General features: G+C 42.2%; 1 protein-coding gene and 1 pseudogene across 41 annotated transcripts; one reads left to right on the forward strand and one right to left on the reverse strand.

Moving 5' to 3' along the window:
• Positions 1-18,936: 18,936 nt before the first annotated feature.
• ZBTB38 (zinc finger and BTB domain containing 38) lies at positions 18,937-99,742 on the forward strand. 41 transcript variants are annotated; one of them, XM_057301924.2, is made up of 8 exons: positions 18,937-19,392; positions 20,470-20,544; positions 32,064-32,126; positions 37,515-37,580; positions 46,914-47,158; positions 54,576-54,680; positions 89,084-89,206; positions 93,221-99,742. In XM_057301924.2, exon 8 carries the CDS (start codon positions 93,221-93,223, stop codon positions 96,806-96,808), a length of 3,588 nt encoding a protein of 1,195 aa, XP_057157907.1. In that variant the 5' UTR covers positions 18,937-19,392; positions 20,470-20,544; positions 32,064-32,126; positions 37,515-37,580; positions 46,914-47,158; positions 54,576-54,680; positions 89,084-89,206; the 3' UTR covers positions 96,809-99,742. The 41 variants fall into 41 exon arrangements, with proteins under 41 accessions (XP_057157907.1, XP_054966528.1, XP_054966525.1 ...); XM_055110553.3 differs by having other exon boundaries at positions 89,109-89,206; XM_055110550.2 differs by lacking the exon at positions 89,084-89,206.
• A 20,683-nt stretch (positions 99,743-120,425) lies between these two features.
• LOC100981486 (keratin, type I cytoskeletal 18-like) lies at positions 120,426-122,749 on the reverse strand (annotated as a pseudogene).
• Positions 122,750-130,701: the final 7,952 nt, after the last annotated feature.

Here is a 130,701-nt window from a genome sequence, read left to right on the forward strand (position 1 = left end):
GCGCTGTTTGAGATCATGCAGCAGTTAACCGCTAAATCACCACAAGGTTAAATCACCACTAGTAAGCTCATTCCAGGTGCAAAAAACAATCAAACAAACAAACAAAAAACCCCAAAGCCAATTAGCACCTTATTGTCTCATTCTGAATTAAAGACAACTGAGGATGATCAGATACTTGAAGAAAGAATACAACATGATACAAAAATTAGCTGGGTGTAGTGGTGCAGATCTGTAATCCCAGCAACTTGAGAGGCTGAGGCACAAGAATCACTTGAACCTGGGAGGCAGAGGTTGAAGTGAGCTGAGATCATGCCACTGTACTCCAGCCTGGGCAACAGAGTGAGACTCTGTCTCGAAAAAATAAATAAAAATACATCATGAAAGACAGATAAAAATAAAAACAAGAATGGCCCAAGGAAAGAGTAAAGATGAGAAACAGAAGGGAAGAAAGAAACCCCCAGTTGGCACCCCTGAGAAATTTGATGAGATATTGCATCATAAAAGAACAGGATGCAATGAAAAAAGAAAAATCAGAGCATTGTTAGAAGCCCTTGGATATTTAAAACATTTACAAAAATATCTCTATATATTTTTAAACAAAAGCATTAGAATATAAATTCAAAGAAATTTCCCAAAGAGGACAAAAAGATAGAAATCATAAAACAAAAGAGTCTTAGAGGGCTAATCCAGGATGCTCCACAGCTGACTAATAGTAGTGACAGTAAGAGAAAATGCATATTGAGAAATAGAAGACATTTCCTAGAGCTGAAGGACATGAGTCCATTAGACATAGAATCATTACGTTTACACATCGGGGATAAGAAAAGATCCTCTATGACATTTGTAATCTGTGTTGTGACTAAAATGAAGTCTTTTGTGCTTTCTTTATAGGTTTAGTCTAGGAGTTGAAAATGAGTAACAGGGCTTACATTATGGTGACCATGAAAAATATTGTAGGGTTAGTAACCACTCTGATTATATTTCTTTTCTTGTATAGTCTTTTGGTTTTTTTCACTGGAGTTTGTATTTGCCTTTCTGAGCATCTTTGTCATCATTTTATCCCTCAAGTTTATTCAATCTCCTTATGTAATCAGTAATTCTATCAAATCCTCTTCTTTGCTCCTGAGACCTCACCTACTTCAATTTGGACGTCTTGCTCTCTGGGTCTTCACTGGATTAAATTGCTTGGAGTCTACATTTTGTTCTTTCTGGTCTTAATTCCTTGGTTTGCTGAAACAGATCCTCAGGTAACTTCTTTAGAAAGGATGTGTAGGTGATCAATTTTCTTTGACATCATATTTAATTATCACCTTTAATTGATATATGAGTCAAAAGTGTATTTTTAGTTTGAAAATTGTTTTTTTCTTGAAACATGGAAAAATTGTTCCAATGCCTTCTAGCATCAAGTGTTGCTAAGAAAAGTTCTGATAAAATTCAAATTTTCATTCTGTTGGTAAGAACATTCCTTTCCTCTACTCTCACTCTCTTAAAATGAATACAGCATGCGCTAGCAATGTAAGCATATTGCTTAAAGATATGGAGATGTCTACCAGAAGAAATGTCTAAAAAGGTAAGAAACGATTGCCTTTGTACAGTAGTACTGGAGAAGACAGTTCACCATTGCTTTATTTATTTTTTCTTAACAATGTGCATTATTATTTTGAAAAAAATTTATATTATAAAACATGGGTTGCTAAACTATAAAGAAAAGCCAGTGAAAGATTATCACACAGGGTAGGGTTGTGTTATCTCTAGGGCAGGGAGGTGGTTGTGCTCAGAACTCAGAAAGGAATGCTAGGGGCTCCTAGAGAACTGACATTACTGTTATTTGACTTGAGAAGTAATTGACCAGTTGCTTGCTTCATACTTATCCTTTAAATGGTACAACCATGTTTTATGAATTCTCCTAATATACAATTCACAATTTTTAAAAAGAGGCATATGACATACATTCATTCCAAATGCCAATGTAAATGTCTGGTCCAAGTCAGCTTAGCAAAATAAAAATTGTCTTGCAAAGATAAAATTATCAATACTTTTCTTTAATAGTACAAAAACATATATCAGACCAGGCATGGAGGAGAGAAAGTTCCCTCCCTAGGACTTTGGGAGGCTGAGGCAAGAAGATTGCTTGAGGCCAGGGGTGCATGACTAGACAGATCCTATCTGGGCAACATAGTGACCCTGTCACTACAAAAAAAAATTTTTAAAGCCAGGCATAGTGGCACATGCCTGTAGTCCTAGTTACTTGGGAGACTGAGGCAGGAGGATTACTTGAGCCTGGGAGTTAGCTGTAATCATTCCACTGCACTCCAGCCTGGGTAACAGAGCAAGACTCTGTCTCTTAAAAAAAAAAAAAAAGTATTGTCATTAATTTTCCCTTTTCGCTTTTCTCAGATTCAATATTATAGGTTGAAAATGTTAAGTATTAAGTGCAATCGTGATCTAACAGTTCATTTATAGATGAGTTAAGCTTATATTTTTGAGGGGTTTTTTAATCCCATGGGAGAGGAAGATACCATTTGAACCTCAGGTTGTTGGAGATTTCAATACAAAGATAAAGTCTTGTTTTTGTAAGGTTATGTTTCTAGAGGTTTATTCTCATTATTTAATTCAGTTCCATATTGACTGAGTACTTGAGATCTACCAAGAATTCATTTACCCAATAAATATGCCAGGCATGGTTTTGGCCTAAAGCTGCAGACAAAGTCCTTGCTCTCACAAAGCTTACACTCTAGGGGAGCAGGGGAGGCAGATAGTCAACAATTCAATAAATAATTTTTTTATATATCAAGTGATAAAGAAAAATAGAGCAGAAAAAGAAGCTAGAGTGGAGAGAGGGGGCTGCTATTTCATGCAGAAACCTGAATGAAGTGAGAGAGGGAGACGTGTGGCTATCTGGGATGTATAATCCCAGCACCTGCCTCCTTCTGGGGTTACACAAATAAATATGTCTGTGTCCTCAAGGTATGTATAGACTATGAAAGAACCCATGATAATCTGAACTCTCAGAATCAGAATGTTGTAGAAGGGGTAAGATTCAGAGTATGTTTAGAGTGAAGATATACAGATGGAGGGAAGGTCAATGGGAGGGCTTCAAGTTTAAGAGAGAGATGAGTAAGCAGGCAAGAACGGAAGAAGCATTTCATAAAGGGAAAGCCAGCTAGGGTTGGCTCAAGGAATAGCTAGGAAAATGGGGTGATGATGGTATACATGGGTGAAGGGAACTGGGGGAGAACTTAAAGCAAAATGAATTATAGGCATAATACATGACAAATGGGGTAAGCCAGAGAGTGGACGAGAGGGATGGATGATCTTTGCCACAAAGCAGCTCTCTAGGCAGAGTAGAGAGTGAAGCCTGTATTTTCCCCAGATGAAGGAGTGGCCCTGCTGAGCTGGGCCACTACATGCTGCAGCCATAAAAGCCATATCTCTGATCATGGCGAACTCACAGGCCAGTGAGCCCAGATATCAAGCATGCACAGACAAAGGAAACCTGAAGACACTCGACTGCAAAATTGAAGGTAACATAAGAACCCCCAAATAAGACTAAGCTGCCTTCAGTCTTAGTAGTACTAGTTTGCATGCCAAACAAACGAACAAACAAACCAACAAACCCTGACCTCCCCTCCCCCCATCCCCAAACCTTGAAAAGTAGCAGAGTATGTGCAGACCATGATGAAGGAGTTTCAGGGCATAATGCACAGCAAAACTTCCTCCAGACAGACAAGAGTCCCTTCGTCCCAAATCCCTCAGTTCACCAGGGGTGTTTAAGCCCAGAGGCTCTCTCTTTTCTCCTCCCCATCAATCTCTCTGTCTCTGTCACCTTCACCATTTCTCTTCTACCGCCTCCTCTTTCTTTCTCTCCAAACCAAGCCCTCAGACCTCAACCCAACCCTCTCTTCTTTCCATGAGTTCTGGCCCTTCCCCCTGAGGGTGATGCCCCTTTTTCATCTTTCCCCTTTTGCATCACTTACCCCCAAGCTTCCTCCAACCCACACCTCTTATAAAGTAGAGAAAAGTAAAGAATTCTAAAATTTCTCATTGAATGTCTTCACTCTTGTTACTAACCAAAAAGCAAAAGACATTAGAACTCATGGAAGAAAATTGAGAATCAATTACCTACCAATACAATAGATATTTCAGTTTTCCAGAGGGAAAGGGCATTGGGAAGGGGGGAAGGAGAGAAGGGGGAAGAAGGAAAGAGAGAACAATGGCTCCACTATCATTTGTATGTATGTATGTTTCTCCCATGGATTATGGACCATGCCACACATTGCTGAAGCCTGTATCTTCCACAGCGCCTTAGCAGGTAGAAATACTTGAATGAATGAGTGAATGAATAAATGGACACATGAGCATAGCAAATGAGGCATTGAGTGCAGTGAGATTGCTCCTAGCTGTCTGATGACAGTCCTGGTTCACTGTTACTCACCGTAGATGGAGACAGCTTCTTGGAAGCTATCCTGGACTCCAGCAGTTATCTCCAGGAACACTCTAGTTGTTCCTCCGGCAAGTGTGGTCTTGCAGAACAACATGATCATCAGCTAACTGCTGCAGGAATTCATAAGCCACCTTATGAAGTCAACGCTTGGGTATCTGGTCTTATCCCAAATTTCTTCAACTCAGGCCCTCTTGGTTGGACTTGTTGATTTCGTAAGTCAATAATCCCTTCACACTCTTACAAATAGTGTGGATTAAGTGGCATCAAGGTATAATCTCTTTCAAAGTTCTGTGCACAATACACACAATGCTTGTATCTCAAAGTTAACTTTTAAAAAATACCATAAACGTTATTACAAGGAAATCATTACTAACCTACAAAACCCTTAACACTCAGTATATCCCACGTGAGCTGCCTGCTAATCCTCTTTAAACCCTGCTCTCAGCATGGAATTCCTGTGCTGAAAACCCAGCTGCCCAGTGTCTGAAAAACTCTATACAGCATTGAAAGCTGGTCCCACTTTCCAGGCCACACTCCATGCATTCCCCATTGCTTCCAACATGCTGCCTCGCAATCAGGTGGTGGCCATTCTCATCTCTGTCCCTTTGTCCAGCCAGCTTCTTCTTCCCTGGAGTTTCTCTCTCTTTCCCCTCCTCTCTCTCCCAGCTGACTGAAATGGAGAAATTGGATGGGCAAAAGTTTCCTCCTAGAAGCTCTCCTCCAGGGAGCCTTCCTGACTGGTCCAGTCCTTGTAGCTTTCTGGGCTCCCTACATCCTCCCTTGCTCATGGTCAGCACAGCTCCACCTCGGGATTCATCGGCATATCTCTCCAGGCAGGCAGTACCTTCCTCCTGGAAGTACCCATATCTTTTACTTCTCTCTGTCTCTCAGAATACTTAACACATTGCTTTTTGCATAATGGCTATTACTGCAAAACTCTGATTGAGTCAGAGGAACTAAATCCATTTGTTTAAGGACTTGCAGTTCACCCTGTTGTTCCTCAGATGATGGGCACTGGGAGAATGATGGGCACTGGGAGAATGATAGGCGTAACCAAGATGGAGGGTCTAGGCCTAATTCCAGGCCTCTTTCTCATGATTCTTCTTGAAGATCCTGTTTTCATCTTATTTTTAGGATGGGTAGTGGAGCACATGGCAAGATCCTAAGAAGTCATGTTTCCACTAAATTAATATATGCACACATTGTTATAAACTAAGCTATACATGCTTAGTTTATATTCTCTTAGAATTTCTAAGAGGTAAAGATTACAATGAGAGGAAGGAGAGTTGAGGAAGCTCTGCTCAAAGTACAAGCACTCCTCTCTTTCCAAGGAATCTCATAGATTACATTATAGAGATAAATGTGGGTAACAGGTAAGAATGCTGTATAATAGCAATACCCAGAGGCAAAGAATGTCACATTCCTGTACTTCTCTAAAATCAGATTAAACTTGGCTACAAGGTCCTTACTCTCCAAGGTTGGGAAATAGTCTAATATCCTGGTTACTGGGTCTTCCTGACCCCTCCATGGGCATGTACAGGAGCCCTAGGCTTTCACATGCCCAGAGAAATGGGGATATCCTGATTCATAGACCGTGGTGGTTGTCGTGGTAACCGCTACTCCTGCTACTCCATGTTCTAGTCTTTTCTGCTAGTTGGACCCTCTAGGGGGCCATGGAAAGGCGTCTTGGTGCTGTGCTTGTCTCCCCTGGCCACAGGTTATCCATGGAGAGCCCTACTCCGGCTCTCAAAGTCAGAGCGTACAGTGTGCAGCCTCCACAGGCTTTCCAGTAGCTCCCACCTGAGTTCACACAGCAGGGGTGGGATGTAGATCCCTGCCACCCTGTAAATCTCTAGCCCAAACACCCACCTCCCACACAGACTTCCCATCTTAGGGGGGTCACCAGTAGGGCTGGACCACCCTCTCCTCCTTTAGCCACAGCAACTGTCTCCACCATCCTGAATAATTCTTCTTAATCAGTCTGGATTTCAAACAAAGATCTGAGTGGAGGGGCTTTATCCTGGGAGCCCAAAAACTTCTCTGTTTTAGGCTCCAAAGCACAAAGGGCTATTTCTTTCCCCCTGAGGAAGGAGAGCCAGCCCAAGACACAAAATTCAAAGCTAAGAAGAAATTCCCTTATCATGCTTTTTTGCTGGTAAGGCCGCAGCAGTAAAAAGGACACCAATTAACTTCTCTGCCACTCTCTGTTTCATGGGTGAACACTCAGCCTATAGGTGTGTGTTTGTGTGTGTGTGGTGGAGTGGGGGTTGTGTGGCCAAGTGCATTAACAAAGGTGATGTGGAGCCCTGATGAAATCTCAAAGGGCAGTTCTGAAAGAGGAGCCATGGAAAGAAAGCATTAACTGTAGCAGATGCTGCTGTGCCCTGGGACCATGGGAAATGAGGAAATGGCAATTTGTTAGGATTTCCTGCACAGCAGTTGGACTAGGGCTGGAGTAAGGAATAGGACTGCTCATACAGTGGCCCAGGGGTGAGAAGACAGACGGCTCTTCCCTTGCCCAGCCTTGCATCCTGGCATGGGGCTACACTTCAAGGGACACCTTTTCTCACTCATACAAAAGTGTTACAGGGCTGCAGCAGCTCTGTTTAGGAAAGACAGTAGGGTAAGAAAATATGCCAGGTTCAGGGGAAGCCTCGGTATTTGGTCGACCATAAAGACTGACACAATTCTGTACTACATCTAACCTTACATGAAAGCCTCACCAAGCATCAGGGAAACAAAACGCATTGACACAACCAAATACCAATCAAGGGAAGCCAGGGATGGGGAAACCAAGGCAGAGCAGCATCTCATCCCCCTCCCTGCTCTCCTCATCGAGTTGGTCAATTGGTCAAGTGCTCTGGCTGTATCAGTCCAGGCAAATATGGGCAATTCTTAAATTCTCACTTAAAGTGTTAGAGGATAGCTTTTAAAGATGATTGTTCCTGCTAGGCTTCCTTATTTGTTATTGCAAACAACTGGGAAATTATCTTAATAAGCGTATTCTATAGAAGTGTCTTAGAATGGAGAAATTGGGGAAAAAAGATTTAAGATTTCCTTCATTAATCATCAAGAATGACTTTTTTTAAAAGTTCACTTGGGAACTGTAAATGTAATATCTGTTCATTGCAGAAAATAATTAGATCACTACCAAATTGCTGTCTTCAAAATTATGTATAATATATGTTATAAATTATATAGAACCAATTTGTTTTCTCATTACTACTATTTGTGTTTGATCTTTTCTCCATACACTTGACCATTAGGCATATTCTTAATCTTTTCCATGTTTGCCAATGCGACAGGCAAATGACCCTCCTTGTGTTGGTCTCCATTTCCCTGACGCTAGTGATATTGAACATGTTTTATATACTATTTGTCATTGGTACTTTTTCTATGACTTACTTTTTTTTCTTTGCCCTCTTTCTTGTGTGTTGTTTGTTCGATTAGCACTGATATTAATCCTTTATTATTCTCCTGAAAATATTTTCTCAAAGTATGTCATTTGTCTTTCAACAGTGTTAATGGTGTCTTTAGCCAAACAGGGTTTTTATGCAAAGAAATCTATCAATGACTTACTTTATGGTATTTGGAGTTTTGTGACTTATTCAGGAAGGCACCCTCCATTATAAAAATATTCTCTTTTATTTTTCCATTTGGTATTTTTGTCATCTTTTGTTTTTTGTTTTGTTTTGTTTGTTTGTTCATTTGTTTGTTTGTTTCGAGATGAAGTCTCGCTCTGTTGCCCAGGCTTGAGTGCAGTGGCGCAATCTCAGCTCACTGCAAGTTCCGGCTCCCGGGTTCAAGCGATTCTCCTGCCTCGGCCTCCTGAGTAGCTGGGACTACAGGCACCCGCCACCATGCCCTGCTAATTTTTGTCTTGAACTCCTGAGCTCAGGTGATCTGCCCACCTCAGCCTCCCAAAGTGCTGGGATTACAGCATGAACCACTGCGCCTGGCTATTTTTGTGGTCTTTAAAAAAGTTTGTATCATCAACTTAGCTTTTATTTATTTGTTGTATAATGCAGAGGTAAGACCCTTAATTAACACCACCTAACCACATTTTATATGCATTGTAGAGAAAAAAGGAACCTAAGCTCTTTTATTCATCTGAGAGACCGCGGTGAGAACTCTGTGAGAGAGGAAAAGATGTTTCCCAATAAATATCATACACTCTAGTGGGAAGGCTATTATGGTAGCCACATAATCCAAATTTTCTAAAGTAGTCCTGGTTTGTAATATTCTTTCTTACTGACACAGTATTAGCACCAACTTCTGATTCAGAAACTGTGGTCATATAGCCAATCAGCCTATGAAAGAGGACAAGGTAAGCGCCACAGGAAGTCTGTTGAATTCTACTAATTCAGAGGTGCAAGGGGCATTTCTGCCTGGCTTTCCAGGCAGAAATATTAGGGAGAACATTGGAATTGAACCTCAGAGGCAAGTTAAATTTTGATAGACCAAGATGGTGGGAGGGATCCTGCCAGGCCCAGGGAACAAAGGAGCAAAGGCAGAGAAGCAGTGAAGCACAGGTTGTGTGTCTGGAAGCCTTGCGATCTGTCCAATTGTCTGCCATATAGGGAAGTCAGGAGGATTTAAATTAGATGATAGTTTGAGGCCAGAGGGTGGAAAACTTTGAAAGTCAAGGAAATGAATTTGTGCTTCATTTTCTAGATAATAGATCACCACTGAAATGTTCTTTTAAAAATGGCTTTATTATGATATGATTCACACATCATTCAATTCACCTATTTAAAGTGTAAAATTCACCCTTTTAAAGTGTATAATTCAAATTTTTTTAGTATAGTCACGGACAAATGCAACCATCAACATAGTCACTTTTAGAAACTTTTCATCACTTCAAAAAGAAACCTTGTACCCTTTGGCTGTCACCTCCCTAAGCCCCTATCTCCATCCCAGCCCTAAGCAACCACTAATCTATTTTCTGCCCCTATAGATTTCCCTGTTCTGGACATTTTATATGCATGAAAACATAGAATTTGTGGTCTTTTGTCAGTGGCTTCTTTGATTTGGCACAATACTACCACTAAAGGCTTGAACTACAGAATTCTCTAACCAAACTGGCTCTTTAGAGAGAAGGGACTGGATTCAGGATGGTGGATTGGGGCTGGGAGACCAAGGAGAGCCATTAGGAGGCCAGTGAGTAGCTGTTATGTGGTCATATGAGTGCTCAGTAAGGAAGATTTTGGCTGCAAGTAAGGAACACTGAACTACAAATGGCATAAATGACAAAGACATATTATCTTACTAACAGGAAATCTGGAAGTAGGTGGTTCTCGAGTTGGCCCAGGACTTACCAGTGTTGCCAAGGACCCAGCTCTTCCACCTTTCTCTTCACCATCTTAATGTACTGGTTTTTACACTCTGACCTTCCCCCTCATTGTTGGAAGATGCTGCTGCTCTTCAAGGAATCACCTCTTCATACAATTGCCTACAGAAACCTGAATCTCTGGCTTTTAAGGAAAGAAACTTTTTCCCAGTGCTCTACCCAAGAAACTTCCCTTCATGTGCCATTGGCCAGGATCATGCCACACATCCATGCCTTAGTTGCAAGGTAGGCTGAGCATGTGCCTATCTGCCATTGTCAGCCCCTATGGTGGGTGGTGAGCTGTGCCCAGCAAGAAGGAAGGAAGAGGTGGTGGCAATTGTGTAGGCTAACAACAGTGTTTGCCACAAGAGACAAAGAAGATCCAGGATAGTAGAGCATTCTTAGTCCAGCAAAGGACAGTATTTTTTGAAGATAAGAATGTGGTCAAATGGCACAGTGAAGATAAGAAAAACAGTAATCAATAAAAAGATAATGGGCCAGGTGCAGTGGCTCATGCCTGTAATCCCAGCACTTTGGGAGGCCAACGCAGGAGGATCACTTGAGCCCAGGAGTTCGAGACTGGCCTGGACAACACAGCAAGACCTCATCTCTACAAAAAGTTAAAAAATTAGCCAGGCATGGTGGTCCATGCCTGTGGTTCCAGCTACTCAGGAGGCTGAGGTGGGAGGATTGCTTGAGCCCAGAAAGTTGAGGTTGGAGTGAGCCATGATCATACCACTGCACTCCAGCCTGGGCAACAGAGCAAGACCCTGTCTCATAAACAAAAACAACAAAATTTTTTTGAGTTGTCTTAGTTTTTCTTATAAATTTGTCATAAGATGAAGTTTTAAAACCTCATATTCAATAGAAAACCAACAGTGCTTCCTATAAAGTGCCCATAATAATAAATACAAAAACAACAAAAGAATCTTACTAATTTCTAGTTAGACAGCATAGCCTACAGAAGACTCTAATCCTGAACCAAGCTCTCTACAAAAGGGTGAGATCCCAAGTGTCAAAGAGGCATTAAATACATGCACCACACAATTCAGTGTCCTCTAATGTCTGTCATAGACCATCTTAGCTCTGGGACCCCACAGTGCTGCTTATAATTTGTGCTGTTGACTCTAACTCCTGTATGACAAGCAAAGTCAAAAGAATCCCCTGTGTGCCTTGATGCTTGTTTCGGCGTGTGCCTGGAGTGAGGGATGAACGTCTTAAGCTTTGCCATCAGAAATTGCCATTTTTGTACATCAAAAAGGGTCTACAATTGTCATTTCTAATACAGTTCGGCCTAATCAACCACCAAGGATGTTAACATTGATTCTGGGGAGGCATGAGGGGATGGAAAATCTTTTAATTATATTTTATTATATTACTCTTATTTATGAACACGTATTATTTTTGAATCATTAACAATTCTAATTTTTAAAAAGTAAGGAACAAAAAGAGAGTGCTTAGTCTGAGCTGTCAAAAGCTGTGAATAAGCTGTAAGTCCCTGGGCAGGTCCTGTCATTTTTCTAGTCTAGGATTTCTTCACCTCGGCACTATCGACTTACTGGACCAGATAGTTGTGTTGGGGTCGGGGGGCTGTCCTGTGTATTGTAGGATGTTTGGCAGCATCCCTGGCTTCTACCCACTGTTGACGGTATTACCCCCAAAATGACAATAAAAAAGTCTCCAGATGTTGCCAAACGTTTTCCAGGGGGCAAACGCACCCCTGGTTGAGAATCACTGCTCTTGTCCTCAGTTTCTCATCAATAAAAGGAAGCACAGAACCAAGTGCTTTAAGCTCACCTAGAGCACCAAATTCTCTGACTCCGTCAATGTCAAATCTGTAAATTTGTTTTCCAGAAGCTATTTTCCTCCAGAGCCACTAGAGGGGACACTCTGCTACACAAAGGACAAAAACAGAGCACTCAGGGAACTTTGTTTTCCTCTCCTCTTGACTTTGTTTCTGTTTCTGACCGCCCCAGCCTTAAATAAATAGTCTTTGATGTTGAGTGTGATAACCCCTTACCACGAAGCATGAAGAGTTGTTTGTCTTGTGCCTGGTGCCATAAAAGTCAGTGTTTTTAGATATGGCGGGGAGGGGAGAGCAAAATATTCTCTGCTTTTTAAACATTCTTTGTAAGGTAGTCAGATGAATCATGCCTCTAAAAAAAGATGTGCATTTCCATAAGCGGAGCCTGCAGGACAACCAGGCTGGGAGGTGGAAAATCTAGTTCTGTTCCTGGTCCTGCCACTTCTGGGCTGTGTGATGTTGGCCAAATTTCTTGACTTCTCTGGTTTTATATAGATAACAGAACTGAGGAAGCTGAGGCTGAGAAGTTAAGGTCACACAGTATGTTAAGTGGTCAAGCAAGGACTTGCGTCTGACCCATCAACTTCATAGAATAGTTGTGAAAACCAGAAGAGATGGAGAACGTGAAAGAGTCTTGAAAAATAGAAAACCCCACACAAGTTCAAGGTGTGAATGTGTAGATATTGTGGGAATGAGAGAAGGGGATGGCTATGGGGTAGCATGAGGGAGCAGGGTAGGTCCACAGAGCAAACAGAAGTTACTCCTTCTCCAAGTGTTGTAAATTACAGGAAAGAGCCTCAGTGCCCCCAAATACTTCACTACTGATGGAGCTTCATCCCTAGGGCTTAAGGTCTCCATCCCTATAAAAGTGGACAGATCACTAAGAGGAGTTTACTTTATGCTCCGATGAGTTGTTTATACACCTCAGCGAAAGTGAGGGATCTACAACACTGGTTTTTAAACATTTTTTTAAAACCCTGAACCACAATAGAAAATATGTTTCACAGAGAGACCCAGCTCACATACATATTATAAAATCGAAACGAAAGTGTTAGTTATAATGTACTTGGATCTTTTCTATTGTTTTATTTTATTCTATCACTTGAAACCCATGCTGACCCACTAAATAATGAGTCCTGACCTGCACTTGAAGGTATTATACTAGAAGGTTTTGTGGAGGGGAAAGAGTATAGGGTCCTGGAGCTGGTCTAGGGAGGAAACAGATGTGTCCTCCGAACAGTATTCAAGGAGCCCTAAAGATGAACTTTTTACAAGTTTTATAGTTTTCCAAGGGCTGATTCTCTGAGGCGTGATTCAGGAGGAAGAAAAGAGAACAATAATTCCAAATTTGAATTCCCAAAATTCACCCAAATGAGTGAGGATGGGCCATTGGGTAGCAACCTCTAGACTGGATTCTCAGAGGTTATGATCTAAACCCCCCACATCATTAACATAAAATAGATAACATAAAATATAGATAGCATAAAATAACCACCAGCACAAAAAACATTTTTAATCCAACATTTATTGAGCCATTATTATATATCAGACATTGCACTAAGCACTTTACATGAGTGATAGGACATAAATTAAGTTTAAGTGTTCCCTGATTTTCTTCTCTTCCTGCCCACTAACAAGAGTTCTGGCTTTGTTTGTCCAATTTCTTTTTCTGCCCCAACAGAAGAAGAACTGGACAGAAGCGGAAGGACCAGAGGAAGGCTGATTAGGACTGGAGAAAAGATTTCAGGGAGTTTGGGAGAAAGAAAGGGAGGCAGAAGCTATGGGGTGTAAGAGGCTTGGATAGGAGGGGGAAAGGATGCTGAGGGGAATTGAAGGGGCTCTTTGTGATGTTTGAGAAATGCAAGTATTAATATGAGTTAATTAGAAATTACTTTTGGTGACTAGACTGGGTTTCTTGGGCTGCAACCCTGCCCCCCACCCCAAGACTGCACCCTGTAGGTCATGGTCTGAATAGGGTTACATATGCATTATCTTATTTAATCTGCATAACAAACCCATGAGGTGGTATTAGTATTTCGTTTTTCTCAGATGAAGAAAAAGAACTTGATACAGTCTAAGTAACCTTACATTACATGCAGCTAATAAATAGTGAAACCAGGACTGGGACTTAAGACTTTTGATCATGAAAGCACAAGCTCTTAAGTCCGTGAGCATAGATGATTCCCAGTATAAACAATACCAGTTAATAAAATACTCGAGAATAAATTTAACAAAAGAATTGCAAGACTTGTACACTGAAAACAACAAAACATTGCTGAAATAAATCAAAGATCTAAATAAATGAGAAGGTTTCCTAGGTTTATGAATCAGATGACTGAATATTGCTAATATGGGATTACTCCCAAAATTGATCTGCAGGTACCATTTAACATCTATCAAAACCCCAGCTGTATTTTTTGCAGAAATTGAGAAGCTGATCCTAAAAATCATATGGCAATGCAAGGGATCCAGAATAGCCAAACGATTTTGAAAAAGAACAAAGTTGGTGGACTCACACTTCCTAATTTCCAAACATAATATGAAGCTATAGTAATCAAAACAGTGTGGTACTGACATGACAATAGATATCTAAATCAATGGAATAGAATTAAGAGTCCAAGAATAAATATTAATATTTATGGTCAGTTGATTTTTGACAAAGGGGCCAAGACAATTCAATAGAGGGAAAAATAAATAAACTCTTTATTTTAGAATAGTTTTTTAAATAAACTATTTTAGAATAGTTTTATATGTACAGAATTATTGTAAGAATAATCTTTTCAACAAATAGTTATGGGACAACCAGATAGCCACATGAAAAGAATGAATGTGGATCCCTACCTCACACCATAAGCAAAATTAACTTAAAGTGTATCATAGATCTAAATGTAAGAACTAAAACTATAAAACTCTCAGAAGAAAACTCAGGTGTAAATCTTCATGACCTTGGGTTAGATAATGTTTTCTCAAATATGATGCCAAAAGTACAAGTGATGAAAGAGAAGATTGATAAGTTGGACTTTATCAAAATTAAAAACTTTTATGCTTCAAATAACACCAACCAGAAAAGAAATGACAACCATACACAGGGAGATAATATTGTAAAATATATATCTGATAAGGGACTTTTGTCTGGGGTATATAAAGAATCCCTAAAACTCAAAAATTAAAAAAAAAAAAATTAGGCCAAGTGTGGTGGCTCACGCCTGTAATCCCAGCACTTTGGGAGGCTGAGGCAGGCAGATCACCTGAGGTCGGGAGTTCAAGACCAGCTGGACTTCATCAAAATTAAAAATTTTTATGCTTCAAATAACACCAACCAGAAATGAAATGACAACCATAGACAGGGAGATAATATTGTAAAATATATCTGATAAGGGACTTGTGTCTGGGATATATAAAGAATCCCTAAAACTGAAAAATTAAAAAAAACAATTTTAGTCCAGGTGGCTCACACCTGTAATCCCAGCACTTTGGGAGGCCGAGGCAGGGAGATCACCTGAGGTCGGGAGTTCAAGACCAGCCTGACCAACATAGAGAAACTCCATCTCTACTAAAAATACAAAATTAGCCAGGCGTGGTGGCACATGCCTGTAATCCCAGCTACTCGGGAGGCTGAGGCAGGAGAATCGCTTGAACCCGGGAGGTGGAAGTTGTGGTGAGCTGAGATTGTGCCATTGCACTCCAGCCGAGGCAATAAGAGGGGAACTACATCTAAAAAAAAAAAAAAAAAAAAAGCGCAATTTGAAAGATAAAGGATTTGAATAGACAGTTCTCCAAAGAAGATATACAAGTGACCAATAAGCTCCTGAAAACACACTCAACATCATTAGTCATTTGTTAAATGCAGTTCAAAATCACAATGAGATATCACATTGTACCCACTAGGATGGCTATAATAAAAAAGACAGGCAATAACAGCATTGGTGAGGATGTGGGGAAATCAGAACCCTCATAAATTGCTAGTGAGAATATAAAATGATGCAGCACTTTGGAAAACAGTTTGATAGTTTCTCAAAATGTTAAACATAGTACGATATCACTCAGCAATCCCACTCTTTTGTGTCTACCCAAGAGACATGAATGCATGTCCACAAAAAAAAAACTTGCACATGAATGTTCATAGCAACATTATTCATAACAGCCAAAAAGTGAAAACAACTCAAGTGTTCATCAACTGAGATTTGGATAAACAAAATGTTGTATACCCACACCGTGGAATATTATTTGGGCATAAAAAGGAATGAAGTACTAAAATATTCTATGCCTTAGTTCATTTGCTGTTGCTTAAACAGAACACTTGAACCTGGGTAATTTATAAAGAAAAGAAATTCACTTCTTACAGTTATGAAGGCTGAGAAGTCCAAAGTCTAGGGATCACATCTGGTGAGGACCTTCTTGCCAAGTCCCAAGGTGACACAGGACATTACATGGCAAGGTGGCTGAGAGTGCTAGCTCAGGTCCCTCTTCCTCTTCTTATAAAGCCACAAGTCTCTCTCTTGTGATAACCCATTAATCCATTAACCAATTAATCCATTAATCCATGAGTGGATTAACCACCTCTGAAAGACCCCATCTCTCAGTACTGCCATATTGGAGATTAAATTTCAACATGAGTTTTGGAGAGGACAAATATTTGAACCATATGTTGTATGATTCCATTTGTAGAAAATGTCCAGAAGAGGAAAATCTATACAGACAGAAACTAGATGAGTGGTCATCTAGGGCTGGTAGGTGGGGACAAATGAAGAATGATACCTAATAAGCACGGTGTTTTTTGGGGTGGTGACAAAAAGTGTTAAAAAAAATAGATTACAAATTACATAATTCTGTAAATACACTAAAACCCATTGAATTGTACACTTTAAGTGAGTGAACTTTCTGATATGTAAATTATACCTTAATAATTTTTTTTAAAGAGAGGGAATAAAATGAGAGAAATCTAAGTCAACAAGTACAGACAAGTCTTCCAAGGAATTCCTTGCATTCATAAAGGTTTGGTTTTAATTACCAGCATTTAACTGCATTTGTTGTAGCAAAGGAGGAGGATGCTCCACTTCACGTAGAGACTAGGGAAGTGCCATTGTACTTACTTCTCTGTATCTCCAAGTGGATATTTTTCCCAGTTCTCTGATTTTATTTTCACTGTTAGTTATCAACCCCAGAGCATATAATCCAAGAATCTGTGTCTCACTTAAGCTTACTGATCATTTCTGCTTCTTTTCTTTATTTTTCTGTTCACATTATCCTGATAGGATGCAGGGTGAAGAAATAATCAGCCTCTGTTCATCTTATTAGAGAAATAAATACCTGTGTATATGAAGCAAGCAAGGCCACTGAGTCTTTGGGGAAACAGAGCAGGGAGGTGCCCAGAGGCATTTTCTGCAGAGAAGGAAGAAAAGAATAAACAAGTCTTCTGCCAAAAATGCCTGGAACTTAAAGCGATTTCCTCAGCCCAAGATCAGGCTGTGTGCAGACACTGACAGTGAACCTGATCAGTTGCTGCTGCTCCCTTGATTAAAAGCATGTGGCTTTCTCTCTTGTGAAATTCACCTCTATAAATTCCACCTGCCTAGGGATTCAAACTACATGGAACAAGTGCAATTCCTCAGAGTGGCAACTGGCAGAGCTCCCAGGAACAAGGTAGAACTACACAATGTCCCAGGCATCAGAGGCATAGATTGCCTGAGCCAGGGAGAGTGGTCTCTGTGACCTGACACCCCACCCACAGTGGGAAGGAAAGCTGTGGGTGTGTTATCAAGGAGGCCTCCACAAGGGGCTGGAAATTCCTGATTTTGTCTTCCTCTTGGAATGAGACATTTACTCTAAGAGAATCATGGAAAAGTACAAACCACAGAATCATAAACCACAGAGGGAGAAGCTACCTCGTAGGTCATTCTTATGCTGGGCCCAGATACCCCAATAAGCAGATGTTCTCTTCTCACCACCCCTCCTCGCCTTTGCTTGCCCACAGCCATTGCCAGGACTCTTCCTCAGGCCCAGAAAGGCAGCTGATTCCTGGTAGGAGGGCGCTAAGAGTAGAAAGTAACTATCATTGTCAGGTCCAGATCTGTTCCCAATCCCTTCTCACTCCTCCTGCACTCTAAAACCACACCACAGTTCCAACTCTTTTTCTGAGTCCGGAATCTTTGAGAGTGCCGTCATGTCCTTCTTCCTGTAGCCTTCTTGTCCACCCCAGATGGACTGACCCTCCCACCTACATCCATGAGGCCAGAAGGCAACAAAGACAAGCGTGGACTCTGGCTCCCGCCGAGGTACTCTGTCCCCCGTGGCTCTCGGATTTTGCATCTACCACATGCCACAGGCTTGCGTCCATCCGACCTCCCTAGTTTCTCATCCCCACTTGAACCTGATGACTGACTCGCCCTCCTGGCTACGCTGAGTAAGCCACCCACTTGCCAAACCTCAGACCTGGTGTTGACGCAGTAAGAAGGCATGAGGCCCATGTTGCCAGAACATTCCTAATTGTTTCATTGTTTCCTTGTAGGATGTGGTTTCAAGTCCCATCTTTGTCTCTTTTCTCCTGGCCAGGTTGCCCTTGGTCAATATTCCTTCATTCACTCCAGCCACTCAGCACCGTGATTAAGAAAACAGGATGTGAGATTAGATGATCCAGGCTCTGCCATGAACTAACTAGCTGTGAGGCTTTAGAGAAGTGTCTTAACCTCTCTGAGCATCCATTTCCTTCTCTATAGCATTAGGAATATTAATAGTACCTACCTCACAGCTTTTTTGTTGTGATAATACCAATAAATGAAATAATCTTCATAAAGCATGGAGGCTTGAATGTTCACTCTAAGTATTTAATATGTGTCCTCTACTATTTTATTTTACAATTATCATTCCTTAATTCATCATATAATTACCAAGCCTCATGCCAGGCACTGAGATATAAATATCCCCTTTAAAGAGTGGTCATGTCTTAAATCCAGGAAGAGCTAGTTTTCAGGTTGACACCCAGGGTAGGGAGCAAAGCCCAGGGCCACAGCACAGAGGCAGAGGAGAATAGACACTGACCACCAGGAGCTGCCCGGGGATGGTGACAAAAGTGCCTTCCACCTTTCCGTATCTCTTTCAATACCACTGCAACTCCTTGAGTAAGGTGGGCACCACACAGAAGAAGGGGGATGGCAGAGGGGCAGTGAGAGGTCCCCAGGGAAACACCCTCTTCTTCTTCCCTCCTTCTCTGACAGAGCACGACCATGCCTCTGCCATGCAGGAGGGTGATGTCCTCTGGGGAGGCCTTGTTGAATCTGTCTGGGGCTGTTCCGGAAGTAGGAAGGGCGGCTGGGGGTGGGGAGACGGCAGGAATGTTCTCCTGGCCTGCTGGTCTGTGCCGGCGAGTGTGCTGAGAGGAGGGCCTCTGGACATCAAAGGTTCCTTTTGTCCCCTTCCGAGTGGCAGGGCAGCCCGGCCCGGGCTGCTGGCGATGACTCAGGCCTGGCCCTGACGTCACCCACGCCCGGCCACTGGCCTCCCTCTGAAGCCAGGAAACTAGTTGGGGAGTGGCACTCGCAGCTGCAGCAAATCTCAAAATAAAGAGGCGACGGCCTTTCTCTTCCTCTCCATCTCCCTATAGCACACCTTTTATTTCTTTTCTTCTTTTTAAGCCTCACGAAAGATTTTACTTGTAGATCAACTTTCAAAATGTAGGAAGTCAGAATGGGTGACATCATCAGAAAAATATGTGGAGCTGATCACAAGAAGTGAAGAACCCAGAGCACGAAAGCGGTTGTGACTCCTGGGCCCAGGGAGTTGACAGCGTCTGGGCTTCAGAGGAGCCAGCGCCTCCGAGTAAGTGAAGGCCCACTTTTGGCCCCCCCTCACTCAGCACCCTTCACCGTAGGGCGCCATCTTGTTCCCTGACGCCTACAGCTTGCCAAGCCCCAGCCCAGAGTTGGGAGTAGGGACTGCATTTGGGAGACCCTCTAAATACGGCCCCAAAGGGATCTGATATCTCTCTCCACAGGATCAGAAAAGAATGCAAAAAAAAAAAAAAAAAAAAAAAAAAAACAATACTAAGACGGAAACCCTGGGGAGAACAGCCCAACTGATGCCTTTCCCTGTCAACCCTCTTGTTTTGCCTCCTCTTCCTCCCCTCACCTGAGTATTCCGTTTCAGACTGTCAGAATGTTTGTTCAGAGTTCTGGATTGTTTGCTTCCTAGATCTTATACTGAGCAATCAGACATAAAAATAAACCCTGTTCTAGGCAAATACGTGTCCTGTGCCATCAAATGGTATTTTCACACTTAACCTGGTAAAATATGACAGCCCTGGTAAAAAGATGTACATAATTGTGCTGCCTTTACTGAGCACGTTTCTGATTGTTCTGTGTATGAACCTCCATTATCTTATCGCCCTGTTTACAGAGGACTTATTTTCATTCCTACTTGTGCCATCGTATCTGGGATGATATTAAGCACAAAGACACAATGTGTCTGTTTTAACTTTGTCTAAAAACTCATAGTTCTTTACAAAGCCTATAATTTCACGACCTCTGGAAGTTCCTACCCAAGAAAGTTAAGTTCCCAAGAGAAAAGTTTTGACATATACATGAGAACAGCACGTAGGCATAGAAATCATACCCTGATTTTCCCGGCTTCTAAGTCATCCCCTGAGTCAGCATCTAGTCTTCGTATAGCTAATGTACCAGGGGAGATCTGTTCTTCAGAAATTCTATGTTAAAATGACTGAGAGCGGGGAGGCGTAAGTCTCATTTTAAAGGCAGTAAGGAAGCTTGTCATTTACTGGAAAACAGTGGCATATTCCTTTGTAAATGGACAACTCCCTTTGGAAATTAACTATCACACACTAAAATATCTGTTTTATAGGCCTTATGTTTTACTTTTTGTTTTACTTTAATATATTAGGTTGTCTTGAAGTGAGGCTCTGCTGTAGTCCTGTTCTTCTGGCTCTAAGATCTGAATGTTGTGACCACTAATTTGGTAAGTGTCATTTGTCCCCAACAGCTACTTAAATTTAAGTCTCCCAATTCTCCTTTTTTAGTTTGTGGTAAGATTCAAAGAAAAGGGGAAAGGGCACAGAGATTTCTGTACACAATGATTACAGCTATATCAAAAAGGATATTAGGATAGGCTAATTGTTATAATAGAACCCCAAATCTATAATGGCTCAAACACAATAGTTTATTTCTTGCTCATGTAACAGTACAGGTCAGTGGGGCAACTGTCTTTCATGCATTCATTCAGAGACACAGGTAGAGAGGGGCTTTGCCTTCTGCAGCATGTGGTTTTCAAGGTCGCCTAGGGGTGTCTCCACTCCTCAGTGAAGTAAGAAAAGAGCATGAAAAAGTGCACATGGGAGTTTTTTATGAGCTCTGCCTAGAAGTGGTGCGTGTTACTTCTACTCACATTCCATTGGCTAAAACTCCATCACATGACCACAGCTAACCACAGAGGAGTCTGGGAAATGTAGTCCTTGGTGGAGCAGCCACTTAGCAGTGACAGCTCTGGAGGGGTTTCTGAAGAAGAGGTAGTTCTCTCTGGCACAGCACATAAAAGAAACTTGGAGACACTCAAGGATAAAGTTGCATAGAAACAGTGGGAGAAGTAAAAAATTATCCACATTTAGGTTTTCCTGACTGACACTCTTAGGTAACATCTGGCCATGAGGGCAAGATGCAATGGATGAGATTTCTCAACACCTCTGTCCATTATGACCCTAAGCCTTTATGTGAGCACCATCATGTTGCCCATGGCCAGTGAACCATGAAGGACATTTTCCTTATTTCCTTTTACTTATTTTTCCTCTCAGGATCCTCTTGATCTAGGACTATACTGGCTTTCTCTTCTTCCTGGATCTAGTCATATTAGTTGGAATTGTGACAGAATTCTGCTCCCCCAACTATGAGCCCCAGTGGTCTATAGGAAAGCTCTTGACTTCCTTAGCTCATAGTTTTCTCTGCTACTGGAGGCTTTGGAAATGTATCCTACTGGATCTGCTCCAGGTCTTGGGACACTTTATCAGGGTGAAAATTCCCGAAGGTTAGACCTTTAAACCAAGTTATTAAACTGGTTTTTCTTTTCTTTTCTTTTCTTTTCTTTCTTTTTTTTTTTTTTTTTTTTTTTTTTTTGAGACAGAGTCTCACTCTATTGCCAGGCTGGAGTGCATCGGCATGATCTCAGTTCACTGCAACCTCTGCCTCCCAGGTTCAAGTGGTTCTACTGCCTCAGCCTCCTGAGTAGCTGGGACTACAGGCACGCACCACCACACCCAGCTAATTTTTGTATTTTTAGTAGAGATGGGGTTTCACCATGTTGGCCAGGATGGTCTCCATCTCTTGACCTCGTGATCTGCCGGCCTTGGCCTGCCAAAGTGCCGAGATTACAGACATGAGCCATAGCGCCCAGCCGAGAAACTTTTTTTTTCTTTGAGACAGGGTTTCACTCTGTCACCCAGGCTGGAGTGCAGTGGCACGATCATGGCTCACTGCAGCCTCAACTTCTCAGGCTCAAGCGATCCTCCCAAGTAGCTGAGACTACAGGCATGTGTCACCATGCCTGGCTAATTTTTGTATTTTTCATAGAAACAAGGTTTCACCATGTTGCCCAGGCTGGTCTTGAACTCCTGGGCTCAAGCAATCCACCACCCACCTTGGCCTCCCAAAGTGCTAGGATAACAGGCGTGAGCCACCGGGCACAGCCGAGAAACATTTAAAAGTAGACTAAAAAGTCTCAGGCTGGGGCTATTAATGCTACCCCAAAAGATGTGATATATATGTCTAGCTTTTTATTTTCAGGAAAAGTTTCAAAACATTTACTGAAATAACAAGTGGTAAAGTTGTAAGCTCTGTTTGGAGAACTTTTAATAAGTTTAACATTTTATGTAACCTTCTAACCATTGTTGATGTTGGTGAAGTATTCCCCTCATTGGTAAATATAAACCATATGATGGGTGCCTTGTGATGCCCCAGATTTAAAGGTGTGAAATAAAAATGAACTCAAGTCTTTGCCTGAGGTGCCTGGTACCTAGTTCTCTAGTTTTGTCAATATCTGACTAAACACTCTGGTTTCTGATTGACTTTTGCCCCTGGACTTGACCTTTCTGACACCCACATCCACACCCTGAAGAGCATGTATTGTCTGTTGTGTGGGGATACCTGTTACTGGCCAATTTGCCACAGCTTCTCAGATATCTGACAGAGGCTGATGCCTGGCCTGCTCTCCTGTTACGGCTGCCTAGCCTCTGCCCAGTCCCCTTACATTAGGATGGAGCTGAGGAGGAATGGAATAGAATAACAAGATGAGTTGCTGCAAAAATACTTCAGCCTCTGAAAGTCTGTCTTTCCAAGTTGTTAGGAACTGAAAGTGTCTATTGATCGGGGAGCTGGCTGGGCTAGTGGTATAAGCTAATGATAAGACCAGGTTGGGCTGGGCATGGTGGCTCAAGCCTATAATCCCAGCACTTTGGGAGGCCGAGGCAGGTGGATCACTTGAGGTCAGGAGTTCAAGACCAGCCTGACCAACATGGTGAAACCCCATCTCTACTAAAAAAAAATACAAAATTAGCCGAGCATGGTGGCGCACACCTATAATCCCAGCTACTTGGGAGGCTGAGGCAGGGGAATTGCTTGAACCTGGGAGGCAGAGGTTGCAGTGAACCGAGATCACACCACAGGACTCCGGCCTGGGCAACAAGAGAGAAACTCCATCTCCAAAAAAAAAAAAAAAGACCAGGTGAATGGGGAATACAGTGCCTGCTAGAAGGGTGCAGTTGAAGGAGTAAGTTAAGAATATGTGCCAGATTTCAAAAGCTGGAGCCAAATGGGGATGATGTGTTGCTGGAAGTCCTAGCCTAACAGAGTCTTTCAGGAAGGGCAGAGCCAAAGGTCTCAGTCAACATCAAGGTCCATTCATGTGGGAGAATGGCTAATCACAGCTTGCTAATTTCAACTACCATCTGTTATGACTCCTCAAAGCACTAAGTATGCAGGAGTTGACATATGAATGGTGTTAGGGTTGGGGGAGGGGGCCAGCCTCCTGATTTCTAATTTCTAGCTGCATATTACTACAGGAAGGGGAGTGAGACCACCACATCAGGTACCAGAATTTCACTACTGTCAACACTTTGTGTTTGAAAGAAAGCCATAGATCCCTGTGACCACTGGATGCTGAGTGACCTCACAGACAACATCAGCAAAGCAGGATTGTGTACAAACACACATTTTGTAAATATTTTGATATTTGACATTTCAAAAACAGCATCAAAGTAGACAGCCTGGGAAAAGTTAGACTTTGTTGAGCTTTCTCAACCTTGATTTTGTATTTTGTTATTTTTTTCTATTTTAATTTCACATGGGAGTAATAATTCAAATTTGAGGCACTATAGTCTTTTCAGAGCTTAGGTCATCTAAAGATCTGAGCCTGGCCTTGTTGAGCCATGATGAGCAGATGTGGACTGAGCACACAGTCTCACACAGGCAGCTCTTACACTAGTTGAGTATTTTAATCCCTGAGGTTTTAGAATTGTCATAGCACAGATGTGCAAGCTCCTTTCTCCCCATGGGTCAGCATCATGAATGTTCTGTCACTCTCCTTAGAGAGTTTTGCAGAAATACCACATCATATTCACCAAAACTAAGAATTCATAGTACTAGGGCTTTATAATTTCTCACACTGAAATCCCCTAATTTCTTGTCAAGAACCAAGTTGGAAAATACCACACTTCAGGGTTTTGTTTTTAACTCAAGAAGCTTCTGGTTTTCATCAGAACTTTAAAGCTCCCTCCTACCTCCAAAATAGTATTGTTAGAAAATGTAATGCTGAGACTCTGTCAGAATAAGTAGGTGATATATACAAAATGATTTGGGCAACTTAGAAAAGTGCATGTCAAGGTAAACTGCTGATAAAGGCCGGGAGTGGTGGCTCACACCGGCAATCCCAGCACTTTGGGAGGCTGAGGTGCGCAGATTGCTTGAGGCCAGGAGTTCAAGACCAGCCCAGCCAAAATCGTGAAGCCCTGTCTCTACTAAAAATACAAAAATTAGCTGGGCTTGGTGGCACATGCCTGTAATCCCAGCTTCTTGGGAGGCTGAGGTATGAGAATTGGTTGAACCCAGGAGGCGGAGGTTGTGGTGAGCCACGACTGGGCCACTGTACTCCAGCCTAGGCAACAGAGGAAAAAAAAAAAAAGTGTTGATAAAAAATAATCATCATAATTATGGTCAGTATTGGTGCTTTGACTTTTGATATTGTTATTATCATTATTTTAAAGATTTTTTTGTCTTTCTAAATTGACTTTCATCTGGGAGCCTTAGCATCACTTCTAACTAGCCAAAGCATGTTTGATTGTAGGCCAGACTCCCCATGGAGAGGCTTCTGATCTTATTCACAGGGACATTTAACCTGGGGTTCACTGAAACCTTTGAGGAATGATGGATGAGTCATCTCTCTGCCAAAAGAAGATGATTCCTGGCGTTCTATGGGGCTCCCAGTGCATTGGGACAAGGAGGCTTGGAAACTCCTCCACGGAGGCATTGACCTTGGGTAGTGCCTTCCAAGCCAGAGTGGAGAGAGTGGACCCCTCATCTTTGTCCAAAAGAGCATTAGTATAACCCCTCACCCCAACCCCACCCCATTCTCTCCTTTTTAAAAGGTGAGAAGAATATATACAAGAAAAAATTGGAAAAAATACATCAAAATGTTAAAAATTGTTGAAATGGTATTTTATGTGGTGTTTTGCCCCCGTTTAACATTATGTTGTAAACATTTTACCAAATCACTAGATGGTCTTTGAAAACATGATTTTTAATAGCTCTGTTTCCATTGCACTGATACATTTTAATGTATCAGTTTTTTGTTGTTGGACATTTTGATTCACTTTAGTGTTCTACTATTTTTAAAGTTTCTAATGCATATTGGTGAATTGGCCCCTAGAAAGGTACGAATGTCTATTTCAAAACCTTGAAATAGTTTCTCACATTAAAATGCATGCTGCTAGGCCCCAGTGGTATTGGAAGCTCTGAGGAGGAGCCTGGGGATATGCATTTTAACCTGCCCTCCCAATTCTTCTGCATTAATGCCTGAGAACTATTGACATGCTGCATTCAGTTCAACAGATATTCAGTTGGCAAACATTTATTAGACAAAAAAAATTAGGGAACTTTGAGCTAGTATGTCTATGCCAGAATTTAACTTAAAGTCTTTTTTTGGCTTCTGATTTTTAGATTTTCCTTTAACTGTAATATGATGTAGTAAAAAGATTATTAGCTAGGGAATCAAGAAACCGTATTGTACACATGAAATCACTGAGGCCCATAATGGTTCATTTACTTCCTGGTGGTCACTCAGAGATTTAGTGGCAAAGGTTGAACTAGACAAAGGGCCCAGAGTCACCCAACCTTTAGGTAAGAAACAAAAGGCACCAATGAGAAGATTGACTCCTGAGGCAACGCCCTGCCTCAGCCAAGGAGCTCTTACCTGCCCTCAGATAGGCATGCCCATACTTCAAGACACTCTTGGGCAGCCTAGACCTAGCAAGGGGCCCACGTGCCCATCTTGATCACCTAATGGGGCCAGACCGTGGTGTGCCCTGATCCCTGAAGTGGTAGCACTGAAGAAGCTGGACCCAGGAGGACAGAGGGCAGCCGTGCAGGCAGCATCCATGTGATCAGCATCACAAGAGCAGAGTAAGAGGTGGGATCTGGGGTCAGAAACCAAGACAGCAGAGCAGGGTCAGGGCAAGTGCCAGACTAAAATGTGTGGGCAAATTTGAGGTCAAGGCAGGGATGAGTTGAAAGGAAGACAAGCAAGAGCTAGAGGGGAACTGCTGAGGATTTGGCCTCAAGGATGGAGTCCCACTGTGTGACCTCACAGTCAGGGGAGGTACCTGCCCCAAGCCGTGCCTGCCTTTTTAAATCTGAAAGGTGCTGTGTGCTGGGCTGCCTTCTGACAGCAGGAGAGTAGGAGCACAGCCTGAGAGGAGGCAGGCCAGAGCAGGAGGAACCTGAAAATGGAAATTTAGGAAACAATGGAAAAAACAATTACAGCAACAAAAAACCATTTTCTTTAAACTCTCATCATCCTCTAAGAGGAAGTCTGACTATTCATCCTGCCTGCATAACCCTGCTGAAACCCATCAACCCACACCCACTGATCACCTGACAGTGTCTGACTGCCCGGCTTCCTCTCATCCCACCACCTCAATTTCCAGAGCCCACCAAGGCGTCGCTTGACTTTCAAGTTCTGCCTGGACAGACTGCTCAGCTCCCTACCCGCCCCAGTTCATGTTCAGGTTCTTGAAATCAACTTTAGTTTCCTCCATGCCTACATCTATGCTGATCCCCTGCAAAGGCACCTGGTGACACACAAGAGCCAGAACCCAAAGGAGCTCCTCCACAGGATCCTCCCAGGGCTTAGCCACCAGGGAATTTTGCTGATGATCCCCAAGCTTCACTGCCCCATGCAAGTCTCCATTATCTCAAGGGTATCCCTGTTCAGGATCACTACTCTCCTGATTCTTGGCCTCCTAGTCCAAACTCATGGCTCCAGGGTCATGATGAGTAAGAGTTCTGGAAAAGTCTACAACCTCCCTTGAACCAGAGGTACCTTGAATCAGATGGAGGGTGACTTTCCAAGAATGGCTGGGCCGGTTCAAGTCTTCACTATAATGTTTGCCTTATGTAAAACCCATCACCTTGTTGTCCTGCACAACTTTCTTGAGTGAAGCACCTCTGATACTCAGATGACATTCTAATTGCTCACGAGACCTGGACCCCTGGGCCAGGAAAGCCCATGTGGTGGTGACAGCAGTGCTTCCAAATCTCACCCACAGGAGACAAAAATAGGAGTTCCATGGCATCCAGACAAGGTGTCCACATGCTGCTGGAGAGTCTTGGGTGGTCACAGAGTACAAAGTTCAAGGGCAAAGATTGTTCAGTGGGTCCCAAGATTTGACAAGTGCCACTGGTGGTCCCACCCTTGCCTCTCTACATTGATTCCATGTCCCACTTCCTCTCACACTATGCTGATAACGATCTAACCTGAGAAATTAAAAGTATTCACACAACCTCTGGCCAAAGCTACAGGAAGACCCTGGCCCAGGCAAACTCTGTTCCTGCCCCACAGCTGTCATTTCACCTGCCCTACCCCATGGGAGCATGTACCACTGGTATCAAGTCTTCCTGCTGGGCCAAGAGGCACTGCCTCAAAGAGGCTCAGCATCCCCAGATAGCAATGTCCCACCACTGCAGTCAGGAGCAACTGGGCAAACCCAAAGACTCAGCCCCTCCATCCAGAAAGACCATCCCATTTTCCATCGCCTAAGTGCCAGACAGCCCAAACTGCTGTGTAGACAGCTACCAGGAAAACTGGAGCAATGAGAGACATCTGAGGTCACCCCAGCTAAGCTCGGAAGGTCACAGAGCTTAACTGCCTTTTTGACTGTGGCCCATCAAAAGGAGCCCGACACATCTATTAGATGGCTTAAATAAAAAATACTGAGGTTACCAAATGCTGGCAAACATGTGGGGACACTGGATCTCTCCTACATTGCCTGTAGGAATGTAAAATGGTACAGCCACTCTAGGAAACAGTTTGGCAGTTTCTTATAAAAGTTAAACATATACTTACCACATGATCCAGCAATCCTACTCATGGGTATTTACACAAGAGAAATGAAAACTTATGTTCACGCAATAAACTTTACATGAACATTTATAGCAGCTTTATTTGTAATACCTAAAAACTGGAAAATAGCCAAATGTTTTTCAGCAAGTTAGTGGGTAACACACTGGTACATCCACACCTTGAAATACTATTCAGCAATAAAAAGGCATGTGCTCTTTACATACAATTCAAATGGATCACAAGGGCATTATGCTGAAAGCCAATCTCAAAGAGTTATATGCTACATGATTCCGTTTAGAGAACGTTCTTGGACTGACAAAATTGCAGTGATAGGCCAGGCACGGTGGCTCATGCTTGTAATCCCAGCACTTTGGGAGGCTGAGGCAGGAGTGCCCAGGAGTTCGAGACCAGCCAGGGCAACACAGGGAGACCCGCATCTCTACAAAAATTTACAAAACTAGCTGGATATGCGGGCGTGCACCTGTGGTCTCAGCTACTTGAGAGGCTGAGATGGGAAGACTGCTTGAGCCCAGGAGTTTGAGGCTGCAGTAAGCCATGATTGTGCCATTGCACCCCAGCCTGGGTGACAGAGCGAGACCCTGTCTCAACAAGCAAAAAAAAAAAAAAAATTACAGTGATAGAGAACAGATCAGTGGTTGTCAGGATGGGTGTGATTATCAGAGGAGGAGCACAGGGAACTGTGGTGGTGACTGTTCTCTATTCTGATGGTGATGGTCATCACTCCAGCCTGCACATGTGATACGTTGCATAGAACTGTAGACATACAGGTACACACACACACACACACACACACACACACACACACACACACAGAGTGCATGTAAAAACTGGTAAAATCACATAAGACTGTATCTGTGTTTATTTGAACTATACCAGCATCTGTTTCTTGGTTTAGCCCAAGTACTACAGCGATGTAAGACATCACTGGGGGAAGGTGGAGAAAGTAGACACTGTATAACTTCTTGTACGTCTTATGCTATTTCACAAAAAAGGTATTAAAACTTTTTTAAAGTTGTTAAAACTATGTTTAAAACAGGGTTCTCCCACCTTGAGGAGGGGGATTTATCCCCTGGCTTCTCCTTTATGAGCAACTCCTGCTATTTATTTTGCCGCCTTCTAACTTGTGGTTTGAAGTCTACAATGTCCTGCTGGCTTTGGCCGCACCCTCTACTTCTCAGAGACTGACAGCCCATCTCGGATGGAATCAAAGCTCAAGTATGCCAGCACTGAATGTGACTATGCCCCGTTTACCCCTCCCTGAGACCATAACTTCAAAGCTAGGTAGATTCAGATCTAAGAAATGGTCTCATGGTGAAAATCGAGGACAAATCATCCTTCTCGCCCCTGTGCAGTAATTTCTTTTCTGGAATGGCTCTTTGCTCTGCTTTTCATACAGATTACACTCTTCACCTTCACCAAATGGGCCCTCCTTTAATGGAAGGAGATTAACCCTTCTTTGCCCCCTTTCAATCTCATTCAGCTGAGGGCTTTCTTTTAACAGCGCTGCTGTCTCTGGGCCTTGTGCCACAGCTGAATGCTACAGAGTGAGATGGCTGCCTTCTCTTTGAAGCATTTACGTCCCTGTCAAATACCTTTTTGCCAGACTTGGCCCTGGAAAGACAGTTTTGAAATTAAATTTATTGTGAGCTGCCTGGGTTGGCAGTATGGAATTGCACAAGGCCATGGGCATTTAGGTCAAGAGGGACTCGCTGCACTCACCACCTTGGGAGCCCTATCTTAATGAAACTCGAGCTGTATTTACTCCCAGGTTCTGCAGAGGAGTCCCCAGCATCACCTAAGATGGAGGCTGAGCATATGGGCTGAAGTCTATGCGGCATCCTGTCCGGATGTGACAATACACTCACAATCCACTGCTACCCCAGGACTGGCCTCAGCCCCCAGCTTCCAACTGTGCCTTAGTTATTAGGGGGACTCATCTCAAGAGACCATGATGAGAGGGACAGCGGTGCTCATTTCTCGGGCCTGGCTGTGAGTTGGCAACCAGGATCGTGTGCTAGAAAGGTGACAATTTTAATCGCTGACTTTCCGTAGTCGTTGGTGAATCTCGTAGTTTTGCACCTTTTAGTTTCAAAACCATACTGAACAACGGAAAATGAAACCTGCAGCTTATTTTTAGCCGTTCATGCTAAATCATGAGATTTTTCTTTGCAAACCAAAGAGGATAAAGGCTACTTCAGCAGGCTAAACTTAGTCAATTGACTTATATAGCAATCAAGTCTGGTTCTCTGACAAGTCTCAAGTGACATTGAGAAGTTTCAGGTGATATTTTGGCCAACATTGACTATTTTGCTTAAAATTATATTTAGTTGAGTTTTGTTTTTAGTTAAACAAATGTAGTATGATATTTTCATCTGAGAGGAATTGGAAAACATATTATAAACCCTCCATTCTGTCATTTAGTCATTAATTCAATTAACCTATAACTATTTTTAAGTATCTGACAGCTTAGAATTTTTTTTAATTGAGTCAGTGTGTTGAATTACAAAGAGCAGAATGCTAGAAATTAAGGAATATGGCTTCTATGCTCATTGATGAGGCCTTTATGTAAATATGACACTTACTCTCTTTGAACCTAATTTTCTTCTCCCTCAAAGAAATGGTTTAGATGGCATTTTCTAAAGCGTCTTCCTTGTCCTTTAATTCTGTGAAACACGCTCTGCCACTGAGGGCCTGAGGAAATGTTGAGGTATTCTTTGGGGGCTGTGGCAGTGTTGTCAGGCCACTCTTATTTCTGTCTCCTCTTTCCCTGTTCTAGGAGAGACAGGTTTACACAAAGCACTGTGGTCTGCTTGCCAGACAACTTGTGGCTCCCCTTGGTAAACAAGTGATTAAGTGCTTGAAAGATTTTCATAGAGATTTTCAGCCCCCAAGCCCATTCCTTAACTCCTGAAGCAAGTACTTTAACTTTAGGAAGTGGCTTCATGATACAAAGCTGAGGATCCCACTGGTAGTGGTAGAGAAAGGACTCCGGAGTTTGATGTTGGTGAGTCCAAAACATCCTCAGTGAGCCTCTCCATGGTGTTAGGAAATGCTCTAGTGCCCTGGAAGATACAAAGATCTTGCAGGAAGCAAGCCAGAGACATGGGCCTAGGTAGATAATTCAATACAACCAAAATGCATTGTGTTTTTTTCTTTAGTCGAAAGGAGTTAAAGACTCACTGAGGTTTGTTAAGCTTCTCTGACTGAGAAGAGGTGCATTGTCGTGGCCCTTTCTGAGCTGCAATGTCATGTATCTGAGAGAAGAGAAAGCAAGTAAATTTATTCCCAGGTTTAAGTCTTGAAATATTTGTTGCCCAGGGTGTGAAGAAAGATACAAAGAGAAGATTATGCTCTCACATGAGGTGGATTTTTATGGATCTGTAAGAATTCTTACTTTTTTACCTTCATTTATATCCCCACCTTCCCTTTTCAGCCTAGTTGCCAGTCTCTCCAAAAAGATGAAACTCTACTTCCTTGCTGAATGTGTTTTGCCAATTCAGAATCTAGAAGGCCCTGTTGTTTCACTTGCTCTCCATCTGGTGCGTGACAAGCAGTCATGGCAGAAAATGAGCATGTGATTGGGTAGTAGGAATGGGCACTCAAGGTCATTACTCATGCCATGTTTCAAATGCACTGATGCACTGAGAAATGAAAGCAGCAACTATTCAGTTGCTAAAGCCGAGGTAGTGATTTCCATAATGGTGGTGACACCTGTTGAGGATGCTCCCACCAGAGGATTTGAGTTGGGTTAGGATGGGTTGAGATGTTGTCTACCACAGTCTGCCTTGCAGCCTATGTCATTTGCCACTTTTCCTTTGTTAAAAAACACATGGTTTACAGTTCCCTTTTCCTTCCAGCTCTTTCCTGGAGGGTAACCCCAGTTTGGTCCACAAGGCTTGCTGCCCAATCCTTGCCAACAGGTATGTACTCCTTTCTCATGTCACAGATGCTAATGGATGGACGTGAGGATGCTCGTGTCTAAGAACTGGAGAAGGTTTCCTGGAGTTCAGAATCCTCAAGCATATCATTCACCCAACCCTTCATTCTACTACCTATGAGCATTGAGCAAGATAGTCTTCCTCTCCTATTCCCAGGTAGGGTGGAGCTGGTGGATTAGAAAGCCCCCTTTGAGAGCCATCTTGTTGGCATATACAATTACTGCAAATGAAGCAGGATAGTCAGCTGGCCACCTACACCAGAAGACAGGAGACTTGGAGTCCAGCTCTTGGCCTACTTGACCTAGAAAACAAGCTGGGCTTGATTTTTTAGAATCACAAACTTTTAGAACTGGAAGGGACCTGAGACAGAGGCAAAATGAACAGATGTTAACAAACAGAGTCATTAAAATGATTTTAGTGTTTAAATCATTTTAATGATAAAATAAAGCAGTAAATTTGGTTGAGGAAAATCTCTTACTTCAAAATTAGGCTTTTTAAAATTCCATTTAAAAATATGTTGGAAAAAAATCATAATAGCTACTTAGGTTATCTGTTCAGGAGAAAAATACTATTTGTGCGTTGAAAGTAGGTCAGTTTCAGCCGGGCACAGTGTTATGAGCCTATAATCCTAGCTACTCAGGAGGCTGAGGCGGGAGAATCGACTGAGAGTTCAAGTCCCACCTGGGCAACATAGCGAGACTCTGTCTCAAGAGAACCCAAAACCAAACAAACAAAAGAGAACAGGCTACTCTGATTGTTACACTGATTTTTCTTTAACTGATCATTTAGAGTAGAACACTCTAACAACCTGATAACAAATGTATTCACAAATGCTGAATACATTGGGTGTAAAAGGAAAGTAGCTATAATTTTTAATATAGTGAAAGGCTGCATTAATAATAAACTCACTTATGAAGTGTGTGATCTTGGGCAAATCGTTGGATCTCTCTCAGCCTGTTTGGTCACCTGTGAGAGGGAAAAAACTAGACTCCACTAGGTTTTAATAAATACATTTCAAGTGGAAATGTATTTATTAAAATAAACATTCCATCTGAAATATATTTATGTCATTTATTTTCATTTATTTTGCCTCATAAAATATTTTTTGAATTATGGGAAATCTCCCACTAAAATATTTGCTCTGCTTTCTACACTTAACTTTCCAACATGGTCCATCTGATTCCTCCTCTTTCATTGTGTCTTTTCCACCTGCTGGGCCCAGCCTGTCTCCAGCTGGTGGCATCCTAGGTTCCCACAGTTCCCAGGGCCTGGAGGGTAGAGGTTGATTCATATGAACAGAGGTAGTCAGGGCTCCAGGGAGATAGAGTCCTCTACCAGGTGTCTGCACAATAAGAAGATTACTGACATCAGGGATGGAGTGTGGATGTAGGAGGAAGTTTTATCCTCTTAGGACTGGTGGAAAGACGTAGACTTTGCAATCAATCAAACTTAGGTTTGAATCCTAAGTCTGCTATTTACTGTGTGTAATCTCTATTAGTTCCTCACCTAAAATTGAAGGTACTCAGTTTGCAGGATTATTGGGTTAGAATGAAATAAACATTGGACATGTAGCTAAAATATTGAGTATGTAGTAGGTTCTCCATAAGGGTAGCTAGTGTAGACTTTTTAGCTCTGATCAATGTGGAAGGCAGAAGTTCCTGCCCAGGTCTCTAGGCAAGATGTAGATGTTCAAAGTAGCATTGAACTTTCTCAAAAATCCAAAGGCATTTTTGGTCATTTGTAAATTAAATCACCATGTTGTTTCCAGGACTAAATACGCTATAGACAGATGTAATAACCAACCTCATTAAAAAATCTTAAACTTTTTAAATACTAAGAATTTAAACAAAAGTGTATTTGGTAAACACTTTTATTTTTCTTTTCATTTCAATTGGAATAGCCTAACCTGACAACAATGTACACACAAATGTTGACTACCTCTATTAGGTGTAAAAAGAACCCAGCTGTAATGTTTAATGTGGTGAATGGCATAAAGGAACATGCAAACTGATCCAAATGTTTATAAACCAAGTATTCCTCTGGGACTCAGTGCCCTGACTTTATGTTTTTTTAAAACATAGAGAGTCAAGCTTTGTTCATACTTGAATTATGTACATTGCATTAGCCGTGCAATTTAACTTTAACCCACAGGACTGCAAAGAAAATTAGCTCAGCCTGCAGAACAACGAGACCGCGAGCAAGTAAGCACGTTAATCAAAGTGAAAGGCTCGCCCCTCACGTCTAGCTCCGTCCTTCTCCAGCCTGTGCCTGCCAGATTATTTTGGGTTCCTCGTGTTTGACTCGTCAAAGTGGCAGAAACAGGCTAAAATGTTCACTGTGGAAAAGGGATTTGCCTTTTAAATTAATGTTTGTGCACATGCCCCGAGGAGGCTGATGAGAAGCACGCAATTTTTTTAAATCATAAGTGAATGCATACCCTTGCCACTAGTAATCATGACAAAGCTTAAGTAATTCAGGCATGAGCATGGTTTTCTGAAAGTATAAAACAGGATTTACTAGTTGAGAATGTCTGCCTAAACAAGCTCATTGCTTTGAATATTTTCAACTATAGTTCACATTTGTTTAACCTGAGCAGGTCTGGTAAACGTACCATGTTTACTGATTGAGTGTCTTGGAACATCACAAAATAAGCCAATACATGGCTTTTAGGCTAGTTTTGACAGAGGGTGGACAGAGAACCCCACAGGGGGTTTGGAAACTGCCCTGGCATCTGGCTTACAAGTACCAGTAGGGGACCTGACCACATTCACCACCCTTCCCTGTAAAGGGAATAGAACACTATTTACTCATCTCCTGGGAGCCTAATATGGATTACTGTTGTTGTCACTGTCATTTATTATTCCCGACAGAGGAGGCAGATGACTTAGTTCTATGTGGTCAGAGTTGATTCCATAACATGTATATTTAGCCTACATGATAATAATTTGCGAGTATTTTTAAATGAATGTCTAGCTTTCAAACGTCATTGATGGGGAATATCTCAACAGACATGAAGAGCATTCAATGCCTAGGTGTTTGCGTCAACCTCCTCCCACCCCACTCTAAGGACTCTGCTTCACAGATGACCGTATATTGAATTGGTGCCTTATAACTCAGCGTGATCATCTCTCTAATTCTCGACCCCCATGGTAAAGGAGGAATTGGCCTAAGGACACTCCATCCTAATTTTCTGACGCTGTCAATGCTAACCAGAGCTCATAGAGCAATGATGTGGGGGTGGGGAAGATGGTTCCACCATTGGTGTGAGACCAGGAGCTACTGTTTTCGTTAGAGCCACATTTATTTCTGGAGTAGTTGTGGGAGAGAGATGTACTCCAAAGAGAAGAGGACTCTCGCTATGGTTCAGGTATGACCCACCATCTGGACAACTCAACTCAGAGACTTTAAAGTGTATAGGATATAGGAGGGCAGGGTACATTCCACACACTAAGCTAAAAATCACTTATGCTCTGGGGCAGGAGATAGAATGAGAGCTAGAAACAAAAGATCCAGTTGTGAAACCTAGTACCTCAGCTAAGGTGTTTGAACATATTTTCTCTTTTAAAAAAATTCTGGGGAGCTTCAATGTGTTGCTAACCTGATTATTTTCAGCCAGTCCTTACAGAAGATTGAGGTGCTGGAAAACTAGCAACCCCAGAAAATATTAATTCATTTTTGCAAGTGTTAAAATTAACAACAGCATATTCAGTGATGCAATAGGCAATTAAAGACTTTTGGAGAGATAAGAAGAAGAAAACTATAAATATTATATATTCAAAATCAGTCTCAGCATTTTATAAAAATGTTGGCTTATGTCCAGGATCTAAGGGTGGGGGTGGGTATGGTTTCTTTGTAGCTAAAGAAATAGAGTGGAAAAGAATCTGTTCTATTTCCTTAAAAATGAAAGACTTCTTGTTTTATACAGCATGGCAAATAAAATGCTTTTTGTTTTTTTACCTGCCGGCAGGATCTGGAGGAAATTTTGCTAGCAAGCTATGCTGTTTTCCTCTTTGGGGACCTGGTGACACTGGTTTTGCAGCAAAACCGTATTTGCTTATTAGGCATTTCTTAAAAATCCTGAATAAGCAGCTCTTTCAACAGTTTTTGTTCCACATGTTAAACATTTCATTGCAATTCGAGCTTTGAATGTGTGTGTGTGTGTGTGTGTGTGTGTGTGTGTGCGTGTGTTGATAGGAAGGAATGAAAGGGGGTGCATAAGAATTCTTGAATGTTTTTTATTTAAAAAATTAATTCCTCACCATTACATATTGGACTATCTGCAGAAGGTGATTCCAATTTATTACATACCACCAAACTAGATCCCATCAATCTTGAGCAGTGGGGGTAGGGAGGTGGTATTGAAGATGACATGAAATTTGGTGTTTGAGTAGATGAGATTTAATTTTCGGAAAACATTTTACTCATGAAACGGATATCAACCCAGTGTCAGCACTGACCTCCTGATGTCAATGTCATCATGCAAGCATAGCTAAAATAAGCCTCAAAGTAAAACAAAGAAACATTGCATCTCAGCACAATACGATTTCTTCTCTTACAGTATGTACTATCTATAGCCTTTTGGTATTCCTATTAATGGCTTGTTACTTTAAAATTTAGCTTTTGGAGGGGGAGGGAGAAGATAAATCATTTTGCATTTTCTGTGTTCTGAACGCCTACAGTATGCTGCTGTAAGTCTTAGTATTATTTAGGTCAGTATCCTAAGGATAGCTTTAATCGTTCATGATGGTCAGCTATACAGCCAGAGGAATTCAGCATCAATTTATTTTTCTGTCCTGATTTTATTCTGCTTCCAAGTTTTAAAAAATCCATTCACATTTTAATAAAATTCTGAGGCGGTATCTGCCGCTCTGTACTGCAGATACATTTAGCAGGATACATTTACACTGCTTGTGGTTAAAGGTTATAGCACGGATACAGACAGCTGATCATGCATTTTTCTACAAGCCTGCCGGCACCATTTAGGATTTTGAAAAATAATCTAGAAATGCTATACCCTTTATCAAAATTATTCTTTACTTTGCAAGAGCTTAACAGTTTTGGTTTTTTCTTAGCAATTCTATAAAATTAACATCTATAAAATGCATCCCGGACCAGATACATACTGTATTGAAAGCTTTCTTCAAGAAGAGAATATGAGAGTGTTCTTTCCAGCTTATTTTCTTCCTTAGCAAAAGGATTGTTTGATTCTCAGAAGCAGAAGGACACATTCATTGTGGAGCAGCTCTGCTTAAGTGTATGAAATGCCTTCTGTCTGGTTGCAGAATTTGGAGTTTACTAAACAGTGTTTAGTGATTGGGCTCATCTTGCATCACCAGTTGATGACATTTTTCTTTGTTCCCTCCTACCCAGTTGAACCAAGACTCTGAGGCTGATATGCAATGTCACTTACAACATTAATCAGATACTGCATTTAAGGTGAGCTGTCCCTTGCCTTCTCCTTCCCCAGTGCTCGTGTGCTGCATGCAGTGCGTATCTTGCTTCTGCGAGCCTAAGATGGCAGGCAGGATTAGCCGTGCTTGTGCTGTGTGTGCATGCTGTGTCTAGAATTCATTACACGTTGCCTAGTATTTCAGATGTGAGTATGTAAATGCTCTGTATGCCATATCATCTGGTAGCGAAGACTTGTTTTTGCCTCATTACAGCCTTAGATATTTCAACATCACCTTTCATTTCCAATTCATTTGCTTCTGGATGTTTGCTTTTCATCACATTCAAAATATGATTTTACCTTTTTTTTTTTAACAAAACCAAAACCCCCCACAAACCCTAAAAACAAAAATAACAACAACAAAACTCTGCTACCAGATGGTGTCTCTCCTTTCTTCGTGCATTTGCTGTCTTTTAAATAATGTATGTTGTATTGTTAATTAATGTGAATATCAAATTAAACACTTGAAACTTACATGTTTATTATGCAGGTAGGAGGCAAGGTGGATTCTATTTTTAACTCTTATGCACTCCATCATGTGCAAGCAACTTGGGTTCTCAAATTTGTATTTTCAATGCTGGTATCAGTGGTTTGATTTTCAGCAAATGTGACAGTGGCCTTTGCAGTGGTCAGCTCCGAGCTTTGAACTCTCAGAGGAGGAAGGGGAAAAAAATTCAACACACCACCTCCTTGGTTGCAGTCTCAGAAAAACCTTGGATGAGAAACTTCTTTTTTCAATCCTGTTTTCCTGTTGATAAATTCAGTTCTGTGATCACAGTTCATTCAAGCTGTTCTGCGTATGATTTTTGTGTGTATGTGACAATTGCATCTAAAACTTGTGAGCAAGAAGACAGAGAAATCAGTTGGTCTCCATCGCTTTACATAAAAATGGCTGAGTGTCTTGTCATGCTAGCACTGCATTAAGTGATGCATACAGGTAGGTTGAAATTTGCATGTTTTTATAGTTTTTTTTGAGCCATGCAGCAAGAGCATTAGATGCATTAGAATATGACTTTTAAAAAAACAAAAATTAAATAAAGACAGTTGTAATCTTTTGGGGGAGGGTTTTTAATTGGACAGCCTCTGCTATTCAGATAGTATATAAATGTATAGCTTTTACAAACTTAGTAAATGATTCTGCCATAAAAGGGAGATTTTTTTTTTTTAAAAATCATATATATGATAGGTGTGGTGCCATTAGACAACAAAAGAATTTTTTGAAAAGAGTGATGATTCAGCTCCATTTCAGCTTGAAACTAAAAATAAATGGGTTTCTGGAGATGATTTCAAAGAGCGTAAACAAGCTTAATAAGAAACATTAAAAATATTTAAATTTTAAGAAGCGGTCTTTAAACGTGTTATATGAAAGATGAAAATAAAAACTGATATGCTTCCAAAATTAATTTTAGGTAATATACAAGAATACATTATATTATGTATATAATTTGGGGGGATGAGGAGTTACAATTTTTAAAGAGGGAAATATTAAATATAGATGGCCCTCTTAAAAGAAATAGAGCTTCACTAAATGAAACCGAGCCCCTAGAATGGTTCATTGCAGACCATATAGCTGTGGTTCTGGCACTTTTCAAAATAATTTCATGAGCTCTTTCTTTTGAGCTTAACTTCTCAAATATATTTTAGTTTCAAATTTAACACTGGGCCAGAACCTGTTTCCTTGGTAACCAAATCGTATTTAAACATGCAATAACAGATATGCAAAAGAATGTCTTTAAAAAGGAAACAAATGTTTAATGAAAAATTTACAGTTCTTTTTCCTCTCATATAGAATCTGAACTGGTTTTAGATGGTTTTTAATGCGGTCTTCAAGCCTTAAAAATTAAGCCATGTTTCTAAACATATAGAGAAAGCTTGCACAGTGACAGCTTTTCTCTCCCTCCTTTGTGCTCAGTACTTTCAAAATTAAGGTTTTCTTTGCAGTATGCTCCAGAATGCAGGTCAAGGTTTGTGTACAGAGGTGTAGTTTCATTATCACAAGTTCACCAGCGCCACTGAAACAAAAGGTATTTCAGAAATTCTGAGAATCAGAAAATGCTTGTACTCTTGCCTTCCCTGATCCCTCCGTTGGTAACCTCAGTGCTGTCGGTAGAAAAGGACCCACATCCAAGCCTACCCCTCCAATGACAAGTGCACCCTGAACCTTTGTGGAAATATCTCTATAGGTGTGTTAGGAAGATGGTGCTAAACCTGAAACCTCCCCGAGGTTTGCTTCAATGTGAAGAACATTGAGATTCAAAACCATCTGTGTAAATGGCTGCTTTATTCTAGCAGTTTAACTAATATTCTATTCCATAGCACTATCGTAGAATTGAACCTCTCTAATGGGCTGAAGGGTGGTGGTGGTTGTTGTCATGTTGTTTTGTGGCCAACTAAAATATTTTGCTTGGAGTCTTTCTCTGGTTCAATTATTTTGGAACGTGATTCATCTCATACTGATTTTGTTCTCCAGGCTTGCCATGAAATACCCTTCCTGCAACACCTTTTTTTTTTTTTTTTTTTTTTTTTGGCTGTTGGGAGCCATTTTCCTTCTTGCCTGTGACTTTAAATGACTAAGTACATTTTGAATATAGTATCAATCAGAAGATTGTAAACTGAAGGGAAATATCAGAAACCTGATTCAATATTGCCTATTTTTTTTAGTACCAACAGCATTAACAGTTGCAATAGGATCAAGCTAATTGTCATTCGCTCTTGAGCAAATAATGAGCCAGGCATTTATAATTAAAACACTACTGCTAGTCAGAAAGCTTATAACTACAATGTCTTCTATTTTGATAGGCCAGTACAAAGTAATCATTTTGCACCTATTTGAATCTTAATTACAAGATTAGATGGATGCAATGCAATTGTTTTACCATTAAAATGAATGCCTGATAGATTCAACAGTGTATTTCTTCTTTATAGAATGTCGATTCTTTTGTTTGTGACTCAAGCATGGTTGCGTCATCTTGTAGATTTTCATACTTAATGGCGTTTTTTTGTGGCATTATTCACTTATGTTGCTCTTACTCTTGCCTAAAAGAATTTTAAACCCAATTCGAGGATCTAGAAAGCCAAATAAGATTGTTGGGAAGTGTATCGTACCATCGTCATTCTAATAAATAAACCAGTGAATAGAATAATAATTACTGTATATTACTTCGTTGTGTTTCACCTTAATACTTTGCCTTCATATTTCACAGCAATCTTGACAAGGCACAAAGCTTTCCTAAACTTACCCATTTACAATTATTATTGAATTTCCAAGATTAGCTGAAAATGCTTCTTGATGATTGTAGAGGATGGCACTTACCCCATCTCATTGTTTGAAAAGCTATCCTGAACCCATTTACACTTTTTGGCTCCGGTATTTTTACTGGGCAGGCCAGAGCAGGTGTGACAGCAAGACTGTGCAAACAATTGCACTGTTCTCACCAAAACAAAATGGGCAAATATGTGGTTTTCTGTTGGAATGATTTATAATATAAAATACTATAATATTTATAATACTATAATACCAAGATTGCATCTCTTGCCGTAATACTAGAGTGGTATTGATCTACCTCATCCATTTCCATGGATCCCCCGGAGATGGACTGGGAATCAGACTATGACTTAGAGCCTCTTCACTGTTATGTGAGAAGAATCTAGAAAGAGATTTAGCACTTTCTCTTTAGTACTAGGTCATGCTAAGTCTTTAAGTTCCTGGTACCATGTGGTTCATTCTAACAGCTCCTTTCCAAGGGAAATGCTGTTCTTAACAGCTCTCTTGGTAAATAAACAGTCAACACATTTATTGAGCACCTACTACATGCCAGGCATATTCCAGAGGACGGGAGGGTGCTTGCAGGGAGGGGAATAAGCAAAAATATAGATGTAAATAAACAAGGCAAGTGCACAGAGGAAAATTAAAAATTTTTAAATGAAAGTGGGCCAGGCACAGTGGCTCATGCCTGTAACCCCAACACTTTGGGAAGCCAAGACGGGAGGATTGCTTGAGACCAGGAGTTTGAGACCAGCCTGGGCAACATAGCAAGACCCCATCTCCACAAAAAATTTTAAAAATTAACTGGACACGGTGGCTGGTGTGCACCTGTAGTCCTAGCTATGCCAGAGGCTGAGGTAGGAGTATTGCTTGAGCCCAGGAGTTCGAGGTTGCAGTGAGCTAGAATCATACTACTGCACTCCAGCCTGGGCAAAAAAGCAAGACTCTTTCTCTAAAAAAAAATCAAAATTAAAAAAATAAAATAAGTGAGGGTTATGTGGTTCTAGGGAGGAGAGCCACTTTAGAATGGTTGATCAGAATGTTCTGAGGATGTAGCATTTAAGTGAAGATCGTGTGCTGAGAAGGATCTAGTCAGGTGAAGATCTGACGTGGGGCATTACCAGGAGAGGAGTGCTCATGCTCAGCCTTCAAACTTTCCTTTCTTTGTGTAAATGTTGGTATCTCAGAGCCAGGTCTGACAGTTTCAAGGGCTGAGGCTTAACTTAGGTAAGCTTCCCCTACAGTAAGAGGATGGCCCAGGTCCCTGTGACTGGTTTTAGCCAGTCAAACTCCCAGAGTCTGATACTCATGGGGTCATTGCCTTTGACCCCGTCACGACCCTGAAACTGCTTCAGAAGGTAGAGTACATTGCAGTGCTAGGTGGTGATGAAATTCTGGCACAGATTCAGTGTCAACCCAAGAAATGCACAGAAGAAAGACCTCTCAGAGTAGAGAAATTTCTGAGAAGCCTCTTGCTTTATTTTTCATAAGAATTCTGGAATTTAAACCAATGGCAAAACATTGAGATAGTCATTGAATTTTTTTCAAAGGCAAAATGGTGGCAGGGTTTGTCTCATCTCATCTCATCTGGCCAGTAGATTGTCTTAGTCCTAAAATGTCTCCCATCAGAGTGAAGTTTTTTTCAGGTTTTGCTAAAACGCTTCAGCTCTGCACACATCTTTGCCTGTTGGTGGCTTTCTAAAGAACTAGTGAGGTTTTTTTTCCTCTATTAGAGCAAGTCATTCTTTAAAAAATTCTTCTTAAGAACCAGAACTGTTTCATGCTTTTCAGGTTATTCTGTTGACAAAGGTCAGGGAACAAAGGGAGAAGTTTGCTATGCGAGTTAGAAACTATAAGGCTCTTTTGAGCCTTCTAAACATTTCAGAAGCACCTTCTAAAATGGATTCATTACTTAGCTGACTTTGCTTATCACAGTAGAGGCGGCCTGGCTGGCATGTTATACTTCGTTGGGTTTTGAGAGGCCCTGAAACATCCCACAACATGAAGACAAGCTTGTTCGGTTCCTTTGTAGTAGAGTGGGGAAGGGGGCTGGTGGTAAAGGGTCTCTCTGCCCATTAGTGGGGAAGGGGACTGCAACAATTCAGTTTACTTCTTTGAGCATTTGTTGAGCATCTGCTATGTGCCAAACACTGCTATAAGCCAAGCAGAATGAAATATGACATAGTCCCCCTATGAAACTGCAGTCCAGGTTCCCACACAAGGGTAGATCATTGTATGGACAAGTACAATTGTGTATCCTCCCTGTTCCAGGAAGAAATAAATGGTGTGCTGTTCTCTTAATGGCCTTTTATACTGTTCGCTAGAGGCCATCCCTCAGTTTGGGGCATTTCAGCTGATGACAAGGACAGTTCTTCACTTGGACTTTGTGTCTTGACCTCACCACCTTCCCGAGATGTCTTGGCTCCTAATAAGCCACCGTATGTCTGGCTGCCCTTCTTCAAGCTGGTCCGCCTGCATTGCCAGGTGACCTCAATAACGGCTGCCACTTTTGCATTCATGAGCAGATGTTAAGTTGAGAAGCCCTCAAATGCAAAAATTTGAATTTGTGATGTAGGCAAGATGTTTTTGCTTTTTCACCTTCCCTGGTTGACAGTGGGGGGTCTCCATGCTGGCTGTTCTGCAGAAGGCTTTCTGGGCAGCAGGTAAATCAGAGACCAGTTGCAAAATCAATTGTCTTTGTTAGGTGATCCCAGCATGCCACTGCCTTAGCCTAAATGTCTCATTGACCAGAAAATTGCTCTTTTGGTCTCATAACTCATTTTGCATTTTTTCCCCCTTAATGTTCTCCTTGCTTCTGCAGCAATTCCTGCTCAGGGTTCAAGACTGAACACTCCCTATGTTTGGCCTGTGGAGGGAGTTTGTTTTCTGGTGCTGTTTGGTTTGAAAATTGCCAGTGTAAATATTCTTTCTGTGCTCATGAAAAGCAGTGGAGGCTTTCATTATATGCTTTCTACAATAAAACAATCCTCTTCCTTACTCTGTGGTCATTGCTGCCAAATGGATATTTTGAAATTTCTTTTCCTCTTGCTTGCTAAAATCTCCCACCCTGTCTGAGGCCTTGCTCTAATTAAGGCCTAACAGTCCTGCCGACCTTCCCCAGCGCTGAGCATGACGTAGAGTCCCTGCCCTGAGGGCCTTACAAGCCAGTGAAGCCAGAAAACAAAAGCCACCAGCTGAGAGTGTGGTTAAATCCCAGAAGGGCAGTGCCCTTGTCATTTTTTTTTTTCCTTTTCTCTTGTTTCTTGAACTGAGGAAGGGAAGAGAGGAACCTGGAGCAGGGAAAGGAAGGAACTACACCATGGAAAGATTCTCTGAAGTACTCAGGGTACTGGGGAACAGTGCGGAAGAGAATGGGGTGGTCATCTGGGAAGCAAAATGGGGAGCTGGCTGTAGATAGAGAGGGCAGCATGGGGGTAGGGTGAGGATGCAGAAGATAAGAAAGAGGGAACAAAGGAAGCAGTCAGGAGGCAGCCAGGGGGATAAAAGGAGATGCCGCTCTGCTGCGCCATGGAGCTGGGGGAACAAGGTACCAGGGAGAAAGTGGGAAGGGGTTGCAACTAGAAAAAGAAGGCTCAGGAGAGACCTTAAATGCAGGTTGCAGGCCTACGGCATACAGACTGGGTGCTATGATGTACTCTCTGGCTTCACTCATAATGTTGGCCTTGCTACTTAATGGCCCCACGTTGGCGATTGTGAAGCGCCTACAGATTGATGTCCTTAAAGGTGATTTATTTACTACAGAGTCATAAGAACTTTCCATTTCTTTTTTTTTTCTTTCTTTCTTTTCTTTCTTTTTTTTTTTTTGAAACGGAGTCTTGTTCTGTCGCCAGGCTGGAGTGCAGTGACACAATCTCAGGTCACTGCAACCTCCGCCTCTTGGGTTCAAGTGATTCTCCTGCCTCAGCCTCCTGAGTAGCTGGGACTACAGGCATGCACCACCATGCCCATCTAATTTTTGTATTTATTTTTTTTAGTACAGACGGGGTTTCACCATGTTGGCCACGATGGTCTCAATCTGTTGACCTCGTGATCCGCCCGCCTCAGCCTCCCAAAGTGCTGGGATTACAGGCGTGAGCCACCGTGCCCAGCCTGAACTTTCCATTTCTCTCCCAAGTCTCCTATTCTACATGCTGAGGATGCCAGAGGGTCCCCTTACCACCACTCCTCACCACCCCCTACCACCCTCCTCCCCATCACTGTACTAGATCTGAATTAAACATTAAATGAAATAAGCAGACTTTTTATTCATGCTATGTGATCAAGTGCTTTTGGTCATCTACAAAGCACAGACTGAAGACCTACCCAAAATACCTGCTGTACACTGCAGATTTTAGAAATTATTTTCCCCAAAGTCAGGTTGCCCACTGCAGGCATGCTAGTTTGCTCTGGGAGCCCCCAGAGCCTTCCTCTTCCTTCCTTCACCAGCCTATCCAGCCCCTAGTCTGAGTGCCTGTGGAGCCATCCTCAAAGGATATTCTGATTGTTTGAATCGCTTGGTCTCCAGGAGAACCACACCTGGCTGGCATACCAGCATTTAGCACTGCATCATCCCTGTACTTCCTGCTAAGCTCTTATGGGAATCTGAACTACACGTTTCTGTTGCCTTATTGATTTTAGACTCTATACTCTATCTTTGAGGGAATTGTGGCCCAGAGAAGATGGAACTTCTTAAGGTCTCTCGGAGAGTTAAGTGGTGGAATGAAACCATGCATGACTCCTAGACCAGTGCTCTTTCGACTAAAGCTGCCTTGAGGTCACAGGGAAAGCCCAAATTCTAAACCAGAGGCTGACAAACTTTTTCTGTAAAGAGCCAGACAGCAAATACTTTAGGCTTTATGGCATGGAAAAACAAATTTTCAACAAGTTGAGTTTAAAGATCTACTTGGTTTTTATTAGCAATTCGTGAATCAGGCAGCACGCTATCTGTAACAAATAGGAAGGTATTCTGTTGGGCATGGCAGAACAATTGGTTTTTATAAGGTAGCTTAGGCAGGAACAAGGAAATAACATAATACAAAAAGCAGATTGGTTAACATCAGGTTACTGCAGGTAATTTTCCTTATAAAGGTTAAAGCAGAGGGGACTGCTTTATCATTCTGGCTAAAATTGGCCTATTATCTCTCTCCTAATTTCTCAAGTTGGATAAACAACTTCATTTCAGTTTGGTGATGTGGAACTTTAGCGTGAGTGACTCCATTTTGGTTTGGTCTCTTGGGGCTTAGTGCAGGAGCCAGTCTAAATCAATGGCCTTCTATACATTTAGTTTAACAGTGGGTCAAGACAAAACTGAAGATACTTCATAGGTATTTATATAACAAGTGACAAAGCAAATTTTCATAAATTTTGTATTGATGAAATTCAAAATACAATAATATATAATATTAAGTATAGTAATAATGATATACTATCATTCACAGATACAGAAATGAATGAATGTGACTGTGTCTCAAAACTTCACTTATAAACTCTAAAATCTGCATTTCATATAATTTTCACATCATGAAATACTGGCATACCTCAGATGTCACAGGTTCGGTTCCAGGCTACTTCAATAAAGCGAATGTTGCAATAAAGCAAGGTGCACAAACTTTTTAGTTTCCCAGTGCATATAAAAGTTGTGTTTGCATTATACTGTAGTCTATTAAGTGTGTAGTACCATTATGCCTTAAAAATGTATATACCTTAGTTTAAAAATAATTTGTTGCTAAAATATGCTACTGATGTCTGAGCCTTCAGCAGGTCATAATCTGTCTGCAGATGGAGGGTCTTGCCTGGATGTTGAAGGCTGCTGACTAATCAGTGTTGTGTTGCTGAAGGTTGGGGTGGCGATTTCTTAAAATAAAACAACAGTGAAGTTTACTGCATTTATTGACTTTCACAAAAGATTTCTCTTTAGTTTGTGGCACTGTTTGATAGCATTTTACCCACAGTAGAAATTTCTTTCTAAAGTAGAGTCAGTCTTCTCAAACTTTGTCCTTGCTTCATCAACTAAATTTATGTAATATCATATATCCTTTGTTGTCATTTCAACAAGGTTCACAGTGTCTTCACCTGGAATAGATTCCACCTCAAGAAACCAGTTTCTTTGCTCATCCATAAGAAGCAACTCCTCATCTGATCAAGTTTTATAATAAGATTGCAGAAATTCAGTCCCATCTTTAGGCTCCACTTCTAGTTCTTATGCTATTTCCACCACATCTGCAGTTACTTCCTCCACTGAAGTCTTGAATCTCTCAAAGTCATCCATGAGGGTTGGAACCAACATCTTCCAAACTCCTGGTAATGTTGATATTTTGACCTCCTTCCATTAATCATGAATGTTCTTAATGGCATCTAGAATGGTGAATCCTTTCCCAAAGGTTTTCAATTTGCTTTGCCCAGATCCATCAGAGCAATCACTGTCTATGGCAGTTATAGCCTTATGAAATATATTTTTAATAAGACTTGAAAGTCAAAATTATTCTTTGATCAGGACTAAAGAATGGATGTTGTGTTAGCAGGCATGAAAACAACATTTATCTCCTTGTACATGTCCATCACAGTTCTTGGGTGACCAGGTATATTGTCAATGAGCAGTAATATTTTGAAAGAAATCTTTTCTCTGAGCAGTAGGTCTCAACAGTGGGCTTAAAATATTCACTAAACTCGATCTGCCGTCGTCTAGTCATTGTTGTTCCATTAATAGAGTACAGGCAGAGTAGATTCAGCATAATTCTTAAAGGTCCTAGGATTTTCATAATGGTCAATGAGCACTGGCTTCAACTTAAAGTCACCAGCTTCATAAGCCCCTAATTGAAGTTTTGAAGCCAGGCATTGATTTCTCCTCTCTATTTATGAAAGTCCTAGGTGACATCTCCTTCCAATAGAAGGCTGTTTTGTCTACATAGGAAATCTGTTGTTTAATGTAGCCACCTTCATCAATTGTCTTAGCTAGATCTTCTGGATAACTTGCTGTAGCATCCACATCAGCACTTACTTCACTTTGCACTTTTATGTTATGGAGACAGCTTCTTTTTCACACTTCATGAACCAACCTCTGCTTGCTCCACATTTTTCTTCTGCAGCTTCCTTACCTCTCCTAGTCTTCCTAGAATTGAAGAGAGTTAGGGCCTCACTCTGGATTAGGCTTAGGCTAAAGGGAATGTTGTGGCTCGTTTGATCCTGTATCCTGACCACTCATTCTTTCTCCAGATAAGCAATAAGGCTTTCTTATCATTTCCGTGTTCATTGGAGTATCCCTTTTAATTTCCTTCAGGAGCTTTTCCTTACAACTTGGCTAAATGCTTAGCACAAGAGGGCTAGCTTTTGGCCTGTCTTGACTTTCGACATACCTTCCTCATGAAGCTTAATCATTTCTAGCTTTTGATTTAAAGTGAGAAATGCTCAATTCTTCCTTTCACTTGAACACTTAGAGGCCATTGTAAGGTTAATTGGCCTAATTTCAGTATTGTTGTAGATGAGGAAATATGGAGGCCCAAGGAGAGGAAGAGAGGTAGGGAATGGCCAGTCAGTGGAACAGTCAGAACATAAACATTTATCAATAAAGTTCGCCATCTTATATGGGCGTGGTTCATGGCACCCCAAAGCAATTACAATAGTACCATCAAAGATCACTGATCACAGATCACTATAACACATATAATGATAATGGAAAAGTTTGAAATATTGTGAGAATTACTAAAATGTGACACTGAGACACAAAGTGAGCACATGCTATTAGGAAAATGGTGCCAGTCAGACTTGCTTGACTCAGGGTTGCCAGAAACTTTCAACCTGTAAAAAAAGACGCAGTATCTACAAACCCAATAAAGTGGAGTGCAATAAAACGAGCTATGTTTATATTCTCCTTTTGATTTTTTCCCAATAATTAAAAAATGTATAAACTATTCTTAGCTTGTAGGCCACACAAAAACAGGTATCAGGCCAGATGTGGCCCGAGGGACCAAATGGGTTTTGCAGGCCCATTTTCTAATTGGAAACCTGTAAACTGGGGCCCTATTGGCCAGATTCAGTCCACCTGTGTGTTTGTTTCACTTCTAACAATGTTTTTAGTTGAATGAGTCGCCAATATTTTTGTTTCTTGGTTTTAAAATGATATTACCTTTTTTTTTTCAAATTATAAAAGTAGTATATCCCTATTATGAGGTAATTTGGAGTGTTGAACATTTTGGCCTTTTATCTACGCATGGTGCATTTTTTAATTGTTGAGATAGTATTTTGTAGACAAACTATGTATCTTCTTGTCTACTTAACATCCTAGCAGAAGCATTTTATGTCATTTTAAATACTTTTATTAACATAACCTTTTAAAACTTTATGAAAATCTTAAACATATGTAGTAGAGGCTAGTTTAATGAACCCTCAGTTAGTTCTTTGACAATTATCAGCTGCTAGGCAATCTTGTTTCATGTAAATCTCCTTCTGTATTTTTTTTGCACTGTTCTTGTAACACTTCTATAAGTTTGAAATATTTTGAAATAAAAGTTTTAGAAATGTAGATTACTTTTAAAATATATTTTTTAAATGTGGATTACTAAAAAAGAAAAATAACCACAGTACTAGACCACACCAACAAAAACAATAATTCCTTAATAACATCAAAACATCATAGCATTCAAAAAATGAGAGGTCATCTTTTAAAAAACCAATTTATTTGTTCAAGGCTCAAATCCAAATAAAGTCCATACAGTGCAATTGACACTATTAAATTTCATTTAATTTATAGGTTTCTCTCCTCTCTTTTTTCCTTGCTATTGCTGTAAAATTTTGTTGAAGAAACTGTAGTTTCCTCCTATCTGAAATTTGGTGATTACCTCCCTTGGTGCTGTTCTGTGTGTTTCTCTATCTCAGAGATTTCCTGTAACTTGGGAGTTACATCTAGAGCCTTGATCAGATTTATATTCCTTTTTTTTTTTTTAAGTAGTCAACATTTCATAGATTTTATATAAAAATCCTGATTTAGGCTCCCTTAGGAAGTGCTGCAGATCTAGCATTTCCACCTGGCAACAATTGGTCGGGGTTGGGTAGCCACCATCCCCATTCCCCACCTCCCAACCCCATTTAGGTGGGACTTGAATTCTCCTGCAGGCCAAAATTCATGCCACTTCCCATAAGCAGTTTCACACATTTATCTGCCTGGCTCCCACGGGCATGGGAAGTTGACACCCCTATTCTAAACATTGCCTCTTCAAGGGCTTTGGTAGATTTACTACCAAACACACACATCACACACAACAAGTAGCCTTTCAAAAATGTAGTAGAGATGAGAAAAAATGATTTGGAAAGAGACTTCCTTAAAGTGCTTGAAGGGAAAGAGATAAGCAGCCAAATTAGGGGAGGCCAAGTTATAGAATTTGGTGAGAACCCAGCTTGAGGGAAAGAGGAAAAAAAGTAAAACCACGAATTAAATTAACAGAGTGCTGCTAGTATGAGAGTTGGAATGAGTTAACAGATTCCTAACCAATAGTAGGAAACAAAGACAGCAAGCGGGTTTAAAAAAGATACTTTAGTCTTTTAATATATTATGATATTGAAACCTTAAAGAGAAGACGTTAGTAAGTGTTAAACTGGCCAAGAGTCCTAGTCAGAAGGTGCAAGCAGGCAGTTGTAGGATAACAGAAACCTGTGTGGAGATTAAATGAATGAGGTAGGAAAGCCTTCTAGAAAAGGCCCCTGGAAAAGGATAAGGAAGCATATTGTGGGAATAGTGAAGAACTGGTGGAAATTTAAGAATTTAAGAGAGGAGATAATCTTGAAAGTCTTGCTTTTTTTTTTTTTTTTTTGCAAGTGTATTGAAATGAGAAGTATTATAAAGATAGAGGAAACACATCATGTTTAGTGGTCTTGAAAATGATAAACTTTTACAGAAAAGAAAATAATTATGACAACTTGGGCCCTTCCTGGAAATTTCCAGATAGTTCCCCATACTCAGAAGAATGATTAAGAGAGAGAATCTGTGACTGGTTATGAGGAAGGATGGAAAATTTTGAAGAACGGGTTGATTATGTAATTTTTAGACTGTGTTGTTTAAAACTGTTGCTGTGATATTTTAGTTATTAATAACAATTTGGGGAAATCTAGCCACTTCTGGAGAAACATTTGGCTCTAATAAGAAAGAAATGCCACTGTTTGTGAATTCCCAAGTGGATGTAAAGACCCATTCACTTGCTAAGCCTCTTAGGAAACCCAGAGCCGGTTTTACCCTTAACAAGCTGTTGACAGAGTCTGGTCAAGGTACCACCTGGAACATGTTAACAATACAAAAAAGTGGATATGGAGTCAGACCTGTGTTTCAATCCCTTTATGTCACTCACCATGTGATCCTGGCAGATTACCCATGGAAAATTTCTAGGGTGTAAAGGTTGTTTTACACACAGTAGCTATGATTCTCACTGTTTGGATGGTAGGAACTTAGAACTCTGAATACTTAACTTCCAGTACTAACAGCAGCCACAACAGCCTGCAATCATAGCGCGCTTACATAATACCAGGTACTCTTGCAAATGCTTCATATGTATTATCTCATTTAGTTCTTAAAAAGCCCTACAAGGTAGGCACTAATATTAAAATTAGTCCCATTTTATAGATGAAGCCACGGGAGTTGAGCTAACTTGCCTAAAGTGGCCTTGTAAGCAACAAAGCTGGGCTTTAAACCCAGGCAGGCTGAATCCAAAGCGGAATTGCCTTGCCCTACCACCTCCCACCTTCCAGTCACAGGGAAACACAGAGAGCAATACTGCATACTAGCACTTCCCAACCCTGGTTCCTAATCCATGTGCCTCAGTTTTCTTGGAGGTCTTTCAGTAATTTTCAGAGTTTCCAAAAGTTTCAGTGGAAACATACAAACATGCAATTATTAATAGACCACAAATTTTTTAGGTTGGAATCCACTATTAACAACAGGTTAGCTCAGGTTTTGAGAAAGCTCTGATTGGTAATTGCATATACAAAAACATTGCAGGTTTTTGTTTTTGTTTTTTTTAAGTGGGAAGATGAATCATTACTTAATAAATGCAGTTTAGTTGAGTAGATCTTTCTGAACACATGGCGTATGGAGGAAGAATAAAGGGTGCTTGGCTTTGAGGAGGTTGGGAAATGCTAATATACATGTGTATGCATGTTGCCCAAACTGTCGGCCTTCAAAACTCTTCCTTTTATTTTTAAATAACATGATTATTTAATTTGACCTGGAGTCAATATATTTTTCCCTCATTATTTAAAATGTTTTGTTGGCTTTATATTTAATATTGGAGTCTATTCATCAAGTGATCACATTCTTAAAACATGGTCAGGAACTGGGATGCAGAATTGCAAGTACTGTAGATTCCTGGCTGAAAACGTAAAGAATTGACTTTTTAATCCTTTTAAGCTGTGGCCTTGAATTTTTTTTTTTTTTTAAGAAAACTTAAGAATAAGACTCTACTGTCAAAACACAGGGAACATGGACGATTTAAAAAAGAAACACCTGTCCATTATTCGTGCATTAGCTCCACATGGCCAGCTTGTGGCAGGCCCTCTCTGAATACTTTTTCAATGAGCAGCCCCTGGATCTTGGAAGAAAGATGCCAGCGGCCAGGGCCCTTCATTTAAAGAAGAAGACTGGGTCTTTTGCGTGAAATAGTTTCGGTGCCACGTTGGGAAAAATCTATCTAGGCCTCTCTTGACGGCCACGGAAAAAACACAGGTGACTCCTTATTCCTGAGAATTTGATGCAATTGAAACAGCGACTTTCTGCGAATCCAGTGTGCATAGTCTCGAACAGGAGCCCACGGACCCTTCTGCGGCCCGAGGCCTTGTTCTGACAGTCACCAGGCTCTGTGGCCCAGAGTCCTAACTGCGTTGTCCTTCGGCAGGTTCTGAATTGTGTCCTCCCTGAGGAGGCTGAGGCCGCTGCCTCCTTGGTGGGGGGCCCCGGCTGGCCACTGGGTCGGGCATGGGGCCTTACGGGGCCCTCACGGGTCCCGCCGCCGCCCTCCTGAGGCCTGGTCCTTGGCGCCGCAGTTACCCCAGCCCCGGGCCCGCGGGGCTGCGGGTCGGGCCGACCTCCTCCCGGACGGGCTGCGTCCTCTGCCCCGCGCCGGGGGCGGGCCGGGCCGGCAGAGCCGAGCCGCCGGCGTCCATTTTCTGGGCGGTGCTGTGCAGCGCTGCGGCCGGACTCACGGGTCCGGAAGCACCATGGACCCCCGGGGAAACGCGCCGGCGGCGAAGGAGCCGAGCCCCGTAAGTGCCCCTCGCAGGGTCTTCGCGGGGCCGGGGGCGGGGCGGGGCGAGGCGCGGCCTGCGGGCGCGGCGCCCGCGGCGCCGCCAGCCCGATCGCTCCTCGCTTCTGGAGGGAGCCGGGAAGCCGGGCTGGGGAAACCCTCGCAAGGGTTGAGCTCTGCAAACGCAGCAGAACCGAGCTGCCCGCGGGGAGGAAGCGCCCGCAGGTGCCCGGACTCCGGGGCCCGCGCCCGGAGCGGGGCGGGGCGGGGTGGGTTCGGCTGGAGAGTGCGGGCAGGTTGCGCCGCATCTCGTGGCCCAACTGCGCGGCTGTGCTAGAGGGCGGGGGCCGAGGAGGAATGCGCTCCCGGGGCTGGGGACGTGGTGGGCTCGAGTCCAGCGGGCTCGGGCACTGCTTTGACAGTCACACCTCCCGTCTCCTGGATTGGGAATTGGACCCTAGTCCTGACCCTACGGGAACTTGATGATTTCCTTGATGCAACACCAAGCCCCTGGAATTGAACGGGACGTGCAAAGGCAGGGCCCTGCCCCCAGGGGTTTGCAGTCTCAGCCGCCTACTTCTGCAGTAGTAAGGTCTGCTCTGTTGGTACAACATACAACACAACCGCCCGCCGTTAGCCACTTTTTTTATAGGGTACACCATAAATCACCTGAGATTTTAGTCTGTCCGCGGTTCCACTTTATAACTCCTGCACTGCGGTAGGTAAGTGCCTAATTCCATTCTGGACGTTGGCCCTAATTGAGTATCCCTTCTAAGGATCGATTATAGGTGATATGTGTTATGGTGCCTTATACATATTTTAAAGGTTAAAGACTTTTCTTCTGTGAAGCTCAACTACTTGGTCAGATTCTCATGGTTACAAAATGTGGAAGAGTTTTGTCCTGGTTTCAGAGAAGCAGCTAGTGAGTCGCTATATCTAAGTGTAGCGTTTTTCAAGAGTGGGGGACCCATTCTAAGATTGTGGGATCAGTTTAGCGGGTTGCTACTGGAAATCTTCTTAAAGATATAGAATATATAGTACAATACAGAGAAGAATAGAAAAAATAACGTGCATTGCACATAGTAAGGGTAAGCATTGTTTTATGAGACTTTTGGTTTTCAGTTTATATAATGTAAATTTTTAAAACAGTGGGTCACTGTCTGAAAAGTTTTTAAAACCCTGACTTACTGGTTAATAGCCCAGGCTTTGGAATCAATTGAATCTGGATTTGAGTCCTAATTGTCACATACACCAGCTGTGTGACCTTGAACAGGTTCCGTGGTCCATTAGAGTCTCCGTTTCTATAGCTGTAAAATGGGGGAATGTTCCCTACATCTGAAGGTTGTTATGAAGACAACACGAAACCACATATGTCAACCACTTTGTGGGTGTTTGACTTATGTGTTCAATATGTGCTAATTGCAGTTATTATTGTTGCTAAAAGATGAAATCCTAGCAGCTAGTCATGGGACACTGCACTTTTTTTTTCTTTTTAGATCTTGATGTGGAAGAAATGGAGGACTCAGAACCAAGGATTTCCAAGTGATTTCTTCCAAAGCACAGGAATCTCACTGTGTTAAAGCTGGTCTGTTCTAACTGAGGTAACTAAAGTCACGTCTCTCCTTAGTCTACATGAGATAGGAAATGGTCTTTCTGAGGGACTCCCAAAGGGTATATGATTCAAGACAGCAATCCACCAAGTTTTGGGGTTACAAAGTGACCATGACACTCAAGTGATATGTTACTGGGAGACCGGATGTGTGAAGCCCCCGTAATGAAGGGGAACTAGGAGATCAAGGCTTTAGGACAGCTGGTTTCTTGTTCCAGTTCTGTCAGCAATTGTCTTGGGGTCTTTTACACGTCTCTTCACAGATCTCTAGTTTCCCTAGGCTGGAAGGATGCACTGACATTGCTGAGGCCCGGAGAGTTTAAATGACTCTTCAGGGTTACCCAGTGGGTTGGGGTCAAGGCAGGACTGGACCTTGGATCTTCGTTGCTCAGTCACATAGCCAGCTTCAGGGCCCTCTGTGAGGTGAGCGCTCTGCTAGGCACCGAGTATACAAATGTGAAGAGACCATCCCCGGGACACTTGCAGCTGTCGCAGACAAATATTGACGGCCCAGCACACTAAGCTCTACCTTGGAGCCATATACAAGGTCCCAGATGGTGACAATAACAACTACCATTTGTCGAGCATTTGTGTGCATGTGTACGCTAGGCAGTGTGTGAAGGGCTTTAAGCACAGTATTTTTTATTTACCCCTCACGATAGCCCTATGAGGTGAGGAAGAATAGGCGTAAAGGATTGAAATGTGAAAATAGAGACAGGTCATGGAGAGCTTTGCATCTCATACTGCATGTATGAAGTCCCTTCTGTGGGCACAGCTCTGTGCCAGGACTGCAAAGTGCCCGTCCTGGAGGAGCTTGCAGCCTGATTCCAGAGAGGCACAGTAGGATGGACGGTGCTTGCCATTCACCCCCACCTTCTTCCCCTGCTTCTCCAGCAGTTGCAGAGTGGGGTCCATCGCAGGGACAGACCAGAGTCATAGACACACCAAAATTCCTACCTCTAAATTCAATTTTTCTTTTTTCTCCACTTAAATCTATACTTCCACCTATCTATTAAAACTTATGCCCTCAATTTATAAATGATAGTAAGGCCTTCTCTGAATTCATTCATTTATTTTTCATCAACAAATGTTTATTGAGCTTCTACAAGGCACTTGGGTACTCAAGACCAGACAGATTTGTTTTTACAATCATATTAGTCATTTCCAGTCTCTTAGCAAAGAATTTGTTGTTCAACTGTTAGCAATTTTCTATTGTTAATATGCTAGAATGTCAGCTCCACGGATGTTGGAGATTGACCCATACGTAGAATTCCAAATGGATATATAGGAAAGCCATTTAAAAAGTCTTAATATCTTCAGAAAGGAATTTCACACTTCTCTTTAAAATTTTGATTTTGTCGTTCTCGTTACCTGCTTATAGAGGCCTTTTCATTTGTACATTTAACTCATAATCCAAGAAAAAGCAATTTGGCAAGGGGGCTTTGTTTGGTTTGAAATGTTCTCCTTTTTTTAGCTTTGTAGGCCACAGAAGACTGTGGGTATTCAAAAGTAAAGTAATTTAAGAAATATGTTTGTTTAATTTATAAGGTAGAAAATTAGAGATAGCTCTAAGAATTGCAGTAAGCCACAGAAATCAAATCGCAAGACTTGAATACTACCTGTAATAACTTAATCCCCAAATAAAACGAATGAGATGTTGAATGTGAACATGCTTTGTAAACTTGAAGGTGTTCTGTGAATGCTGTACAGCATACTACAAGTATGACTGTGCTAGAGAGAATGGAGAATTCAGCTGCCACAAAAATCTGGTCTCTTCGCTCTCAGACTCTGTTGAGGAAAGAAGATATGCAGAAATAACCATGTGATAAATGCAAAAAGAAGATATTTTGGTAATTTGAGGAGGAAGGGGTCCCTTTTATCCCTGGCAGTCAAGAGACTCTTGAGAAAAAGCATCTAAGCAAGTCCTTGAATGATGTGGCATTTCAATAAAAGAGATGGAGAGGAGGCATTTGAGATAGGAGGACTAGTAGGAGATGGAGAAACTTGGAGCATATTCAGGGAAAAGCATCAAGTCCAACTGAGTTAGAACTGGTCTATATACAGGCATCAAAACTGGAGAACATTCAGTGCCAAATGATACAGTCTTGAATGCCAACTAGGAATTGTGAATGCATTAACCAATAGGTGTCATTAAAGGTACTTGAACAGGGGAGTGTTGTGGCTGTGCTTCAGGACCAGGCTCTTGTGAGTAGCTTGGGGGGAGATCGGGAGGAGAGGCAGGGCAGAAACTAGAGGCCAGAAAGCCAGTTAAGCTACTACAACCCACCAAGGAAAAAGAGGGGCAGGAAAGGCCTGAAATGGATGATAACAATGAAATGGGAAAGGAACAGATGCAAAGGGAAGAACTGACAGAATCTGATGTCTCAGTGAAGGAACAGCTAAAGCTGACACTGCGATTTCCAGAGCAGTGGTACCCATGGAGGAAACTCAGAAGGAGGTAAGGAGCTGCATTTTAGAGGTGCTGTGTTTGCAGTATTGAAGCATGCTGTCTCCCAGGCAGAAGGGGGCTTTGCGCTCCACAAGAAGGCCAGGGCTCATTTGGGAGTCTTTGGTTTATAAGAAAAAGTCAAGAGATGGGAAAAGAGATTTTTGAGAGAGAATATAGGGGAAAAATGGTTGAGGATGGAGCCTTTTGAGAAAAGAAAGGAAGATCTAGGGAAGCAGATAGAAGTCTGGCAAGATAGTAAGGAAGAACCATGGAGGAATGCAACTCCAGAAGCCAGCGGAAGGGGGTTCCTAATGGAGGGAGCCAGGCACGTCAGACTGTGGAAGGTGAGGGATGAGCTTAGGAAGACTGGTGGATTGACAAGTGCAAAGTTACATTGTTGGTGTTTTCCTTTTTAAGGTAATATGACGTGTATGATGAATATTAAGTGGTTTAATTTACACAAATTAAACCACTCAAATTTACACAAATCAAGAATCACTCTTAAATTTGTCCCCGGCAAGTCCCAAAACACATTTCTGATTATGAAAATTCAGGCTGTTAAATGTGGTTTTGATAGTAGTCATACACTGTATTCTGTTGTCAGCATACAAATTAAAGAATATCCCTTAATAGAATGAGTCCTTTAAAAACTACATTTCTGTTGACGCAAAAAGTTTCTAACAGTAATGTAATTCCATTGCCTTTTACCATATGGCTATTGTATGACATGTGCGTGTCTGCGCATTTTCACGTGCATATGAGCTTAGTACAATGGAATGAGGAGACTGGGGTCAGATAAATCTAGTTTCACAACCTAGCTGGGCCACTTTCCAGACTTGTGACTTTAGAAGAGTTTCTCTCTAAGCCTGACTTTTTCCATGCATAACTCATATAGGATTATTTGGAAGACTAATTAATACATAATTTGGTCAGGATTTCTATATACCATAGTAGGTAATTAATTAATATTGGTTCCCTTCCCCTCACAACCTTGTATAGATATGTAAATTTATATATTGTGCATCTACACATAAAGCCTTATCTTTAAGACTCATTTTAATTTTTAATTTTATCACAGAAAGCACACATCTCCTATTACCACTGATTTATTCTGGGTTAGTCCCAGTGATCATCAATTTAGTATGGACAAGAATCCACCTGGGGAACTTGTCAAAATGTAGATTCCCAGGTGGGGCAAGGGAATCTGCATTTTAAACAGCACTGTCATGGCTGGTGACGAAGATTAACAATTGCCAATTTCTGCGAAGCAGAGGAAGAGATAAACCTGAGATTTGAGATGCTAGTTTCAAATCCTGTTTCTACTAGAGATATGTCTATACTCAAAATTTTTATATCATTAATGTTAATGGATTATATGCACAATCAGACAAAAACAAATACGTTCCAGAGAGTATTGCACTCTCCCACCCCGCATCGTCTCATTGCTCTCTGCTGTGTGATCACAGTACTGGGTAACATGCTGCCTGCAAACCAGTTTCTTTTTCTGGGGAATAAGTGATGACACCCTGTCCCCATGGCCAGAGTTTGCAAAACCATTGTAACTTGTTTGTTAGCAATATGTGACAACACTACAGTCATGCCATTAAAGTATTCTACATGACTCTGTCTTCTGGTGGATAAACATCTCTGTCATTGTATTATTTCCCTCAATCTCTGCATCTTAAAGTCACTTAATTTTTAGGCTAAAGTTCATATTCTTCATCTATCCCAACTCCATTTTATAGATGAAAAAATCATTTGGCCGGGCACAGTGGCTCATGCCTGTAATCCCAGCACTGTGGGAGGCCAAGGCTGATGGATGACCTGAGGTCAGGAGTTCGAGACCAGCCTGGCCAACGTGGCAAAACCCCATCTCTACTGAAAATACAAAAATTAGCCAGGCATGGTGGCGCACACCTGTAGCCCCAGCTACTTGTGAGGCTGAGGCAGGAGAATCACTTGAACCTGGGTGGTAGAGGTTGCAGTGAGCTGAGATCGCACCACTGCACTCCAGCCTGGGTGATAGAGCAACACTCCATCTCAAAAAAGAAAAAAAAAAAGAATGTATCATTTTTTTCTTCCTAATTCTAGCTTCCCTCTTTGTTTATTCACAACAAAGGATTGAGATATATAGACATGTTTGGTGTTTAACTTAGATATGGAAAGTATAAAACATTTGACATGTATATGGAATTGCTCTTTATGTTCTCTATACATAGTTTAGAAATCAGATGACTTATTGGGAATATATTTATGAAAACTATATTGAGTCATTTTAAAACGATGTCAGCATCCTCTTGCTGGTTTGCCTCTTTGGAGGAGGATGCTGATGGCCTGGAGCCTTTCCTAGAAACAGAGTTTCTCTCTCTATACCCACAGCTCCCAAGGAAAGAGGATGGAACTGACATTCATGGAGTTAGGTCTGTACCTTATATGCATTATCTCAGCCATCTTTTAGAACCTCAGACAACATGGTGTGGCAAGTGAAGCAAAAAGAAACTCAACTACAGCCAAGATTGTAGAGATGGGAGTTTATTTTTTTTTAATTATTATTTTTTAAGACGGAGTTTTGCTCTTGTTGCCCAGGCTGGAGTGCAGTGGCGCTATCTCAGCTCACTGAAACCTTTGCCTCCCAGGTTCAAGTGATTTTCCTGTCTCAGCCTCCCAAGTAGCTGGCATTACAGGCAACTGCCACCACGCCCAGCTAATTTTTGTATTTTTAGTAGAGATGGGGTTTCACCACGTTGGCCAGGCTGGTCTCAAACTCCTGACCTCAGGTGATCCACCGGCCTCAGCCTCCCAAAGTGCTGAGATTACAGACGTGAGCCACCGTGCCCATCCTGAGGTGAGATTTTTACACCCTGGGGTCTGTCTGACTCACAAGGCCAGCCTCTTCTCTCCACACTCTGGGCTGCCACCCCAGCCACATAGTGAGAGTATGAAACAGGTATTTGTTCCTGATTTTAACTGAGAGGCTCAGAGATCCTCATCCTTAATATTATTGTAACCTCAGAATTTTTGACAAGAAGCAAATGGAGCAGAGATAATGTGCAAACTTGAATTTGTTCAGCAAATATTTACTTAGTATCAACTATGTGCCAGGTAGGAGATCAGGACCCCACCCTCATGGAGCCTCCCTATATCCCTAATCTATCCTTATCTACTGTCTGTGCTGCTGCTGCAAGCCTTTCTTTTAGAGTAAAACACCAATGGAGTTCCACACTGATCAGATCAATCAATTTGTGTCTTGCTGTAGCTGTCACTGTCACTGTGCTGGGCTAAATGTTCCCAGAGCCTATACCAGTTGAAAGTTTAAAACTGCTCCTTGGGGGATTGCCCAGAGGGCTAAGTAAATGTTTGTTGATTACCCTCTGAGGCCCTGAGGAACTCTACAGGGGGCTAGGAAAATTGCCCAGAGCCCCTGCAGGGCTGGGTTGGGGTGAGAAGAAAGACATTCGTGAGAATCCAGAGGGGAGGCCTAGGAATTGTTCCCAGCATGACTTTGCTTGTTTGGTTTCCTCACCTATAACCAAAGAAGGTTTTGCTCAATGGTGGCTGTTTCCTTCCGGCTCTAAGGTGTAGTACTTTATTTTCTTTTGAGCAGAAAAGCAGAGGTGCTGGGACAAGCAGGGGCAGGGACTCAGTCTGAGGTCTCCCAGGGGTCTCAATGTAGTAGCTCCCTCCTGTCCTCATAGATATGCCGATATTAGCCAGACTTTGGGTTCTGCCTTTAACCCTCTACACTTGAGGAAAGTGCATGAATTTAAGGGTGGGAGATTGTCCACTTTTGAGGGAATGAAGACTCTTACAGAAGGATTGGGACAGGCTGGTAATCATGGTTTTCAAATTTAATGCTTACAAGGAACCTGGGAAATAAACTAGCCCGACCTCTTTGCATTCCAGATAAGAAGAGTCCAGAGAAGTCTTAGGACTTGCTCAAGGCCACATCATTAGTGGCAAAGTGGGAACAGAACCCACTGTCCTAGGCCCAGTCTGCCAGAAAAAGGCAGGTTATCAGAAGAGCAGGAGATGGCAGTCAGCAGCAAAGCTTAAAGAAGGACTGGCATTGTCCCATGAGAGCAAGCTGACCATGACATCTGCTGGGCTTCCAGCAGACACACGCAGTAGGACACCGTGATGCAAAGCTTCCGGTCCAGTTGGAGCCCTTGGGTTTTTGCCAATTAAGATAGTCAAGCAAATTTATTTTTGACCTGGGAGAGACAGAAGGCTGTTTTCCATCTTACAAAAGCATTTCTCCTCTCTTATGTAAATGAAAATTCCTAAGCTGTATTATAACTTAATATTGAAAGAAATTAAAACATTTACGCAGGGAGAGAGGAAGACCCAGCTTGCGCACCCCTGTTTTTCTGGCCACTACTGTGAGTGTTCATACCAGGATGCATTTTCATGAAAAATCCAGTGGCTGTTTAAGTCCTGGAAGGGTATCTTGGGATTATTTCAGCAACCCATGAAGGCAGGCTTTGTGCAAGGTGAGACAGATTTGAGCTGTCACTTCCTGCTTTGTGAGTTGGATATTGTTTCTAGGCCCTGTTTTATTTATGTTATTTTTCCTGTTCATGTGTTAGAACAACTGACTGTTTGTAGAGTTGATTACAATTAGATAATAAGACCACCAATTCAGTCCAAACAAAGATGAATTCATTATCTTGCCAGGCAAGGGAGACCCGCATATTCAGATCAGTCTCCCCATACTTTTGTGCGTTTTCATGTAAGCATGGAGATTTCCGATTCGTTTTAATAGCACAGTGATTGGCTCCTAGACACCTAAATGAGGATTTCCTTTTTGAAAAACCTACTCAGCATTCTGATCTGTCCCTGCTTAAACCTATTTAGTCTGGTCTGATAGTCCCTGACTTGAACCCAAAGAGCAAGGTTTCTCAAGGTCTCTGTGCAGGTCTTTGATGCTCTTTCGTGGAAGAGATTTACAGTGGTTACAGCCATAACCGGTGCCTGTGGCTGAACCATGCCTTCTGTAGTGTGTTCAGCCCTTCCCTTGAATTAATACAAGTTCCACCTTTGCTTTAATGGGAGGGGACAGAAGGACCACTTTGAGGAAGCGGAGGCAAGAAGATAGTCTGCAAAAGCCATGACGTGGCACTGAAATGAAGCCCTATGTAGGGTTTTACTCAGACGTTAGAGAACTGGCTGCCCCTGAGTGCTGTGCTAACTAGGGAAAGAAAAAAAACCCTGACCTTTAAAATTTTTCCTGTGAAGGTCTAGCAATTCTGGAGTGTCTTCAGCGACTACACAGTGTAAAGCAACTTTTTGCACAGAAGCACCATAAATTACCTAAATGGAAATTTGCTTCTAAGTGAAGTTCTTACCCTGTCTGTTGGATATTTAGTATTGTCAATATTTGTTTTTGTTTTTGACATTTTCAGGAAACCAAGAGCTTTTTGTCACATTTGAACAATCTCTTTTAAGAGTTTCTTTTCTATTTATAATGCGTTTCTGATAAGAAGATTTGCGCCTTTCTCTATTTTAGAAAATACTTTTTGAGGTCTTTTGTTTTTCCTTTTATGAAGTTTAAATAGTTGTCTTAACCTCCAATCCTAGCAACTCCCTTACATTAAAAATGACCTATATTTTTTTTCTCCCATGAGGTTCCTTTGCTCAGAGAGAATAAGAAAAGTTCTGGTAATTAGTCATTGTGGTATTCTGTAAACAAGTACTTTGGAAGCTATGATTTATGTTACTGGTCGGGAAGGAAAAAAAATGGTTTTGTGTATCTCTAGACGATTACCCTTGTGAAAGGCAAGTGCCTCGTATTCCCAAAAGGTCTCTTGGGTGCCCTGTTTGTTGTGTTAAGGTCTCTCAAAGCCGGTGGCCATTTTCTGCGAGCTGAATCCCTGTGTGAAACTCCTCCCACTGTGAGGTCTACGAGCATTTGTTTTCTAAAATGAAAGCACAGGCAGAAACTCAAGCTATTCTACAGAACAGTCTGTTCTTTCGATTTTTTTTTTTAGATCAGTATATTTAAAGCATAATTTTTCTAAACAACATATTGCGAGTGTTTACCTGCAGTGGTTTGGAGTTTGTTTGGGGAGTTTTCATTATTTTTTAATGTAGACAACTTATTTACCAACATCATTGCTCCTTCTGCTCAGATAATTCTACCCTAAACCAGGTGAATAGGGGAACTATGTAGGCACCTGACTACTGCCAGAAACTTTCCTTCTGTTTCTATTACCTTTCTTTTGGGGTGAAATTGGCAACAGCTGACTGGAACTTAGCTCCCTTAATATTCTTTCTCCCTCCCACAATTTTTTCCACTCGGTTTTTTTTTTTTATCTGAACCATTGTTCATCCATTTGAAACACTGGCCAGAGTTTTTGTCGCTTTTCCATAGTAGGAAAGCCTTTGTGCCTCTCTTTGTACCTCAGACCTACTGGTGGGCTTGCCTGACAGCTCTGCCAAGCGCCTGCGTCTCCTGAGCCTATGAAGAGGCGACTTTCACAATCCTGTGCTGCCTTCGAGCTCTGTGCTGCCAGGCCTGGCCTCCCTCCAGAGGTCGTAGTGTTGCCAGCAGTGGCTTCAAACTGGAAACATGGGAGGAGGAATTGTGGGAAATGGGGAAGAAGAAAATGTTTGTGCAGGGAAAGTGTGTACGTGGACTTAAATAAATATCTGAGGGCCCAGGCCCATACAGATGATCTCTGTACGCTGGTATTTTGCGCCTGGAGCCAGGTGTCTGTTGACAGTGGGGAGGAGGTGGGGAAGACCCGGCCGGCCGAGAGCCTCAGCCACCTTCCTGCAGGAAGTCCTCACACCCCAGACGGTCAGAATGCTCCCCAGACTGAGGAATCAGCTGCACATCCCCCTGATGTCTCTAAAGCTGAAATCTGCTTCCTGGGTTTAGCCACCATTTTCATTGAGCAGTTCTGAGGATTCCTTGAGGGTACTTGTGATCTTGGTGGAGATGCTTCATGGTGTTGACCCTATTGTTTTGAATACCTGACAGCTGGATGGCCCAGGCCCTATTTCTATGATCTGTTTTTTGGAACTGTTGTATTTGTGTGACACAGTGATGGAGCATGATGTCAACTCCCACATACTGTAACCCAGGAAGGAGCATGATGTCAGCTCAGGATACCGGAACCGATAAAAACTCAGTGAGTGTTGCTTCCCCCGTTACACACCTGCTCATGATGACTTGTGGGATGCTTGTTTTAAAGGAGAGCTGAGTGCCTCTGATAGAAAATCTGATTTCATGAAATGCTTATTAGGAGTTAAGTACCCCTTTTTCTTGAAGCTTGAACAGACTTTATCGTTAATGTGACTGACTGGAGCAAAGTGAGGAGTTTGATACCTGCCACTCTGTCTCTGAAGATTTACGTAGAGAAATTTTCCCCATAGGAATGGACAAACTAAAGGGATCCTTAAGAAATAGTATGTCACCCAAATATATTCTGTGGTAAGGCTTCTCAACACCTGTTCTTCATTAGGACGGAGCACTCTGAGAGTTTTGAAAACTTGAATACTGACATCTCATCATTTAAATTTTAGAAGGACAATGACTCACGGTACAGAGATTAAAATTTCACAGGCAGAACAAAACCTACACGTGATTTATACTTACATTTTTATAGACTAAGATCTAAAACTCACATACATACAGGAACAGGAAGGTAATATGAACGGCAAATGTGGGCTTGGTATAAGAAGGTAAGCAAGTGGTTAGATTGTGGCAAACTGGAGGTTTGAAACTTTTTCACACAGATAGGGGCCTGATGAGAGCGTCTGCAGGCCGAATGGAGCCTATGGACTGCTTCTTGCATGCCAGTTGCACGCCATTTGACTCAGTCCGCTGATCCGAATTCCCTCAGTGGCAACCTGCCCAGTCTTCTACTGCAGAGCTTTGGGCTTGAAGCTGTCTAAGGCCCAGCCCAGGGAAAAGTAAAGGCCATTGAACCTTCTCCATGTCACCACAAATAAGTCAGCCACTTCAGATATAACTATGTCCATTTCATACAGGCAAAGTAATTATGTCAGTGGGGTCAGTAGCAGAGCATAGTATTTGTGTCCAGGGACATCTGGAAGGCATCAGACAGAGCAGCCCTGACTAAGTTGCCCAGTGCTCAGTGTACTGATCCCAGGGTGAGACAGGAAGAACATCAGAGGAAGCTCCTCTGTGTCCAGGCATGTCCGTCTTAAGGCAGCCAAATGGAACCAAGCCTGCAGAGGCTAACCTGGATGGCATCAGGTGATGGATGACAGCAAGGGACAGCAGATACGTCCTGGTGTACTTGGTCTTTGGTATGTTTGGTCCAAGGATGTTTTCTGAAATATCAAACAGTGACTCCTTAACTAGGCCTAGACTGGGACACTCTGAGGATTGTCCTCTCTGCCTCTGTTGACACTTTATTGACCTTCCACACACCCTGGAATTTACAGTGCTTTCCCTCTTTTCTGCATATCTTTTAACCCTGCCCTTTCTTTCTTGGTGCTGAGTCATAATGTCTTTGACGCACATAGCACAGGGCCTGGGATGTAAAAGGTGCTCAGTCAGTGTTAGCTTTTCTTGTTTCTGGCATCATCATCATCATCTTCTCCATTCTAGCTATTATTTCACCAGAGGTCAGGGAACTTGGTTTCCCTACACTCCATTTAAACCACATCTTCAGGGGTACCTCAGCCATCTCCACCCTGACATAGATGAAGACGGACCAGACATACAAGAACCTTTTCTGGAATCTGTCCTGTTTACGTCACCCATTTTCATTGTAGGAGTTGGGCTTTTATTAGAAATACAAGTTTCTGCCATTATAAGTCAAGTTGTAGGGCTTATGCTGTGTGGGCTGGACTCTAGGGGGGCCAGGGTGGAATCATTCTAGAAACTTGTTCCAGGATGACTTGACCAAAGAAAAGCCATCAGATGCTGTTGCAGTGGAGTCCTGACATTTGCTACCCCCAGTGTGGTCCTCAGACTGGCAGCATGGACATCCTCTGGGAGTCCGTTAGAAATACAGAGCCTCGAGCCCTACCCCAGACCCACTGTGTCAGAAAATGCACTTAACAAGATCCTCAGCTGACTTACACACATTGACATTTGAGGAGTGCTGCTCTAGACACTCTGGCGAAGCACAGAGACAGACTGACATAGAGATTGGCCTATGTAAGATTGTGGACTTGCTAACTAGGAGGTGTATTGGATGCTTTGGTCTTAGGCAGTGGGGTTGAGGGTTGTGCCTTTTAAGCCCTGCTGTAGAAATGTATGATGGGGTGATTGACCACATTAAGAATCTGATTCTGAAGACTCTTGTTGTCCCCTGGTTGTGACTTTAATCTTATAGTGCCTCATTCCTTTCCACCATCTCCAGCCCCCACTGACCTTCTGGCCTTGGAAACCCTGTTGCCAAGCAGGGAAGGTCCTATTTTAGGGGACAGAAAACCTTTGTGTATCAGGGAACTGACATAAATCATTATAATGTAGGATTTTAATGGTGGAACGTGTATCAGTATAAAAATGAGGGGTGGTCTGCTCTCAGTGAATTTTTATGGGACCCTTGTAGGTGGTGAAAAGGGAGGTGTAGCTGAACTTCTTTAATGTTCATGGCTGAGGGCATTGCCTGCTCCTAAAACAATGGGAAAGACAGAAATAATTAATCCCATGCTGCCATGGTGACCTGTCTGGACTGGAAACTACTAGGGTGGTGAGAAAAGGGCTGCAGAATCTTAGAGAGGAAATTCCAGCTTCATATTACATTAATCTAGTTTAAAAATGAATTAAAAGCCTTTTCAGCCCTTCCAAGTTCTTGCCTACATTTTGAGGGCAGCATGTCCTGGCTTTTTGTGAATTTATGGTTGTTGTGATTTTTTTCCATTCCGTGGAGTACTCTCAGGTGGTCCTTTGCCCTGGACTCACAGTGGCCTGGGGTCCCTTGAGCAGAACACAACTTGGGAGTGCAGCTGGATATCTTAGGAGTCTCTGAGCTGGCTTGCTCTCCCTTCCTCTCTTCTTCCTCTTCCTACCACTGTCAGGAAGCTTAGCGTGGAGTTCTGGATCCCAGCTCCCTCTCACATTCATTCATGTGAGCTACTGCCATGGTGAAAGTAATGGGTTGAATGGCTGCACCCCAAAAGATGTGTCCATGTCCCAGAACCCGTAAGTGTGACCTAATTTGGGAAAAGGGTCTTCGCAGATGTAATTAAGGATTCTGAGATGAGAGGTGGACTCTAAAGCCAATGACAAGTGTCCTTATAAGAGACACACAGTAGAGACACTTGTAGAAAGGAGAAGGCCATGTGCAGATGAAGGCAGAGGATAAGCGTTATGCAGCCACAGGCCAAGGAGAGACTGGAGCCACCAGAAACTAGAAGGGGCAAGGAAGGATTCTCCCCCTACAGCCCTCACAGAGAGCACGGCCCTGCTGACTCCTTGATTTTGGACATCTGGCTTCCAGAATTGTGAGATAATGAATTTCTGTTGTTTTAAGTCACCAAGTTTGAGGTAATTTGTTACAGCGGCCCCAGGAAACAAGTACAGTGTCCAAACCTAGCCTTGATCCAGCAGCACAAGGGAGCTTGTTAGAAATGAGATTCTGGGGCCTTACCAGATTCAGTCAGTCTGGAGTAGCACGAAGAAATGAAATTGCAGTAAGGGTCTGCAGGTGGTTCTGATGCACCAGCATCCATTGCTCATGCTCCCCTTTTAGCCCTATTTTCTTTTCATCCAATTTACTTCAACCTGGGCAAAATGCATGCTCACGTTTGCAACCACCTCCCATATGTCATTGCACTGCACATCTGAATCTTCACCCCAGCTCCCTTTCAGCACTGAAGTCCATTTTGGATGTCTGTTGATTGAGGGAGCCACCTGCATTTTCCTCAGGCTTCTCAGAGGGAGCACAGACTTCACAACCTTCATTATCCACCTCCAAACCAGCTCTTTGATCTGGGCTCCTGACCTGTTAGTAGCACATCTAAACGCAGTAGAACGGGCACGTCAATCATTCTTGCTCCGCTGCCTTTCCCCTAATTTCCAGTTAGTCGATTCTTCATCCAAATAGCTTTCAAATTTTTCCCCTCTCTTTCATCCCCACCTGTCTCTTTGCCTTCTTTCAGACTTTCTCCAGACATCCTTCTAGCCAAACTGCTTTCAGAGTGACCTGTCTGCAAATTTGTCAAATCATTCGCATATTAAATCTTTTAAATGACTTGCCATTGCTCAAGTTGTACATAGAGAGCTTATTTTAAAAGCCCAGGCTGTGTGCAGTGGCTCACACCTGTAATCCCAGCACTTTGGGAGTCTAAGCAGGCTTGATCACGAGGTCAAGAGATGGAGACCACCCTGACCAACCTGGTGAAACCCCATCTCTACTAAAAATACAAAAATTAGCTGGCATAGTGGTGCGTGCCTGTAGTCTCAGCTACTCGGGAGGCTGAGGCAGGAGAATCGTTTGAACCCAGGAGGCAGAGGTTGCAGTGAGCCGAGATCGCGCCATTGCACTCCAGCCTGGTGACAGAGCGAGACTCATCTCAAAAAAATAAATAAATAAAAAATAAAAAGCCCAATACTCAGGCCCCACCCAGGACTAAACAAATCAGAATCTTGAATTGGGGCCTAAGTATTGGTGTTTTCTCAAGTTTCCAAAGGCGATTTCAGTATGTAGTTAGGGGGTGAGAACCATGGGACTAGAGGATAAGGCCCAAACTCATCCAATATTGGAAACTTTTCATGACCAGGCCCCACCAGGGTTCCTCCCCATCTCCTAGCGCAGCCCTGCACATGCCTGTGGGGCAGCCATCCCACCTGTTTGCGCCTCCCCAAATGTGTCATTCTATTTCATACCTTCTTGCCTTTGCTTAGACCTCTGCCTACAAAAGAATGCCTTTTTCCCTCTTGGATTCCAGGGAAATTCTCCCTATCCTTCAAGAGCGAGCCCCCCCTCCCTTGCACTGACTCCTGTTCCCCAGTTTAAGGCTGCTTCCTCCAGAGCCCTGGATGCCCCATCAGTGAAGCACTCTCATCATCATAGGAGCTGTCTGCACGTCTCTCTCCTCCATTGGAGAGTGGGCTCCAGGAGGTTGCTGAATGAGGGAAGAAATAAAAGATTCAAAAAGGCCAAGGAGAGGAAATCATTCTGTTTCTTAGAATTATTGTACTGATACTGCATTATACCTCATCAGATACTTGTTAAGAAAACAAAACTCTGCTTGATTTTAGTGAAAGCATTGAAAATGTGTTAGTAGTAGTAATATTGTGTACCATTAATTGAATATTTGCTAGCTAAGGTCTCTATATTCACTGCCTTCTTCAGCTATCACAATAATCTTCTCAGGTGTTATTCTCATTTTAAAGAACAAGTTAAACAAAATACTGTGTGATCAAGTAAACGCAAGATGGTAGAAAATACAAAGTAGAATATTTACGTGATCACCTGGTCAGCAGTGTGTTAATGGCATGCTATAGACTGATCAGGAAAGACTGGTTTTGTTGGTAAAGATAGCTAACCATATTGTATTAGTCTGTTTTCACACTGCTGTAAAGAGCTACCTGAGACGGTAATTTATGAAGAAAAGAGGTTTAATTGACTCACAGTTTTGCAGGCTTAATGGGAAGCATGACAGGGAGGCCTCAGGAAACTTAATCATGGCAGAAGGTAAAAGGGAAGCAGGCATCTTCTTCACATGGCGGCAGGAGAGAGAGAGCAAAGGGGGAAGTGCCACATACTTTTAAACCATCACATCTTGTAAAAACTCACTGTTCAGGAGAACAGCAAGGAGGAAATCTGCCCCCATGATCCAGTCACCTCCCACCAGGCCCCTCCTCCAGTTCAACATGAGATTTGGGCAGGGACACAAACTCAAACCATATCACATATGTAGTTTTTTTGAGTGGCAGATACATGTATGACACTGAATTTGGCATAAAATAAGCACAACTGTTAAGCATACCAACCAAAAGATGAGATGGTGGTTTATATTTGCTAATGTTTAGAATCACACAAATCTAGTCTTCCATTTAAGTACGTTAGAAGTTAGTTTGAAGCTCAGAGTCACAAGATCAGGACTGAAAACCCGACCTTTCCAGTGACATGTGATGTGGTGCTGGGACTTTGTCTTCATTTTTCTGAGCCTTGGTGCCCCATCTTTGAAATAGAAATACAATTTCCCAGCCTGCAGTAGCATCGTAAGAAGGAAAATAAGGAGGGGTGTATGAAAGAGATTTGTAGGCCAGGCGCAGTGGCTCACACCTGTAATCCCAGCACTTTGGGAGGCCGAGGCAGGCAGATCATCTGAGGTCGGGAGTTTGAGACCAGCCTGACCAACGTGGAGAAACCCCATATCTACTAAAAATACAAAATTAGCAAGGCGTGGTGGTGCATGCCTATAATCCCAGCTACTCGGGAAGGCTGAGGCAGGAGAATCGCTTGAACCCAGGAGGCGGAGGTTGCAGTGAGCCAAGATTATGCCATTGCACTCCAGCATGGGCGACAAGAGCACAACTCCGTCTCAAAAAAAAGTGATTTGCAAATGGTACAAGGCTACACAGGAATGAGGCTGGGTGTTTTTGTCTTTGTTCTGTGTTTGGGTTGAGAAGGTTGGTCTTTGGGAGGAGTCAGGATGAGGAAGGTGGTGTTCTGCTGGGTAAGCGGATATGGGCACTGAAACAATCGCAGGCTGCCTGAATTCCAGGCAGGGTGGGGCACAAGGATGCTGGGATGTGAGCCTGAGAAAAACAATTGGAATGAGCTACTTAGGGAGAATGAGGGAATAGAGAAGAACAGTTGAAAATTAGAGTCTTGCTGTGGTTTTGAAACAGTGAAGCTGAGAGAATGTAATTGGTTGGAGTTTTGCACTGGGTCACCTGTAACCAAAGACCAGCCCAGAGACCACAGATCAGTTCCAGGGAGCTTGATATCTTGATCTTTTATTCTTAGGTTATTCCCAACAGTTCTGCTCCCAGGAGCTCTGAAACTTTCTGGATCTGAGTTCAAGAGCTTACTTGCCTTGTGGCCTCAGTACCTTGATTCCAAACATATTGATGGATTAAGCTGTTCAGAACTGCTTCCTACAGGGTCACATCCTAATGATGTGTGCTCAGTTTCCTTCTTTAAAGATGAAGCCAAGGCTTTCTCTTTTTTTATTCTAATAGATTTTAAAATATTTTCTAAGTATAACAGTACTGATCTCAAAATATGATTTTGGGGGAAGAAGAATGATCCCTTTCTGCTGCTCTGTGGAGGTGAGCTAGAATACAGTCATGTCTTTTTATCCCAGTCATCACCGTCCTGAACTTACTGAAAGTTTCTAGAGCAGGAATCAGTAGAGCATGTTTAAGTGATCAGTAGATGTATTTTAAGATAGAATTGATGTTCTAAAATACCTCAACAGGCAGAGAAAGGATGGATAAAACAAACACAATTAAGTTTAACCAGAATAAATAAGGGAAATTTTGAGTTTCAGTTAAAAAAAAAAATCCAGTCCTGGAGGTTTGGAAGCCATAGGAGAGGAATAAAACAAGGGAAGAAAGGAGAAGTTCAGGCAAAAAAAAAAAAAAAGTCTGTATATTATAAATAAAATCAATTATTGAGCACTTACTACTTGCTATGTACTTGCTGAGTGCTCATATACTCTCAATCCTCCCAGAACTCCATGATATGTATAGTAGTCACTCCATTTTATAGATGAGGAAACTGAGGCTTACAGTGAGGTCAACCACTTTAATAAGTGGGGTCCTAGCATCTGCCATTTGAGGAGTATGGCATAATAAGCCATGTGGAACCAGGAGTCTAGAAACTTCTCTCTTTTTTTTTTTTTTTTCTGTTTTTAACTAAGACTGGGTCTTGCTATGTTGGCCAGGTTGGTCTTGAACTCTTGGCCTTAAACAGTCTTCCCGCCTCAGCCTCCCAAAGTGCTAGGATTACAGGTGTGAGTTACCACACCCACCGAGGAGTCTAGAAACTTCTTTTGGTCACACTATGAGATCTTAGGCTTTTCTGTAGAGTTTTTTGGGTTTTCTTGTTTTGTTTTGTTTTGTTTTTGTTGTTATAAGGGAGTAGCTGAAGAAATTGGAGATGTATAGCCCAGGAAAGGGTAAACATTCAAAGGTCTGTCGTATGGCAAAGGCTACAGTTGAGGGCCCCTCAGTTGCTCCCTCCCTGGTGGGGACTTCTCTAACAAGGAGATTCACACACTGGCTGGAGCCGTCCTCAGCCCCTCACCCCACTCCCCATCTGAAGAATCTCTAAAATCCATTCGTGGCAAATAAGAATGAGTCAGAGTGCGTGTTCCACTAAGCATCATGCCCTCTGTGCTTTTTGTTATCTAAAACATCCCAAGCTCTGGTCATAGTGAAGTGATGCTTACTCATCTGCCCATTTTGAGAAAGGTCTTGGGGCTGGATGACTGGCTACCTGGGACCCAGGAGCATTTCCTTGGGTGGTCTCAGCACCATCTTGTGGACACAGCACTGTGAACTGGGGATGGGCTGTGGTCATCAAATCTAAAGGAACCCCAAAACACAACCCTGAAAAAGCTGCCGCTGGGGAAGGGCTCTGCCCAAGGAATCCTGTTTTTAAGAGGGACTGCCTGCCCTCAGAGCTAGGAACTGCCTTGGGGCATTCACTTTTATGACTCTAGCCTCGTTATTAAGCCCATGGCACCTGAAAGAGCAGAATGGGCAGGCTCAGCAATGCAGAAAGAGCCAGGCCTTTCCAGGAGTATGCTGCAGTACTGGGCTAGCGTTCACTCAGGGGGACAGCAGAGGCCTCCTGGGTAGGGGGAGCCCCATGCCCCTTTCTGTCTGGCCTTTCTCCTCCTGCATCCTGCCCCACCTCTCGGGCCAGGACACCCCTGTACCCTGCCTCCTCTCCTTGCCTGGCACTCATTGCCTCTCAGAGCATAAGTCACCTTACTGTGTTTAAAAGGCCCCTCGCCACCAAGGCGAGGATGGACCAGGATGAAGCTGTGAAGGGAACAGAGTGCTCCTATGCTGAAATTCTTTGGCCTTCTTAGCCCAGTCTCCTAATGCTCTGGTGAAGCTGGGTGCCCTGATGTTTCTATGTGTGAAGAAACTGAATAATCATCTAATTCAGGGTAAAGTGGTGCTCGGAGGGCAGATTTGCTCAATCTCTTTACTTGGACAGGAAGGGGCAACGTTTAGGCCTATAGAAGCCACTCAAGGGGTAGAAGCTCCCCTCTGGTTGTTTGAACCCCTAACCTCTTCTCTGTTTATTCTTCACAGTGGGGCTGTGCGGGTGCCTTATCCTTAATGGGCATGCAGGGCTCCCCAAAACAATATAGTCACTTAATTTTGTGTCTGTTAACGCAGTTATTGACTGTATTTATCACAATATTGCATCGTGATGCATGTATCTATTCTTTCAAAGTACTATAAAAATACTTTTTTATATAATTCTTTGAAAGTATCAAAAAATAGGTTTTTTTCACTGTACCAAAAATATTAACATATTCTCCCAAAGCCTTAATATATGAACTCTTACTGTATTACCTATAATCCCCTATTTTGTTAAAAATTTGGTTTTGCATGTGCCTTCCACAAGCCCTTTTTCCCTGGCTTCCCTTCTTTTGGGGTCAGCCTGGCCTGAGCCCCTCAGCTCCTGACGATACGGCCTGCAGAGCTGATCTTGCCAGGACTTAGAGGAAGCTCTTAAAGCCTGAATCTCTCCAGGCCACTCAACTCTCCACTTCAGCACTAGGGAAATCTCCACTTACAAACTGACCCCGCTTCCAATACCTTTCAACTGTCGAGCATTTAATTGGTTGCTAGTATCATAATGAGATGGACTGGAGAAAAAAAGCTGTAGTTATAGGTTTTTGTTTGTTTGTTTTCTGGAATTTTCATGGAAGATTACGAGAGTGAAAAGCAATAGCATGAGATACTACATTTTATCTGTATTATCTCATTTAATCCTTATAAGAATGAGGTCACACTGCTGTGTCCACTTTATAGTTTTTTTAAAAACCAGGTCTAGAGATGCTAATTAACTTGTACATGTGCATACAGCCAGCAAGTTAGCGGAACTGTAATTTAAACCCAGGAGTGGGTAAGCAGTGCTCTACCTCTGAAAACAAAGATAACTCACTATACGGGAAGAAAAAGGATGCCCCACAGAAGAGGAAAGGAAAGCTTGGAACTATCAACTACATCTGACAGTTCCCAGTAATTTAATCAAGGACTTCAAGGGAAGCTTGAACCAAAATCTAAAATAAAGCACAATAAACATGCCAAATCCCAAAGTGAACCCAAATTTTTAATTATTTTTTACTGAACAAAATACAAACTAATGAATCCATTAAACTGAGACTTAAATGAAAAAGATTCTAAAATCAAAAACCCAAAACACCAAAATATTCTCTAAAATAAATTGTAACCAAACTGATATGTTATTTAAAAATCCCCTTTGCATCAAGAGAAAGGAGCAGATGTGATTTGTCAAGTCTGTAAACAGATCGGAGAGGTAATGAGGCCCAGTGCAGGAGAGGCTTCTTTAGGAAGGTGAAAGAATGTCACTATCCAAAACAGACAATACACAGATAAAACCCTAGCTTTGTTTTTATTCATCAATTTATACCCAAATTTGAGTGACCTTCTGATTTAAGAGGATAAGTCCACATAATGGAAATTTATTGATGATCTAAGTATTTATCTTAAACACCTTCCTTTCTACCAAGCTTTTTACTGGAACAGGTAATAAACAGTGAACTTGAAAGACTTTTTATTTAAATAGTTACTGCCAGCTTGGTGTGGTGGCTCACACCTGTAATCCCAGCACTTTGGGAGGCCAAAGCCAGGGGATCACTTACGCCCAGGAGTTCAAGACCAGTCTAGGCAACATGGCAAGACCCTGTCTCTACAAAGAAATTTAAAAATTAGCTGGGCATGTTAGTGGGCACCTGTGATCCTAACTACTCAGGATCTGAGATGGGAGGATCACTTGTGCCCAGGAGTTCCAGGCCGCAGTGAGCAATGATCAAGCTACTGCACTCCAGCCTGGATGGCAGAGTGAGACCCTGTCAGTAAAAAAAATAAAAATAAAAAATAATAATTCCTTTTTCCATTTGCTTAGAAGAGATGCTAACAATGCAACTAAAGAAAGAAAATTATTTAAATGATAGTTATAATTAAATGCCTGTGTGTGTGTGTGTGTGTGTGTGCATGTGTGCGTGCGTGTGTGTGTGTGCGTGTGTGTGTGTGTGTGTGTGTGGTGGCCAAAGCTCAGGTGTAACTGCTCTCTGAATTAAGAAAGAATAATTAGTTAATGAGCCCCTATGGGGTATCAAGCACTGTGAGGGGGTCTGGGGAACTCTGGACACACAGTGAAATCAGATATTTGTCCCTGCCATTGAGGAATTTCACATTCCCTAATTTGGGGCCTGGGGCCAAGGCTTAGCTAATACTTGCTCCTGCTGACATTTTTGACTAATAATTAATTGGTAATAGTAATAATAATAATAATAGCTAATGTTTATGAAGCTTGATTTTTATGCCAGATATATACCAAGCACTTTAAAGGTACCACTTAGTCCTCATGTTAACCCGAGTATCTTCTATTATTAGCTCCCATTTTGCAGAGGAAGAAACCGAAGTGCAAGGAGTTTTTAAAATTTGCACAAGGTCACAGCCAGAGCATGACAGAGCCAGGTCCCCCAGATACCAAAGTTCAGACTTTTAGCCACTGTACCAGACTGGACATGGTGTGCCTTATCCTAAAGTATCTATCGTAGAGCCCTGTTTTGAGAATGGAATAACATGGAAAGAGTAACAATGCTTTGGGAGTCTCTCAGTTCTTTCAGTTCAGCAACTTTAGTCTCCCCACCATTCCTTTTCTATGCCCCCATCATATGGTAACCCTACGTATACATTCAATATTATCTTGAAATGGGAGTGGATAAAAATCGAAATCAAAAGAAGTCATATTCATAAGTGCCATATATTACTTTGAAGTTCACATTTTTTAAGAAAATGAATTAAAAGTAGAATTTATGGAAAATACTGAATTTCCCTTAAATGTTCACCCCAGGGCCACCTGGTGGTCCCATATAGCATCTTTGTACATAGTGAGAAATGGCCTCCTTCTGGCAGGCACTGCAGCCCTGCACCGAGGGACATGCCCAGCCAAGCAGAGCCTGGGCTGCCTCTCAGCCTACCACAGGGCATAGCCTGTACCCCACACGTGGCAGCCCTGCTCCAGGCCCGGTTACATTTTGCCAGATGTAAACTGGTCAGTAGGCTAGTGTGATGCCCTATGAACCTTCAATAGTTTGGTCGCTAAATGAAACCAAGAAAAACATGGACAAGCTAAGTTCTTTATGTTTTGGTGCTCCTGCACCTGAAATGGAAGGTGTGGTTTTGAGTCATGCTGCCTGGGTTTGAATCCCAGCTCTGCCACCAATAGCTAAACAATCTTGGCTGAGTTCCACAGCCTCTCTAAACCTCACTTTTCTCGTTTATAAAATGAGAAAGATTGCTGTGAGGCCTAAATGGAATGATATAAATGCAGTGTGTAGAACGGTGCAGAGCACACAGCACATATATGCTTGTTAGGTGTTGGGACACAGCTTGGATGACATATGTAGGTGACTTCCTCCTGTCAAATGATGTCACAATGGGGACATTGTTGCATTTGTTAGGAGTATGGGCATGTCACTTTAAAGCAGTTCTCAGACAGGCTGCCCAAAAGGGTCCAGCATAAGCAGGAGACATGGTAAGCTGTTCCTTCATAGTGTAGTCAGAAGTCACAGGCCAGGTCGTGCGGACTATATATCTTGGTAATTTTCAGCAGGATGCAAAAGCACACCTGCCCAGACCCTGTCTCCCAAACCCTGGCTCAGTGTCAGTGATATCATTGATCTCAAATTCTTTTTGTGGTCCCACAGGTGAGTCTGATATGCATAGTTCTGCTGAGAACAACTGTTATAAGTACACATGACCGTGCCTTTTCCATCTACTGTTCGTTGCCTGATGGGGGGCAAGTGCTGGGATGCAGAGCATCTACAGTTTCATGACCCAGCAGCAGGCCACAGACCCAGCACCGTCTCCAGATTAGCTCCTTATGAGAGGAGGAGAGGAGGCCGGGGGAGGGAGCAGACGCCAGAAGGAAGCGACCGGTGAATGCAGGGTGGAAAGCTGCCAGAGTGTGGGAAGGGAAGATGTCACGTGGAAGCTAAGTCCTTTACAAACACCCAGCACCAAGGCCTCACACGACACTGCCATGTCGCCACCTTTACAACTTTTTTAGTATTAAATTTTAAAGAATTTGTTGCCAATTCAGCCCAGGTACTCAAGACAAAGGCCAAATTCCTGGACTTTGAACAAAGCGTGTCGGTAGTGCTTGAAAGATTGCTCTTTTTCTTCCTTTTGGCCAAAATGGTGATAGTAAGCAGTTTTTCAGTGTTCCAGAGCTGTGGTTCAGTGTTTTAACTTGTTTGGGCTGTAATAGCTTTGTGGGCAGCGGATAGCTCTGTTTTATCTTATGCAGCTCAGCTTTAGGCCAGCAATGTCGATTTGTGTGTGGGGTGGGTTCTTTTTCCTTTTTCATGTCAGAACAACCTTCTTGGCTTTTTTTTTTTTTTATGACCACCCATTAGCATAGGTGGGAAATAGCAGGGCAGTTCAGGTTGACCTGACACTGAGTCTGGAAAGCTCGGTAACAGTGCCAGGTATGATAGGCTCTATAAAGCTTAGTTTTGGGTGCTTTCTGTTTTTCATTCATTCAGTAAAGGTTTATTAACAATTATTATGTGGCAGTTGCAGGGCTGAATGCTAGGAAAACTGGTCAACAGTCTCAGCCCTCATATAATTTTTACTCTGTAGTAAAGGCACAGACTTGTCAAGTAACTTTTAATTACAATCATAATAAGTACTATGAAGGAAAAGTATGCTAAAAAATATATAACAGAGGCACCAGATGGGAGGAGAGAAGTGGGTGGTGGATGGAGGTGAGGGTGGGCTGCTGCCCAGGCTAGAAGGACATTCCAGGCTGCAGAAGCAGCATGCGCAAACACCCTGGGCTGGGAAGGCCCCAGGCACACTCAAGGAACAGAAGGGTGGCTAGTGTGGGTTAGAATGGCAGGAAAGGAGGTCAGATCACAGGGGACCTTAGAAGCCTTGGTAAAGCAGCTGAGATTTGGATTCAGGGTGTTGACAAGCCCTGCTGACCAGTCTCCACTCTGTATTGGCCAGGAGACTCTTGCCTCCAGCATGGAGGAGGCTCACACCAGAAGCCAGCTCTGCCCTTGGAGACTCTCTTCCCCCAGTGCTCCCCTGAAGCTTCACACTCACCAGTCTCATGCTGCACCCTGACCGGCAGGTCCCTAGCATGAGCCCCATAATCCCTGGGGACTGCATTATCACAGACCTGTAATAAGAAGGTAAACCTACATACTTGTGGTGGGGGAGGGGAGGCAAATGAAAACCCATCTTCCTGAGGCATTTACTTTAGATTAGCGAATCCTGGCTGTGCCAGTGTTTTCTGGGCTGTGGGGCAGACACAGATTAATTACATGTCAGGCGGCACCTGGAAAATGCCTACTGGACAGCTGTTGTACACCTGGCCAGCCATGAAGGATCCCAGGCCCAAGGCCCACCACCCAGCAATGCTCAGATCATCCTGGCAACTGCCACCCGGGATCAAGGGGCTGCATGCCTTAACTGCCATCCTCGGCTGCCCTGCTTGGAGACCTCTCTGGCACATTCCTTGTTCTCTCTGTGATTTCTTGGCATATGACTCAGGCTGGTTGCCCCCAACTGCCCAACCTCTTGAATCCCATTCTGGGTCTTTTCCAGCTGCCAGCTTCTTCCATGGGGATCTTGTATAACAAGCCTGCAGTTTGGACTCACTGCTGGGCCCTTTTGTGCCATATAGAACAGGTCACCTGCTCTGACTTAATTACTGCTGTATGTGCGCACATTCATGTGAGGCAAGTCACTTCTCCAGGCTCAGTTACCACATCTGTACTATGAGCATGTTAATAATACTAGCTTCCATATTGAGCACTAACTGTTAATTCATTGAATCCTGTGAGTACATACTAGTATTTGCATTTTTTTTTTTAGACGGAGTTTTGCTCTGTTGTCGCCCAGGCTGGAGTACAGTGGCACAATCTCAGCTGACTGCAACCTCCACCTCCGGGGTTCAAGCGATTCTCCTGTCTCAGCCTCCCGAGTAGCTGGGATTACAGGCGCCTGCTAATATTTTGTATTTTTAGTAGAGACGGGGTTTCACCATGTTGGTCAGGCTTGTCTCAAACTCCTGACCTCAGATGATCCTCCTGCCTCGGCCTCCCAAAGTGCTGGGATTACAGGCGTGAGCCAAGGCGCCCGGCCAGTATTTCCATTTTTTATGTGCCGGCCTCCACAGGATTGTGGAGGTGATTAAATTAATTAATATGCAAAGTGCTTTGCAATTTGAAATGTATCTGATAAAAGCAATTTTATTCAATATTGGGGAATTCAGACAGATGAAAATTGTAATTGGCAATATTTATGGTGACCATCCTCATGTAATGTTGATTTATAAACATATATCTTTTTATAGTATAGATTGTTCATTTTGTAAATGAATACTGAGGGCCTGTTCTGTGTCAGGCACTGTTCCAGGTGCTTAAGATATGTCAGTGAAGAAAATCAAAGATTGGTACTCTTATGGGGCTTACATTTTTGCAAGCAGACAGACAATAAGTAAGTCCATTTTGTATGTAGTATATTGGAATGTTGAGTGCCGTGGAAAAGTCAAAAAGCAGAGCAGGGCAAGGGGGATCGTGAGTGCAGGGGAAGGCGGCAGGTTGCCTTTTGGGGGATCGTGAGTGCAGGGGACAGAGGCATATTGCTTTTTGCGGGGATTGTGAGTGCAGGGGACGGCGACAGGTTGCCTTTTGGGGGATCGTGAGTGCAGGGGATGGCGGCAGGTTGCCTTTTGGGGGATCGTGAGTGCAGGGGACAGAGGCATATTGCTTTTTGCGGGGATTGTGAGTGCAGGGGACGGCGGCAGGTTGCCTTTTGGGGGATCGTGAGTGCAGCAGGGGATGGCGGCAGGTTGCCTTTTGGGGGATCGTGAGTGGAGGGAACGGTGGCAGCTTGCTTTTTTGGGGATCGTGAGTGCAGGAGACAGCAGCAGGTTGCTTTTTTTAGTCGGGGTGCGCCTGGTTTGTGTTTCAAATGCATGGTCATGTCACTTACTCGCCAGACATTTACTGCGTGCTCCCGCCATGTGCTGCGGCCTGGAGATACAGCAGTGAACAGTGAGCAGCCTAGAGAAGCAGCTCCTCCTGGAGCTTACTTTCTGGCGGGCAGAGTGGACAGTAAACAAGCAGGCAACGACAGGTGATAATTGCAGGTTGAGGTAAGCAGTATGAAGAAATAAACAAGGTGATGTGAGGGCAAACCAAAGGGGCAGCAGATAGAGAGATGGGGTGGCCTCTCTGAGGAGACATTTGAGCTGGGCCTGAAGCACGAGTCTGAGCCAGCCATGGGCAGTGCCGGAACTGTGTGCATCAAAGGCCACAGGGCCAGAAGAGACTGGGCAGGTAGAGTCAGCCCAGGGAGCCTGTGTGCCTGAGCAAAGGCAGCGCAAGGAGTGCAGTGGGAGGGAACGAGTGAGTCTGGAGAGTGGACAGCACAGGGCCTTGCTGGGCACTGGGAAGGGTCTGATTTTATCCTAAGATCAGGGGAAGTCCGCTGAAGGGCTTTGAGCAGGGCTTGACTTGATCTCATTTGTGGGTTTGTTTTTTCGTTTTTTGTTTTGTTTTGTTTTGTTTTGTTGAGACAGAGTTTCGCTCTTGTCACCCAGGCTGGAGTGCAATGGCGTGATCTTGGCTCACTGCAACCTCTGCCTCCTGGGTTCAAGTGATTCTCCTGCCTCAGCCTCCCGAGTAGGTGGGATTATAGGCATGCGCTACCACACCCGGCTAATTTTTTTTGTACTTAGTAGAGACGGGGTTTTGCCATGTTGGTCAGGGTGGCCTTGAGCTCCTGACCTCAGGTGATCCACCTGCCTCAGCCTCCCAGAGTGCTGGGATTACAGGCATGAGCCACCACGCCCGGCCTCATTTGTAGTTTTTAAAGATCACCCTACATACTGGATGAAGGATAAGCCGCATGAGCAGTTCTCTCCATAGCCACCAACTAGGCAGATGCAGTCAGTTCTCAAGCTAATTTCAGCTGACATTTCTTGAACCCCCTGCCAGGTGCCATGGACCACACTTGGTGCTTTTCAGGCGCATCATCTCATTCACTCTTCACTGCCCAGTTTCTGATTTATCCAGGAAGTACCAATGTAAGCTGTGATTCACTGTCTTGCAGGAGAACCCAGAAACCCAGGGTGCAGAGGGGCAGGGAGTGGGGAGCGGCAGTGCAGTGGGGGAGGTGGATTTAGATTTAACACCAGAGCAGCAGCTGGTGCCTCGTCCATTTTAGGACAACTCATTCTTGTGATTAGCTGGAGGTTCACTCTTGTTCAGAAGCCAGAATGTAAACGGCTCTTCCCTGTGCCGTCCCCCAGAGGTAGCAATCAACTGAGAGGTACAGAGCCACATTCCATTCAATCAGCCAGCCCTTTGGGTTCACAAGGAAATGACGGTTGGCTTTTGAAACCAATTCTTGATAAGCTCACCCCTAAAATGAAAATTTTCAGGGGACAGGAACTCTGTCCTGGGGAACTCTGGGACACATCATTCCCCACAGCATTCAGATTAAAAATACCTTCTATTAATACATTTTGGGGCCAGGCACGGTGGCTCACACCTGTAATCCCAACACTTTGGGAGGCCGAGGCAGGAGGATCATCTGAGGTCAGGAGCTTGAGACCAGCCTGACCAACATGGTGAAACCCCGTCTCTACTAAAAATACAAAAATTAGCCGGGCGTGGTGGCAGGTGCCTGTAATCCCAGCTACTCGGGAGGCTGAGGCAGGAGAATCGCTTGAACCCAGGATGTGGAGATTGCAGTAAGCCGAGATTGTGCCATTGCACTCCAGCCTGGGGGACAAGAGCGAGACTTCGTTTCAAAAAAAAAAAAAAAAAATATATATATATATATATATATTATATATATATATATATATATATTTGGGGGGGACTCTGAGTGTCAGTGGAATTTGGGTAAAACAAGAAATAGAGACACGGCACTCAAAAGGCTTCAGAGAGATTCTCTAAGCCTGTTTGCCAGATTTCTTAAGCAAGCAGGTGCCCAGGCAAGCTTGATCCTGAGATGAACCCAAGGCGCACGAGCTACCCTGAAACACTGCTGCATTTCAAAAAGAAAAAAGAAACCCAGGACCTTTTCCCCCTTTCATCTTTCCAAACAAGCAACCTAAAATATTTAACTGGGCCCATTGCATCATTCATGAATCTGATAGTACTCGTTCTCACAATCCTATGTGCACGCAACTGCAAGTCCAGGGCCCTAATGTTTACCTTTTCCAGATAATAGGTGAGGTTGTCCAAGCTGGCCTCCCTCTCTGCTGAGTGCACTCCAGCAGCTTCCCGATGTTGGCCTTTAGAACAGCCTGAATTTCAGTTAAAAAATAAGCTTCCCCTGTCACACGATGCCTTCTTGAATCTGATAGCTTAAGTGCAGTAAAATCTGATAAATGTAGCTTTTCTGTGCCCGTTTCAGGCCACATTTAGAAGGCAACATCAACAGGATTTTCCTTTTCCTAGACACAGCTCAACTCCATAAAGGACTTCTGTTTTGTAATCTGTTTTCGAGATCTGATGCGTGTGTTTCTAACACCCCGTCACGTGAGGAGGTCTGACGTAGTCACCCAACATGACTTTGAGAAAATATACTGCAAAGATGTGTGTGGGATGGTACAGCCAGCTCACTGAAGCAAAATATCCTTTGTCGGAAAACTTTCCGCAGGGAATAACAGACCTGCGCAGTAGATTTCACTTTGATATGGCCCCTGTGCTGGCCCAGTATGGACTGCAGGTTTGACTTTTGCAGGATTCCAGGTCAGTATCCTAATACAGTGCGTTCTTTTTTTAGTTAGGTTTTATTTCTATGTTTCTTTTTATAGAAGACAACTTGCCGTAGAGGGAGGAGAAAGTTGCTCTGTCGATTCTGTTGTTATTATGTACGTTAGGAGCTGCGTGGCCAAGGGCTGGCAAGAGGGCTCTTGGCCTTTTCCTCTGATTAGAAGATTTAAAAAAATGGGGTTCAGTCTGGCCCTGGAGAGTGGCTTTGAGTAAGTGACTTGTAGTTCTCACTAAGAATGTGGACTGAAAAGGTTTACTTAACTCTCCTCTCTGTAATGTCTTAGAGCTTTACTAATAAAGATATACCAGATTTTACTAACAAGCCCTATAAAGATCTGCATAATAGATGCATTAGTTAACAATGTAAAGAGATTTTTCAAGATTCGTTTTGCATTGTAAGAATTAGAGTTTATATGGAAACTATCATTTTAAGTTTTCTTCTGTGCATTTCAGTAAGATCGCCTTAACTAATTGAAGGGAGAGAAGATTTAATTAAGCTGGAAATACTGGGAAGTAGTTAAAGTCAGATTATTGCCAAGAATTGTTTCCCTTATTTTCAAATTCATTCCCAGAATGAGTGAACCAATACTTAAAAGCAATATCCAGGATAGATTACTGTGATCAAGCTAAACTTTGAGACTTGGAAGGCAAGGATGCAAGCAATGATAGATTGATTGTATAAACAAATTGTAGGTAGCAACCTCAAAGAACAATTTTCACCTGTGTATAGTGTGGACCGGACTGTTGGTCCACCTGGTTTTTCAGCCATGTTCAAACTCAAGAAATAGTCATTGCCTCAAACTTGGAAAATTAAGGACAGGTATGGAGAGTGTGCATATCTGCATGACTGTGGGTGTGTCTATGTTTCTGTATTCCTTGGTCTCCATCTGTTTCCTGAGGATTTCTGCTTTGTGTTTCATCACATTTTTATTCACTGTCTCTTTAGTCCTTTTAGGCTTATATATATTTATTTTATTGAGTAAAATAATTTTTAAATAATTTCTTAGAAAAATTATTTAATTAAGATTTTTAATTAAAATTGTTTTGACTTTGTTTTTTTTTTTTTTTTTTTTTTTTTTTTTTTTGGTTAGCACAGCAGTTCTCAAACTTTTTGGTCCCTAGACTCCCTTACACTCTTACAATCATTGGGTATGCAAAGAGCTTTTGTTTATCTGAGTTCTTTCTGTCAATATTTACCATAGTCAACGTTTTAAATGAGAATGTAAAGAACTATTAGATTGATGCAAAAGTAATTGCAGTTTTTGCCACTACTTTTAATTGCACCTACCTAATATTTATTAACTGATGGAAAATGACTGTGATAAATCCAACTGAATAATAAAATAACATTTTATTAAAAGTAACTATTTTTTAAAACAAAAAAAATAGTGAGAGGACTAGTACTGTTTTACATGTTTGCAAATATTTTAAAGTCTGGCTTGATAGAAAGACAGCTAGATTTTCATCTCTGCTCCTGCCTTCAGCCATGGTATGCTGTTTTAGTTGAAGTATATAAAGCAAATCCAGCTTCTCACAAATAGGTAGTTGGAAAGGGAAGGAATTTTTTAATAGCCTTTTCAGCTAATTATGGATATTCTTTGATACTATACCAAAACTTGACAAGTGATAATCTCCTAAAAGTGTGTTTTTATTAGTAAATCTTTAAGAGATTGCAGAGAGAACTGTGAAGCAATCCTACATTCTTAGAACTCGAAGGCACTTTCTCAAGGCCGCTCTCTAGGGCCAGTTCCCCTCTGCTCACTCTCAACATCACCAACAACAGATTGTCATGCCTACAGGTGCAGGGAGTACAAAGATGAATCAGATTGTCCCTGTACTCAAGGAGCTCATAGGGAAGATATAAATGTGAACAAATGCATGATACCGTACATTGTAATGATGGGAAACCAAAAACTAGAAATTCCAGAGGAGCAAGGCTATGCAGATAAGACATCAACTGAGACAAGAACAAATGAGGATTGCCAGGTAGGGGAACTAGGGACTGGGAGAGAAGGATAATCTTAAGAGGAAAAACAGTTTCTCTCCTAAGGCTTTATTCAGGCAGAATGTAGAAGTCTTCCAAAGTTATAAGAAAAGGGACCTATGACGAGGGAGAGTGTGTGCTGTGTGTGCACTGGGGGGGCGGGGGGCGTATGGTTGTAGGGAGTGGGGAGGCTAGGATGGAGAAGGGGACTTCTGCTTTTTACCTTAATGCATATCTGTGCTGTTTCAGTCTTTGACCATGAGCATAGATTCATTTTCTTTTTCTAAACCTAGGAAATTCTAAAAAGCAAGTGAAGAAAGTTCATTTCAGTCATCAAAAGTATCTAAAGTGCCTCTGTTTACATTATATGTATGTGTTTTTATTATATAAGGCTGAAGCATAGCAGGAGACAAAAACAGAAAATTCCAAATATGCTAATTTACTAGAATTTCCCAGTGGCATTTATATAAAGTCTAATTATAAAATATGTTTATCAGATATTTATATAATTCTTAAAAGTACTTTACATATTCGTACAATATACTTTATGTAAATAAACACAAATGTCCTTATAAGTATAATATATAATTTTATATTTAATTTATATAGGCTGGCTGTGGTGGCTCAGGCCTGTAATCCAAGCACTTTGGGAGGCCAAGGTGGGAGGATCACTTGAGCCCAGGATTTGAGACCAGCCTGGGCAACATAGTGGGACCCCGTCTCTAACAAAAAATTTAGAAATTATCCAAGGATGGTGGCACACGTCTGTTGTCCCAGCTACTGTTGGGGGATGGGGGAAAGCTGAGGTGGAAGGATCACTCAAACCCAGGAGTTCAAGGCTGTGATGAGCCATGACAGCACCACTGCTGTCCGACAGCACTCCAGCCTGGGTGGCAGAGCAAGACCCTGTCTCAAAGAAGAAAAAAGATAATAAAAGTAAAATAATTTATATAGAGATTTGTTTATATATAAAATGCTGGATGACCATTCATCCTGATTTTTTAAGGTATAATCCCAATGTATACCTATTTCCCTGGCATTAGTCGTACCTCCTTTCTCTCTCAAGTGTCCTGTTTTGGATGCTGAATTATATGTTCATCCTATTTCTACATCTGTGCATATAAAATGTATTTAAGTATAATATATGTCAGCATATTTATATATTCATGCTTGTATTTGCGCATACATGTGGCTATATACACATGTGTAATATGCATTTTAAAAATATATTTTAGGCCGGGCACAGTGGCTCACGCCTGTAATCCCAGCACTTTGGGAGGCCGAGGTGGGCAGATTACAAGGTCAGGAGTTCAAGATCAGCCTGGCCAACATGGTGAAACCCCGTCTCTACTAAAAATACAAAAATTAGCCAGGCACGGTGGCACACACCTGTAATCCCAGCTACTTGGGAGGCTGAGGCAGAAGAATTGCTTGAACCCTGGAGGCGGAGGTTGCAGTGAGCCAAGATCGCACCACTGCACTCCAGCCTGGGCAACAGAGTAAGACTGCCTCAAAAAAAAAAAAAAAACTAAAATAAAAATATATTTTAAAAGCTATTCCAGCTAAAATGCAAACTCAGGAAAATAATGACATTAAAGTCAGATGGCCAGTTATCCAATTACAAATTACTTTATGTTTTTAAAAATATTGACTCATCTACAATTTTATGTCTAGAATATTTTTGTTAGCTTTTTTATGCTTATCTATTCCATCTCAGTGAATTTATTGCACAAAACTTGCTTTTTAGAAAATATTTTAGAAAGTTACATGTAAATTAAACCTCATCTTCTTTCTAACTTATATTTCTTTTTCTGAAATCTATTGGGGGCTTTCCATTGGCAGGAGCTCCTAAGACTTCTGTTTTAAGTTACTCTTTATGAAGAAATGTAGTGGAGGAGGTTGCTTTAAAGTAACTTTAAAGTCAACGAATACTGTTTTTGGTGAAAATGACTGTCCCCCTCCCACATGAGCTCTTTTAAAGTCTAAATTTTCATCCTGGGGATATCCTTCAAGTAAGTATGTCTAAGATCTGTGTGTCCAATGTTATTTTACTTACTGTTCTTATCAGTTACACAAACTGAACCTGCTGAAGAGGCCAGGCAGGCCACATTACTGAGAGAAGCTGCCTGGTGATAAATCCTTGGGCAGGCAGTGTGTGTGTGTTGGGGACACAGCCACTTGGCACCAGTCCTTTTTGCCAGGCAGGCTACAACCCCAGTGTTGCCTGGTCTTCCTATTTTTCAAAAAAAGCTATATTGATTTTTTTGTGTGTGACTGAGTCTTGCTCTGTTGCCTAGGCTGGAATGCAGTGGCGTGATCTCGGCTCACTGCAACCTCCGCCTCCCAGGTTCAAGCGATTCTCCTTCCTCAGCCTCCCGAGTAGCTGGGACTACAGGCACTCACCACCATGCCTGTCTAATTTTTGTATTTTTAATAGAGATGGAGTTTCACCATGTTGGCCAGGCTAGTCTTGAACTCCTGACCTCAAGTGATCCACCCACCTTGGCCTCCCAAAGTGCTGGGATTACAGGCATGAGCCACCGCGCCCAGCCAGCTATCTTGATTTTTATGTTAGAGTTTTTCAACATGGTTAACTAAGATTTTCAAAAACATAGTTTTAAAAATCACATGGGTCAAACAAAACCTGTGGGGACCGGATTTGCTGCATGGCTTACAGTGGGCCTCCTTTGGTCTGCAGATTTAGAACTCATTTCCTTGTTGCACTTTGGACCTGTGAAATAGCTTTTAGCCGTAGCACTTTCTGAGATCATCCAATGAGCTGGATAACTGTGCTCTAAAGACAGTTGTGACGATACTTGGTGGTTTTGGGAGCGGGCACTGTTAAGATTGGAGAGGTGGATACTAGAGTCTTAACTTTAAATTGCTTCTCCAACAAGTTTCACTGCTTTTTTTCAAGTTCCGTTTGCAGATTTGGACTCTTTGTTTTAAGCAGTTGCATTGACTCCTGGATTATAAACTTCTTGAGGGCATGAAACTCTGACTCTGTCTCTTTCTGCCTGAAGTTCCCTTTTCTCCTCTTGTCCATATCTGCAGCACTCAATTCCAGCAGCAGGATCCAGTACATACCACGTCCTTCTGCCTCCCTTACTCTCTGTTGAACTCCCATACCTTTTCCCTGCATGCCTGATCCTGGATGTTCCCTGGGTATCTTTGTTTTGCAGTGTTTCATGAGCACATCTTAGTTCCCCTGCCACCCTGCAAACCTTTGAGTGTAGAATTTTTGTTTCTCTTATGGCACTGAGTTTTAGTGTCAGCCCTTAGAACGGTTCTGGCTGGTTGATTAAAAACTACCTGAAATAAGGTGCTCCTCTGGAACAAGGTGGGAAGGAGACTTTCCAATGTTTACTTTGTGTGCTTTTTCAATTTGATAATTATATGTATGTATGTATTATTCACAAGAGAAATTAAGGTATAAAAATACATATGGATTCCAGGGTCTCACTCCAGCTGTTCTAAACCAGAATCTCTATAGGAGCAGGGGAGGTGGAATCTGTAAAGCTGTACTATCTGAATACCTCCCAGGTGATTTTGATGCCTGATCAGGTTTAGGAACCAATGTCTCAAAGCACATAATAGGTATTCAGTAAGCATTCGTTCAAAGGAGGGATGAACGCTTGTCTTTCTTTTTTCTTTTTCTTTTTCTTTTATTTATTTATTTTTTTTGAGATGGAGTCTCGCTCGGTTGCCCAGGCTGGAGTGCAGTGGCGCAATCTTGGCTCACTGCAATCTCTGCCTCCTGGGTTCAAGCAATTCTTCTGCCTCAGCCTCCCGAGTAGCTGGGACTACAGGCACACGCCACTATGCCCAGCTGATTGAACGCATGTCTTTCTATAGCACTTAGCTGATGCCTTCTGCCTAGCAATTGTTCAATAAATATTTGTTAAGAGAATTAAATTTTGAATTCAGATGCCATCACCACCTCCAACACCCCATCCCACTTTCTTTCTTTTTTTTTTTTCTTTTTTCTTCTTTTGAGACGGAGTTTCGCTCTTGTTGCCCAGGCTGGAGTACAATGGCGCAATCTTGGCTCACCACAACCTCCGCCTCCCGGGTTCAAGCAGTTCTCCTCTCTCAGCCTCCCGAGTAGCTGGGATTACAGGTATGTGCCACCATGCCCGGCTAATTTTGTATTTTGAGAAGAGACGGGGTTTCACCACGTTGGTGAGGCTGGTCATGAACTCCCAACCTCAGGTGATCCACCTGCCTCGGCCTCCCAAAGTGCTGGGATTACAGGCATGAGCCACCACGCCTGGCCCACCCCATCCCACTTTATTAGCTGGGAAGTGGAGTCATCTGTTCTTCCCCAGGCTCTCACTCTGTCTGGGGTGGATAGCTACTTTTTACCTGGACCACTGTGATGGCCTATTGGTCTCCTGCCTGCAGCCTGCCTCCCTCTGAGCCTTTCAGCATACTGCAGGCTGCGTGATTTTTTTTAAAAAAAGCTCAAATTTCATTATAACTCTCAATGGTTCCCTATTCCCTGCAATATAAAATTTAACTGTAGGGAGTCCTTTAGGGCCCTTTATGATCTGGTCTGACCCTTCTTTCCCAAGCTCTCTCATTCAACAGATACATGCTGAGGCCTGCCGTGTGCCTGGCCCCACATAGACGCTGTCGACTGGGCTGCACACACTACTCCTGCTACCACTCAGACTCCCTCATTAGTCCCTGAGAACAGTACCCACTTTGATCATTTTTAATTTTTTTTTTTTTTTTTGCCTATAGTGTTCCTTCTGCTTACAGCATCCTTCCTATACCCCTGTTTTACTTATTTATGGAAGTAATCCAGGGCCTCTGTAAATAATTGTACTTACTCTTCTAACATTTTATACTTATCTCCAGTATATGGCCTGCCATCATGGATTCCAATGATTAGTTGACAGTTCTCTTTCTTCCCCTAGACTGTGGGCTCCTTGAGAGCACAGACTTGCCTTCCTCCTGTTCATATCTCCAGTATAACTCTAGCACCCAAGTACTGTGTCTGACCATATTAACATATTTGCTGGATAAAGTTGTTAAAAGGTGTGTCAAGAAGGCAAATCAAGGTGCTACTTAGTAACTATGATTTTTAAAGGCTTTCTGACACACAAAGGTAGATATCCCCTCTGAAAAATGTCATGCTTGGATTTTGCAAAGTTATGACAATATTTTAATGACATATATAATGATATTTATTGTATATGTTGTTCTGTTAAGTATGACTACGATATTATTCCATGTTAAGAGTTGGCCTTTTGCTAACCATCCTAGTTGAATAATCTGAGAGAAGAATCAGAACCCCACAGAAGTGGTTGGGGCTTGTTATATTATAAATCTGAGTCAGGACACCCTAGAGTGTTCATTAGCCTGATTTGAAATGCCGTATTCCCCAAATGGAAGCAGAGCCTAAAGGGAGGTTCAGGATGCTGTGAAGCAGAATGTTTTGGAAGAAGCAGTAGTTTTGAACTGGAAAGACAAAATAGATGATGTCAGCATAGACCTAAGCCACCTTTTTGAATCATATAGCATGTGTTTTGTCAGATCTGAAGCTATCTAGTCAGGCTGATAAAGAATTAAAATAACATGTGGGCTTCCAAGAAGCCAAACATGATAAAAATATATGAGTCAGGGGAGAAAGGAGATCCTACAGGGGCCCAGAGCCGAGAGACTTGAAAGAAGGCAAAAGAAACATCAGCAAAGTATGCTATTGATCTGTGACCCAGTGAAGGACAGACTCCTTCACTCCGGGGTCATCCTTTCTCCCTTCAGGGGCAAAGAGGAAGTCATAAGATTCCATTTCATTTCATTCTAGTTTTATTTGTAGAAATAATCCCCCATACTTATAGAAAAGATTCATGGAAGATTACAGTTAAAGGCAGGGTAAACAAGAGCAGAAGAACTAATGTTAAATAAAGAAAATGAAACAATAGGCACACCAGAAACCCAGGCCAAGAATAGCTACAACAATTGATGATAAAAGTTAGTTCTGAGCTTCTTTGTCTTGAGAATTAAAACAGAAACATGGTGAATATAGTGTTCTCATTATCTGAATTGAAGAATTTGTTAGTAGAAAGGTACTTTTTTCCTATGACTGGATACAATAAAAGAATTTATCAAATGGATCCTTGTATAAAGGACACTAAATAACATAATAGTCACAGCTTATAATAGCAGCTTTACAAAAAGGTAAAGAGAGGTTCTTTGTGTGGCCATCTGGTCCATCCAACTAAATAAATGCCATGAGCTAAATGTTATACTTTACTGCTAGGAAAACATTGCCACTGAGAGTTAAAGAAGTATCATCAAACTGTAAGGCTTTCTGCAGACGTCTCTTAATACAGAATAGCACAGAGAGACTGGATGAATCTCTGGTTAGTATGTTCTGTAGACCAGAGGATTTTTTTGTGTGTGTGTTTTGTTTGTTTGTTTTGCTTTACTTTTAACTGCATGTGGTGATCTATTAGTGGGGAGTGAAATTAGTGAGTTGCTGTAAGCATTCTTTAAAAGAAAAGGCTGGGTGCAGTGGCTCACACCTGTAATCCCAGCACTTTGGGAGGCTGAGGCGGGCAGATCACGAGGTCAAGAGATCGAGACCATCCTGGCCAACATGGTGAAACCCCGTCTCTACTAAAAATACAAAAATTAGCTGGGCGTGGTGGCATGCACCTGTAGTCCCAGCTACTCGGGAGGCTGAGGCAGGAGGGTCGCTTGAACCCTGGAGCCGGAGGTTGCAGTGAGCTGAGATCGTGCCATTGCACTCCAGCCTGGTGACAGAGCGAGACTCAATCTCAAAAAAAAAAAAGAAAAAGAAAGAAAAGAAAAATACTAGAGCAGAACAGAATGCATCACACCTAGTAAGGGTGAGTGTTAATTTCATTTGTGTCTTAGGTCACTATGTACTGTGTATCTCTTACTGTGGGAAGTATGAAAGCTGCTGCTTTTCACTGCCCCTCACTATAATATCAGTTAGTAAGCTTTAGCACACCAGACTCATGGAATAGGACTTATATAGAGAATAAAGCAAATACAGAGAAGAATGGAGATGGGATCCTCAGACCAGAAAAAGAGCCACTGTGCCTTGAAGTTGTGCTAATTCAGGAATGTATGACTAGATTCATTCTTGTCCGTTCTTGTCAAAGGACTTAGAAATGTCCTTTCCTGGTTTTACATTTTGTCTCCTTTTTAGTTGCCTTCAGTACCTGACAGTTCTTTTTGAAAACCCTAGTCTACTTTGTCTCTACTAAAGGGGAAACTAGAAAAGGAACCTGATGAGTCGCCATAGGGCCAATAGCGCAGAGAGGCGGGGTGCCCCTGGTGGTCAGACTTGGTTACACACCCTGCAACTCTAGAGATTGACCCTTCTGAGCCACAAATTAGGAAGGGCTCCTTCAGTTCTTGCTTCTTCTCTGAGTGGGCAATAGCTTTGCATATAGGTACCACTTAAGGAAAATTCATTTAAAAAAATAGCCTGGGCAACATGGCGAAACCCTGTCTCTACCAACAATACAAAAATTAGCCGGGCGTGGTGGCTCTCACCTGTGGTCCCAGCTATTCAGGAAGCTGAGGTGAGAGAATCGCTTGAGCCTGGGAAGTGGAGGTTGCAGTGAGCGGAGACCACACCACTGCACTCCAGCCTGGGCAACAGAGCGAGACTTTGTCTCAAAAAAAAAAAAAATCATTTTCCTGCTTCATGGTTATGACTGGATCATCAGATTTCTCTTTGAAAATAGGCAGGAAGCTTGTGGCAGGACCATGGCATTGCCCAGCTCTAGTAGTTCAAAGCAGCAGCCTTGAATGATGATGAGACCCTTAACATTTCAGAAAAAAAAAAAAACCTCCTCCCCTCCCAAATTTGGACATGTATATATAGCTCCAACTTTGGAGAAAAGGGGAAGGAGTTCTGGGAGGATTTCCAATGATAACAACTATTAGCAATGGTATGAGAAACAGGCTGGGGCAAGAAAAAGATTTAGCTTCTAATGTTGACTCTTGAGTCTCGGGAGCATCAACAGAATGAGATAAAAACCTGAAGTTTCATACAAAAGAACAGTTTTTCACAGAAGTGGAAAATAGTCTAGAGATAAAGAAGCCACCTGTGGAAGATTATCTGACCATTTCTCTCCTCTTGTTTCAGATGACAGTCATGTCCCTTTCCAGGGACCTCAAGGACGACTTTCACAGTGACACGGTACTCTCCATCTTAAATGAGCAGCGCATTCGGGGCATTTTATGCGATGTCACTATCATTGTGGAAGATACCAAATTTAAAGCCCACAGCAATGTTCTGGCAGCTTCAAGCCTGTATTTTAAAAATATCTTTTGGAGCCATACAATCTGTATTTCCAGCCACGTCCTGGAGCTGGACGATCTCAAAGCTGAAGTGTTTACTGAAATACTTAATTATATCTACAGTTCCACAGTCGTTGTCAAGAGACAGGAAACAGTCACTGATCTCGCAGCTGCAGGAAAAAAGCTGGGAATATCGTTCTTGGAAGACCTTACTGATCGCAACTTCTCAAATTCCCCGGGTCCCTATGTATTCTGTATTACTGAAAAGGGAGTGGTTAAAGAAGAAAAAAATGAAAAAAGGCATGAAGAACCAGCCATCACTAATGGGCCAAGGATCACAAATGCATTTTCCATCATCGAAACAGAAAATAGTAATAACATGTTTTCCCCGCTGGACTTGAGGGCAAGTTTCAAAAAGGTCTCCGACTCCATGAGAACAGCTAGCCTTTGCCTGGAGAGGACGGATGTCTGCCACGAGGCAGAGCCTGTCCGCACACTTGCCGAGCACTCATACGCTGTTTCTTCCGTAGCTGAGGCTTACAGAAGTCAGCCTGTACGTGAACATGATGGCAGTTCACCTGGTAACACAGGGAAAGAAAATTGTGAAGCCCTTGCAGCGAAACCGAAAACATGCCGGAAGCCAAAGACATTCTCCATACCACAGGATTCGGATTCAGCCACAGAAAATATACCACCCCCTCCAGTATCCAACTTAGAGGTTAATCAAGAAAGAAGTCCACAGCCAGCTGCTGTTCTCACTCGTTCAAAATCTCCAAACAATGAAGGAGATGTCCATTTTTCCAGGGAAGATGAAAATCAATCTTCTGATGTTCCCGGGCCACCAGCAGCAGAGGTTCCACCTCTGGTGTACAATTGTAGCTGCTGTTCCAAAGCCTTTGACAGCAGCACTCTGCTCAGTGCCCACATGCAGCTTCACAAGCCAACCCAGGAGCCTTTAGTGTGCAAGTATTGCAACAAACAATTCACCACCCTGAACAGGTTGGATCGGCATGAACAGATCTGCATGAGGTCAAGCCACATGCCCATTCCTGGAGGAAACCAACGCTTTTTAGAAAACTATCCTACCATTGGACAAAATGGAGGTTCATTCACAGGTCCAGAACCTTTATTATCTGAAAATAGGATTGGTGAATTTTCCAGTACCGGAAGTACTTTGCCAGACACGGACCACATGGTTAAATTTGTTAATGGGCAAATGCTCTACAGTTGCGTTGTGTGCAAACGTAGTTATGTGACCTTATCTAGCCTCCGAAGACATGCAAATGTTCACTCCTGGAGAAGAACATATCCTTGCCATTACTGCAACAAAGTATTTGCATTGGCTGAGTACAGGACAAGGCATGAAATTTGGCATACGGGAGAAAGACGATATCAGTGCATTTTCTGTCTTGAAACTTTCATGACCTACTATATACTCAAAAATCATCAGAAGTCTTTCCATGCCATCGATCATAGACTTTCCATCAGTAAAAAAACAGCAAATGGAGGCTTGAAGCCTAGTGTCTATCCATATAAACTTTATAGGCTACTGCCTATGAAATGCAAGAGAGCCCCTTATAAGAGCTACCGAAATTCTTCCTATGAAAATGCACGAGAAAGCAGTCAAATGAATGAGTCTGCACCTGGTACCTATGTTGTTCAGAATCCACACAGCTCTGAATTACCAACGCTGAATTTCCAAGATACTGTAAACACCCTGACCAACAGTCCAGCCATCCCATTGGAAACATCTGCATGTCAGGACATACCCACTTCTGCCAATGTACAAAATGCAGAGGGTACCAAATGGGGAGAGGAGGCATTGAAAATTGATCTTGACAATAACTTTTATTCAACTGAGGTGTCAGTTTCTTCCACTGAAAATGCTGTCAGTTCTGACCTCCGGGCAGGGGATGTACCTGTTTTATCTTTGAGTAATAGCAGTGAAAATGCTGCCTCTGTGATCAGCTACAGTGGCTCTGCACCCTCGGTCATTGTACACAGCAGCCAGTTTTCATCGGTGATCATGCACAGCAATGCCATTGCTGCCATGACCAGCAGCAACCACAGAGCCTTTTCAGACCCAGCTGTCAGTCAGTCCCTGAAAGATGACAGTAAGCCCGAGCCAGATAAAGTGGGTAGGTTTGCAAGCAGACCCAAAAGCATTAAGGAGAAAAAGAAAACTACATCACATACCAGGGGAGAAATACCAGAGGAGTCAAACTATGTTGCTGATCCTGGAGGATCACTGAGCAAAACCACAAATATTGCTGAAGAAACCAGCAAAATTGAAACCTACATTGCAAAACCTGCTCTGCCGGGAACCTCCACAAATAGTAATGTTGCACCCCTTTGCCAAATAACAGTGAAAATTGGAAACGAAGCCATTGTGAAAAGGCACATTCTAGGATCTAAATTGTTTTATAAAAGAGGGAGAAGACCCAAGTATCAGATGCAGGAGGAGCCTTTGCCACAGGGGAATGACCCAGAACCCAGTGGAGACAGCCCACTCGGGCTTTGCCAATCCGAGTGCATGGAGATGAGTGAAGTGTTCGATGACGCAAGTGACCAGGATTCCACTGACAAACCGTGGCGCCCTTACTACAACTACAAACCCAAAAAGAAATCCAGACAGTTGAAAAAAATGAGGAAAGTCAACTGGAGGAAGGAGCACGGAAACAGGAGCCCGAGCCATAAATGTAAATACCCAGCAGAACTGGATTGCGCCGTGGGGAAGGCTCCTCAGGATAAACCCTTTGAGGAAGAAGAAACTAAAGAGATGCCCAAGCTGCAGTGTGAACTCTGTGATGGAGACAAAGCAGTGGGGGCTGGAAACCAAGGAAGGCCCCACCGACATCTTACTTCTCGGCCATATGCCTGCGAGCTCTGCGCCAAGCAGTTCCAGAGCCCTTCCACACTCAAAATGCACATGAGATGTCACACCGGGGAGAAGCCATACCAGTGCAAGACCTGCGGACGGTGCTTTTCGGTGCAAGGAAACTTACAGAAACACGAACGCATCCACCTGGGCTTGAAGGAGTTCGTCTGTCAGTATTGCAACAAGGCATTCACCTTGAATGAGACCCTCAAAATCCATGAAAGAATCCATACTGGAGAAAAGCGTTACCACTGTCAGTTCTGCTTTCAGAGATTTTTGTATCTCTCCACCAAAAGGAATCACGAGCAGAGGCATATTCGGGAGCATAATGGGAAGGGCTATGCCTGCTTCCAGTGCCCCAAAATTTGCAAAACAGCTGCTGCCCTTGGAATGCACCAAAAGAAACACTTATTCAAAAGCCCAAGTCAGCAGGAGAAAATAGGTGACATGTGCCACGAAAACTCAAATCCCTTGGAGAATCAACATTTCATTGGTTCAGAAGACAATGACCAAAAGGATAACATACAAACCGGTGTGGAAAATGTTGTCCTTTGAGTGGCAAGAATTAGAAAAATCTTCAAAAATATAGTTGGTGGTTTTTTTTAGTTATGATTTAAGTTTAGTTTAATTTTGTCCATGTGACAGTCATGAAGGAGTGAAATTAAAAAAAAAAAAACTCATTTGTGAAAATTCCAGAAAAAGGATCCTAATATCTACTTTGGGTTTTAGCATTAACTTTATGCAAAGTGCACAAAAACAAAATAGCTGACTCCTCCAATATCCCAAGTTTCTTGTGAAAGTTAATAAAATTCTTAGCTGTGGTATTTCTACCAGTGAAAAAAGGAGTTTAATTTTAGCCTAGTTTAAAACTTTCTAATAATTGCTAATAAGAACTGGCTGCTGAACTGTCTTTAGTCACTGGAGAAAATAAGGGTCAGATATCCTGAAGATGGCATCTTCGTAAATATGTTACGTGGTAATGAGCTGTGTGATGGTCTTTATTCCCATCTGGCTTCTGCACTATTAAAATCTGTTTAAATTAATGGATACACATGAAATACTTAAACAATATAACTGAAATTATGTGCATAATGAGTAACCTAAAGTAGGACATTCATACATTATGTAGAACTACTTTTCTGCAACACAAACCTTGTAAAATACATATATAAATCACTATAACTTTTAACTGTCCATATCCCCTGTAGAGAATTATGAGGAGCAATAGATCTGCAAATAATGAGGACTGATGTAAAAATCAATAGAAAGCATTTTGAATATGATTTAAGAGCATGTGAATGCTTTTAGATGGAATGCTGTTCCCTTGAAGTTATGGCTTAGCTGTTCTTAGAACTGGTCTACTCAATTCACAGAAAACATAGGTCATGCCTTATCTATGGGGGAACACCCTCCCAGAATTTACCTGTGATTACCTGTGCTGCATATTACTTTGCAATGGCCTCATCTCAGAGAATGAAAGAGGGTCACATTCTTCTGAAACTCTCTGCAGTCTTCCAACCACCACAAGGCCATGGATGTGGGGGTCTATTCCAGACAGACTTAAGGGTTCAAGTGGAACCTGCCATCTCCCATTCCACTGAAGGACTGTCCAAGAGATTTAGTGCAAGGTACACTGCAGTAGTGAATTCCCAGGCACTTGAAAGTGACTGCCTAATCCCTACAATTACTAGCCTTGTTGGAGATTATGCAGCCCACAAGTACAGACTAGTATAAAGCAAAAGGACAAAGGAACCCCCACCCTCCACCCCACCCATTAATGACTTGAGTGGGCAAGAAGAAGTGATGGCCTTCCTTGCCTAAAACAGTAGCTTTGTTTTTAGGGGATGGGAAGGTAGGATGTGGAGTGACATGGTTCTATCCTTTACTTATGAGACTCAGAAATATATCTACAAAGCCAGATGCTCTGTCTTCATATTTGCAGACATCTAGACCCCTTGCTAAAAACCCACTGAAGTTTTTTTTTTTTATGTTCTTTGACCCACACCATCAACATTACCCTCAAATCTGATTGCCCTACAGCATATTCTATCATGTGGACTAGGTTCCTGGAAAGCCGGAACTCATGATTCTTTTTCAAACTGCCAGAATAGAAGGGAGAGAGAAAACATTTCTACCCTTTGATCACCAGTGTGAACAGAATCCGGAATGCAGTTTCAGCGTGACCTGCAGTCATTCATGTTCATTGGATTTGACAGATGGAAACCCAAGGTTATCGAAGATTGGAAGGTTATCATTGTGAAGAAGTAGCTCAAAGGACTCCGGTTTCTGTCTACAAGTGTGATGTCTCCATGAAGAAGACTTAGTATGGATTTGGGTGGGTAAGAAAGCATTTAAACGCCCAGGAAAGGACATGATTACAGTTGACCTTTTAATACTGTAGTACCTTGCTGTTAAGTAACCCCACTATTGTATCTGCATTTATCTTTTGTTCATCTACTTTCACTTACATACAGTATTATATAAGTAGAGAAAAATGGGAAAATGCAAGCAAATTCAACTTTATTTTATACATTGTATATATGTACACCCTACACTATTCATTTGGGTTTTATTAAAGAGATAGTCACAAAGGGCTTATGAAAATCATTTTTGAATTGATAATTAGAATATTGAATAAGCAATCCTATGGTCCACTAATTTGTTTTATCAGTTAATAATATTAATCAAAGACATTTACTGTATATTCTAGTCATTTTGATTTGAGTTAACCCCAAATATAAAATTACCTGTAGTGATGTCTCTCTCCCAGCCCTTATATGTGGATATTTTTTAAGTGGACTTGTATGCTGATAATTCTAGACCAAAGTAAATATGGCAGAATATTTATACATGGAAAAATAATTTTGCAAATATTTTCTATAATTGTATTCATTTAAAATGTTGATAGCTTGTGTTAGTTTCAGGGAGGGGTGTATATTTTGATAAAAAAATACTTGACTTTGTAATTCTGTATATTCTATACAATTTATAGCAGAGCCGTTTTAAGACAGCCTTGTCACTTTTTTTTGTTAATTGTGAAAATTTTATTGAGTGATGTTTAAGTATGCATTGAGTACATGACCAACTAGAATTAAAGTAAGTGTAAACAGTGAACATACTGTATGCTGTACAAGATATAATGTAACTTGCTGTTTTAGCATCTGTATTTTGGTTAGAAGATATTATTAAATGCAGATGTTAAGGATTGGAAAAGTCTAATTTTATTTTTAGAAATAATGGATATAAATTTGTTTTTGCTTGATTAAAATAGCTTATTCCTACATTAAGTCTCTTTTTAAATGTTTTCATGTTATTTCTTTTGTGCAGCTATTTCATCTGTGTGAGTCACAGCTTTGTTTCCACGTATTATTCAGTTTATTTCTGTTTCCTTACTTGTTTACATTCCGTGGTACCTACTTACATGCTTAGGAGTCAAATGGATTATGACATTAGGAAAAAAGCAGAATAAAAGAGATTGAAGTCTTCTGATGATTGAGTGTTTTGGATAGGCCTGATCTTATAATGATAAATCAGAGAATGAAATGCTCTCCAGGAAGCATTCTGCTCCACTCATCCGCGGGAAACAAATTACATTATTGAGTACCAGGCACTGGGCAATGTCTTTACATAGGCTATTTCATTAACACACACGCACCAGCATTCGACCTCATTATCCTCGTTTTATAGTGACTTTGAGAAGGTCTCACAACCAGACAAAGCCAGGATGCTAACCTAGGTCTGCCTGACTCCAAAGCCCATGTTTTTGTTCCTTCTCAACACTGTAGAGAAAAATGATTTATAGAAACTGAACAGAGTATGAGGAAAGGAGATATGATAAAGTAATGCAGCTTTAGGACGGCAGTTAGTGACTGCTCTGGAACAGGATTAAAGGAGGCTGTGTCAGGTTCAGCTTCCCCTGAATTGGGCTTCCCTTATATCTCAGGAGATTGCCCTATAAAATCAGTAAAATTTGTGCACTTTTTAAAGGATATGGAGTAAAATTGTAATAGCATTATAAGCTGGTAATTTTCACACAAAGAAAAAAATATGTTCCGTAGTCACAGACTCAACTCCTAAACTTAGCTAACTATCTTGCAAATGCCTGCAGTTTGTCCCAGTGGGCAATGTGAGAGGGGATGTCGGTGGCTCAGGCAGCACAGTCCATCACCAACACAGAGAAAATTACTGCCAGGCCTACCGGTGGCTGGCCAGTAGCATCAATTTTGTATTGGAAGGGCAATCCAAACCAGATTCACCAAAAATTTGATAACTGTTATCTGCTAAAACTAACTTAATTATGTACAAGAACAACAGATTTAATATTGAAAGAATCTGTAACAATTGCGAAAGTAAAAGCATAAAACAAAAGTGTCAGTATATTTTTTTCCATTACTTCGGATATTTTCATTCTTGCTACTCATCTTTTCTCATCACCCACTGATTGATTTAGTTGCACTCCCATCTGTCTCTTATCAGTTTATTTTTACAGAAGCAACATCTCTTCCACTTCAGTTTCCTCCATATCTGAGAATTCATCCCCCTCACCCTCCCCAAATCCTGACCAGCTATTGATTTCTCTTCTGGAGAGAGAAGCCTCCTTTACTCCCTCCCTAGTTTGTACATCCTAACCCAGTTCTTCAAGCAAGATGGTCAGTGAGCAAGAAAGTTGGCTGGGTGTGCAATTTAGAACTATTCACTCTAAATTTAGACAACGAATGAAGAACTAGTTAGAAATGTTATATTTTATTATTTCATTAGTAACATCTAAAACATTCTATTTAGAATGTTTTTCTGGAAAATCAAACACTTTTTTGCAATAATTTTAAAATATATGACTTGTATGTAATTATAGGTGAAAGTATTTTATTCCAGTTAGAGAAACTGGTAAACAGACATTTTAAAGATGTAATAATGTGGCCGGGCGTGGTGGCTCACAACTGTAATCCCAGCACGTTGGAGGCCGAGGTGGGAGTTCAAGAATGGGCTGGCCAACATGGTGAAACCCCGTCTCTACTAAAAATACAAAACTTTAGCTGGGCATAGTGGCGGGTGCCTATAATCCCAGCTACTGGGGAGGCTGAAGCAGGAGAATCACTTGAACCTGGGAGGCGGAGGTGTAGTGAGCCGAGATCATGCCTCTGCACTCTGGCCTGCACAACAGAGCAAGACTCCGTCTCAAAAAAAAATAATAATGCTAACTTATGTAAAATTGTAATTAATTCATTCAAAATATACTTAATTTTTACTGCTGAACTAGGACTACAGAGATGTAAGGTAGCTTGTGCCTTTGAGGAACTTAAGTCTGGTGAAGGAGATTGATGAGACAATAGATGATTATAAAACAAAACTCTGAGCTCTTAAGAGGCCTAGAACCAAAGCAGAGAGAAGTGATACTGAGCAGGGGCTGGTGGAGCTGGGCTTCACCAGAGGCGTCAGGTCCAGAGAGGAGCAACTAAAACAAAGGAGCCACCGGGGAATGTAGGTTGTTCCAAAAGTCTGGGGTTTGGGATGATGAACCTGGAGAGGCACATGGGACACATCATCAGGGCCTTGGCTTTGCCAGAGTTGGACCTCTATCCTGACAGCATAAGGCAGTGGGCAAGCAAAGAAGGGGGCTGGGTAGTAAGAGATGAACTCAGAGAGAGTTAACACAATATCCAAGCAAGATGAGAAGCCTTTGGAGGACTTCAACAGAGAGTGGAAGGATCTGATGTGCTTACAAGGATCACTCTTACTGCGTGTAGTGAATAGACCACAGCCCGGGGCAAGGGTGGAGGCAGGGAGATGAGATAGGAGACTGTGGCAGCACAGGCGGGAGATGACAGTGGCTTGGAAGAGGGTGGGAGTAGTGGGGATGGTAAGAAATGGGTCACATTCTGGAGATAGATTTTTAATTTTGTAATGTGGAAATTTTCAAGCCTATGCAGAAGTAGAATAGTTTGGTGAAACCCAGTGTACCCATCATTCAACAATCAACAATTCACAGCCAATGTTGTTTCATCAATACCCTCACCTACTTTCCTTCTCCACTGTATTATTTTGAAGCAGATCATAGACATCATACCATTTCATCTGTAAATATGTCAGTATACATCTCTAAAAAGGTAAACAACATTTTTAATATAACCATATCATTACCATTCCTTAAAAATTAACATTTCCTTAATATCAAGTTCCATTTGTTAAAATTTCTGGTTGTCTCATCATTATATATATATTTTTTACAATTGGAATCAGAATCCAACTAAAGTCCCATACTACAATTAGTTGATATACCTGTCTTATAATCTATAGATTTTCTATTTTTTCCCTTCGCAATTTCATTCCGAAGAAATTCTGTGTTCACAGTCTAGGAAGAAACAAGGCAACTTCTTAGGTTGGGTTATGTTCTTCCGTTAGGAGGTACACTCTGTGTGGCTTAGATATTGGATGTATTTTGAAGACAGATCTGATAGATTTGCTAATGGTGTAGATACCAGGGGTTGAAAAAGAGAGGGATCAAAAATGACACCAAGGTTTGGGCCTGAACAATTAGAAGGATGGTGTTGCCAACAAACTAGATACCTGGGTTGGAAGTTCAGAAGAGGAGACTGACTTGAGGTAAGGATTTGAAAGTTGTATTTTATTCATTCAAAATATATTTGAGGTGGGAGTACAGCACAAGAATGGACAAAACAAATAGTCCCTGGAGCCTGTGACATAGTGGGGAACACAAAAGGCTAAAAAGCTGATTATTTACAACCATACTAAATGCTATGCAGAAGGGCTGCATGGTGCTCTGAGGACATCTAATGGGGGAATGTAACCTAGTTGGGAGGTTCAAGGGAGGCTGTCTTTGAGGAAGTAACTTTTTTTTTTCAGACCTAGACCTGAGGAAGTAACTTTTGAGCTGAGGTCTGAAAGATAAATAAGAGTTGAAAGGAGAGAGAGTTTCTAGGTTGAGGGACTAACAGATATCAAGGGCAGCCTGTGGAGGGAACACAGTTCTTTGGAGGCCAGTGGTGGCCAGAGTACAGACTAGAGGACAGGAGCCATCATGCAGAACCTTCAAGGTCATGCTAAGAATTTGGATCTTATTCTTAAGATCCAGAAGATCTTAAGAGCATCAGAAAGCCATTGAATTATTTAAAGCAGGTTGGGACAAGAAGAGGTATATTTAATCAGTTTTGTATTACAAAAAAAGTCACTGTGGCTGAAATGTAGACAATGGCTTGGAAGACAGTAGCGGCCAGAAGTAGAGCAGTTAGGAAGCTACTGCAGTTGTGCAGGCTGGAGATTATAGTGGCTTGGATTTGTTAACTGGAAAAACCTTAAACAAGTTAAATGTAACAGAGTTTAATTGAGCAAAGAACCATTTGTGAATTGGGGACCCCTAAGAACCAGAATAGGTTTTAAGAACTCCAGCCTACAGCGTAGTCAGGCAGCATTTATAAGAAGAAAATGGAAGAAGTAAGGTACAGCGGCAGCTTCATGGGCTACAGCTCACTGTTTTGCCTTATGTCAATCAGTCAGCTGTCTGAGATTGACTGAAGCTCAGCTGCTGAACTGACTGAGACTCAGCTGTTAGTTTAGGCATTTAGTTAGTTTACATATTAAGTAAGGTTGCAGTTCATTTTGGGCTTGAGTATGAAGGCATCCTTAGGCCAAATTTAGTTTAGTTTAACTGATGATGTGATTGCAGTGAAGATAGAGAGAAAGGGGAGGATTTGGGAGATGCTTAAGGGAGAGAATCAGCAGGACGTGATGTTTGATGATATATGGGAAGTGAGGGCTAGGGATGGATCAAGGATAGTCTTTGGGTTTTAGAATTGTTGAAGCTAGGAGTGCAAGGTGTCCCGTCCATGAAGCTTGTATAGAGAAGGAAGAATCCAGAAAACACCAATACAAATGACCCCTGACTTCTGAGGTTTCCACTTACAATTTTTTGACTTCATGATTATGCAAAAGCAATACACATTCTGTAGAAACCATATTTTGAGTACCCATACAAGCATTCCATTTTTTACTCAGTACAGTATTCAATAAATTTCATGAGCTATTCTACACTTTATCATAAAATAAGCATTGCATTGGATGAGTTTGCCCAACTGCAGGCTAAAGTAAGAATTTGACCCACATTTAAGGTAGACTAGGCTAAGCTATTTGGTAGATTTTTTTTTTTTTTTTTTGAGATGGAATCTCGCTCTGTTGCCCAGGCTGGAGTGCAATGGTGCGATCTTGGCTCACTGCAACCTCCGCCTCCCGGGTTCAAGTGATTCTCCTGCCTCAGCCTCCGGAGTAGCTGGGATGACAGGCACGTGCTACCATGCCTGGGGAATTTTTGTATTTTTAGTAGAGATGGGTTTCACCATGTTGGCCAGGCTGGTCACGAACCCCTGACCAGGGGGTTAAGGGGCTTGCCCAGGCCAGACAGGACCAACTCTGAGCCTTTTGGTCTCCAAGACACTGTTTTCATCCCCACCTACTTATTCCACATTGACTAAGGTATTTTTTGGAAGAACCTAGAGCTAAAACAATAAAAAATACTGTCCTTTCCTGAAAATGAGTGTTTATTGGCCTGAGACTCTAATACTTTCAGAGACCTAGGTCATTCCTTTTTTTATTCGACATATTCTGTACGGCAACTAGTACTGCCAGGCGCTATTCTAAGCATCTAATGAAGATTAACTCATTTAATCCTCATATCACCCCATGAGGGAAACACTATTATCATTGCCAACAATGTTTAGTTTGGTTATCTTTTTGCTGCACGGTGTCACAAAACAGTGGCTTAAAACAACCATTTATTATTATTTCACATGGTTCTGTGGTTTGACTGGGATCAGCTGGGCAGAGCCTCTCACGCAGTTGCAGTTAGATGGTGATGAGGCTGGAGTCATCTAAAGGCATGACCAGGCTGGCATTAAAGCAGCCACAGCCCACCCAGTTTCAAGGGGTTGAAGGTGTAGACTCTAGTCCTCAGTGGGGGAGTCACAGACACTTACAGGGAGGGAAGGAATTGATGGCAGCCATCTTCAGAGGTAAGCTACAACGACGGATCATTCCCAGTGAGAAAACCAAGCACAGAGAAGTTAAATTACTTACCAAAGGCCATACAGCTGGTATGTGAATAAACAGAGTTCATCCCAGGCAGTTGTGTTCCAGAGCCTGCTAGGAGAGGCAAAAGGGATTGGAGCTCAATAGCGCAGCCCGGACTCTCACAGCAGAGTCAGGGTGTGAAGAGCACAGCATTATTCATAGCAGAACTGGAGAGTCCTAGAGTCATCCATCAGGGATCGGTGAAAAGGAAGAAATTCTAAAAATACTAGGAAATGTCAAGGACTGCCTAAACAAGGCTGTTATTATGTTGGGGGGTGAAAATATGGTCTCATGTGGCCCAAGGCAAGTGGAAGCCTTCATGCTTTCATTTATCTTTTCAATCAAGAAAAAATGAAAATATGAGTGTTGGGGGGCAGGAGTGGGTGGGGTATGTGTGTGGTATTTTTCCTTATAAATAATTAACATCTGGAACCTTTAGTCAGATACTCAAAGGGGTCATATATGGGAGAAACTAAGGCTTGGACCAGGGAGTTAAAATTTGCAGTGCAGACCAGCTTCAGAAGGTATCTTCAAGCTCCTCTGCTAAACGTCTGGGTCATCGATGACCTTATGCACATTTGCTCCCTCTAATGGAAGGACAAGGAAATGACATGTCTACTTCAGAAAGGTTAGTCACATCACAGGAGTAGTGGGTATCGCCAGAAATAAGCCGACTCACCTCTGGAGTGGTTGGTTTCTCTCTGGAACTCTAGCGACCTGAGACAGTTGGGTAGCTTAGGCCATTTTCAATGTCTAGCTTCTCAGAACTTCTGGGTCAGAAAGGGAGGTTCCACACATTGATTTGGACGTGCTCGACATCTGCGTGAGTGTGGTGAGTGGAAGAGCATCAGGCCATGTCCCAGGTCTGTCCAAATCAGACTCCATTATTTCTGACATTCCTCTTCCTAAAGACCAGAGGTAGGAATTCAGGGCCGCCATTTTCGTCGTCTCTTATCACGATGGGAATCAGCGTTCTCTGCTGCTGCTCCTGCTGAACACGACGACATTCCAGCCACCGGGAACTGCTCGGGACTCAGTATCATTCTCAGACCTAGGCAGGAGGGTTCCGTGCTTGCCCTCCTCCACAGGTGCCCCGCCGCACGGGGCAAAGAGTCTGCAGGGCCAACAGGGATGTGCCCCCCCAATGTCCACGCCATCCCCAGAGACCGCATTCTGGTACCCAGAACCTGAGAATTCCCTGCAGACTTTCAAGGCCTGCTCTGGCCGCTTCCTCGCCAGTGCCACACCCCTGGGGCAGCCAAAGGGCAGCTGTTTGCAGGGGTTGTGGACCGAGTTTGTGATGGAGTTTCAGCGTCCACATGTGTGCCTGAGGCCCCTAGCAGCCTGGGAGGGAGCAGGGTGAGGGGAGGAGGGGATGGGAGAAGATCTGGCCCACCTCTTCCCCTGCTGTCTCGTTCCTGCAGGAAATGCCAGAAACTAGGAATTCCACATTCCAACACGGTCTTCCAGATTGCTGTGAAAGTATATTTGTCAAGGGAGGAGAACAGAATATATTTAATTAAGAACTTGCTAGCCTGGTTTATACCTTTTAAATATTTAGACACATGATATATACGCCTCCATCTGTACACTTGCTCCCCGCCTTGCGAGTGTTGAGGGGGCGGCTGTCATCACTCTCCAAAATGCCTGGCTTCTCATCACGCTGTCTGTGTATACAAGCTCCTGACCATGCTGAAATGTTCATTCCCATCCCTACCCCAGCCCCATCCACAGACGTGATCATTTCTCAATACCTAATTCAAAGGCCCCATCAAAAGCCTCTTCCTTGCAGTGTTGTGTGAGACAGCCCCTCACGCCTCTGCTTGCCTTGACCTCCAGCCCCACCACAGCTCTCTGGATTCAGCCGTTTTCAATTCTGCCTCTGCCAGCTCTGCCGTCAGCCAGCGAGCTCCTCCGGGATGTTCCCAGCATCAGCATGCTGCGGTCAAATGCAAGTCATCTATGAAGTGTGCCGATTCGCCACTCCAGATGACCAACTGCCTCGGTGTGCCTCGCACTGAAGACTCTCCCAAGATGCAAACATTCAGTGCTAAAACTGAGACAGTCCCAGGCAAATGAGGACGATGGGTCACCCTAACGGGGAAGAGCCTCTTCAGAAAGGAAGGGAGCATCAGCAGTCATGGTAGAAGTAGAACTCACTGGCCAATTTCAGTTTCAAACAACTAATAGGACGTTCTTTCCTGAGCAGTGAGGAAACACCTAGGCCACACAGAAATCTGGCCAGGCTGCACAAGTCTGGCCTGAGAAAATGGAGGGAAGAACCTTGGGACCCAATCTCCAGAGCCCTACTAAAATCCTTCAGTGATTTCACAGTCACTCCTACTTCTCTCATTTCTCTGAAAAACCTCCTGGGAAACCAAGCTCACCATACTGCTTCCAGCTGCCCACACAAGGCATTTGCCTCTCAGAATTTTTGATAGCGTCCATCCTAAAAAACAGTGAGTACAAGTCTTCCACTACATCCTGCCCAGTGTGAAGGAAAGCTACGGGTTTTCCTGCTGAGCCCTTTTCTATGTTTATGGGTGAAAGCACCTGAATTTCCTTTAGAAAAAACCCCTAAACCTCTTATTCATCAGCCCCACCTTCAGACCATATCTGAAATCAGGATCAGGTGACCGGTGGCCACCTGATGGGATTGGGAAGGAAGCATATAAGCCGGTTTCTAGCATGTGTTTTTTTAAATCTCAACACAAGAATGAGGAAACTGAGTCAAGACCTTCTCCATTGCCAGAGATAGAAACCCAGTTGTTCATGATATGGGGAGGATATAGCTGGCTTTAAGCAAAACTGAATTCAAGGGCTCTAGCAAAATGATATCTCTCTCAACCCCTCACTCTCTGTCCCTTTTCTCTCTTACTTTCCTCTGCATTAGCTTCAGTCTCAGACTGGTTCTCTCCAGTTGATAGACAAAGATATCCATGCTGAGTGAAATAAAATTCTCCAAAACAAGTGAAAACACACGCTTCAAAAAAAAAAAAAAAAGTCTTCAAAGGGAGCAGAGATATTTCTAATGATAACCTCTCAAGAGCAGAGTCTGAATCCACAACCAGGACATCTAACATCAGAGTTGACACTCAGAATCTCTACTAATATAGGGTACGCACCTCCTTTCAGGACACATTAAAGAAAAATTTATCAAAATGACCACAAAACACTCTGCATCGAGCTAAGACTAACTGAGCCAGGCACATACTTTCATCTTTATTCAGAAGAACCTGGAAAGAAGGTCTTGTTTTCACCATTTAATCAATGCAGCAAGTGAAGGCCCAAGTCCAAGGACTCTGCTGCTCTGAGTGATGACAATCCACACAGGAATGACAGCCCCAGTTTACTGACTGGCAGTTCCTCAACCTCAGATATCAACTTACTGGTGCTCAGACTACACTCTCCACGTTGCCCTTCTGCCCTCACTTTGTGTGGTTCCAGGAACACCAGCCTTCACTTCTTCCTGCCTTTACCTGGCCACTCAATGGTTTTTATGCATGAAAGCACACATGTTAGAATAGGTGACCCAACCAGTGTGGACATGTATGAAGATCTGCCTACCTCAAGTTCCAGGAACTCGTATGATTAAGAGAAATGACTACTCTGTAATTGTAGTAGAAAGACAGATAATACATTTTTGTGTACTTGTGTATTATGTATGTATTTTAAAAGCTAATACATGTACACAGAAAAAATAATTTTCAAATACTGCAAAAGGGTACACAGAGAAAAATGGTCTCCCTCCCTCTCTGTCCCCAGGTTTCTCCCTAAAAGTATACACTGTTACCAGATCTTGGGTGTCCTTCCATAGATATCCCATGCATATCTAAGCATATATATATTTTATATATATATAATATATATCTGTGTGTGTGCATTTAAACTTACAAATTTTTTCCTTTCTTTTTCTTGTTGTATATAAATGAGAGCACACTACACATGCCACTCAATACCTTATTTCATTTGTTTAACAATAGATAATGGAAAACTTTCTGTGCTGGGACATATGGATCTCTTTTATTCTTTTAGTGACTGCATAGTATTCCATTGTATGAATTTGTTTAGGCTCCCTCAAATCATGGGACATTGTATGAATGTTTAACCCATTGTCTAATAATTGGCTAGCATTTGTTTCTAATCTTTTGCTTTTGTGTTTACATTTTAGACATATTTTTATAATACAGATATAAACAAAGAGAAAAAAAGTTTTCTGCTTAACTCTTATTTAACCAGAAAATATGATGAACAGAGGCCATACAATATTCTGAGGGTTCTTGGTAGTTGGAATGAAGGTAATTCCAATTCTGAGCTCTCAAGTAAAACTTTTTGGAATTCTTCTGCTGTGTATTAAATGCAAACTAAACAGAAGTTCGTGTCTTAGGGATCTTTAGTTGCTTAAGCAAAGTGTGATGTTGGAAGGAAAAAAGATAGAAACTAAGGGAGGACAGGGAAAAGCTGGAAACAGGAAGCAGAAAACTTCCCTCTCTCCACCTCTTGTCATCTCTGTGTCCCCTGTGTCACCTTTCTTCATTTCTGTCTGTGCTAATCATCAGCCTTCTCTGCCTCTCCCTGCCTGTGGATGGAAGATACTAGCCAGCCCTATAGGACCTCACAGGCAAAGGAATCCACGGCCCTCCTTCCCCACCCCCACTGAAGAGACTGGTTCTCCCATGATCTGATGAGCTCTGGTGAAAGGGACAGAGCCCTATAGTAGAAGATAGCTGCAGGGGCCCCACCCCAAGGACAAACACGGTGATCAGAGAAGGTTGGGTGGGCTGGGAATGGCCATCAAGTGCCACCACGTGGTCCCACAGGGACGAGAGCTTTGTGGACAAGAGCTGCTTAGTCAGTAACTCTGCATGAGGGACCCTCAAAGCCATCACGATGGCTTCAACTTGGCTGTCTAGCTTTCTAGCCTGGAGTATTCCATTATAGATATGTCAGGATGGGTAAGAAAAAGTTCTGCCGAGGCCTTGTCCAACAACAGCATTTCACACTTATTTGTGGGTAAGATGTGGTGTGCTGAATTGAGGAGTAGGATTCATGTATTTGTAAAGGATGCTTCAGCTCCTGTCCTCTACACACACACAAAAGTTTTGAGAGTGTTTTCACATCACCTTGTCAGAATAACACCTTGTAAATATGTTATTCTCAAGAAATGTCATGGATGTGTTTGGGTGACACTTGTTGTTGTTTTTGTTTTCAGACAAGGTCTTACTCTGTCGCCCAGGCTGGAGTGCAGTGGCGCGATCTCAGCTCACTGCAGCCTTGAACGCCCAGGCTCAAGCTATCCTCCCACCCCAGCCTCCTGAGTAGCTGCGATTACAGGTGCGTGCCACCAAACCCAGCTAATTTTTTTAATGTTTTGTAGAGATGGCGTCTCACCATGTTACCCAGGCTGGTCTTGAACTCCTGGGCTCAAGCGATCCACCCGCCTTGGCCTCCTAAAGTGTTAGGATTACAGGTGTGAGTCACTGCGCCCAGCAACCCTTGTTTTGTTCTTTTTGAGAACATATTTTTAAAGAAATATGTTTAGATCTGAAAATGAGTAACGTAAAGAAGCCATATGTGTTTGAGAGAAAGTTCACTGAAGCAAGGGTAAGAATCTGTCTCAACTCCTGACTGCGTAACCCCAGCCCTTAGTGACAGTTTTAGCAGGAAAGCCCAGTCGGCCCTCTCCCTGAGCATCAGTCTTGGGGCATCTCTCTGAAGAACACTACTGAACCACACAGACTCCGAGGGAACTCCTACTCTCTGTGCACACTGGAGAGGAAAATCCTGCCAGCAGAGGTCACTGCCGTACCAGCTGGGAGTCAGCAGCGGGACAGCGTCATCCCAATAAGGCTGTGCCCGCCTCTCCCCTGCCCTCTTCTTAACCTGATGGCTGCTTAGCTCATTGAAGGAGATAAATGGCAGTGTTGCACTAACCAAGTGTGCGTGGGCCATCAGCAGTTTTTTTTTTCTCAGTAGTAGGCTTTGATATCCCAAACTTAAGGGTGTTTAACATTAATACTCAGAATAAGACACACAGAGAACAGCGGGTTCTGCTTTCACCTTGGATTGTATTTTTCCGTGTTTAGCCCAATCATAAACTTAATCCACCTGCTTCTTGCCTGGATGACTGAGAGGAGACTCCCACCCCAGGACACAAGCCCGTGTGCATACACATGCACATACACACACCCCACACACACAACGTGGCCTGAGGTAACATACATAGATCCTCGTAGAGGAGGAAATGATACCATGATATGGCACCTCAAATATTTATCATTTCTTGATGTTGGGAACATTTCACATCTTCTAGCTATTTAAAAATATACAATGAATTATTGTTAACGATAGTCACCCTACTGTGCTATTGAACACTAGAACTTACTCCTTCTAACTGTATCTTTGTACCCATTATTCAACCTCTCTGATCACCCCTGCTTCCCAGCTGCTGGTAATCATCATTCTACTCTCTACTCCCATGATATCCACCTTTCAAGCTCCCACAAACAAGAGGCATCTATGAGCCACTTGTGGGCCAACAGCTAGCCACAGACAGTACCTATGTATAATGGACTGACTTGCCAGCCCTCTCAAATGGCCACCATCAGAGCAAAGACATGTCACCAGGGCTCATCTACCAATTAAAGGTGGAGGGGAAGAAACTGTTAAATGTGGCAGGAAGCAGTTGGGCACCTACAGACCATTGAATTGCCACATGATGGCATCTACCTCACATACTGGCCAGGGCCAAGAGGCTGCCGGCCTCAGAGGCCAGGTGAAAATAACAACTACAGGAGCCATTAGGATGTATGGCCTGTCCCCCACCCAAGCACCAGGTAATTGAGCAGCCAGGTCATTGAACCTTACAGCCTTTGGGCAATGGATGTGTGATACGCTTGTTCCCATGCAAACATCTAGGCCATTCTGAATCTTTGTGACCATTCCTGACCCAGAGTGGGACCTAGCAATTGCAAGGCACAAATCTGAAATCTAAGATTAACACAGAGATAATAACTGTCCTATTACATGTTGTCTGCAAAAAACAACACATACTTAAAAGCATCTTATTGGAAATGAAGAGATTCTAGCAGAAGAGGAATGATAAATAGAAATTAATTGGACCATTCCCACTGTTGTGAATTTAAAATGTGTAAAATATTACAAATATTCCCTTTATTCAAAGAAGTGCCTTTCTTCCTTTTAGTGATGGTAAAAGATAGTTAGGACATTTTTTTCTTTTGCTACTTTTTGGGTTTTTTTGTTAAAGTGAGACATGCCCACAGTACAGCATGCAAATCTTGCATGCAGCTTAATGAATTTTAACATATGTAAAACGAGTGACAGGCTCTATGGATCTGTGTCCTCATTTGTCAAGTGAATGTTACTGAGACAGCATTTCTTAAGTCTCCTCTTAGAAACTTTCTTCTAAGCCAGCAAAATTCATTCTGCATGTTTTGATGCAATAGCTCCTATATCACTATTGCAGTATGTCTTTTACCCCACACCTAATGCAGTGGCCCTGGCATAATTGGCACTGCATAAATCTTTGTTAGGCTGAGTTATCCAGAACTGTCTCTGATGCTACCTCCAAAAGAGCCTAGCTTTGGGAGGAGAAGGATGTGAACCAAAGAGCCCACAGTCCATGGTCCACAGCAATGCCAGTCATCACAGTGCACACAGAGATCCCATCACCCCCACTGGTAAATGCTCACATGGAGGGGGCTTAATAGATATGGATGGATGGATGGATGGATGGATGGATGGATGGATGGATGGATGGATGGATTTCTGTTCCAAATTCTTCAGGGAGAGAAAAAGAACTAAACAAAAAAGGAAGCGGGTTCTGAGGTTAAAGGACTGTGGTCTTGACAGAAAAGGGGATTCCCTGGCCATCCAGCCTGATGCTGATTGTTCAAATCAATTTCCAGTTCCTCTGTAGTGTAATGACACAATGAAAAGAAATCAGAAATCCTCCGGAGTTCAGCATCTTGCCTGAAGCCATAACTATACCAGAGTGTTGATATCAACTATTTGCTGAAGGTTTTGTTTTATGGCTGATTATGTTAGGTCAGCTGGGAAGAAGTATCTGTATCAGTTAGGAAGCTTCAGTCTGCAATCCACAGAAAAACCACCTTAACAAGGTGTCCCAGAGGAAGCAATTCCAAAGCCCAGCTGTGTCAACAAAGACTCAGGCCTTTATTCACACCTGTCAACTCTGTTTGTAATATCTACCCTCATGGCCAGAAGAAGGCCAAAGCCAGTCAAAGCATCCAACCCTTAAACGAGTCCAAAAGCAAGAAGAAAGTGCAGCATGACAGGACCCTCTCCCTTCCTTATAGACCCTCAGCACTTCACAATAGCCCAATCCCTAGCAAAGAGGAAAGGGATGGCTCCTATGAGGGTTCTCCATTGACAGTGGTGGCATGGTTACTGAATAGCTGTACAGAATCGAGGCTCCATGAGCATGGACAGAGAAGACATGAGTTATGGGTAAACAACAAACATGTTCAACAAACATGGCCGCAGTAGCAGTCCTTGGCAATTATCCAGGCCAATCAAAACCCAACTAAATAAATTACCTTTTAACTTTAAATAACCAATTGCCATAGTAAAATTGGATCATAGGCCTTGACCAGGCAACCAAGGGCTCTGTGTAAAAAACTGGCTTCTGGGGTCAGGCATGGCGGCTCACACCTGTAATCCCAGCACTTTGGGAGGCCAAGATGGGCGGATCACCTGAGGTTGGGAGTCCGAGACCAGCCTGGCTAACATGGTGAAACCCCGTCTCTACTAAAAATACAAAATTAGCCGGGTGTGGTGGTGGGCGCCTGTAATCCCAGCTACTTGGGAGGCTGAGGCAGGAAAATCACTGGAACCCAGGAGGCGGAGGTTGCAATGAGCTGGGATCACGCCACTTCACTCCAGCCTGAGCAACAGATAAGACTCCGTCTCCAAAATAATTAACTAACTAACTAAATAAATAAATAACTGGTTTCTGAAGGCCCTCAGTGACAATGTGGGCCTTCTTGCTCTGTTTACCACAGATTCGCTGCAGCAAATGCAGACACTTGATAAGTGTGCTTGGCCTCTTCCTGGCTAAAGGGCATGGCTTTAGGAGAAAGCAGTTCATTGTGTGGCCTTGCAGAACAGTCATCGTTTGTTCCTTCTCAATGAAACTCTGCAGTCTGGGAACAGAATCGACTAACTTTCAACTTCCCTTGCTAGCTCCACCTCGACAGCACACCCACGTGAGCCTGGATAAATTGCACTGTGAGGAGGAGTGCGGGGGTAAGCAATGACCCTGGAAGGACCAGAGGTGAGGGGAAAGGGTGATTTCCCAGGAAGTACCAAAAATGTCACCTAAGAGGTTCGTATACTAACAATTGGTCTTTTATTTCCATCCTTTCTCTGTAGTTATAGAGGCAAGACCAAGGCTATCCCTGAATGCCAGGACAGAGAGAGAGAGAGAGAGATCAGGGTCTGAGTCTAAGTGTGGTGAAGTGGGCAGGGCCAGAGTGAGTTATACCTGTAGTGATTAACCCACCCCCAGGGCTTGCTCTGGTTCCACAGGGTGCCAGTCTTTCCCCTCCCTCTCATGGTTGGGAGGAGGTCATGGGACCAACTTGGTAAAAAACAGGTGTGTTTGGGGTCATCATTGCTGTCACATGCTCTTCCAGCCTCTTTTCCACCTTCTTCTTTGTTCTGCTTCTACTTCCATCCTTTTGCCGTGACTCTGCATTGGCTGCAGTAGAAGGAGCCATTTCCCCTAAGACCCCTAAGACCAGGGTATGTGTACCACAAGAGGTGCTTGAGATCATTTCAGTGGCACATTTTATAGTTTAATAGATATGCACTTATTTTACTTCTCTTTACCAAAAAACCGCAAGTTGTGTGGTAGCCATATATACTAGTGTGTTCTCATGCTGCTATAAAGAACTGCCCAAGATTGGGTAATTTATAAAGGAAAGAGTTTGAATTGACTCACAGTTCCACAGGGCTGGGAAGGCCTTAGAAAACTTACAATCATGGCGAAAGGGGAAGCAAACATGTCCTTCCTCACATGGCAGCAGGAAGGAGAAGTGCAGAGCAAAGCAGAGGAACAGCCCCTTATAAAACCATCAGATCTCATGAGAACTTACTATCATGAGAACAGCATGGGGATAACCGCCCCCATGATTCAATGACCTCCCATCAGGTCCCTCCCACAACATGTGAGGATTATGGGAACTACAATTCAAGATGAGATTTGGGTGGGGACACAGAGCCAAACCATATCACCATAAGAATTCCATTGATTCTTGAGCTCTTCCTCCAGGAGGAGAATGCTGAACTCCCCATAGAGGCTGAGGAAAACAAGACCCAAATGAAAGGGACTTGCCTGGCATCATGGAGCATAAAAACTGTGATTTCAGGATTAAAAACCATGTCTGGGGTTCCAATGCTTTTCTCTCCACACCACTCTTCTGTTAAATACATGTTTCATCTGGTGCTTTTTCTATTTTTATATTAACAAAATTTTTCTTGTAAATTAATGGAAATGGCTGCTTTCTAGAGGACAATATAGAGAACTGGTAATTTCTGGATCTAACCTGATTTGTAATGCCACTTGCACCTACAGCTTTTAACAACTCCCTGAATATCTTTCTATTTCCTCATCCAGGAAATTACAGGACATTTCTGACATTTCAATGAGTTTTTAATTAGGGACTTTAAAGGTAATAAGTATCTATTGCCTGGTTTCAAAGGAAGCATAACTGAAATTAAAGTCTAATACACCAAATAAAAAGCTACATCATAGACAAGATAGCACAGCTTACATTTCTTTGTCAATCTGTTTTGTAAATGTCTGCATTTCTCATTGCAGACTCAATGTAACTGAGACATCTAGTGTTCAGTCCTAAGAAAAACAAATTTCCATGAATCTGGGTTTAAGGAATTCACAAAATCCCTTTTATGTTCCCTCTGAGTAAAACTGAATTCTTCTCCCCACCCCCGATCCTGGGAAACCTCTTTATGGCTCTTCCTGGGCTTAGCTCTTTCCCAGGTGAAAATTTTTTTCATATCACAGACGCTTATGAAATGTTTCCCACATTTAGTGTTCTTGTTATTATAACTGTGTTGTGAGTCATATGGATAAAACCCATCCCCTCTGTCCAACCTCACCCTCCTCTAACTTTTAAAGCAATTGTCTCAGATAGAAAATGCCTTTCCTCGGCTGGGCGCGGTGGCTCATGCCTGTAATCCCAGCACTTTGGGAGGCTGAGGCAGGTGGATCACGAGGTCAGGAGATCGAGACCATCCTGACTAACACGGTGAAACCCCATCTCTCCTAAAAGCACAAAACTATTAGCCGGGCGCGGTGGTGGGCGCCTGTAGTCCCAGCTACTCAGGAGGCTGAGGCAGGAGAATGGCGTGAACCTGGGAGGCAGAGCTTGCAGTGAGCCGAGATCGCGCCGCTGCACTCCAGCCTGGGCGACAGAGTGAGACTCCGTCTCAAAAAAAAAAAAAAAAAAAAAGAAAAAGAAAATGCCTTTCCTCTTCAGTGGGGCTGCATGTAGGTCACACCTTGTTTTCTGGATTTCTAGTAATTAAGAATGTACACATAAACCCAAAATATTTAAATTATTTCATATGAATGTAAATAACATTAATTTCTATCACATAATGAATAATATTTGCATATCAGGATAACTTATAAAGGTGAATTGTATATTAAATATGGCAGCAAAAGCACAAGCAACAAAAAATAGGTGAACTGGACATCACCAAAATTTAAAACTTTATGCTTCAAAGGGCACTATCAAGAAAATGAAGACAACCCACAGAATGGTAGAAAACATTTGAAAATCGTGTATCTGATAAAAGACATATTTAAAATATGTAAAGTACTATTACAACTCAAAAAGACAACCCAATCTATAAATGGGCAAGGAATCTAAATAGACATTTTTGTCCAAATTTTCAATTTGGGGTGATGAGTACAGTAGAAACCCACCCACCATTATACAATATACTCATGTAGCAAACATGCACATTTGTATATTTTTTCAGATATACAAATGGCTAATAAACACATGATGCTCAACATAATAAGCACAAGATGTCCAACATCATTAGCCATTAGGGAACTGCAAATCAAAACCACAATGAACTACTACCTCACACCAACTATAGTGGCTGTAATACAAAAAAAAAGATAAAAACAAGTATGAGGGAAAATGTAGAGAAATTGGAACCCCCATGCATTGCTGGTGGAAATGTAAAATGGTGCAGCTGCCTTAGAAACAGTTTGGCAGTTCCTCGAAAGATTAAACAGAGTTACCACATGACCCAGCAATTTCACTCCTGGCTGAAGTGAAATTCACTGAAAACAAATGAAAGCCTATGTCTATACACACACTTGAAGACAAGCATCCTTCATAATAACCAAAAAGTGTAAACAACCCAAATATCCATCAACTGATGAAAAGGTAGATAAAATGTGGCGTATCCTCACAATGAAATATCATTTGGCCATAAGAAAAGGCTAATCTGCAGAGACAGAAAGTTGATTATCAGTTGCTTAGGGATAGGGTGGGGACGGAATGGGAGGGAGAATGAGTTGGAGGGAAATGGAAAGTGACTCCTAATGGGTATGGAGTTTCTTTGGGGGGGGTGAGGAAAATATTATAAAATTGATTGTGACGAACGTAGTAAAAAACAGTTAAAGTCAGGTGTGGTGGCTCACGCCTGTAATTCCAGCACTTTAGGAGGCCGAGGTGGGTGGATCACCTGAGGTCAGGAGTTCGAGACCAGCTGGCCAACATGATGAAACCCCGTCTCGACTAAAAATACAAAAAATTAGCTGGGCTTGGTGGCAGGCGCCTGTAATCCCAGCTACTTGGGAGGCTGAGACAGGAGAATCACTTGAACTTGGGAGGTGGAGGTTGCAGTGAGCTGAGGTTGCGCCACTGCACTCCAGCTTGGGCAACAAGAGTGAAACTCCGTCTCAAAAAAAAAAATCTTTTTAAAAAAATAAATTAAAAACATTTAATTATATTTTAAAGTATAATGGGTGAATTTTATGGTAGGTGAATTATACCTCAACAAAGCTTTTATTTAAAAGTAGGTTATAAGTAGTAACTTTTTTCCATTAAAAGTTCCATTTACATTTACATAAAAGAGTTAATTTCTTACTTAGTGGTTAGAAGTTCATGATGTTTTCTTTTTTAATTAATTTTTAAAATTTTTGATTCATAGGGTACATGTGCATGTTTGTAACATGGGCATATTGCATAATGGTGGGGTTGGGGCCTCTAGTGTACTAGTCACCCTAAATTGAACATTGTCTCCAATAGGTAACCTTTCAACAATCACCCCCTTCCTCCCTTCCCCTTTTTGGAATCCCCAGTGTCTGTTATTTCCATCTTTATGTCCATGTGTATCCATTGCTTAGCTCCCACTTATAAGTGAGAACAGGCAATATTTGATTTTCTGCTTCACTTAGGATAATGGCCTCCAGCTCCATTCATGTTGCTGTATGAAAGGAAATTATTTCTTTTTTTATGGCTGCATATCACATTTTCTGTATCCAATCAACCACTGATGGATACTGCGTTAGTTCCTTGACTTTGCTATGATAAATAATAGTGCTACAATAAACACACAAGTGTGGGTGGTTTTTTTTTTTGTATTATTTCTTATGTTTGGGGTAGATTCCCTTAGTGTGATTGCTCTATTTTTAGTTCCTTGAGATTTTTCCATAAAGGTTGAACCAATCTACATTCCTACCATCAGGGTACAAGAGTTCTCTTTTTTCGCATCCATGCCAACATTTGTTGTTTTTGACTTTGTAATAGTATTCTGAATGACGAAAGATGGTATCTCAGTGTGGTTTTTAATTTGCATTTCGTTAATGATTGAGTGATGTTGAGCATTTTTTCATGTGTTTGTTGGCTGCTTATATTTCTTCTTTTAAGAAATGTCTGTTCATGTCCTTTGCCCAGTTTTTAATGGAGTTATTTGTTTTTTTCTTGTTCAATTGTTTGAGTTCCTTGTAGATTCTGTATATTAGTCCTTTGGTGAAGGAATAATTTGCAAATATTTTCTACCATTCTGTAGGTTGTCTGTTTATTCTGTTGATTATTTCAGAAGTATTTTAGCTTAATTAAATCCTATCTGTCTGTTTTCATTTTTATTGCGTTTGCTTTTGAGGTCTTTGTCATAAATTCTTTACCTAGGCTGATATTCAGAAGTGTTTTTCCTAGATTTTCTTCTAGGATTTTAATAGCTTCAGGCTTTACATTTAGGTCTTTAATCCATCTTGAATTAGTTTTTGTATGTGATGAGAGATAGAGGTCCAGTTTCCTTCTTCTGCAGGTGGCTAGCCAATTTTCCCAGAACCATTTATTGAATAAGGGTGTCCTTTCCCTATTGTTTATTTTTGTCAACTTTGTCAAAAATCAGTTGGTTGTAGGTATGTGACTTTATTTCTGGGTCCTCTATTCTGAACCATTGATCAATGTGTCTATTTTTGTACCAGTACCATGCTGTTTTAGTTACTATAGCCTTGTAGTATAATTTGACATCAGGCAATGTAATGCCTCCAGATTTGTTCTTTTTGTTTAGGATTGCTTTGGATATTTGGGCTTTTATTTAGGCTCCTTAAGAACTTTAAGATAGCTTTCTTCTAGTGAGTAGTAACTTTTAAATTGATACATAATAATTGTACATATTTATGGAGTACATGTGATATTTTGATACATGCATACAATGTGTAATGATCAAATCATGGTGAATAAAATACCCATTACCTCAAACATTTATCATTTCTTTGTGTTGGGAACATTTCAAATTTTCTCTTCTAGTTATTTTGAAATATATGATAAATTATTGTTAACTTAGTCATCCTCCTGTGCCATCAAACACTAGAACATATTCCTTCTATCTAACTGTATTTTTGTACCCATTAACCAACCTCTATTCATCCTCTGACCTTCCCAGCCTCTGGCAACCATCACTCTACTCTCCGCCTCCATGAGATCAACTTTTTAAGATCCCGCACGTGAGTGACAGAATGCGGTATTTGTCTTTTTTCACTTTTCTAACCTAGTTATTTCACTTAACATAGCAATCTCTCGTTTCATCCATGCTGCTGCAAGTGACAGGATTTCATTCTTTTTTATGACGGAGTTGTATTTCATTGTGTATATATACCATATTTTCTTTATCCATACATCCATTGATGGACACTTAAATTGATCTCATATCTTAGCTATTGTGAAGAATGCTGCAATAAACATAGGTATGCAGATATCTCTTCAATATACTGATTTCCTTTCTTTTGCATGCATACCTAGCAGTGGGATTGCTAGATCATATCATAGATCTATTTTTAGATCTCAGTGTTTTGAGGAACCTCCACACTGTTTTCCATAGTGACTGTACTGATTTATATTTCCATCTGCAGTGTATGAGTGTTCCCCTTTCTCCACATCCTCACCAGCATCTGTTATTTTTTGTGTTTTTCATAATAGCCATTCTAACTGGGATGAGATGAGATCTCACTGTGGTTTTGATTTGCATTTTCCTGATAATTAGTAATGTTGAGCATTTTTTATATGCCTGTTGGCCATTTGTATGTCTGCTTTTGAGAAATGTCTCTTCAGTTCATTTGCCCATTTTTAAATTGTATTACTTGGTTTTCTTTGTTTTGTTTTTTGCTGTTGAGTTGAGTTCCCTATATATTCTGGTTAATCCCTTGTTGAATGGATAGTTTGCAAATATTTTTTCCCAATCTATAGATTGTCTCTTCACTTTGTTGATTGTTTCCTTTGCTATGCAGAAGCTTTTTAGCTTTATGCAATCTTATTTGCCTATTTTTGCTTTAGTTGTCTATGCTTTTGAGGTTTTAACCCAAAAAAATTTGCCCAGACCAATGTCATAAAGCACTTTCCCAATGTTTTCCTCTAGTAGTTTCAAGTCTTACATTTAAGTTTTTAATCCATTTTGATTTGTTTTTTCTATATGGTGAGAAATAGGGGTTTGTTTTTTCTTTTTTCTTTTTTTTTTTTTTGACCTCTGAACTTTTTATTGGCCTCCTGCTCCCCAAAGGGCATCCTGCTTCTGCTGTCTTAATGTCTCAGAACTTTGGTGTCATTGGTCTCAGACACCACTTTGCCATCCACTATCTGGCAGATGGTGGTCTTTTGGATGGTTTGCAAGGAGTTGCTACTGTCCAGGGCATCACCAAGATTGACATCCTTGCTGTCTTCCAGCAGGCGGCGGTGGGTGGTGCTCTCAGCCTCCAGCTTGGCCTTGATGTTCAGCAGGGCCTCATACTCCTGGGCCTAACACTGCCCCTCTGCCCGGGTCTGTGCCAGCTCTGACTCCAGATACAGCAGGATCCCATTGAGCTGCTCCATCTGCAGGGCATAGCGGGCCTCCACCTCCTTCAGGCTGTTCTCCAAGCTGGGCTTCAGATTTCTCATTGAGTCCAGGTTGATCTCCAAGGACTGTACTCTATGTCTCAGCTCCCTGAGCATCATCTCAGCAGCTCTAATCTCAGCGGACTGCGTGGTGACTACTGTAGTACCCTCCTCAATCTGCTGAGACCAGTACTTGTCTAGCTTCTCTCGGTTCTTCTGAGCCAGCTCGTCATATTGGGCCCAGATATCTGCCATGATCTTGGTGAGGACCTGAGATTTGGGGGCATCTACCTCCATGGTCAACCCAGAGCTGGCCACCTGGGCTTGTAGGCCTTTTACTTCCTCTTTGTGGTTCTTCTTCATAAAGAGCAGCTCCTTCTTGAGAGCCTCGGTCTCTGTCTACAGCTGCAGCTGAGTAACATTGGTGTCAGCAATGACCTTGGGGAGTTCATGGATGTCGCTCTCCACAGACTGGCACATGGCCAGCTCTGTCTCATACTTAACTCGAAAGTCATCAGCAGCAAGACAGACATTGTTGATCTGAAGAACCACAGGAGCATTGTCCACAATATTTGCGAAGATCTGAGCCGTCAGGTCCTTGATGGTCTTAAAGTAATGGCCCCAGTCTCTGATCTGGGGTCCCTTCTTCTCCAGGTGCTCCCGGATTTTGCTGTCCAGCTTCTGGTTCTCTGTCTTCAGGTAGGAGGCCAGGCGGTTGTTCAGGCTTTGCACGGTCTCCTTTTCATTTTAGATGCCTCCCATTCTTACCAGACCCCCGGCCATCCCCACAGCCAGGCCCCTGGACCCCAAGCCACCCCGGAAGCTGATGGAGTGGGACACAGAGATCCAGAAACCAAAGCCCCCCAACAGCTGCATAGACACTGGCCATGCTGCTGACCAGCCAGGTGCTGTAGCTGGGTGCCTGGACAGACCCCAGGGACCAGTAGTTGGTGGAGAAGGTGGACCAAGTGGTGAAGCTCATGCTGTCCAGGGAGGAGAGCGAGAGGACAGGACTCAGGCTTTGCTGATGACCGAGATAGGGGTTTCATCTTTCTGTCTATGAATATCCAGTTTTCCCAGCACCATTTACTGAAGAGACTGTCATTTCTCCATTGAATGTTCTTGGTACTTTTGTCAAAAATTTATTGGCTGTAAATACATGGATTCATTTCTGGGTTCTCTACTGTGTTCCATTGGTCTATGTGTCTGGTTTTATACCAGTACCATGCTGTTTTGTTTACTATAGTTTTGCAGTATATTTTGAAGTCAGGTAATGCGATGCCTCCAGTTTTGTTGTTTTTCACTCAGGACTGCTTTGGCTATTTGAGGCCTTCTGTGGCTTCTTTTGTTTAAAAAAAAATTTTAAGCTAGTGTTCTTACTGGACTTCTGTGGTTTCATATGAATTTTAGGGTCATTTTTTCTACTTCTGTGAAGAATGTCTTTGGTATTTTGATAGAGATTGCACTGAATCTGTAGATCATTTTTGGTGGTATGGTCATTTTCATAATATAAATTCTTCCAGTCCATGAACAGGGATGTGTTTCCATTTTCTCTGTGACCTCTTCAATTTCTTTCATTCATGTTTTATGGTTTACCTTATAGAGATCTTTCATCAACTTGGTTAAATTTACTCTTACATTTTTTATAGCTGTTGTAAATGAGACTGATCTCTTGATTTCTTTTTCCACTAGTCTGTTATTGGTGTATAGAAATGATACTGATTTTTGTATGTTAATTTTTTATCCTGCAACTTTACTGAATTTGCTTATCAGTTCTAAGAGTTTTTTTGTTTTGTTTTGTTTTGGTGGAACTTTTAGGGTTTTCTATATATAAAATCATGTCATCTGCAAATAGGGACAGTGTGACTTCCTCCTTTCTAATTTAAATGCCCTTTCTTTCTTTCTTTTGCTTATTTGCTCTGTCTAGGAATTCCAGTACTATGTTGAATAAGAGTGGTAAGAATGGGCATTCTTGTCTTGTTCTAGTTCTTAGAGAAGAAATTTTCAGTTTTTCCCCATTCAGTATAATATTAGCTGTGAGTTTGTCATATATGGCCTTTATTGTATTGAGGTACATTTTCTCTATACGTAATTTTTGGAGGGTTTTTTTTTAATCATGAAGGGATGTTGAATTTTATAAAATGCTTTATCTGCATCTATTGAGATGATTTTTTATACTTCATTCTTTTGACATAATATATCACATTTATAGATTTGCATATGCTAAACTATCCTTGCATCCCTGGAATAAATCCCACTAGATCATGATGAATGATCTTTTTAATGTGCTGTTGGACTCAGTTTACTAGTATTGTGTTGAGGATTTTTGCATCTATGTTCTTTAGGGACATTGTCCTATAGTTTTCTTATATTGTTGTTGTGTTCTTGTCTGGTTTTGGTATCAGGATGAGCTGCCCTCAAAGATGCATTTGGAAGAATTCTCTTCAACTTTCTGGAAAAGTTTTTAAAAAAAGGTATAGTTCTTCTTTAAATATTTGGTAGAATTCAGCAGTGAAATCATCAACTCCTGGACTTTTTTTTGATGGGAGACTTTTAATACTGATTCAATCATGTTACTCACAATTGGTCTATTCAGGTTTTCTGTTTCTTCTTGGTTCAATCTTGGTAGTTTGTACATGTCTAGGAATTTATGCATTTCCATTATGTTTCTCATTTTTTGGTGTACAGTTGTTCACAATAGTCTCTAACAATCTTTTGGACTTCTGTAGTAGCAGTTGTAATGTCTCCTTTTTTTGTTTCTGATTGTATTTGTTTGGGTCTTTTCTCTATTTTTCTCGTTTAGTCTGCCTAATGGTGTGGCAATTTTGTTTATCTTTTCAAAAAAACACCTTTTTTCTTTTGTATTTTTTTGGTCTCAATTATATTTATTTCTGCTCTTATCCTTGTTATTTCTTTTCTCCTACTAATTTTGAAGTTGGCTTCTTCTTGATTTTCTAGTTCCTTGAGATGCATCATTAGGTTGGTTATTTGAAATATTTATACTTTTTTAATGTAAGCATTTATTGTTATAAACTTCTCTCTTAATACTGCTTTTGCTGTATGCCATAGGTTTTGGTATGAGTATTTCTTCTCAATAATCTTCTTAATGGATGTGTTGCCATACCATCACTGTAGAGTGTATTTCTACCACAGATATCTGTGTCTTCAAGTGATCCATGCATGTCGCATAAGGTAATTTATTAATGCGATACTTCAATTCCCTGACTACTTTTGTGAATCAGAAATTTTACTACGATTTACTACATAAGATTTCTTTATCTGAAATGTGGGAAATGGGGTGAAACAAAGCTACTATTTAATAGAGAAAGAGTGAGAAAACAGTAAGTTTAGCTGAGGAAATGAAGCCAAATATAAAAATTTGTTAATGCCAGAGGAGATGCCACAAAATTCAGATGGGACTACATGTTTCTTTGCAAAGGGAAAATGTGATTGTGCAAAAAGCCGAATTTTCTGTTTTATCCAACAGGGGGCACTACATTAGCACCACGCCTCAGCTGCCAGGAACTACCAAGAGCACTTCACGTAACAGCAACTGTAGGATCCTTTATTTATTTGTGTTTGATTGTGGCCTTTAAGAAGCTCATTTTGTTAAAAACAAACAAATATACCTCACACAGACAGTAAAGTGTACTTGATGAAGAGATTCCAATTACTCTTCCTAGAGGTACATTCATGTGTTGATTCGTTTATTGAGTGCTTTTTTTTTTTTTTTTTTGAGACGGAGTCTCACTCTGTCGCCCAGGCTGGAGTGCAGTGGCGCAATCTTGGCTCACTGCAAGCTCCGCCTCCCGCGTTCACGCCATTCTCCTGCCTCAGCCTCCCGAGTAGCTGGGACTACAGGTGCCCGCCACCACGCCCGGCTAATTTTTTGTATTTTTAGTAGAGACGGGGCTTTGCTGTGTTAGCCAGGATGGTCTCGATCTCCTGACCTCATGATCCGCCCACCTTGGCCTCCCTAAGTGCTGGGATTACACGCGTGAGCCACCGTGCCCGGCCTATCGAGTGCCTTTTTTATATGTCAGGCACATACTTGGTGCTAGAGATACAATCGTGAGTAAAATAATGAGCCCTGTTCTTATGAACCTCATGGTTTAGTGGAGGAAACAGATATTAATGAGATGCTTATGTTAATGAAATAATCCAAATTGTGGTAAGTGACCCAAAGGAAAAAGGCAAGCCATATTATGATACAGGCACCAAGGTGGAAGGCCTGTACAGATGTGGACTAAGTTCTGTACAGAAGAGACAGAAATTGTCTAAAATGTTCAAATCTACCTTGTGCATATTTATTGGATTTTAAAGAGTGTCTGTGGCTCTCTTAAAAATCAGCTGGTCCCCCATGGCAACCAACAGACACAATAACTAACAGACGTAGCAAAAGTGCCCCATTCATGTCGCACTAGATGTTACACTTCAGCCAAAGTCTGGGATAGGTTCCATGCTTTCTCTCCTGAATGGCTTTCCTTCCTCTCACTTCTCTGCCACAAAATGCAGTAATTCCACCAGAAGCTGCACATAACCTACAACTTAAATTTCCCAAATATGGTTTCCTCTTAGCCAATTCCCTCTTCATGAAACAGACAGAAGCTCTGACTTTCTCAAAGCTGACACTCTAGTCCTCACCCTGTTTGTCACTCAAGGATCTCCAGGACATGCTCCGGCATCCTTTCGGTCCCACCTCCCATAGGCCCCCATGCAAATCCTGTGGGCAAAGAAGTATACCTACTAGCCTTGGAATGACCTTGTTTATCTCCCTTCTCTGGATCTGTTCCATGCTTTTGCTCCACGCCATCCAGGCATCTGAAGTGGCTTTCTTTCTTGTCAGTAAATGACGCCTTCCTTAAAATAAAATCATCAACTTTTCAGGTATTAAATGAAACACTGACAATACAAATAATGCTTTTACTTTTTTTAAAAGAAACATTTACAATACAAATAATGCTTTGTTTTAAACATCCGTGCTTGGCAAAATAAAAAGTGATACTCCTATGTTAGTCCTCTTAGTAAAAATATTTTACTAATATTTTTACTAATTGCTAATCTTTTGAATTGCTAATCTTTTGAACTGTAGATTCAGGGAAGCAGAGCCCTACAAAGAAGTCTCCCTTCGAAGACCCTGGCCTGACTCCATTTGAGAGAGAAAATTGGCCCACATGTGGGAGAACTGTCCTGAGGCTCCTGTGAGGCCAGGCCAAGAAACCTTGAGATGGCCAAGAACCCTTGAGATGGCAAAGAATGCTTTCTCCTGTCTGCTAAGATTGCCCTCAGAGTTCTGGTTTCCTGTCTGAGGACCTACATCTTCTTCCAGCCATTGGCTGGACAGATGTGGTCTACCCACAGGGCTGTGGTCTCAGCCTTGCAAGCCTCTGTGGAACAACCACATTAGAACATGATGTGCATAGGAAAAATTATCAATGTATATAATGGTGATAATATCATTTTGAAGTCCCTCAACTCGCTGCCTTCTTTTACATTTTCTTGTACTTACCTTTCCCCCAATCTTTAGAGGTTTCCAGTTGCCTCAGGGAGGTTTAGGATTGTTACAGTGGGAATGCAAAAAAAAAAAAAAAAAAAAAGAAGAAGGAGAAAAGAGAAAAAAACAGTTAATTATCAGCTTCTAAATAGGATTTGGGGGCTTTTTGGCCAGGTAGTAGCTTAAAAGCTAGGCTTTATAAGAGAGAGAGAAGACGTTCTAGATTCCATCTCGGAGGTTGTTTTTGTTTGTTTGTTTTGTTTTTTTGAGATGGCATTTCACTCTTGTTGCCCAGGCTGGAGTGTAATGGCACAATCTTGGCTCACTGCAATCTCCGCCTCCTGGGTTCAAGTGATTCTCCTACCTCAGTTCCTGAGTAGCTGAGATTACAGGTGCATGCTACCATGCCCAGCTAATTTTTGTATTTTTAGTAGAGGTGGGGTTTCACCATGTTGGCCAGGCTTGTCTCACACTCCTGACCTCAGGTGATCTGCCTGCCTCAGCCTCCCAAAGTGCTGGGATTACAGGCATGAGCCACTGTGCCTGGCCAATCTTGGAGTTTTACACAAGGAAAGACAAGAAGAAAAAGAGGAAACCCCTTCCCCACTATTCATCCCAGGGGACTACCTAGGAAAAGGGAGGTAAGGGAGGCCACATCTAATCTTCCTTTTCCTGATCCTGCCCAAAGTGAGGAGGTTTGTTAAGCAGATAGGGGAAAGGCTGAGGGCTTCGGAGTACTGCATCTTTAGGACCCTGGGAGGAGTTCACCTTATCGGTTGCCTGACACCACTCCAGAAGTGGCTATATCAAAGTTTAACTCAATAGCACAGCATAGCTTGCAGGGAAAGGGGTGAAATATAATTTCCTGAGCTTCCCCCAAGACCAGTACGGACTAGACTGGACCAAGGAGTTCCCACATACTCCAGGGAAGAGGCGTGGAAAGCAGCTGAGGTGGTAGCCACCAGGCTTCCAGGCACCGGCCATCACAAGGGAAAGGTGAATCAGCAGAGAGGCTGGGGAGAGATATTCTAGTGAAGAGCCAGATGGAGGATGTAGGGTCTGAGAGGCAGCCAGAGTGGAGTCTGAGTCATCAGGGAAAACAAGCAGGCGCTGCCAAGCCAGGAGGAACCAAATCACAGGTACTATAGATACAGCCTCAATAGCAGGCCCTCACACAACTCCTAGGATTGAGCCCGTCTCACCCTCAAAAGAAGTATCCAGAAAGTATCCAGACCACCCACCCACAACAGAAATCTGCAAAGATGCAAAAGATACTGCATTGATACAAGGACCCCACCTCTTCTCTGTCTCTATGGGGTCATTCAGCCACAACTCCATCAAAAACTCAGACACCATCTCAAAAAAATAGAAAAAAAGAACGCAGATATCTAAGAGGCTGAGCATTATTTACCTAAATGGATGGACCATTTATATAATGTCTATTTAGGTCGCTGACACCTGTAATTCCAGTACTTTGGGAGGTCAAGGCAGAAGGATTGCTTAAGCCCAGGAATTTGAGACCTGCTTGGGCAACAAAGCAAGACCCCCATCTCGACAAAAAATAAAAATAAAAATAAATGGCTTATACCTATAGTCCCAGCTACTCAGGAGGCCAAGATGGGATGATCCCTTGAGCCCAGGAATTCGAGGTTGCAGTGAGCTATGATCATCCACTGCACTCCAGCCTGGGTGACAGAGTGAGACCGTGTCTCAAAACAAACAAACAAACAAACTGGTGCATCAGAATATTTTCCCCTCTATTCAGTTATTGGAGACTCATAAGGAAGAGAAGAACAATTTTAGAGAAATGAAGATGCTACATCTTCTTTGCACATCTGTGGGTAGGATGAAAAAAATCTGCAACCCTTCACACATACTAGTGTTGCCAGTTTTTCTTGTCCTCCTCCCCACTGCTAAATTTGGTGCTGCTTGGGCTGCTCAGTTCCTCCCATCCACCCACACCCAACTGTAGAGAAGAGCGTGGAGGGTCCAGACCGGATCTTTGGGACTTTCGATGCAAAATTTAAAAAAATAAGAGAGGAATAGAAATGACATAAGCCACATGGGTACATTCTAGGGAGGAAAGAATCAAAGCCAAGCTTTTCTTGCAAGAAGCAACTGAGAGTGGGGGCCATTGATGTGCTCAGAGGCATCAAGTGGGAGCAGGAGGACAGTCAGAGATAGAAAGAGAGAACGGGTGGGTGGGAGAGTGTGCTACTCTGGGGAAAGAGGGTGAGGGATCTTGGTTTTGTTGGATATTGGAGAAGATAAGATGAAAAACATTTTGATAAGAACTGCTCCAGCCTGGTGCTGTGACACACACCTATGATGCCAGCTACCTGGGAGGCTGAAGCAAGAGAATCCCATAAGCGGGAGTTTGAGACTCACCTAGGCAACATAGCGAAACCCCATCTGAAAAAGAAGAAGAAGAAGTAGAAGAAGAGGAAGAAGAAGAAGAAGAAGAAGAAGAAGAAGAAGAAGAAGAAGAAGAAGAGAAAGAAGAAGAAGAAGAAGGGGAGGAGGAGGAGGAGGAAGAGGAGGAAGAAGAAGAAGGAGAAGAAGAAGGAGAAGAAGAAGAAGAAGATGAGGAGGAGGAGGAGGAGGAAGAGGAAGAGGAGGAGGAAGAAGAAGAAGAAGAACTGCTCTAGATTATATACTTGTATCTCATTTTTTAACAGTAGAATTACTATCAGGACTTTGCTTCTTTGAACTCTACCCACTCAGGCACTGAACAACGCAGACCTCAGCTTTGACAGGTTTACAAACACAATGACCCTGTTAATACAAGAGATGTATTAACATACAGCAGAGATTCTCAACGGGGCGGTGATTTGTCTCCCAGAGGATATTTGGCAGTATCTGTAGACATTTTTGATAGTCACAACTGGAATATGCTGGTGGCATCTAGTGGATAGAGTCTAGGGTGCTGCTAAATGCCCTATAATGCACAGGACATTCCCCAACGAGAAAGAATTACCCATCCTAGCCAAAATGTCAGTAGTGCCACAGTTGGGAAACCCTGAAATAGAGAAATGGAGGAAGGGCAGTTGTTTCCTTACAGCTTCCCTTTCCAATGACAAAATAAAAGACAGCTTTGTTTCATTCAAAACACGTTCTCAAGTGTGTGATATTCATTCTTAATCAGCACTACATACATATAATAATCTCAGCCAAACCATATAAATCAGTTCCCTAAAACCCTTTAAGGTAAAAGAATTCCCATTGAAGAATTCCAGATCCTGTGGAAAAAACGGAGTTGAATAAAGAAGGCTCCAGAAAATTTTGGAAAATCTTTATAAATATTTGTATTTTCAATATGAAATATGAAAATATAATAAAACTAGCACAGCAAATAAAATAGCTATGACATGTAAGACATGCTTATTATGGGTAATCAGGTTACTCTCTATGCTTTGCTCATTCTGAGAGAATCCTCAGAATCTAGCTTATATTCCATCACGCCCCTTGAG

This window comes from Pan paniscus, chromosome 2, assembly GCF_029289425.2.
Source record: "Pan paniscus chromosome 2, NHGRI_mPanPan1-v2.0_pri, whole genome shotgun sequence".
Classification (NCBI taxonomy): domain Eukaryota; kingdom Metazoa; phylum Chordata; class Mammalia; order Primates; family Hominidae; genus Pan; species Pan paniscus.